At 43.9% G+C, this 143667-nt stretch overlaps 2 long non-coding RNA genes across 4 annotated transcripts; one reads left to right on the forward strand and one right to left on the reverse strand.

Annotated features, from left to right (window-relative positions):
• Positions 1-64164: 64164 nt before the first annotated feature.
• Positions 64165-121319, reverse strand: LOC105479392 (uncharacterized). Of its 3 annotated transcripts, none has more exons than XR_011626071.1 (6): positions 121142-121319; positions 108675-108834; positions 108079-108270; positions 100202-101765; positions 93851-93930; positions 64165-64483 (listed from the first exon to the last, which is right to left on the reverse strand). It is a non-coding gene; the product is annotated as an uncharacterized lncRNA (long non-coding RNA). The 3 variants fall into 3 exon arrangements; XR_011626072.1 differs by lacking the exon at positions 64165-64483 and adding an exon at positions 92470-93646; XR_985867.3 differs by lacking the exon at positions 93851-93930.
• An 11717-nt stretch (positions 121320-133036) lies between these two features.
• LOC105479393 (uncharacterized) lies at positions 133037-134584 on the forward strand. The gene is made up of 3 exons (XR_985869.2): positions 133037-133489; positions 134161-134289; positions 134421-134584. It is a non-coding gene; the product is annotated as an uncharacterized lncRNA (long non-coding RNA).
• Positions 134585-143667: the final 9083 nt, after the last annotated feature.

Here is a 143667-nt window from a genome sequence, read left to right on the forward strand (position 1 = left end):
GTAGGGCACCTTCCCTGAGAACACAGGTTTTCCCTTCCTTTGGAGGATTTTCTGTGACAGTTTTGCTGACCCGCACTCCCAGCAAACAGGCTCCTGGGCCGGCTCTAGCCCAGGCAGACAGGTCCTAAGACCCCATTGGCGGCGCACGGGGGTCCCACTAGTCCAGGAGAGCTGAGAATCCCGCTACAGCGTCCCCTTTTAGGGCTCTCCACAACACCCAAGCCGAATAGGTCAAAATCCTTTAAGCGTTTTGGCCCTTACTTCTCTTACTGAGGTGGCACTGATGTTATTTAAGAAGCTCCAAAGGCCGTGCTGCTGCGCTGTGACCACGCATGGCAGGGATCACGTTTTCCTGCGGACGGTGGATCCTGGGTCGCGGCGCGCGCTCTCCGCAGCCTCCCAGCGCGGCCACTAGATGGCGCTGTTGCACTTTCCTATCGGCTTCGCGTGGCGCGCCGGCGCCTGTCTCCTGGCTTCCCAGGGTCCCACCCGAGTCCCCGAAGTGTAATAACGACGTGCCACTGTGAGCTGAGGCCGGCCTCACTAAGATGTCCAGGAAATGATATGCAACCAGGAGGCTTGGCCTAGAGGGAACGCTGACTGTGGGATTGTCGCTGGAGAGCCTTTAGGACTTTACAGGTCTCCCTCTCCACGCCCCGCATGCTGCCCCCACCCAAGACCAAGCCCCTTGGGGTGGCAGAGTTCCCGTCACGGACCCTAATATCAAGGCCCTCCCTTGCCGAGCGCTCATAAAAGTGGCGACAGGCGATTTTCTTCTCACGGGAAGTCTCTAATCTGATTGCATCCCGCATTCTTTTGTGTTTGAGCATCAATTCAGCCATGACAGGGAGGAAAAGGAAAAACGCCACAGATTGGCAAGGGGCCCGCAGAAGGCCCCGAGAGAGAAGGAGCGATCTGCTGGGCTTGAGGACTGCAGGGCTGGGCACGCGATTGAGTGGTCCGTGGGCGCTGTGGGAGCAGACGAGGGACGGCAGGGTCGGGCCAGGACTGAGGAGACACTCGCTGCAGGGAGCTGCGGGGACACACGCAGCAACCTTGGCCTTTCCAGCAGCAGTTTCCTTGGAGGATGAGGCCGTAATGGTGATAGTAATAAACACAGGGCAGCATTGAGAACGAACGCACTGAACTCTCATTGCACCTCTACGAGGGAGGGACTGTGGCGTCCCAGTACACAGGTGGGGAAGTGGAGGCACAGGGAGGCGGAGGCAGGATTCCAAACCAGGCCTTTGATTCCAGGCCTCGTTGCCTCCAAGCCAGAGGCCCTCAGGTCTGCAGTAGAGGTCCTAGGAGCTGTGGTGTCCCGACTGAGGGGTCTGCCCCAGCCTGGGGCCTTCTTGGGGTGTGTCTCTCCTCATTGGCTCCAGGGGCAAGGAGGGGACCCAGGGTTCGCGACAGTTCCACCCGAGGCCCCACCTCCTCCCTCAGCGCAGCTTTGCAGACAATGGGGACTCCCAAAGGACAGAGCTTTGAATCCACCTGGAAGGTTTAAGAGAAAGTGCGCAGTCGCCTATGCCCTACCCCTGAGACTGCTGACAGGCATCGCTGAGGGCTGCAGCTTTGGAATCAGGCATCTTCTGAGGAAAAGAAAGGCACCACAGCCACAGCACAGAAGACTAGGTGAGGGCAGTGGGAAACCTCTGGACCAGGAGAAGCGGCCAGCCAGAGCCGACCTGTCCATAGGGACCAGATGGAGAGAGGGAGGTGGATGAACATGAAATACAAGTGCAGGAAATTGCTGTGTAGACAGCACCCCTGGAGCTGAGTGAGGCTCCCGGCAGGGTCTCCTCTCAGTGACTGGCACTCCACTCACCTAATTGCTCAATCCGGGATGCCTGGGAGCTGCCCTCGCCCCTTTCTTGCTAGGTGTTTTCAGGCAAATGCTTCAACGAGCCCCTCAAGACCACCCCTCAAATGCCCCGCTCCTCAAGCCTCCCTCAGCTTTTGCTTTAGTGTTCCAGAAACACTAATTCAGGTTTCTGGTTTTACTTTCTCATAGGACCCTGTGTTAGGGTGTTCGTGTATTGTTATAAAGAAATACCTGCAGCTGGATAATTTACAAGCAACATAAGTTTAATTGGCTCACAGTTCTGTAGGCGGTAGCGCATGGTACCAGCGCCTGCCTCTGGCGGGGGCTTCAGGAAGCTTCCAATCATGGCGGAAGGCAGGGGGTGGGGTGGGAAGTCAGCATCACATGCAAAGAGCAGGAGCAAGAGAGAGGGGGAGTGCCACACCCTGTTAAATAACCAGGTCTCAAAGACTCACCCACTGTAGTGGGGACAGCACCAAGCAAGCCATTCCCAAGGGATCCGCCCCCATGGCCCAAACACCCCCCACAGGCCCCACCTGCGACATTGGGGTTTACACTTAAACATGAGATTTGGAGAGACAAGCAGCTAAATTATATCAGCCTCCCCCAATTTACTGTCTTAGATTTTTTTTTTTTTAATTTAAGAGATGGGGTCTCACTCTGCTGCCCACGCTGGAGTACAGTGGTGCAATCAAAGTCCGCTGTGACCTTGAATTCCTGGGCTCAAGCGAGCCTCCTGCCTCAGTCTCTCTAGTAGCTGAGACCGCACATGGGTAACACCACATTCAGCTAATTAATTACTTTTTTTTTTTTTTTTAAAGAGATGGGATATCACCATGTTGCTAAGGCCAGTGTTTTAGATTTTTTTTGAACTTCTCCCTTATAGCTTTTAACAGTTTGCTATGACCCATCTACTGGTGTGATTTTTGGCCCGTCTCTCTGCTTCCCCCTCCTCCTCCCCGTTCCCCTCCTCCTCTTCCCCATTCTCCTCCCCTCTCCTCCTCATCCTCTTTCCTTTCCTCCTCCTCCTCCTCCTCCTCCTTCAGGCTGTAAGCCTCCTGAGACTGTCAGTTTTGCTCCCCACTGTGATAGGGCCTGGGGCAGCCCCTGGAATCCAGTGGGACTTGAGAAAATTGGCATCAGCCTTCTCCTGGGCCCCAAGCTCGTCCCCACCCCTGCTGGTCACACTTTGCTGTCAGCTTATCCTCTAGTGGTGGAACATTCTCTCCCTCTGCCTGCAGTTACTCAAAGATAAGATTTACAAGCAGACTACTTGACCGGGCACAGTGGCTTATGGATGTAATCCCAACACTTGGGAGGCTGAGGTGGGCAGATCGCTTGAGGCCAGGTGTTCGAGACCAGCCTGGGCACCATGCAGAAACCCAGTCTCTACTAAAAATACAAAAATTAGGTGAGTGTTGTGGCACACACCTGTAGTTCCAGCTACTCGGGGGGCTGAGGCAGGAGAATCACTTGCACCCAGGAGGCGGAGGTTGCAGTGAGGCGAGATCCGAGATCACACCACTGCACTCCAGCCTGGGTGACAGAGTGAGACTGTCTCAAAAAAAAAAAAAAAAAAAAAAAAAAAAGTGCAGAGCCTTTTTTTTGGAATTAATTTTAAATTGACAAGAGATGCAAAAATGTAGATAGTACAAGGCACTCCTGTGTACTTTTTATTTCAACTCGCTTGTGGGTCATTTTTTTTTCTGAGCCATTGGAGGGTGAATTTTATGGAACATGGCCCTTTGCGCTTCAGCACTCCAGTGGGTATTTCCTAACAATGGAGATAACCTCTTATGTCATCACAGTGCAGTCACTGACACCAATTTGCATTGATGCAATACTTTCATCTTATCTGCTGTCTGTATTCTAATTTTGCCTCTTGGTTTAATAATGACCTTTATAGCATCCCCCCTCCTCCATAGTACAGGATCCGGTTTAGGGGCAGATACTACATTTAGCTGTCATGTCTCTTTAGATACCTTGATCTGGACCATTTCCACAGAATTTCTTTTGTCTTTTATGAGATTGGCATTTTCGAAGCATATAGTACTTCTGCCTTTAAAAAAAGAACCTTCTTTATTTTGTGTGTGTCCGATGAGTCTCTGTAATTATGCAGGAACAAGAACAGACGATTTTATTTCTTCTCAAGGTATCCCATGTGAAAGCAGATTTAAAATCAGAACCTTCTTCAAGTGCCTTCTCATAGCACAAGCTATTAATATTTTCATTTCTCTTTGCTACCATGGGATCTGTGCAAATGCTGGAACGTCAGGAGATGGCTCTCTTTCAATGTGGGCTCTGAAAAAAACTCATTTATTCTCAGCTGTGGTTGAAAGACCTTAATAAGCCTCCTGGCTTCGAGCAGGAAGGCCGGCTTTAGGCATGAGTGATGCTGGCAGTTCCCACGCTTCCCAAATGCCATTTTCCCTGTCGGTACTGCCCGAGCGGTGCTATAAAGTCGTCCCCACAGAGCAGCTGTGGCTGGGAACAATCGACCTTTTACCTCCGTGGTGGTTTCACTGCATCGTTTTCGAAAACACTCCAGTGTGCCGTACCACAGCGGGGATGCCGGGGAAACAGTTGGCACGCTCCCTTGCCCTCTGGGCCACCTCTCTGCACTTGGAGTGCTGCTAAAATGCTGATGTCCCAAGAAGAGGGGACACCAGAAGCTATTACTGGCCATTGGCTACTGAAGATGACCTAATAACTGGGTGTCCCTGGGGAGGATGGTGGAGAACTGGACCACAGGGGTGCATGGTCCCTGGGACTGATAGCAGCAGTGACACCCTCATAGACATCCTTTTCTACATGACTCTCACTGGTTCCAGAAAAGAAAAAAGGCATATCCTTGTTGATGCTTTAAAGTCTCCATTGAGAGAGCAGCCAGAGGAGGTGGAAAGAGAACCACTGTTCACTGTTCAAGTCTTGGGTTCAAATCTTGACTCTGCCTCTGATGAACGAGGGGTTTTAACTGCTTCTGTGCCTCTTCGGTGTTCACAGTTTGTGGTGACGATAGAGGGGGTGATATAGGGAACGGGCATCGGGTCTGCTTAGAGTCAGAGCTTCCACAGTGCAGTGCGCTGCCTCCTCCTGCCTCCTGACTGCCTCTGTGCTCCCCCAGCATTGAGATGGGGAGGCTGTGTCACCATGCCCCAGGCCACGTGGACACAAGTATCTGTGTGTTCTAGATTTGTTTTGATGACGTATGCTAAGAAGCTCAGATATGGGAATAATTGTCACCAAGAAACACCTTATCCTAATTACAGTTTCCTGCAAACAGGAGGCACGTTCACAAGAGGAAGCGCCGGGTTGGTCAGGGTGATTGGGTTGGGGAACATGGGTCAGAGGCCTTTATTGTGCTTTCCCTGGGGTGGAGCAGAGAGGCAGGGCAAGTAGTCTCAGGACTGGTGAATTTGAAGAATTTCCAGGTTCTGGGGCATCCAGGCTGTCCCTAGTTGTCTGGCACCTGGGCCTGGGGTGATTAGGGTGGATGAATGGTGGCCCAGGAGGGTGGGAACCCAATAAAGAAGGATGCTGGAGGGAGTTGTGAGATCGAGATATGTTTGTTTGCATTTGAAAAGCATACCTGGGGATAGGGGGCAATTTGTTGGCTGTCTTAGAGATTAGCTATCCCTGGAGGGGCAGTCCCTTGAGGGTCAGCAAAGCCACAAATGTGATAGCATCAGCATACAGAAATAAAAGGAATGAGGAGACATGGTTGATATGGGTACTTCCATCTCCTGCAAGGAGTACGCTCTGACTTTGGACAGCCCCCCAGGAGGCTGCTCCCTGGGTCTCTAAGGCTGTGGCTTTGTGTATGGTCTTCTAGAATGCATGCTTCACTGACACAAATATAAACTTCCTGGGTGAGCACAGAATGGCTGGATTCTTCATTCAAATGGGGATGCTTCCAGCATTCCATGAAGCTTGGCAGGCAGAGCAGTGCCTGCAGAGGCCTTGTCAAAAGCCTCTCTTCAATCTGTTTCTTGCTCAACAGGTCAGCCAGGGCAGTCACCAGGAGATGCCTGCCTGGGGTGGGTTGGGGAGGCCCAAGAAGAGGACTGATCCCTTTGGGAAGAGGGTGGTGAACTGGCTTTGCATGACAGCTTGTCTCAGTGGAGTTTACCTTCTCTCCGATGGCAAGTCCGAAGGGGAAGGAAAACATCGTACAGACCACTCTGGAATGTAAGGGCTCTGAGCTCACCAGGTTTTGTTTGCAACTGAGAATGAGGCCATCTCAGGTGACCAGCTCCAGCAGGGAACAGTAGAGTCAAGTGGCCCTGCACATTACTTCCTGTGTGTGTGTTTGTGTGTGTGCACTTGTGTAGGCTACGGGGCGGTCAAAACTGTTGTGAGCTCCAAGGGTGATGGTGAAGGTCAGTGTTGTGCAAGGCCACTCATGGGCCACAGTGGGTACACACTTGGGGTGGAGAAGGGAGGAAGACCACCTTTTTTGTGGCTCTCTGAAACTGAAGAGTTGAGGGCTACTGATGAGGATTGATGTTGTCTGAGTTCTGCGAGGAGCATCTGACTTGATATCAACAACTGGACTTGAACTGGAAAAATCTGGAAGGTTGGTGAAACACTTTGACAGAGAGACTACAGCGCATTGGTCAAGCCAAAATTACAGTGCCCCTTCATGCAGCCTTTTGTTTTTCCTTTTTTTTTTTTTTGAAATGGAGTCTCGCTCTGTCACCCAGGCTGGAGTGCAGGGGCACGATCTCTGCTCACTACAAGCTCCGCCTCCCGGGTTCACGTCATTCTCTTGCCTCAGCCTCCCGAGTAGCTGGGACTACAGGCGCCCGCCACCACGCCTGGCTACATTTTTGCATTTAATAGGTGCATTTTCACCGTGTTAGCCAAGATGGTCTCGATCTCTTGACCTTGTGATCCGCCTGCCTCGCCCTCCCAAAGTGCGGGGATTACAGGCATGAGCCACCGTGCCCGGCCCATCCAGGCTTTAAGTTTCTCTGAGAATGTGCTATGTGACTTCCTCCCTCCTCCTCTTGGTTCCTTCTTTCCCTTTTCCCTTCTATTTCATGCATACTGTGAATCAGTCACTGTGTCTTAGGCACTGGGGACAAAAGCCCCAATGCTGGCCTGCGTGGAGTTTATAATCTAGACCAAGGTTCTTCAGCCTCAGCATTATTTAGTGCTCTGGGCTGGGGAATTCCGCTGCCAGTGGCTGTCCTGGGCATTATGTGGTGTGCAGTTGCATCTCTGGATGCTACCTAGTGGATGCCAAAAGCTCCTCCCTCTGCTCCAGTATTTGGCAATGAACAAATGTCTCCAGGCATTCCCCAGTATCCCACGGGGTGTCACAGTCTCCCTGGCTGAGAACCACAGGTCCAGGGGGGAAAACAGCTAACCCATCAGCCTGGTCAACACAGCTTGCATAGCATGGCCAGAGTGCCCAGATGGGGCTACTCAGGAGTCTTCTCCTGATCAGAGTCTGGGGCAGTGGAATTTGCAGTAGGTGGTTAGTACTTACCTGTTGAGAAGGTAATTAACCACAGGTCCCCAAATAAAACCCCAGCCAGAAGAAGAACTTTTTTTTTTTTTTTTTTTTTAAGACGGAGTCTCACTCTGTCATCCAGGCTGGAGTACCAGTGGTACAATCATAGCTCAGTGCAACCTCCAACTCTTGGGCTCAAGTGATCTTCCTGCTTCAGCCTCTGAGTAGCTGGGACTACAGTCACGTTCTACTGCACTTGGCTAATTTTTTAGTTAATAGTTGTTGTAGAGACAGGTTCTTGCTGTGTTGCTCAGGCTGGTCTCAGGCTGTTGGCCTAAAGGTGTCCTTCTACCTTGGCCTCCCAAAGTGCTAGGATTACCGATGTGAGCCACCACACCCAACTCTCTTAGTATCATGGGGCGCTTGTCCTGGATTCTCTGCATTGGTTCCATCAATCAGGTATCTGTAAATAAGATAAAGAATAAAATGACTTCCCTTGCTAATCTCTTTCTGCTTTTCCTTTACCTTTACATAAATGCATTGTAGGAGAATGAGTTCATTTGGTGGCAGGCCTGCAACCAGAGGTTTTCTACTTTGGAGTAAACTTCGAATTCCCTTAATGTTTCTGTGGCCTTTTAAAGAGGAGGCAAAGAAGAGGGTCCTAATGGTTTTCTTTGTGTCTGATCCAGGGGAGCCAGCTTCAGCTTTTGCCAAGTGTTTGGTTGCATCTGACACTTGGAGAAGGCACATGCATCTGCTGCCCTGACATCCAGCAGAAGGAACCATCTGGCTCAAGAATCCATTACAGAAGAGGCCATCAGCACCCGCCACTTGTGTCTTCCCATGTCCAGCTGAGTTTCCTTCTCTCTGCTCAACTCTGAAGTGTTGATGGGTCAATCGATGCGGCCCTTGCCGTTGCATCTCACTGGGAATTCCGATGAGGCGGCTGTCTGCCTGCGTGCATGCCAGCTAGCTCCTTGGTCAACACACAGTTATTTAAAGTGCTACAAGATACTGCTGGAAAGGATTTTCTCTGGCTCATTTGACTGTTGAAAAAGGCCACGCCTGCTTCAAGTTCCTCAAATACTCAGGGGGTAATTACAAGCATTTTTAGAAAACAAAACAGCCAAATGGAAAATTTTTGTTACAAAACATGCTTTGGCCACTTCAATAGTTGAAATGACAAGAGATTGGAAACCCCCTTAAGTGAGATCATGCTATTTTTGAGAACATATTCTTTAAGAGGAAAACTGTTCTAAATACTAACAATGGTGACAGTGATGCTGTATATGATAACAATGACAGATCCACATAATTTCCATTCCCGAAGGTCCCTTTTGGTCACTCAGGCTCCCAACCTTGGAATAATCTTTCTTTCCTGCATATCATCTCATGGTCAACTAGTTGCCAAGATCCCTAGAGTTTCCATCTTTCATCCCACATTGCTGTTTTTCTCCTTTCCATCCCCATCACTTTTGTTCGGTTCCTCATGTGTCTTTCCTAAACTTTGGCAAGGGCTGCTTAACCTGTATCCTTCCTCCCTTCTATTTTATCATTCACCTTTCAACCATTTCCCAGGAATTCCATTGTATTAGTTACTTATTGCCGAGTAAAAACTAGCCCAACATGTGTTGGCTAAAAACAACAAATATTTACTACGTCACATAGTTGCTGAGGGTCAGAAATTTGGAAACATCTTAGCCAGATGGTTCTGGTTCATGGTGTCTCATGAGGTTTTAGCCAAGATGTCAGCTCGGGCTGCAGTCATCGAAGGCTTGACTGGGACTTAAGGATTCACTACCAAGATGGCGTACTCATATGGCTATTGGTAAGAGGCCTCAGGTCCTCCCTAGTTTTTGATAGGAGGTGTCAGTCTTTCATCACATGAGTTTCTCCACAGTGCTGCTTCAGTGTCCTTATGACATGGCAGCTGGCTTCCCCCAGAGCAGGTGATCCATGAGAGGAAGCGAGGAGGACAATGCCATGCCTTTTAAAATCTAGTCTTGGATGCCAGACACCATGTCTCCCTCATATTCTGTTGGAAGCTGGCCCACATTTTAGTTTAGAGGAGGGGAATTAGGTTCCACCTTTAGAACGGAGTGGTGTTGAAGAATTTGTGGACATACTTTAAAATGATCTCATCCCTTATGAAAACACTGCTGTCTGTATTTTCAGGGAATTTAGTCCACAAGCTCTTCCATGGTTGGTTTACCCGGTCTAGACAGACAGGCTGCCGGAAAAGTAACCCAGTCCTGCTGTATCTTTCCTTAAAAACCCTCACAGACTGTCCCATGTTTAAAGAACTTAGCACAAAGTGCTCCTCCCACCCTCTGCGACCCTTAACTTTCCCTCCCTCCCTCCCTTCTTTCCTTTCCCTCCCTCCCTCCCTCCTTTCCTTTCCCTCCCTCCCTCCCTCCTTTCCCTTCCCTCCCTCCCTCCCTCCCTCCCTCCCTCCCTTCCTTCCTTCCTTCCTTCCTTCCTTCCTTCCTTCCTTCCTTCCTTCCTTCCTTCCTTCCTTCCTTCCTCTCTTTCTCCCCCCCCCCTCTCTTTCTCTCTCTCTCTTCTCTCTTTCTTTCTTTTGATGGAATTTCACTCTGCCTCCCAGGCTGGAATGCACTGGCATGATCTCAGCTCGTGGCATCTTCCACCTCCCGGGGTCAAGCGATTCTCCTGCCTGTCTCCTGAGTAGGTGGGAATACAGGCGCCCACCACCACGCCTGGCTAGTGTTTTTTTTTTGTTTTGTTTTGTTTTGTTTGAGACAGAGTCTCACTCTGTTGCCTAGGCTGGAGTGCAGTGGTGCAATCTCGGCTCACTGCAATCTCTGCCTTCTGGGTTCAAGCGATTTGCCTGCCTCAACCTCCTGAGCAGCTGGGACTACAGGTGCATGCCACCATGCCTGGCTAATTTTTTTGTATTTTTAGTAGAGACGGGGTTTCACTATGTTAGCCAGGTTGGTCCTGATCTCCTGACCTTGTGATCCGCCTGCCTCAGCTTCCCAAAGTGCTGGGATCACAGGCATGAGCCACCGTGCCTGGGCAATTTTTTGTGTTTTTAATAGAGAAGGGGTTTCACCATGTTAACTAGGCTCATCTCCAACTCCTGAGCTCAGGTGACCCACCCTTCTCGGCCTCCCAAAGTGCTGGAATTACAGGCTTGTAGCCACTACTCTCCACTGCCACCCCTAACTTTTAATGTGATTGACATTTCTGGTCATATCTTCTCCTACTCCCCAAAGGGCAGCCTACCTTCTAGTTTACCTGGAAGCTCACTGTCTTCTGAACACATCCTGTGCTCCACATCCTGTGGCTCCATCAATTCCCACTGCCCTCTGAACTCCTGCCTCTCCCTTACACTCATTTTTAATCACCAAGCCCTGCTGGCTTTACTTTCTTAATTAGTTCACAAATAATTCCCCACCTCTCTCTCTGTCTTTCCAACTCAGGGTCAGACCCTTGGCTTCTCACCAGGAGTCCTGCAAAAGTTTCCCCTCTGGGTTCTCTCTCCACCTTTGCCTGCTTCCTCACCAATTTCTGGAGTTGCCCTGTGACCCATCTAAAGTGTGAATCTGACCACATTCACTCTTTGCTTAAAATCCTTTCCTGGCCTTGCACCAATGACTGGATAAAGTCCAGCTTCCTCCTGTGGAACCCAAGACCCTCTGACAGGTGCCCCAGCTGACAGTCCTCTCAAGACTCCCACATCTTGTTCTTGCAGCACTGCACCCCAGGCTGTTACAGACACACCGGGTGGTGTCCACTTTTTCCCTTTGCTCATTTCCCTTTGGCAGGTGAGATGAAGAGCCAGTGGGAAAGAAAGCTGCACAAGAGGAGCCCACATGAATGTAAGCCTCAAGAGCCTGAAGACATCTAGGGGAGCACTCAGCCTTCCACCTGGCGAAGAATGGGGCTCCTCAGTTAATTCTACATAGGCCTCAGAGGACGGGGTACATATGGATTCTGCAACCAAGGTGCTACTTAAACTCCCTAATGATCTTGACCTGGAAAATGAGGCTCTTTGCCGAGTCCCCTATAAGCCTGTCAGAGCTGCTACTAATAACTCACCGCATATCTGGCAGAGTAATATGCCCAGAGGAATTTCTGCTTTTCTGTGCATTTTTAAACTCACTTCCAAATTAGGGAAAGAAGCACTTCCTCACTTCTGTGCAAGAATCCACATTTCTGAATGGTTCCACCCTGTTCTTGCCTAACACAGGCAGTATTGTGATACGATGTGGATGCCCAGTTAATATGAATACAGTTGACTTTTAAAGAGATCAGTAAGGGAATTCTGAGAGCTCCCTCACACTTTGCTAAATGAGAAACAAAGCTGTCTTCTGCAATGACCTTCCCCTTCTACTCAGAGCTGTTGCGTCTTGGGAAGGGTTTGATTCCTTTGCCTGGGAGTCATTCTTGTGGGCATCACTGTCCAGCGCTGGCATGAATGGAGCTTACTGGATGTTTCCTTTTCTTGTGGTGTGTGGTGCCCTTTAGTGTTATTTGCGAAATATTTTCCTTTGTTCCCACTCTGGCCACATGCTGGGGTTGCCCATCCTGGTCCTGTCTTGATTGGATGGTGTCAGTTGATTAGCTCACACCAATGATTGTGCATAGATCATGTCATCCAGAGACTGGACATTTAATTGTAATTATGAGACCCTCCAGATCTCTGTTTCCTCCTGGCACTGCTGATCAGCACCATTTGAGATGGTAAATGTTCAGTAAGCCTGGATCTCTGAGCAGAGTCCCCTTGCTGACCTGTATCATGATTTTTAGCCCACTGAGATTTTGGAGTTGTTTGTTACTGCAGCACAGCCTATCCTGACTGATCTATAGCATTTGGCATTTTTGGCAACTTAATATTTACCATAACTTGGCTTGCACAAAGGCAGTGTGCCTTTGTTGCTTTGTCAATTCACAATTCTTGAGGAAATTTTCACTAATGACCCATTAGAATTTATTATTCTTTTCAAGGTTGGGAAGAGGATGTTGTGGACTAATATCTTTGGCAACTCAACCTAGTGCCAAGTGGTCTAATATCTGAGAATGACCTTGGCATACTTTGTGAGGTTAACCCTTCCTGGCTTAAAAACAGATGCCCCAGCTTTGGCCAGGCCACTCCATGGTTAATATTGATAATAACAATTGATGGGGTGCCGACTATGTGCCAGTCACTGAGTATCTCTAATTATTGCTGTAACTCTAAGCGAGGCTGTATCTTATTCCCATGTCTCAGATGATAACACTGAGGGACAAACAGGGAAAATCTATTTAAATAGATTGCCTAACCTCTCTTCGGTAGTGGAGCCCGGATTTGGTCCTAACTCTGGATGTAAAAGTCTATGTTCTTTTTTATTGCACTTAGCCAACTCTCCTTTGTAAATTTCTAGGAGAGGGATGAAAGGTGCCTCTGTCCTTAGGGATGTTATAGATGTTATCCTTGACGGTATTATCCCATTGATATTCTGTGTTTGGTTGGATGCCACATTTTTATTCATTCATTCATAAATTCATTCATGCATTCATCCACACACTAATTCATGCATTCACTCTTTCATAAATTCATTCACTCATTTGCTCATTCATTAACTCATTCATGCATTCATTAGGCTTTGATGAGAGTCTATCAGGTGCTGGGTTTTGTTTGGGATTAGGATTTAGACAAGGACTGGTTAGGATTTCTGTCTTCAACCTCAGTGGACTCACAGCCTTGCAACAATAGCTCTGTGTGTGCGCGAGTGTGTGTACGTATGTATATATATGTACACTATACATATGTGTACACCCAGAACTGTTCCTCCAGGGCTGTAAGTACATACATGTATTCACATATACATACATATATATACACATACATATACATATGTGTACACACACACACAATGTTATAGATATGTCCAGGGAAGTATGAGCCCACTGAGGAGGTGGTTTCTGGTCTAGATAGGATATAAAGCTGTGTCAGGGCTGGCTTCCTGAAGGAGATGATAGTTTTAGAGTTTTTTGTCTTCTATTTTTCTTTGAGAGTTTTTCACGCTCCCCCTGACCCTCATTCCACTAAATTCACAGCCTGAGGGTCAATGTCATTATCCCCAGCCATGATCCTTCTGTTTATGAGGGTCACAGTGTCCATGGCTTCTATCTTCCACCCTCTTCCCCTTCCTCTTCTCCTGCCCCCACTGTGGTGTCATTACTTCCCACATCTAGAAGGTTAATGGCCCCTTCCAAGGAATGGTGATATGGAATCCTAGCTCTTTGGGGGCATATATAGATTTTTTTCCCTCAAAGTTTGGCCTGTCACTTGCTCTTAATGGCTTGAAGTTGGTTGCAGAACTATCCGGCAGGAACAAATGAAAAGAACCCTCTGATTATGTGCTCCTAAGATGGCTGGGGTAATTTGAGCAGAAACGACTTTGCAGCTCTGGGGAAAAAAAATGTAATTCTCGTGTATGAAAAGCGTGAACCAGAGTTGCCATGTTCACTTCTTGTTTTTAAAGCCCCCACAGGCCAAGTCACATATCTGGGTCAGAGGGTCTATTGATTACCTGTCAGGCCTTGAGGTGTGAGTGATCAATAATACTAACCTACAGGAAAGGTGGCCTTGAATGCAGAAATCCCATCGTGTTGACCATCCGTTTTTTTCTGGTCTGTAAGTGCTTTGCAGAGAAGAAAAACTGTCAAACCTAGGGCCACAAATGACCCGAATCCTAAAACTGTTCCTACAAACCAAGGCTTTGGAAATGCCCCGTTCCAAAGGAAGCAGAGGCAGGTTGTTGGCGCTGTCTCTCAGCGTTTGGACAGTGGGGCAGACGGGGAGGCAGGGAAGTGAGGAGGCAATGGCATTGAGCAGGAGAATTCTTGAGGAATAGAGACAGAGGTCTCTCGCACCACAACCTTGACCTTTCATTAATGTTTAATCAGGTGCTTGGAGCAAAGCACTTTCAAAAAATCCTGAAAATCCATATGACTAATGAATCATTTTGTGATGGGAAGGCTGGCTTTGCCTGGATCTGCTTGTGAAGCTCTAGATGAACCCCTTTCTTTCTGCGGGGGGATCCCCTGCTCAAGGCATGCACCAGTTTTTTTTGTTTTGTTTTGTTTTTTTGAGACTGAGTCTCACTCTGTCACCCAGGTTGGAGTGCAATGGCACCATCTTGGCTCACTGCAACCTCCTGAGTTCAAGCAATTATCCTGCCTCAGCCTCCCGAGTAGTTGGGATTACAGGTGCCCACCACCACGCCCAGCTAATTTTTGTATTTTTGGTAGAGACAGGGTTTCACCATGTTGGTCAAGCTGGTCTTGAACTCCTGACCTCAGGTGATCCACCCGCCTTGGCCTCCCAAAGTGCTGGGATTACAGGCGTGAGCCACCGTGCCCAGTCCATGTGCCAGCTTGTTATTGTGTGTCTGCCAAGGGGGCCGAGTCTGAGGCCTGTGTTGATGAGTCCATGTCATATGAAATGCTGTGGCTCTTGCAGCTACCTACCCAGTAACCAGTTTCCCTTCCTTCTTTCTAAGGGACTCAGATTTTGTTAATTCCCCTGCTCCTCCCTGGTACAGCCATGGGAAGCAGGAAGTGTGGTCGACCCCAGGTGACAGCTGAGTCGAGGGGTGAACACTGGACCTTCCTTGGCCCGATCAGAAAAGTGCTGGAGGCCACTCAGGTGGGAGGGGTTCTCACTCCTGCAGGATATGAGTGGTCTACTTTCCAGCCCACCTGGATGACACAGTCCACCTGCTTGATGGAAGGCTGCTGATGGAGCCATTGGTGGATCTCCAGGGGACCAGGGTGAAGATGACGTTAAGACCACGGAGGGCAGAGTATAATCCCTGAAGGCTCTGTTGAGTTAGTAGATCTACATCCTACCTGGGTGTCCTGTTTATAACAGGAAATAATCAACGTCCATATTTTAAAACAAGTCTGAATCGAGGTCGTCTGTTGCTTGTAGTTGAAAACATCCCAACTAGGCAGTGGTGGATACCATGGGCATAAGCTGCCATCCTGAAGTGTGGCCAGGCCGAGCTGGTGGACATTATAAAATCCACAAGTTGGGCCATCGGGTGTGGGAAGGGAGTCAGAATCACAGAATGTCTGAAAAGAAACGGCTTGTGTTGCCCACAGTAAAGCCAGTAGGGTTCATCACATATTTTGCTGGGGGTTCTTGGTGGGCAGTGTTTGGTAGGGAAAGAGTGTGGATGTTGGATGCCATAAACCTGGGTGGGCAGACTGGTAGATAGTCAAAATTGATCGACAATAACGGTTCCACTTGGGTGACATGCTTTAATGATTTGTCATGAACACACAACTGATGGATGTTACTCTCAATGGTGCTTTAAAATGGTTTCTTCTGTAGAAGCCAGCAAAATGTAGATGGTGAGAGAGCAACCTCTGGCACCTTCAGGTGTCTGGAATAGCTCCACACCTGGAAGCACAGGGCAGGAGAAAATGCACCTGGGGTAGGAGGAGAAGGAAGGAGTGACCCAGTTGTGCCTCTTCACCCACCTCAAAGTCATCAGTCAAAACCTTAGACTTCCAGCCCCAGGTCCACCAAAAGTAAAATCTCTTGGGATAGGGCGAGTGTTCTCAGTAATTTTTTTTAAAGCTAAAGTCTTTGGGCTCCTGCATGGAGGACTCAGCAGTAGTGGGAGCAGCAGGAAGATGACAGGATTCTGTCCATGTAATCCAGTTAGGGAGTAACTGTATGGGAGCGCACGTGTAGGTGTGTGTACGTGCACATACTTGCGTGCATGTTTGTGTGTGCACGCATGTGTGCAGTGTTCTTGTGTGCATGCGTGCTGTACGTGTGAGTGCGCATGTGTCTGGTGACTGGAGACAAGAAGGGCTGAAGGGGAAACAACAGAAGCCTGGAGATTTGGAGAAGCAACAAGGGCATCCCCATCTGCTCAGAAATGAAGAGCACAGGTGGCTGGGAGTGTTGGGGGTGGGAGAAAGCAGTAGAAGGTCCCCTTGTAGGGAAGGGGCCTCATAACCCCACACACAGCTTCCGGGACTCCTAGCAATTCCCCTTGCAGGAGAGAGATTATCTGCCTCCCTCTATGGATGAAGACATGGAAGGCAGGACTTTAGTGAGCAAGTCCCTCAGCTCACGAGTGAGACTCAGGAGGGGAGGGGAGAGTCTGGCAGGGGAGATGGTGTTTCTCACTGGCCTGTCTCTGAATGAGCTGTTGCTGCTTCCCGGGCCACTCCCTCCTCTGTGCCTACCTCAATTTCCCTGTCTTTCGAGACTCCAGGCGGTGGCTACCTTATCAATCTTCCTGCCCCTCCCCAAGGCCCAGGTTGGAGCCCCTCTCTGTGCTCATGAGGACTGGGGGCTTCCCCTACCCTTGCCCATGTCTTTGTATTGCTATCTCAACTTTAATGCTGGGCTTTTCTGGAGATGTTGGGATCCTTGAGGACAGAGCTGTGTCTTACCCACTGTTTTGCTGGGTCCCTTACTAAACAGGTACTTAGTGCTGGGGGTGGGTGGGCAACAGATACCCCTCGGCCTCAACGTTGTAGGTGTGGGCTCTTGGGAACTGTGTAGTATTTTTTTGTGTGTGAGTGTGAATGTGTATGTGTGTATATATATATGAGAGAGTAAGAGAGATAGCCTGCATCATTCTGTACCACGTTCTACATATGTGTAGTCACAGTACCATTTACAGCACCTAGAATGTGGCTCTAGCATGTCGCAGTTTTCATCAGACTTGCGGGTGCCTAGGAAAAGAAGGAGAAAAGTTAGTGAGCAGCAGCAACAGCAGCCTGGGGCAGGGGAGGAGGTGCCTGGCCAGAAGCCCGAGAGGCACCAGTAGCCGATGGTGAACTGACCTTGTACAGGATAAGCTGTCCCGGTAAAGCCTGAGTCAAGGGCTCAGTCTCCATTCAGGACAAACTTCTTTAGGGTGAGGAAGGGGCTCAGACAGGCTGGCCTTGGGATCTGCAGCCTCACCTTTCTTGTTCCAGAAACAGGGATTCTATTCAGGGTGGCTGGCCTTGAGGGGGTGTCCAGGAGCTCTGGGAACAGTGCAACTCTGACGTACACAATGCCTTTTTTTTAGCCCAAGGTTATGTGTGGTAAACTATGTATAACATACAATCTACCATCTTACCATTTTAAGTGTACAGTTCAGGATATTAAGTGCATTCACATGGTTGAGCAGCCACCACCAGCACCATCCATCTCCAGAACTCTTATTGCTTTGCAAAACTGAAACTGAAAACTGAGAACATGTGGGGTTTGGTTTTCTGTTCCTGTGTTAGTTTGCTGAGAATGATGGCTTTCAGCTTCATCCATGTCCCTGCAGAGGATACGATTTCATTCTTTTTTATGGCTGCATAGTATAATCTCCTTTATTTTTAAGGCTGAATAATAATCCCCTTGTATGTATGTATGATCCATCCAGTCATCCGTCGACAGGCATTTGGGTTGCATGATGCATCTTTAGTATTTCCATCATCAAATAATTAAATAAGAAGTTGGAGTCTACACATAGCATTTTTCTATACCATTGTCTCATTGATTAATTTCCCTGGAATTATATTCGTGTGGTTACCTTGATCCTTCTGTGGGAAAGGGCTTGGGAGGCAAAGAAAAGTATGAGTGTGTCTCTGATGTAACCCTTAGACTTCCCTGAGGTGGACAGTGGGTGGACATCTTAGGTTAATAGTGTCGCAGGTGTCTGTGCAGTGATGGGGTGTTTCTGCCGGAACCTACCCAGGTTCCCCATCTTGCCTTTTTTATCTGCCCTGGCCAGCGTGGGATGGTGCACTGCTGCTGAGGCTGGAGTTGGATGGCCTGGAACTGAGTGTGTGGCCTCAGGCAGGTGACTTTGCTTCTGTGAGCCTCTCTTTATTTGTGGTCCCCAAAGGTGGCTGTGGGAAAGAAATGGGAGAGCACAGTGTCTGAACAATAGGCCTTTTGTGATAAATGGTAGTTTTCTTCCTACTGCTCTCCCACTTTGTGATTATTAATTTAAGAGAAAAGATTACCTGATTTTTGGGGAACCACACACATGGTGATCACCCTGGTCAGTCTGGCTCCCCCCATCCCCGGACAGTTGGGATCTTTCTGAGAAGTCCATCTTACAACGCGTTTGTAGGACCTCCCGTAAGTGATTCCCAATTCCATTATTCAGGGATGCAATGAGGCCCCAAGGGCTAAATGTTGTGGCATTGGAAGCAAAACCTACAGCCCAGAGTTTGCTTGGGTGAGAGGCTCATGGGGCCCTCATGGCACCAACCTCAAAGACCTACAGGGATTGAAGGCTGGCAAACAGAAATCCTTCATCATTGCCCAGAAGTTCAAAGCTACTGGTCCATTAGGTCAACAGCCCTGCAGATCTCATGGCTGGATCCAAAGCAGCGTTCGTAGAGTTCACAATGAGCCTGGTCACCTTGGACATTTTATTGTGCCACCTCCTTGCAACGAGCCTCCATCTCAACACAGATGAGACATACCCCCAAGTAAGGAATTCGAAAAAGCAGGAAGCACCAGCAGATGGAGTGCGAGCCCGGGATCCCAGCTCACGCTGGTGCAGTTTGGGACCCAGCACACTTGTGCATTTCTGTGTGTTCATCCACACAGCACATCCTCCACTGTGGCCCTACCTGCTTCCCACCACTGCTGCCTGGGCCCTTCCCTGCTCGATTCAGCCCTTTTCTTTAGAGCTCAGGTCCACCCTTGTAGAAACAATAACACTATGACTAATTATAAAATCATTATATGATTAAACTCAATTAACTTCAAATAACCCTTGAAATTTGCTTAATGTCGGCCTTTGGCCCTGCTTGAACTGCTAAATATTGCTCTCCTTTGAAACTCCAGTGAGACCAGCTGATTACAGTGTGCTACCTGGTGTGATACCTGGGCTCTGTGGGGCCATGTGTCTTGGAGTGCAGGGCAGGAAATGATGGCCCATTGTTGAGGGTCTGGAGCACAGGTTAGGGAAGAGGTTGGGGGAGGTAGTGGTGATGGAATTTGGGAACCTTTGGCTTTGCTGGCTATTAGTTGATGAATGGCTGGGAGGAGCTCTGAGGTGGCCTTTCACTTGGGCTCTGACAAGTTTGTTCAAGTCTCTGAGTTTGAACTTGGTGCCTTTTTTGGGCTGAATGGTGTGCTCCTAAAACTCGTATGTTGAAATGCTAATCTCCAGTATCTCAGAATGTGACTGTATTTGGAGACATGACCCTTAAAAATGTGATTAGGGTTAAATGAAGTCATGTGATGTGTCTGGTATGCTAATAAGAAGAGGAAATTTGGACACACACACATGTGCAGAGGGAGATCATATGGAGACATGGGGAGATGGTGGCCATCTGCAAGACAAAGAGAGGGGTCTCTGGGAGAACCAACCCTGCTGATGCCTTGGTTTTGGACTTCCACCCTCCAAAAGTATGAGGAAATAAACTTCTGTCGTTTAAGCCACCCAGTCTATGGTACTTTGTTGAGGCTGCCTGTGATGGTTAATATTGGGTGTCAACCTGATCGGATTGAAAGATGCAAGGTGTTGTTCCTGGGTGTGCCTGTGAGAGTGTTGCCCAAGGAGGTTAACATTTGAGTCAGTGGACTGAGAGAGGCAGACCCACCCTCAATCTGGGTGGGACTATCTAATCAGCTGCCAGCGCAGCTAGGATAAAGCAGGCAGAAGGAAGTTGAATGAGAGTGGACTTGTTGAGTCTTCTGGCCTTCATCTTTCTCTAGCGCTGGATGCTTCATGCCTTTGAACATTGGACTCCAAGTTCTTCACCTTTTGGACTCTTGGACTTACACCAGTGGTTTGCCAGGGACTCTCAGGCCTTTGGCCACAGACTGAAGGCTGAACTGTCAATCCTCCTTAATAAACTCCCTCTCATATATGCATCTATCCTATTAGTTCTGTGCCTCTAGAGAACCCTGACTAATATACTGCCCTAGCAAACTAATACAGCACCCTTCATTCCCTGCCTCTCCAATAGCCTAGAAGGTCAGCCTGTAGTCCTGATAGCAGGGTTGGGATGCGGGCACCCCTCAGACTAGTTACAGATACAAAGATGAAGGTTGGGAAAGCAAACCAGTGCCCTGTGGGGAGGCCGGCAGACTCCCAGAATTTCAGGTTAGAAAAAGTATTAATATATAAGAACTGGCTTAGTCTCTGGTGCCCTGTATTCCTCATTGGTAAAATTGGGATGATAAGTGTGTGCACCTCATAGTGTTGTGAGGATTAACTGAATTAACTAAACTTATAGCTGCCTGGCAAAGAGGGAGCACTGAGTAAGTATGTGCAACTGTGCTCATTTTCTATTGCTGTGTGAGAAATGACCACGTACTTAGGTGCTTCGGGCGACCCACTTACTAGCTCATGGTTCTGTAAGTCAGAAGTCTGGATACAACATGACTGAATTCTGTGCTTGGGGAAGTGGCCAGGCCACTGCACCTGGGAAAAAATCCACCTCCATGCTCAGTCTCTGTGTACTTTGCTGGTTTTCAGCTAGGGGTGCTCTCAGCTCCTAGAGGTCACCCACATTCCTTGACCTGTGATGATGGTCCCTCCATCATCAAAGCCAGTCACTGAGAAACTCCCTTGCATGGAACCCTTCTCATGCTTTGAGTCTCTTTTGCTAGGAAGAGCCCTGTCCCTTCTAAGGATTCAGCTGATTAGGTCAGACTCACTCAGGATAACCACCTGTTCTTAAGATCAACTGATTTGGGACCTTCATTACATCTGTAGAAATCCCTTTATGGCAGCATCTGGATTAGTGCTGGATTGAATACCTGGGGGAAAGTGTGTGTATACCAGGGAGAGGGAAGCTTGGGGGTCTTCTCAGCATTCTGTTTATCACGGCAAGTCTTATTAGTACATGTGTATCCTCCCAGCTCTATCTGGGGAGCTCACCTTGGTCAAAACACTCTGGTCTGCTTCCTCTAGACATTTCTCCTGCAAAGCAGGGCTGCAGTGACATGAGGAATGAGGCATTTGCTTTAGTCATTTTGTGTGCTTTCTGCTGACCTGCTGGGAAGAGGTTCAGAATGTCCTTCACTTCAAAATCCCAGCCCCTTTTCCCTTGATTGATTGCATCACCCCTTTCTGGTTGATTTCTCTCTTGGGGGTTGCTGTACGGTGATGAGCAGCAGTCCTTACTGTGGTGGCCTTGGGCATCTCATAGTTCGAGCACTCAGCAGCTTCAGGAGAGGTTCTGCTGTCTGGAAAGGATGCCAGACCTGGAGCCAGAGGCTGCAGGCTAAAGTCCTCGCTCACTCTTATTGATTAACCATCTAATCTCATTTTCTAATTTCTAAATTAGGACTTTGAGAAAGGGTTTTAAGGATTTCATAAGAGGAGGCACGTGAACACATTTTGCCCCTTGTAAAACATCAAGCAGACATAAGACAGGTGTTATCGTCCACTTAGATCACCCAATGAGTGAACTTGGCAGACTGGCTGGAGGAATTCAGATAACTGAGAGTCCTGAAATAAATTTCATATTTGCTAGTTAAGTCATTGTTCCTTCCTCAGGAAGGGCCCTATCATCTGCACGTCTCAGCGATCTTCCACATTCTCCCTCCTGAGCCATGTTGACTGTGTGAGTGAGTGCCAGAATCTTCCCTCTTAAGCTGATAATGAAGCCCATGGTTGGCTCCTGGATGCGGCCGGAAAGTTTCTGAAGTCTCCACCTAAAGGATGTGATTTTGTGCTACAGGTTGGCCCTCAGAGGTTCTAGATGCTGCTTCTGGTGGGATCTGCACAAGTTCCTCACATGGTTCTTCCAGGAAATGTGTGCCCAGTCGTGGGTGGCTGAGACCTTTGATGCTTCTGCACTGAGGGAAGCTGTCCACTCTCACTGTGCCCATGGGCAGCGGAGCCAGATGGGTGTTGTGATGATCTTTGTGGTGGTGAATTTTATCTGTCAACTGGATGGTGTTTTTGGGTAGATGAACATTTAGATTGGTGAGCTCTGGGTAAAACAGATGGTCCACCACAATGTGGGTGGGCCTCATCCAATCAGTTGAAGGCCTGACTAGACCAAAACCACCAGCCTCCCTGAGCAAGAGGGAATTCCTCAGCAGGCTGCACCACTGGCTGCTGGGCCTCTGTCTGCCAGCCCACAGCTCACTCTGCAGTTGTGGACCGGCCAGCCTCCAGAGTCAGGAGAGCCAGTTCCTCATGAGAAATCTCTTTCCACACACACGCATCCAGTTGGTTCTGTTTCTCTGGAGAACCCTGACTGTCAACTCTTTCCCCCACATCTTCCCACTCTCCAGCTCAATAGGGTCTCAGTCTCTGTATCTTGAAGTTTGGAAAGCTCGTGGCTGATCCTCTGTCACCTGCTGCAGGTAGGCGACCCATCACCGGGTGAGGCTGAGTCCATCTTTGCATGCTTCAGCTGCGGCCACTCCCTTCCTTTGTATTTCTGTTCCTTGGGCCTTAATCATTTCTTTGCTAAAGAATTTGTAAAGCTGCTTACTTCCAATTTGACCCTGTCATTCTTTTCAGAGAGATCCTTGAACATGGCTCACTTTGTGCCATTTCCCTGCTTAAACCATTTCCCATTTGGTCACAAATTACTATGCTAGTTCCCTTCTCTGGCTCCCTCCCTTCCGCTACCCTGGCTCTGTTCACCTCCAGGACCTCCATCAAGGGCCACCTCCCATGGCGACTTTCCCAGTTTCTTCACATTGGTTTTGTGCACAAGCATGACTTGGGAATGTGATCAAAATGCGACTTGATTTTCTCCTCACTGTTCCTTATGAGTGTGGACTTTCCCATGGTGGCTGGGCTCCATGACCTGAAGGTCCTTCTGAGGTTATAGGAGGTCCTACAGCTTCTGCAGCAAACACAGTCTTCAGCAGGCACGGAGATGCCCGCTCCAGTGTAGTACTGAGCACTCCGACTCTGATGAAAGTCAGAGCATCTCTCCTCCCCAACTAGAGCCAGCCATGTGGCCCAGGCGAGGGCATGGGCTCAGCTTATTTGCTTGCTTCTCTTCCCACAGGTTTCAAGTTCTGGCTTCTGCCTCCCTCAAGGTTAGAGCTTGGGGGAGAGAAACAGGGAAAGTAGGTAAGAATAGCTTCACTTAATGTCTTAGGTGGCTCAGGTTGCCTTAAAGAACACCACAGCCTGGGTGGCTAAAATCACAGACATTGATTTCTTGCAGCTCTGGAGGCTGGGCAGTCCCAGATGGAGCTGCCAGGATGGCTAGGTTCTGGCTCGTGGGGAGGGCTCTCTCTCTGGGTTACAGATGGCCACCTTCTCACTGTGTGCTCACATGGAGGAATGAGACAGAGCCAGCTCCCTAGTGTTTCTTCTTATAGGGGCATTAGCCCTATCATAAGGGCTCCACCCTGAGGATGTCTTCTAAACCTAATTATCTACCAAAGGCCATCTCCAAATACCATTACATTGGGGGTTAAGGTCTCAACATATGAATTCTGGAGGGCACAGTGCAGTCCCCAGCCTTGACTCACACTACCATGAGGTACTGTTAGCTCCCTGCATCTGGCCAATCTCCAGAGCTGCCTCTTCATCACACGAATGTGCCTGTGGGTCCTTCAGAGGCAAAGGCCCTCAGGAAGAGGGTGATACTCACTTCACACAGACCTCTTTTAAAATATCCGCAAGACAAACTGTAGCCTGTGGATTCCTCTCTGGGTCCCTGACCTTCTGCCTCAGCTCCAGGAGATTCTTTCTTTAGATCCTCAGGCATGGGCCAGACACAGCCCACTGCACCCCAACTCAAGGGCCCTTGCTGGCTCCTCTAAGTGTCCCTTCAGAGCCCCACTCTGAGGGAGAACTGTGCAAACTGAAACCTCGAGGGAAGGACCCAAGGTCCTCCCTATTTCTCAGGAGCCCTGAGGTCATCAGTAGCCCTGTCCACACACAGGGCTTAGGACCTTACTCATCTCTGCTTGCATCTCCTCCTGTTGTCTGGCCTCTTTTGCAAGCTGAGTCCACATGGTGTTAGAGCTGCTGTGTTGACCACATCTACCTGCTCTGTGTCTTGTGGCCCAGCTTTTCAAGAGAGACCACCACTAGTTTCTGCCAGACCTTAGAACGGTTAATGGGATACCTAGGATGTATGTTTTGCTCTATTGAGTTCAGCTGTGGCCACAGCTGTGGCCAGGGCCACAAGACCACCCAGACCAAACAGCCACCAAAGCCACAGGCTGGATGGGAGTGGGACAGGCACTCTAGAACATGCCTCCTGTAGCCTAGGGCGAGACTTTATTTTTCCTTATGGCCTCTGGTGTCCAGCTCATTACTTTGCATAAAACAGATACTGGGCTCACCAGTGACAAGAATACAGATCATTTTTAGGAAAGGCATTGTGTTTGCCTTTTTCTCTATATGCCGGCAGCACCATGCAGCATGCTTTATATGACAGAGGTGCTTAATAAATATTGTTGACTGATTCACTGGGAAAAAGTTGTTCTAGACATGCCTTCTGGAAACGTCCAGTAAGCCCCATTATTCCTTTTTGCAGTCAATTGTTGTGGAATGGGCCTTTTGGCATTAATCCCGAAAGGGCAGTAAACAAAGATGGCTGTATAATTTTATTGTCTCTGATCTTCCATCAAAGCCAGCTTCCTCGCCTCCACCCTCATCTCTGCCTCATTGCTTCTGGGTTCACCCCCAGTACAGCTGTTGGATCACGCTAATAGCCCTTGGATCTTCATTGTGAACAATAATGTTTGTTTCCAGAATAATTGAATCCAGCAGGGGAAACAAAGGGTATAGAACACTTTATAACACTTACTGTGAAAAAGGGAAAATGAAGAATTTCCTTGATGGCATTTAGTTCAGGGAACACAATTCATCGGAGTTGTCTTTATCTACTTATGTTTTAGTGATTAAATGCTGGGAGAAAATAGCCTCAGACATAAAATACGAAGAGCACTTCTGGCAAAGCCTGTCGGTTTAATTCAGATGTTAAATATTTTCAGCAGGGTCAAGTGCTGAAGGCCTGTATGCTTTGTCCTTCGAGTGAAGTGAGCTCAAATAAAAAGGAGATAATCAGTAGCCCCAACCTGGGATATGCGGCAACGGGGAAGGGGTTAGAGGTCCCCATTTTACAGGAAACGAATGTTCCAGCTCTGGGGCTCTGAGAAAAGAATTTGAAATGTGGGTAATTTCATTATGTAAAAGGCAGCTTAGAAAAATCCTTGTTCCAGGAAAATAGATGGCTTATTTAAGGTTGATTAAATTGGAACTCTCTCACAACACTTTTGTCTGCCTGCCATTTCCCCAGCTTGGACAAGGGGACATTCCAGTGGAGGAAGTCCTGCCCTGTTTCCATGTGTCCTGAGCTAATCACCAGGAGTGGGTGGGCATCGGTTGGCTTCCTCTTCTCAGGAAGCAAACCCATACGTCCCTGGGGAGAATTCTAGTCTTTGGGGCCTCCAGCTGTTTGCATTATGAGGTTCACACCCAAAAGGTTCTTTATTGTCTCCTGGGTACCTCAAAGCAAGAGATGGGCACTGTGACCCATTGGCCAGCGGTCCCATAGGGGTGGTCCTGCAGGAGCTAACCAGCAGGGCTTCCCACAAAAGTATACTCTTAAACATGGAGAGAAATCTTCATCACACTGATAAGTCAATATGGCTTAATTATTACTAATCCAAATACCACATTTAAATAGGTAAGATTTAGGGAATTACTATTATGGTCACTTTTATGTTCAACTTTCCTTATCAACTAGCTATAGTATACAGAGGTAACTGGAAATAACTCTATAAAATGGAATTTTTTATTAAGTCAATTAAATATACACATGAATCGATTTTAGTGTCAACATAGTTAAAATGAACTATGCAATTAGGATAAGATTTAAATAATTGTCTCCTTTATTTAGTAGCTGTACTCATGGACTGAATTAGAAAGAAATAGGTAAACTGAAGTCAGAACATAACTTAAAAATGAAACAAAACAGAATGATACACACAAACTCTTACTTTAAAATAGGAAGTGACAAGGATTTAGAATAGAATTTTGGAATGATTCTCCTCTTCCCAGGACCCCTGGATTTGTAGGAGTGGTTTTGAATACTATATGCTGGATATTTGAACTAATAGAGAAATGCCCCAATTTATAATTCAGGGGAGGCTTAAGGACTTGGCACCCAGGAATATTAAAGCATGAGATAAAATCTGCCAAGAGTTTTTTTGCAGAGAAACAGCAGTCAATTTCCACAAGGGTTGTTTCTGGGAATTCCTTTTCAAAAACTCAGCTTAATGTCTATATATTCTTGCAAAAGTTTTAAGCCTGGGATGACCATGTAGTTTATGGTCCCAGCCTGCCTGCATCTGAGAGTAAAAGGCAAAGCTATAATGTTAATAATTAACTTGGGACAACAGGATCAACTGGGAATCAGGAGAGTGGTCTTCCTGGAAATGAGATACCAACATAATCATAGCCTTTTCTTTCTTTGGTTCTACCTTCATTGTCCTGTTGATGGCTTCAAGTGCTCTGTGAATTATTTCAATGGGTTTAAAATATGTACAGTTGCAGTATCTGGTAGGGATTGTTCCAGAGAAGCCCTTGAAAGGCAGGAGAGCTCAGTCGCTCCGGCATGTGAAGTGAGGCAACACAGTGCTTGATTGGAATCTTAGCATTGCCCCTTATTATAATAGTTTTGCATCCTACAGCAAGTTATTTCACCTCATATACCATGATTTTTCTCATCTACAAAACAGGGATTGTTATGAGGATTAAAGAACATAAAGCATTCAGTGCTTTGCAGCATTACAGTGAGCACTCCATAACTGTAGCTATTATTATTACTGTATATTTTAAAATGATGAATTTGATCAGGCTTAGGAACAACAAAATGGAGTCTGACTTCTTCAAAGACTGAGCTTCGCAGGAGCCCGGTTGGGTTGGAAGGTGGTACTGAAGCTGAAAATGTCTTGTCACATTTTATTAAAGGTGAAACCACTTTTCCTTCAGAAGAAGCACTTAGAAGCGGGAGTCTAAGAAATATACAGAGAAGCATTTGCCTTCCCGTGTGTCTCAGTCCATTTTCTATCACTTATAATAGAATCCCTGAACTGGGTGATTTATAACGAGAAGGAATTGATTTTTTACATCTGTGGAGGCTGAGAAGTCCAAGGTGGAGGGACCTCATGGTGAAAACCTTCTCGCTGGTGGGGACCCTCTGCAGAGTCCTGAGGTGGCACAGGGCGTCACGTGGTGAGGAGGTTGGTGTGCTAGTTCAGGTTTCTCTTCCTTTCCTTATGATAGCTCCCACTCCCATGATAATTCATCAATCTATTACTTTACTGACCCATTAATGGATTAATTCATTCAATAGGGCAGAGCTCTCATGACCCAATCGCTGCTTAAAGGCCCCACCGCTCAATCCTGCCACATTGGGGATTACATTTCAACACGACTTTTGGAGGGGACAAACATTCAAACCATTCCTCCAAGCTTTCTGAAGTCCGGCCAGGCCCGGGTCTGCCCTATTCTTGGTGATAGCCATATACTCTGTAACAGCCGCTATAAGGATGGATACCTTGGTTTGCATGCCTCTGCTTGGTTGATGAAGCTCTCTCACCTACACTCCTTAAATCTCTAATTGAGCCACTCAAGGAGATGGGGATAGAGGAGATAGAAAGAAACTATTTAGGTAGATAGTGAGGCTGAAAGAGTCATCAGCATCCCTTTTAACAAAAAGCAGACTCCAAAGCATTTCTTTTCTAACAAAGAGCAGCCTAAAAATTGGAGCTGCCAACATAGACCAGAAAAGCTGGAAGCTTGCGTGGGTGAATGCGGGCAGCTGTGCCAATAGAAAAGGGCTCCCTGGGGTCCAGGTATGTTCAACATTGGAGACTCTTATCTTTCCTTTTCCTTGTCACCACGTGTACAGTAAAGAAGCAGGCAACAAGATGCCAGCTAGGTAGAGAAACCACCTGCATAATAAAATATTAGGGTGGGGCGACCAGCTTTATCATGCAGTGTGCAAATGGCACACCTAGTCCTAACCAGTTTTTCACACCTTATGCAAATGACATACCTGGTCCAACCAATCTTTCGTGCCCTATGTAAATCAGACACCGCCTCCTCAAGCTCATCTATAAAACTCGTCGCATTTCACCTTGGAACCGGCAGCCCGCTTCTCCGGGCCTTCTTCAGTCTCTTTCTTTTACCTATGAAACTTCCGCTCTTAACCTCACTCTGGTGTGTCCGCGTCCTAGTTTTCCATGACCATGAGACAATGAATCTCGGCTATTTACCCCAGACAACGACTCTGCTTCAGTGGCATGGACCCATTTTCCAGATGAAGATGTTGAGGCTCACTCAGGACACAGGGAGGCAGGGACAGAGCTAGCTAGAACTGGTGTCCGATTTTAAAACAGGAAACCGGCTTTCTTTCTGCTGCATTGCCCACCTGCCTTCTTTGAGGTTTAGCATGCGGCAAAATCAGAACAGCCACAAGGACAGGAATCATCACAAAGGCTAAACTTGGAAAGGTGGAGTGAGTATGGGGGCAGGGACACACGTATCCCCACCAATGCTGCTCCAGGCAGCCAACAAGGCACAGGTCTTGCAGAAGGTCAGCTAATACTTTTGATTGAAACCATTCTTGGTTGTTTAAATGTAACAGATTAAAATGTTACAAAATCGTAGTGATTTGGAAAGTGTACTGGGCTATTTCTTTTTAAAGGAGGAAGAAGAGCAGCTTTGTTTCACAGGGTGTTCCCACAGCATTCTTTGCTTGATGCAGATGTCTAAAACACGTGGATGGAACCACGCCTGAACGCAAAAGACACACCGTGCTTCAGTTGGTGTTTCTAGTAACTGATGTAATGTGTGTGAATGTATGTGTGCGTGTGTGTGTGTGTGCATGTGTGCACGTATGTGTGTGTGTGTGCTTCTGTGCGTTCACACTTACTAGGGGGTAGGGGCTCAGAATCACCGAAGGCTGTCCAGCTGCTTATTTGGATGTGAATAGTTGCACTTGCCCACACGTATGTCAATTTCACAACATGATGCTGTGCACACGTGCATTTTCCCACCCAACATCTTTATTTCTCAGCCACTTGGTTTCAAACTTGGAAAAGCTGCATCTGATGTTGAAAGCTAAGTTCACACCAGGCAGGGTATTTTAAAACCGAGCATCTGATGCCTGAAGTGTGAGAAAAACATCTTTCTTATCCTTTTTGTGGGTATCGAATGCCGGCAAAGTTTTTCTTAACTAACGTAGGAACATACGGCATGCCGGTGTCTCTCAGTCATTGCAGGAAGCACTTTGAAATGATCCTGGATATTTCAGCCGAAAGACAGCTTCATTAAAATGTTGGTTTGGTAGAAAAGTTGTCTAAGTGTTCAATGACAAGGTTGATCTTCTGAGAAAGAATTATTCAAATTCAATTAATAAAAATGGGTTTATATGAATTAAAAAAACAAGTATTTATACAAATAAGTTTTGAGGCTTATAAAGCAAAAGAATAGAAGGGACAGTTGATGGAATCACGACTAAAGGAAGAAAGGGCCGCACAGTGGTGAAGATGGGCAGGTCCCCTCACTGAAATGATTCCAGCATACTCAAATTTGTTTGAACCTTTGCTGGGTCGATGGTGACTTTCTTAGAGCTGTACCCCAATGCGAGGTTCTTCCTTTCCAATTATCCTTCCTTCCCCTCTCTTTCCTGCATCTCAGATCTGCATCCTGAGCTGAAGGCTCCCTTCCTGCTCCTGTTCCCTCTCCCCTTTACAAACCTCCTGCACTTCTGGCTCCAGCTGTCCACCTGCTCCCAGAGGAAGCACCTGATATACCTGCTCATCGGTCTCCTGGGCTTCTTGTTAAAATGAAGATTCTCATTTAGCAGGTCTGTGTGAGCCTGTGATCCTCCACTTCTAGCCAGCCCCCAGGTCCCCTTGATGCTGCTGGTCCCTGGACCCCACATTGAGTAGTGAGACTCATTTGATGCCCGTGTGGTATTTTGTCCCGCAAGTTTATTTTATGTGTGTATTTCCAACTAGAGTGTAGGCATGAAGGAGAAAAGGGCTCATGTCTGGTTCATGTTTGTTGCCCCCTAAGTGTCCTAATAGCACAGCACCTTTCCCTTTGTGCTAAAAGGTAGCAGTTTATATAGAGGGGAGTTGGAGAAAGGCCCCCGGCCTCAACATATCTTATAGAAAATACATTCTGTACTTGCAGAAGTCAAATCTAGTCCCACAATGGGCTTCCACTCGGAAGATAATTTTTAGGAGTTAGGATAGCTCAGAAAATAAATGATTGAAACAAAGAATTGTATATACTCGTGTCCCCAGATGAGTGGGAGGCATTATCCACAGTATCAGTTGAAGCCCTGTTTTGAGGCTGAGGTACAGCAGAGATGGCAGAGACTCACAGGCATCCTCCTTAGTCCTCAAATCTTCTAGGACTCAACCACCACCAAAGCTAGACCACAGGAGTAAAGAAGGAGTACCATGGTACCAAGACCCATGGCTTCCCTATTTCCCTTCCTTCCTGTAGAACAGAAGTTGGCAAATTTTACCTATATAGGGCCAAGTTTTACATTTTTGAGGGCCATTATGTCTCTGTCACAACTTCTCAAATTTGCCCTTGTAGTCTGAGAGCAGCTGGAGACAATAAATGAATGATCATGGCTGTGTTCCAATAAAACTTTGTTTAAAAAACTAGGCAGTGGGCTCATTTGGCCTGAGGGTCGTTATTTGCTGGCTGCTGCTTTAGAGCAGGGTGTGACAATAGGAGAGGCAAACAGGGAACAGGTTCCTGAAAATCTCTTCTGAGAAGAGCTCTTTTCTGCTGATCTCTTATTTAACACTCAATGGAGGGAGGTGACCTTGCCCCATTTGGCAGATGAGAGCACTGAGACTCCATGTATCAGCCAAGTTGCCCACATTAGTACAGCTGACAAGAGATGCAGGTGGGTTTGAATCCAGATCTACTGAGTCAGAATCCCATGTCCTTTCTATACTTTCATTTCCTTGCTCTTGCCTTGGAGTATAGGCTACTAAGGCTACTAGCTCACAACACCCGCTGTGCCAAGGTAGGGCAACTCCACCCAGCTCTCTTGGAATTGTAACCTATCCTATACTAACATCACAGGAAACTGTCTCTTACCCAAGTCTTCTGCTAATGAATAGGCAAAGTATAAAGGACAATGTGTTACTTTGAAACATGGAGACACTGGGCTGGATTTCCTACAATAGCCCTTTGTGCACAAGGCAGTGAAACACCAATAGAAAAAAAAAATAACCTTATCACAAATTAAAAGAACAATCTTTAGAAAATAGCTGAAATGTAAGGTTAATTGGAGCCAGAAATGTCAAATTAATGCAGCAATGCACCGGGGAGCCTGCCCTGGCCTTTGTGCACAGAATCAGAGCGCACGATGGAGGGAAGCAGGGAACGGTATAATAGGATTTTAGGGAATCCCCTGTCATATTAAACAGGCTGTGCAATTAATTTCTTGCTGCAATGTTATTTTCATTGGCCTATATTTTCTTTGACCTCTCACATTTTTAAAGCTACCAATGCAGGGCAAGTGGGACTTAGGACTGAAACAAAAAAGCCCCACAATACTGTTTTGACTTAAAATCAGTAGAAATAGGATAAAACTTCAGTGGGGTGGGTGAGTAGTTGGAGCACCCTTGGGGTGAGTTGGGGTTCACAGGTCATCCAGTGGGAAGAGGTTGACCTGGGAACCTTATCTCAATCCCTTTCAGAACCCCCACCCTACCCCTGCAGGTCCGATCTGGCAAGGAAGTCTCGGGATACCCAGGAAGAGGGCAGTGGCCTTTATAGCCAAGGTCTTTCATTCACTGAGTAGAAAACACCAGACAACCACCTTTTAAAAGCATCACCTTATTTAATCTTCATAAAAGCCCTAGGAGGTATGTTCTATAATTATTTCCATTTTCAGAGGGGGAAGTGGAGGCACAGAATGGTTAAGTGCCTGGTTGAAGCCACACAGGTAGTAAACATTCCAGGTTGGGATTTGAACCCAGGTCTTCCTGATTCCAGGGGCTGTGTGTTTAACCACATGCCCTACTTTCTCCTCTTCATTACGGCACCAAAGTTCACCAGAAGAGCCTGCAGGCCATATGATCACAATAGAATTATCTCTTATTTTTAGTTGTGGTAAAATAACACAAAATTTACTATTTCAATCATTTGTAAATATACAGTTCAGTGGCATTAAGTATATTCACATTGTTGTGCAACCATCACCAACAACAGCTATCTCCCACATCTTTTAATCTTGCAAAATTGAAACTCTATATCCATTAAGAACTCCTCATTTTCTACCCCGTCAGCCCCTGGCAACTACCATTCTACTTTCTCTTTCTATGAATGTAACTACTCAAGGTACCTCCATGTTATAGCAGCTGTTCGAATTTCCTTCCTTTTTAAGGATTAATATTTCACTGTATGCACACACCACATTTTGCTTATCCATTCATCTGCCAATGGACATTTGGTTTGCTTTTGCCTTTGTCTATTGTGAATAATGCTGCTATGAGCCACAATCAATTTTAAAACTTGGTATTGGGGTGTGACTATCAAGAGTTGCATTAGGGAATTCCTGTGTAGTAATGGAATGTTTTGTGTCCTAATGGTGGTGGTGGTCATAGGAATTTATTCATGGAGTCAAATTGCTTAGACATGCACACACACATACACACACATGCAAACACAAACACTGAAAGTGTGTAAAAACTGGTGAAAATGGAATAAGGTCTATCATCTAATTATTAGTATTGTACCAAAGTCAGTTCCCTGGTTTTGATATTGTGCTACTTTTCTAGATGAGACCACTGTTAAGAATCGTTCTGTTCTATAGGTGAGTGCACAGACTCAGTATTTTTGTAATTTTCCGTGAGTACATAATTATTTCACAATAAAAAGTTAAAGAGAAGTTGCACACATTAAAGAGAAATTGCATACATTAAAGAGAAGTTAGTAATCGGTTTGCTGCATCAGCTCAGCTACCGAAAGTGTTGTCATATTCTGAGGTACCAGGTGAGGATATCACCAGAAGGTCTTTCATGGTTTCCTGAATTATCAAGGACCACTCATTACTACATTAGGAGAAAATTCCAAAGAAAATTTTTGTTCACCAGAAAAACGATCCAAAGTCTGTAATGGCAGCAAGGGAGGAGGCTGGAATGTTGTGTTTGGCATTTTATTTGTTCAGAGGGAAGGGCTTAGCGCTTTGTTCTTGTGAGTCACTGGACATCTGGGGAACCCAGCACACAATGGGGAGCGATGATCCTGAGTCATAGGAATTATCCGCCCACCTTGGCCTCCCAGAGTGCTGGGATTACAGGCGTGAGCCACCACACCCTGCCCAGCATTTAAATAAAAGACAAAATGCAGAAGTTTGCTATGTTGGGCTTCGTGAGAAAGAATATATATATATGGAAATTCTTTGGATGGACTTGGCATAGGGAATTTGGGGGGATGGATGTATTTAAAAGCAAGAAGTATAAAATCCGGGTATCATTGCTAAAATATGCTCTACCTTTCTTGAAAAATGTTGGTTCCTGGAATTTCTGGAATGCCTGCAATTTAACACTACAGTAGTTCATGTTACTGTGTCCAGTCTGCCTGTATATCATGTGGGGTCAAAGCATTCATCCATTGTCAGTCTAATTTGGAATAAAACGTTATATTAATTCAGAAATGTCTCAGGAGACATGAATGACTTTTAAAGACCACTCCAACAGTGTGCCCTAGGAAAATAGGAGAAAGCTCCCTGCACTGTAAACAAAGCCTCTCAGCAAACCAGAAGGCTTGCCAAGGGCAGATTGGAGAGCTGGCTTTCTCTCTTTTACAAACAAAGAAAGTGGGCATTTGGCTCTTCTACTTCAATTCTCACTACAACCTTGTAAGGCAGATATTGTTTTCTCTACTTTGCCACTGAGGAAACTGAAGCTCAGGGGAGTTAACTTGTTGAGGGTGACAAACTAGTAACAAAATAGGCTTGATCCTACTTTTGGATTCCAAGTCCAGCTCTAACCCCTGTATGCTATGATGAATTTCCTGTCATTTGATTCTTCCAGACAAATGACAAAGTCAAAGATGAGAAAATTCTGGCTTCTTTACAGATTTCCATAGATATATTTTCAGTGTATGCATCTACATGTATGTGTGTATTTATGCATACATTAGCACTTACCACTTAGCATATACGATGAAACTTGATCTTTGATGTGATAATTTTTTAAAAAAAGTTCATGTCTTATATGAAATGTGCAATTGTTAAAAATCCACCCAAACTGAAAAATGAGTTTGAGTGTGTTTAGCCAACTTATCAATTCATGATCTCTTAGGAGACATCAAATGTGATATATAGATAAGTGCATACAGCTGGCGTATTTCCAGTATTTCAGGCTCCATTGAGAATTTAGAATTCACAATTATCTTTCATCCCTTCTTGCCCTCCCCCTAAAATTTCCCCAATTGTTTGTATTTCCAAAATGCTGAAAGGTGGGGAGGATTTATTCGTAATATGGGCAAATCCTTAATTGGCTCTGCCAACCAGGTGGCTAGTAGATGAACCTCTGTATTTCAGTGGTATAGGCATTAACTTATAATTAAATATTTGCACGTGTATCTAATTGTCTATGCAAAATTGTTCCTGCCAAATAGAAATCTGGTTGAGCCTTCAAAATAACTTGGCATCCAACATGCATTAATATTTTAAACCATCGCTAACACTTGGTGCAGTGGATCCAATTTTACTAATGTGTTTTTTTAAAACACCTCCCACTGCAGTGTGTAATTTTTGAATATTTGTGGCATGCTTAGAATGCTACTGTAAGGTTCCAAGAAACAAGAATTCTGATGATGTACTCACAGTGCTCAGATAATCAGTAGAAAAATCCCCAAATCGGGTTTCATCAACGAGTTTGTTTTCTTTTCCCAAATGATGTCAAACAAAACTGTTTTGGTAAGTATAGCTCCTGAGTTAACTTTGTGTTACTGCCCAAGTGTGGAGGGAGTTGACCACTTAGCACAACATGGGATGGATGAAGGCACAGCGATAATGCTTCAGGTTTTGACCCATGAATTAAGTCCTTCTTAAACACCCATGGAGTGCCTGTTGGGTTCCTGGCTCAGTGTTGGGGCAGAGCAATGTCCTCCCTCCTGGCATTTGCAGGGATGGGGCAGATGGGGTTTGAGGGAGAGAATTATTCATTCTGCTTGAGGAGGATGGTGAATTCGGAGCCCAGAGTGGAACCCTCAGATAATGTCCTGCAGGGAGGCAAGGAAGGGGCCAAGGCTGTCCAGGCAGAAGGAGCAGCCATGAGCCAGAAGAGGAGAGGGCAGAAGAGAAAGGATACAGCATGCCTGGGGCATGCTGTGACCTTGGAGTTGAGATCATGAAAAAACTTGGAAGTTGAGCTAGGCACTGTAGACTGACCTGAGGGATTTCCAGCAGGGTTGTGAGGCACTTTGATGACTACTGAACCCGTCTGTGATAAGCAGCTCATAGCCAGTCATAGCATTGACACTGGGGAAATTTCACTAACTTTGCCCAAGAGCTTGTTTAATACACTGCGATCCTGCCCAGAAGAGGTAGATCACCCTCCCCATCATTGTACCCCTCAACCCTGAGGTCTCACTTCTATAAAGATTGTGAGGTTAAACAGGTCTGAGAAAGAATACTGGAAGGTAGAATTCAAAAGCAACATCAGTGCAGCTAAATGCTTGGACAGGGCAATGGCCATCTGTGTATTTCATTTAGCAAACATTTATTTTGTTCGGTGGCTTTCCAACCAGACAAAATGTCGGGAGATAGCTTTGGTTGTCACGACGAGATTGGAGGTGCTACTGGCATCTGTTGGGTTGAGGCCAGCGATGCTACTGAACGTACTACAGTGACCCAGACAGCCCCTATGGGACAGAATTATCTGGCCCCAGATGTCAACAGTGTGAGGTTTAGAAACCCTGATTCAGTACCTATTAGCTTCTGGTAGTCACTACGACTATCGAGGTCATGAGACCTGATTCATGCCCTTGAGAAGCTTGTGATCTACAGCAAGGAACGGGGTGGAGACGTATAGGTAGGGGTCACTGAAGGTCTCAGAGCTGTTGGTTTCTAGAAGCAGGAGCGCCCCACCACCAAGTCTGTGCATAGACTGATTGGGCACAGGGTTGCCCCACCCGGGACTAGGATGTTTGCTTTGCCTTTTCTTATGTGAGAAACAAGCCATGTCCTTCCTTCATTGCTGGGGCTGGCTCTTCTTTTAGCCTACATAAAAAAGTGAGACTGGCAAGGGGAAGTTGAAATGAGAAAAAAAGATGAGGGGCAAAGGGCCAAGTAAAGAGAGGCTGAGTTTAGAATGTTATAGCTGTACTTTTAATTTCTAGATCATATTTTATTTGCAGAGACATTTCACAGGGATTGAGAAAGGCAAAGGACCTTGGCTTAGTTTTTTTATTTTTATTTTTATTTCTATTTTGAGACAGAGTCTCATTCTGTTGCCCAGGCTGGAGTGCGGTGGCCTGATCTCGGCTCACTGCAACCTCTGCTTCCTGGGTTCAAGCGATTCTCCTGCCTCAGCCTCCCAAGTAGCTGGTATTACAGGTGCTCACCACCATGCCTGGCTAATTTTTGTATTTTCAGTAGAGAGGGGATTTTGCCGTGTTGGCCACACTGGTCTTGAACTCCTGACCTCAGGTGATCTGCCTGGCTCAGCCTCCCAAAGTGCTGGGGTTACAGGCATGAGCCACCATGCCTGGCCCTTGGCTTAGATTTTTGCAGCCCATGAGTTCTGGGTCAGAGTTGACACATAAGAGGTCGTTTCTTTTTCTTTTTCTCTCTCTTTCTTTTTCTCTCCTCCCTCCCTCCCTCCCTCCCTCCCTTCTTTCCTTCCTTCCTTCCGTCCTTTCCTTCCTTCCTTCTTTCCTTCCTTCCTTCTCTCTTCCTTCCCTCCCCCACTTCTTCCCTTCCTTCCTTCCTTCTTTCCTTCTTTCTCTTTCTTCCCTCCCTCCCTCCCATCCTTCCTTCTTTCCTTCCTTCCTTCCTCCCTTCCATCTTTCTCTCTTTCCCTTCTTTCTTTATTATTTTAAAAAATGAATTGTATTGCATAATTAAATGTTTACAACATGATGTCTTTATATATATAAATGATTAAACACATTAACATATTCACCATCTCACATGACAGGTGCCTAATAAACATTTGTCGAGTTGCTTCGGCCTTTGACCTTGCGTGAAGTCTCTTACACTCTGGTGCCCTTTCAGGAGGAATGTTTTTATGGTGTCAAGGTTTCCAAATGATGGTGTAGCTTGTCCTGGAGGGAGTAGCCCCATCAAGAAGCATCCTCTGCCTCTCAGCAGGCTCATTATCTAAGACGGCCACAATTCCTCTGCCTGCTTTTGCAATCAGGCTAGTTACCAAAGTCCCTCCTTCCTGCTGACCTTCTCGCCCTGTGGAGGGCAAGCTGCAGCTGTACTACCCGCCAAGACACTCACAGCCTCCCAGATGTTTGTCTCTACTTGGCCCGAATGCCCCATTGCAAGGCTTCTGCAAACCTGAGCCAGCAGTAACCCTTTATGAGACCATGTTGATTTCACAAAGTCATTCACTGGAACCCTGGGTCACAAGAGTCACTAGAGTCTTAGTGGCAAGAAATTGACAGGATAGGGGCTGCAGATGGACCCCACGCCCACACTGAAGCAGAAGAGTGACATGAATGGAGAAGAAAACATAAAAATTCCTGTGTGCTGGAGAAAAATTATGCTGGCTTACCCACTGGGCTCCCGCTGAGCCCAGTTGTAATTGGAATGTACTCTTTGCAAAGTTTATTGGGTCCTGGAGCGACTTGTTACTGAACTGGTCAATTAATCTATTATTATTATTTTTTAATGAGTTAGGGGATTTCCTTTAGCAGAATATCACCAGGAAGCATGACCAAATGCCCAGAGCTCAGGGAGAGACTGGCCTTTCCTTCTAGAAAAACCTATTCAACAATTAAAGGAGGAAATGGACGCCTCCTGCTACAGGTGGCAAATTGGGCTGATCTGGGAAGCGAAGAGGAAGGATTTATTCTGCTTGGAGGTGAGCACGGGGAGATCACCATGAAACCCGATTACTCAAGTGCAGCAGTTTGAATGTTCGGAAATAAAGCCGTTGAGTCTCCCTGCTGAGAGACAAATGATTTCTATTTAAAAACCTGCTTGTTCTGTGCAGTAACTCCCAATGTAGGAATAATTAATGATATCAGAAGGTTAAGAAAGACCTTCTGCTGGAATCCCTCTGCTCCAGGCATGAAATTGGATTAAAGTGAAGATAAACTTAGACATTGAATCTGTTGAGGAAATCAGTAATTATGTGGAAATGCACACATTTTGAGTTATTTGAGTGATTCAAGTTGATGCTCTGTCTCTGGTCTTGTTCCAGGCATTTGGGTGCATGGTGGAAATGAACTGTCAAAAGGGGTCACTTAAACAGTGCATTGTAGCCACTTTAGTCCCAACTCTAGGTTTAAATTTTTTCTCCCAAGTGAAGCTTTGTTGGCTTTTTGGGCAATACTGCTGACTGACTACCTAATGGCTATTCCTCACTTTTCTTTATTGACAAATACTTTTTTCAGCGGGACAACATAGAGATAAAAAAATGTTATTTCCCATGCTATCTGGCTGGTGACCATGGTGCGTGACATGGTTTCAGCCAAAGACATTTAAGTGAAAGTCTGCTGGGTGAGTCTTCATGGAAAGTTGTTGATTTTTTCTGACGAAAATGGACAGGGTCAGCCAGCACGTGGTTTTTTCCATTTTCCTTTTGCCCTCCTCTCTCCTTCTTTTCTCTGCCTGGAACAGCAATGCAGAGCCTGGGGTTGGGCTGCCATTTTGTGACCATGGGGATAAAGTTTCTGTCCTAAGGATGGTGCAGTCAGCAACTGGAGGGAACCTGGCTCTTTCATGATTTCCTTGGGCAGATGCGAAGGAGAAGGGTTGGCTGTCAAGTATCTTAACTGATCAAGCTTCAAACTATAAAGTTTAGATTTAGAATCAAATCCTTTCTCTGATTTCAGGCAGCAAACCAAAAGAAGTGGGATGCCTCATGGGCGGGCTTCATGTGAGGCTTCCCTGGTCTCCCAGGAGGAAGAAGCCATTTGTTTTTCTCCTGGCCCCTGAGAGAATGGGCTGGGCCATCTGTGGCACATGCCCTGGCGTGGGAAGGATGGAGGGGTTGACCCCTTCCATGATGTGTGGCTGAGGGAGGTGGATTTTGGTCCCCTCTGGGACTCCTCAGTCACTCTCAGCTTATCACATGTCTGCCTCCAGCGCCCCAGTCCATTCTGTGTGCTCCGGATTGATTCTGAGTTGAACACGCGGTGTCCTGGTATCAATGCCTTTAAGATTAATAGAAAAAAAAAATATGTGCAGTCCCTCTTCCTGCAAATATCCAAATGTCTAGACAGCGAGGACTGGAGTTCCACCTCATTAGGTATCCTTGTCCTTAGGATGTCACCATTTGGATCCAGGCAAAACTGGATCAGAGGCTATTTTCCTCCTTTGTGGTGTGCTTGCTCTGCTCAGCACTCTAGGCTACGGAGCTGGGGCAGGAGGACAGTGTGTTGAGCAGGCCCTTCTGGATTTGAGCAGGGAATAGACTTGAGGCTGGGTACCTCTTGAAAACACCTCCCCTACCAGCAGAGGTCCTCGGCTCCCTCACACTTGCTGGGTCATATCGCCAAAGTCCCTCCTTGGAGGAAGGGTCCAGCATCCCGTCTGGTCTTGAATCTTTTAAAGCCCACACCTCCATGCATTGCTTCCATCAGTCCTAATAACAACCCTGGACTAGTTATTTTTAACTTCATGTCACATATAAGAAACTGAGTCTTTAAGACTCATATCTAGGCCATGAGATATGACTCATATCTAGGCCAAGACTCATATCTAGGCCAAGACCACAAAATCATTCCATGTCAGAGCTGGGCTGAATTTAGTGGAGTCTTTTTCCTCTTTCCTTACTACTTCCACACTGGCTCCTCCTCCTTTCCAAGCTTTCCTTCCTTTGGTGGAGCCCCAGGAATCACAGAGACTGTTCATCGAATTGCTTGCATGCATATATCTGGGGTTCCACTCCTTCCTGGGTACACAGCTAAACTACTTTTCCCAAGGCCTCACTTGAATTGGTTGGTACAATGAGTCTGAACCAATGATGTGGGAAGAAGTGATTTTTGCTACTTTCCATCCTGGCCCCTAAAATGTCTTGTGTGATGCAGACTCTTCGAATGTGAAGGATCCAGGAGACATTAAGAGGACTCAGTGGCTGAGCCACAAGATACAAGGGGTCTAACACATGCTTGGAAGAGAGCTGCCCAGCTTCCGTTGGTCTATTATGCCAGTGAGAAATGTGGTTTTTTCTTTCTTTTTTTTGATACAGCAGCTAGTGCGAGTAATCCTAACAAACACAGGCTTCTTGGGTTGCTGACACACAAATGTTTGTCTTGGATCTCGTAAAGGTTATACTGCTTAGTGGGGAGAAACCATGTTCTGGATATTCTGAGATCGGTGTAAGGTTTTGGTAAAGATGATCTGTTCCAACTTGAAATTTCTATAATGATATCTCTTTGAAGATTGTTGACATGGTTATGCTTTTCAGGATACAGTCACAAAGGCATGCAAATAGCTACTGCCCCCCAGTTGTTGGTGCTCTCTGTCTTTAGTCTCTTAGAGTTTTTCCCCAGTGGTGTCTAAATTCCTCCATGGGGTTTTCTCTGAACACAAAACTGAATCTCTTGCAGCCACTTCCTAAATCTAACTTGTAAGGAATTATTCTCATGTTATCGAGACAGCTCTAGACACTCATCACCTTCTATCTTACTTCCCAACACACACACACACAAACACACACACACACACACTCAGAGGTTAGTTTCATATTGTTTTGTTTTGATCTCCAATGGTAGTGAGTTTAAGACTGTATGTATTGGAGAGCAAGTTACTTCATTTCTGAAATTCAGTTTCTTCATGTTCCATGTGGAGGTAAAAATACTTCTCTCTCTCTCTGGGTTGTAGTGGGAACATATGTCATAACCTGTGTAAAAGTGCTGAGTTCTGTGCTGGGACCTCAGTGAGCTCTCTCAACAGGGGATATGATATTTATTAACTGAACAGACTTGTGTTCACAATTTCAGCAGAGGGTGGGGCAAGTCCAGAGTCTATGTTGCATGATAGTGGTTTGATAAGTATGTGTGCTCTGAGAAAACACATAATCTGAAAGGAAATGTAGCCAATGATTTGCAAGAAAATCTACCTTTTAAATAAATTAATTTGATTCATTTTTAGAGAAGTTTTAGATTAAAAGCAACATTAGGTGGAAGGTACAGAGACTTCCCACATAACCCCTACTTCACCCTCCCCAACCACTCCCACTACTAACATCTCACACCAGAGTGGTACATTACGACTGATTGCAACTGATGAAGCTACATTGACACATCATTACCCCCGAACGTTCATGATGTACATTAGGGTTCTATCTTGATGTTGTACAATCTATGCTTCTGGACAAATGTACTATGATGTGCATCCACCATTATAGTACCTTACAGAATAGTCTCAGTGCCTACAATTGTCTGCATTCTGCCTATTTATCCATTCCTCCCTACTGCCCAAACCGTATTTTCTCCTATGTTATCTTCTAGGAGTTTTATAGTTTTGAATTTGAGTTAATTTTTGTGAAGGGTGGAAAGTCTGTGTAAATTTTTTGTGTGTGTGCCTATGGGAGTCTAGTTGTTCCAGTACCATTTGTTGAAAACACAATCTTTGCTCCATGTAATTGCTTTTGCTCAATTTTCAAGCAAACATGAGTTGGCTATTTTATGTGATCTATTTCTGGGCTTTATATTCTATTCCACTGGTGTATTTTTTCAACAGTAGCACATGGTCTTAATTATTGTTGCTTTGTATTAAGTCTTGAAGTCATGTAGTAACAGTCCTCTGACTTTGTTTTTCTTCAGTGTTGAGTTGGCTGTTCTGTTGCCTCTACAAAGAGACTTTAAAATCGGTTTGTCAATATGCACAAAATAAATTTCTGGGACTATTATTGGGTTTGTATTAAGTTTATAAAGCTGGGAAAAACTGATGTATTGACAATATCAGATCTTCCTATCCATGAATATGGAATATCTCTCTGTTTGTTTACTTCTTTGATGACTTTCGTCAGAGATTTGTAAGTTTTGTAATTTTCCTCATGTAGATCTTGTACATATTATGCCATGTTTATACTTAAGTATTTCATTTTTGTATGCTAATGTAAATGGTAATGTGTTTTTAATTTCACATTCCACTTGGTCATTGTTGGTATGTAGCAAAGCAATTGATTTTATGCATTAGCCTTGTATCCTGCAACCTTGCTAAAATTGCTTACTAGTTGCAAAGGATTTTTTTGTCAGTTCTTTCAGATTTCCTACATAGATGATCATGTCATCTGCAAATAAAGACAGCTTTAAGTTTTATTTATTTCTTCCCAATCTGTATAGCTTTCCCCCAGCCCGTTTTCTTGTCTTATTGTATTGTCTAAGACTTCCAGTATTTTTTTTTTTTTTTTTTTGAGACTGAGTCTGGCTCTGTCGCCCAGGCTGGAGTGCAGTGGCCGGATCTCAGCTCACTGCCAGCTCCGCCTCCCAGGTTTACGCCATTCTCCTGCCTCAGCCTCCGGAGTAGCTGGGACCACAGGCGCCCGCCACCTCGCCCGGCTAGTTTTTTGTATTTTTTAGTAGAGACGGGGTTTCACCGTGTTAGCCAGGATGGTCTCGATCTCCTGACCTTGTGATCCGCCCGTCTCAGCCTCCCAAAGTGCTGGGATTACAGGCTTGAGCCACTGTGCCCGGCTGACTTCCAGTATATTGTTAAAAAGCAGTGGTGAAGGAGCACATCATACCTCATTCATAACCTCTGGGAAAACTTCAAGTTTCTCACCTTAAGAATTACGTTAGCTGTAGTTTGTTTCTTCTTTTTTTTGGTAGAAGTTGTTCATCAAGTTGAAGAAGCTCCCCTTTATTTCTAGTTTGCTGAGAGATTTTTTAAAAATCATAGGTGGATGTTGGATTTTGTCAAATGCTTTTTTTTGCATCTGTTTACACAATTATTTGATTTTCCTTCTTTATTCTGTTGATGTAATTGTATTACATTAATTGATTTTTGAATGGTAACCTACCCTTGCATACTTGGGATAAATCCCACTTGGTTGTGGTACATAGTTCTCTATATACTTTGTTGGATTTGATTTGAAAATATTTTGTTGAGAATTCTTGCATGTTTTCTTGTAATGTCTTTGTCTTGTTGGTATTGGGGTAATGGCAGCCTCATAATGATTTAGAAAGTATTCCCTCTCTTGTTATCTTCTAGAAGAGATTATTGAGAATTGGTGTAATTTCTTCCCTAAATGTTTGGTAGAATTCACCAGTGAACCCATCTGGACCTGGTGCTTTCTATTTTGGAAGGTTATTAATTACTGATTCAGTGATAGTAATAGATATAGGCCTATCCAGATTGTTTCTTCTTGTTTGAGTTTTGGCAGATTGTGTTTTCTGCTTTGTGTGGTTTAATTGAGCATTTTATATGATTTTCTCCTTTCTTAGATATCAGTTATACTTTCTTCGCCTCTTTTAGTGGTTTCCATAGAATTTTCAATATATTTTACAACTAATTCAAGTCCACTTTCAAACAACACTGTACTACTTCATAGGTAATGCAAGTGCCCTGTAACCTTGTAATAACAAAATAGTTTGAATTCCTCTCTTCCATCCCTTGTATCATTACTATCACTTATTTGAATTATACATAAGCATATATACATATATATACACGCATAATTGAATACATGATTGTTATTATTATTTTAAACAAAGTGTTATCTGTTTGATCAATTAAGGATAAGAGAAACAAAACATTTTAATTTTACTTTCACTTATTTATTCTCCGATGTGCTTCCTTTCTTTATGTAGATCTGGGTTTCTGATCTCTATTAATTTTCCTTCTCTCTGAAGAACTTCTTTTAATATTTCTTGCAAGGTAGGTCTACTGGTAACAAGTTCCCTTAATTTTTGTTTGTCTGAGAAAATCTTTATTTCTCTTTCACTTTTGAAGGATAACTTTGCAGGTTACAGAATTTTAGGTTGGTGGTTTTTTTTTTTTTAATCTCTCAACACTAAATATTACACTCCACTCTCTTTGTGCTTGCATGGTTTCTGAAGAGAAGTCAGATATAATTCTTATCTTTGCTTTGCTTTTTCTTTAAGGTTTTTTCTTCTTCTCTGGATTCTTTCAACATTTTTTCTTTATCTTTGATTTCCTGCAATTTGACTATAATATACATATGTGTAGTTTTTTTCTTTTTTTGCATTTATTCAACTTAGTATTCTCTGAGGTTCTTGGATCTGTGGTTCAGTGTCTCACTTTAATTTGGGAAATATCAGTTATCATTACTTCAAATATTATTTCTATTCCTTTCTCTTTCTTCTCCTCGTGATATTCCCATGTATGTTATACCTTTCATAGCTGTCCCACAGCTCTTGATTACTTTGCTCTGATTTTTTTCCAGTATATGTTTTCTCTTTGCTTTTCCGTTGTGGAAGTTTCTATCATTATATACTTATGCTCAGATACTCTTTTTTCAGCTGTATAAAGTATGGCATTGAGTCTGTCAAAAGCATTTGTTATTCATGCTAAAGTGATCTCTAGCATTTCTTTTTGATTCTCCCTTAGAAGAATCTCAACTTCTTTTCTTACATTATCCATCTGTTCTTGCATGTTGTATACTTTTTCCATTAAGGCCCCTAACATATTAAGTTTTAAGAAAGTTCCTGGTCTGATAATTCCAACATCCCTGCCATAGCTGAGTCTACTTTTGGTGCTTGTTCGTGTGTTGTTTGCCTCTTAGTATATCTTGTAAATTTTTTGTTGAAATCTGGAAGTGATGTACTGGTAGAAAGGAACTCTGGTAAATAGACCTTTAGCTGTGTGTGGTAAGGTGTGGGGTGGGAGAAGCATTCCATTGTCCTGTGATTAGGTCTCAGTCTTTCAGTGAGCCTGTGCCCTGGACTGTGAACTTCACCAGTGCATCTCAGTTTTTTTTTTTTTTTTTTTTTTGTGGAACAGGTTGGGTAGAGGAATCTGGGGTTGGGTAACTTCCTTCCTCCAGGTAAATTAGGTTGATAATATGCCAGCAGGTTATAGGCTCTGGTAAAAGTGTTTCTCTTCAGAGCAGGCCTTGTTAAAAAGACCAGAATTCTCTGGCATATTTCAGAATGGTTTTTCTCTTCCTTCCTCTTTTAGAAACACAAGGGGATTTTCTCTGATATTTACCATAAGGACCTAGTGGAGCTCTTGGAGGTAAAACTCACGAAAGCATGGGGATTCCCCTATGACTGGGTCCCCTCTGGAGTTTTTGACTCTCAAACTTGTCCATGCTGAGCCCCCATCATTTATAGTTCAAGTTTCCTACCTCAACACTGGTCTTCATGGAATTTCCTGCTCGTCGGTTTCACTTTCAGAAAGTTGTGATTTTCTGCCTCTGCCTGTTTATCTCTGATTTTTGGTGCATCGGTTTGCCCTGTCACCGCAGTTCTCCGACAGATCTAGCAAGAACTGTTGATTTCCCAGTTTGTTCGGCTTTTCACTTGTTGTTAACTCCTTACATGCCAGGCCCAAAACTAGAAGCCAATCAGTTTATTTTTAAAAAGAGTCTTCTTACGTTTATTAAAAAATTAACATTTTATGAGGATTCCAGGATTCTCCTTCCATTTTACTTTACCGTCTATTCTCTGTTTCAGTTAAAATTTACTTTCTAATATCTCTCCCAAGAAAAGTTAGTATACACTACCCGGATCATTTAAATTGAACAGTCCCATACAATTGAATGCTTATTTATTAACTATGGTAGTAGAAGGCTTCCCTTCTCCTGCTCTCGGTGGTAGCTTGCTGACACTTGAGATCGGAATATGAATTTAGAATAAGTGTTCCTCTCGGTGAATGCAGCAAATTAACGGAATGTTCCTTTTGGAATGGCTTCTATTTGGAGTGTACTTTACGGTACCTTGGCTCTTCTGTTTCATTACATTTTAACTTTGCTTTTTCTAACATCATTGGAAGCGGCCAGAGTTGGCAGCTCTTGCATCATGTATCCAAGGAAATATTTTGGGGGCCTATTAATTCTCAACAACTTCAGCTGGCAAATGGAAAGTCTGGAAACAAATGAGTTTGGCGGACAGCCCAGGCTGTCAAACCAGGCTCCTGTTCATTAGTGAGGACCCACCTTTTGTGCTCTGATGCAGTTCTACTTTGCAGATGGTTTCTTTATCTGAGTTAGTGGACGGCTTTGGGAGCTGGAGGATTATTACTCTACTCACTCAAGCAGGAACATGGAGGCACAGAGGACAGCATAAAGGAGAGGCACAACTGCGGTCTCAGTGGAAGGGTCTTGAGGTGTTCTACCTGCATGGTTGTTTTTCTCTCCTGGACTCTTGAGGTTTGCATTTCAGTCCCATGGATGAAGAAATATGAACTCAGAAAAATACCTTTCTCTTCCTTTTGGAACAGAAGTCACATTCTGACACGTGTCATATGTGTGTCTTGCCCATGAGCAGAGCTCTGGGTGTCTTGGCTGCTCCATCATTCTTTCCTCATCCAGCTCTTCCCTCCCCACTCACCATCTTGGTCTCTGGGGTTCCCCTTGTCAAGTCAGACAAGTGGGAAAAGCTCCTGGATGTTCTACCTCTCCTCTTCCTCCATTTACTTCTTCTCTAGAAAAGAACTTTTATTTTCTTATTACAAAGGTATTGGTGATTCCTGTAGCAATTGTGCAAAATGCACTCGGTTGAGTTTAAACTGGGATCCACTGGTCAACGGGGTTGGGGGGATGGTGTACCTTATTCCCACCCCCCCGACAAACTGATTTGTATGAGTTTACTATTAGTTTTCTTTTTGCAGGGGATAAGGTAAGAGGCTTGCAAAGGGAGAAGAGACACATTAATCACAGCATTTTAAATACAAGAACTGTAGAAACCCACTTGGCTTTCCTCCATGGAACCTTGTTTAGGAATTGCATTTGATTTTCTAGACCTTCATCTAAATCAGCAGTTCATAAAGGATGGCCCAAGGACCCCCAAGGATCCCAAAATTTCTTTAAGAAGGTCTGCAAGGTCCTCCCATTTCCAATGACATATCTGTGTGAAGCTGGATTTTCTTTGCCTAATTCAACCCAACAACATATTGCGACAGATTGGATGCAGAAGCAGACCCAATAGTATAGCTGTCTGCTATGATGCCAGATGTTAAAAGAGATTTGAAAAATGTAAAATAATGCCTCTCTTCTCATTAAGATTTTCTCTTTTGGAGAAATATAGCTGTTTTAATAAAATATTTGTATAACATGTAATGGGTTTTTATTGTTATTTTAAAAGGCTCTATGAAGTATTTTAAAATTTCTCAGTTTTCACTTCTAATAAAGTAAATGTTGATAGATAAAACCAGCAATTGCTTTGGGATCCTCAATAAACTTTAAATATGTAAAAGGACCCTGAAAACAGAAAGTTTAAGAATAACTATCTGGGTTATCTCTTCCAATGCTAATGGGTATTTTTGTGCCTTAAAAGCAACAGTTGTTTGGAAGATGTCCTTCAACTACGATGGATAATAAATGATGATATACTCATACATGGAATACTATAAAGCAGTGAAAATAGATAAGCTACAGCTACACAATATTATATGTTGAATAAAAGAACCCAGGCACAAAAGAATACATGTAGTAGAGTTTTTAAATTTGTTTTGTTTTTTGAGATGGAGTCTCACTCTATCAGCCATGCTGGAGTGCAGTGGCATGACCTCAGCTCACTGCAACCTCTGCCTCTCAGGTTCAAGTGATTCTCCTGCCTCAGCCTCCCGAGTAGCTGGGACCACAGGCATGCACCACCATGCTCAGCTAATTTTTTTTTTGTATTTTTAGTAGAGACAGGTTTTGCCATGTTGGCCAGGCCACTCTCAAACTCCTCACCTCAGGTGATCCACCTGCCTCGGCCTCCCAAAGTGCTGGGATTACAGGCGTGAACCACCGTGCCCAGCCCCTTTTTAATTTTTTAATTTTTATTTTGTAGAGATGGGTCTCACTATGCTGCCCAGGCTGGTCTCTCCTGGCTTCAAGAGATCTTCCCACCTTGGTCTTCCAAAGCACTGGAATTGACGGCATGAGCCACTGCATCTGGGCCACATTGTAGGTTTAAAAACTAGTAAAAAATAAACGATAGTGCTTAGGGATGCATACCTAGGTGGTGAAAGTATAAAGAAAGGCACAGAGGTGGTATCTTGAAAGTTAGGATCGTGATTGCCTTCATGGAGTTGGGTGAGGGCTGTACATGGGAAGAGTGTGTAGGAGCTTCCTGGAGCTGGCAGTACCTAACTTGTATACATTGAGACTTGGTGCCTTTCTCTCTGTGTGGGTCTGCTGGTTATTAACCTCTTGACTTTGAGCTTTAAACTCACATTTTTATGTGACTTTCTTGATGCTGGGGCTGGGACTCTGGAAAACACATTCTCCTTTGCCACATGGCTCTGTAATGCACTGACAGTGCGGGCCTCTGGAGAGAGGCTGGCAGGCTAGAGGAGGGAGAAGGGATTCGTTATTTCCCTTGTCTTTCTGCTCTTGTCAATGTCTCTGCAGCCACGCTCCTTCACCCTGGCAGGTCCAGTCAATTCCAGTAGTAGCTGGTGAGTCCAATTTGTAGCTTTTTATTTTTATTTTTTGAGGTGGAGTTTCACTCTTGTCACCCAGGCTGGAGTGCAACGGCACGATCTCAGCTCACTGTGACCTCCACGTCCCGGGTTCATGCAATTCTCCTGCCTCAGCCTCCTGAGTAGCTGGGATTACAGGCGCCTGCCACCGTGCCCAGCTATTTTTGTATTTTTAGTGGAGATGGAGTTTCACCATGTTGGCCAGACTGGTCTCGAACTCCTGAGCTCAGGTGATCCACCCGCCTTGGCCTCCCAAAGTGCTGGGATTACAGGCATGAGCCACCACACCTGGTCCAGCTTCTTATGCTACTTGAGACAGCCTTGATTTATCTTCTCAGAGGGCTCAGCACCAGCCAGCAAGGCACCCAGTCCCAGTGGAGCCTTTTCTCAAAGGTCTCAGTTCCATCTCTGCAGGATCCTTTCTTCAAGCTTCTAAACTTTAATATTCCCACCCTCCTTCGTTTATCCCTGCAGCTCTGGGGGTAGTAGCTGCTTCCTTCAGGTAGCCACTTTCTATAGAAAACACTTACTACTTATTATTACCTAAGGTTATAAATGGCACTGGGCCCTTTTACTGTTGTTGTTGTCATTTTCATTTTATTACCAAGCATTGGAGGAACTGCTGAGGAATCTCCTTTGGGAGATGCTCTAGGTATTACCTCTGTGGGAAATCCATGTCTACCATGATCTATTTCATTCTCGATAATTTAGTTAACACTTCTTCATTTACATTTTTTTATTAAAATAATTGGTCTCTTGAGTGAACGCTTATAGTACAGAAAATGGTTCCGGGAGTGACCCCAGGTCCTCAAAGACGGGATTTGGGGCAAGATTCAATCTTTGGGTTTGAATACGGAGCTGAGTTCCTTGTCATAGCAGGCAGTGGCATCATGAGTAATTAGTGTGTCACCTGCAGTGGCGTGTGAACAAATGCTTCCTCAAGCAAACGCCTGAGGAGCAGGTGGCTGCCGTGCTTGACTGTGAAAGGATCATGATGACCACCAGGACTGTAGGGTGGGTGGCTCTTCCTCAGTGCACTGGAGCACATAGAGAAAGGAAAAGGACACACTCAGGCCATTAAACTCTCTGTTCAAGTCTCTACCAAAGAACCAGAGAGAACCCTCTAAATCTTTCTTTTTTCTTTATAGCTCCAGGGCCGACCTTGCTGAAAACTAGACAAAATACTTAATTGTGCAGGATGAAGAATTGCAACCTAAGTGAATTCAAAGCTATGGCAAGCCTCTACATGAAATTTAGAGGGTTCTTTGGGAAGGAATGGGACCCTGAGAACTGATATGGAGATATTTGGATGCATTCAGATGAAGCTGATAATGTTAGAGGCCTGAGTCCCTTTAATCCTCCTTCCTTACCGGTGGAAACAGCTTGCCATTGGTGTCTGAGGAGACCAGACTTTTATTGCTGGAAGAAATTGTAATAATGTCATGGAGGGAAGTTGCCTTGAAAGGTGGGCTGATCCTTTTCAAGACTGAACCAGCTACCTTTCGTTGCTCAACAAGGTCTAAAGAACAAGTACAAAGCAGGACACCAGAGGAAATGGCTTATGTTTCAAAAGAATTGTGAGATCTGACCAATTTATGTTACAAGAAACTTTAGGGATAAGAGTAGTAATGTGTTATAAGGGTGTTAGACAAAGAAGACGGGATATTACACTGGGTAGGACCAAATCCCTGTATGTGGTTGCACTTACCAGAGACCGTGGATTTAATGTGTGGCTGGAATTAGGTTTAATGGTTTATTTGGTTTGGATGACCGAAGCTTGGACTCAGTGGGGATCCACCCTTAACAAGGATGAGATGCCGGAACTTCCTTGCCATAATGTAGGGGAAGGGATCCAAAGGTTTAGGGAGACAGGAATGTTGAAATTTTTTTTTTTTTTTAAGACAGAGTTTCACTGTTGTTTTCCAATGATGCGATCTTGGCTCACCGCAACCTCTGCCTTTCGGGTTCAAGCGATTCTCCTGCCTTAGCCTCCTGAGCAGCTGGGATTACAGGCATGCACCATCACGCCCGGCTAATTTTGTGTTTTTAGTAGAGACGGGGTTTCTCCATGCTGATGTCAGGCTGGTTTTGAACTCCCAACTTCAGGTGATCTGCCCGCCTCGGCCTCCCAAAATGTTGGGATTACAGGCGTGAGCCACTGCGCCCAGCATGAAATGGATTTTTTTTTTGAGACAGAGTCTCGCTGTCTCCCAGGCTGCAGTGTAGTGGTATGATCTCGGCTCACTGCAAGATCTGCTTCCCGGGTTCACACCCTTCTCCTGTCTCAGCCTCCCAAGTAGCTGGGACTACAGGTGCCTGCCACCACGCCAGGTTTTTTGTATTTTTAGTAGAGATGGGGTTTCACCGTGATAGCCAGGATTGTTTCGATCTCCTGACCTCGTGATCCTCCTGCCTCGGCCTCCCAAAGTGCTGGGATTACAGGCATGAGCCACTGCGCCCAGCCTGAAATGGATTTTTTACATTAAACCTTTACCTCCCAACCCCGCTACCTCCCAATTACATCCCTCAAGAGGACCCAGAGTGTCTTCCCTTTGTTAAGAATCTGAGAAGCACAGTGGTGAGGGGGCCATTGTACCATCATGGACGATGCTGCTACTCATTTGGATTCTGACTGCAGCAGGGATGATGGGATCCCCAGGTAGCAGAGATTGAGTGGCAGCACTTAACCCTCAAGATAGGTGGGCCATGCAGAATGCTCAGTGGGAATGAGGGGCCAGCAGACTGCTGCCGGCCACAGGGATCTTTGGCAGTGGATGATTGGCTATGATGGTGTCCTTAAGAATGGAGTAGATAGGCAGCCTGATAAGTGTTGCTTTATCTATTTGGTGGCAGAAACCTCACCAGGTCTGGGTGGCCAGAGGTGCCACAGGGAATAGTCAAGCCTCTCGCCCCAATCCCAGGCATAACCAGTTCTCAGATTGGAAACCCCTTGATTGAATCCCCTTGAGGGCGGCTGCACTGTCACAAGTACAGATCGTGAATCTTCTTCCAAGCCGAACCCAAATGAACACAGAGTCACTTACAAGAGTGATGTTACACAGAGGAAAAGGAAATATTGAGTCCCTTCAGGATTTTCTGACTCTGAATTGATGTTAATTTCTGGGGATCCAAAATCAAAGTGAGGGCTTAGAGTGCTTAGGTAATAAATGGAGAATTAAGCCAAGCTCAAATCATAGTGGTCCCTGTAGGTCTGTGGACTCATGCTGTGGTTATCTCTCCATTTCCAGAATACAAAATTTATGGTGTACATACTTGGCAATGGGCAGAATTCTTTAGTTGTTTCTGATAGGAAGTCCCTGGAACATCCTTCCCTATCAGGATAGTAAATCAAAAGCTTAACCACAATCCTGACTCTGAATGGATGTAAGTTCCACCATCGAATAAGGATAGATGTGGTTGATACTCACCACATACTTTGATCCCATTAACTCACCTGTTGGGGCTGTGCTGATGGTGGATGGATCCTGGGGAATGAAGGTGGGCCCTTTACTGCTTAATCAAGTGGTGACTTTGATTGCTGCTGCTATTCCTGATGTGGAATTTTATTTTGGAGCAAATCAACATGACCCTTAATAGTGGAATGCAGCTCTCTACCAGATAAATACCTTTTCACTAGACGCATTTGCAAGCACAATCAGAAGATGTTTGCTTTTACCTGACAAAGCCAAATGACACCTGCCTGATATGGTATGTTATAGTTCACATTTAAGGTTTTTTAAAAATAAAGAAAAATCATAATGTCTCTTATATAAATACAATTAAATTTCTATCTTAGTGTTGTTACAGTATCAAGACAAAAGAGACTGAAGAGATTTTTATTTGAATTAAAGGGTGTATTTGAAGGGGTTTAACAAAAAGTCAGGTGTCATAGAATGCACATTTACTTTAGGGGCCAGGGGACATGTTGCTGAGAAAGGCAGTCACCAATCAGGATACACTGAGAGGCATGCTAACTACTGACCAGGACACACAGCTGAGTTCACGGGATGTAGGTGATGAAAAACCCAGTGCTTCAGCACAGAAATCTTCATGCATAGCCTCCAAACTCCAGTCTCTGGTTCAAGGTCAAACTGCTCTCCCAAGGACATCCCAGTGCTGTGTGCCCTGGAGCCAGGCACACTGGGGCTGCATTTCATGCTGCACATGGACCTGGAGCAGCACCAGAGAAGGCTCAACTTGCTAGTCAGTTGGTCAAAGCTTTTGTGAATTAGCCGGGGGATAGTCGCACATCAAGTTAGTTACACACCATCTGGATTACCCAGAACCAACACACATGACAGTGAGGATGTGTTGGAGACTGCCCTGTGTGAGAAATGCTTTATGAGCAAGAAGAAAGATTATCTCTCTGGTCTAGTTTTTTGATGAAGCCTGTGGAAAAATTAAAGCTTCGAAATGACTTCTCAAGTAATTAGACTGACCTCATACCCAAAGCAGGAATAAGCTTGCCAAATACAAAACTATGAGCTCCACCACCGCTGAGAAAAGATAGGAAGCAGCTTTCTATCTCCATTCTTGGATGTAAGTGTGGTTCCTTTGGCTTTCAACAGGCCCAAGGGCTTCCCTGGGTCTTCGTATGTGCCACACTATTTGTCTTTATAAACTTTCTGGTCCACTTCTGTGGCCAGACTGTGAGTCGGCAGAGACATACACCAGTGTTTACTATTCCCCATCCTTGGCTATAAGTATGTGTCCAATAAACATTTCCCCAGTGGAGAAGTTTAATTTCTTTTTTGTCTTTTTATCTCTCTGCACTGACAACGTCCTGTTCTATAGGCTGACAAATGCACCCACATACACACACTCTCTTGAGAAAGATGAGATAGAGGAGAACAGTTGAGAATTACGTGTTTTTTGTTTTTCTAGCTTTACACTACGGGGCATCTCTAAGGAGCTGCAAATAATTTCTCCTAATAGTTAAAATGAGATTCTAACTCATTTGAATTTTAAAATATATGCCAATGGGATTTTAATTTTGTTTCACAGGGAAGATACTAGACAGGATGCCAATACAAAGCTAGGTTCAGAAAGCTCTAAAAAAGTCTTTCAGTTGACATCTTTGAATTTGGCAACTGACTAAATAGGACGGACGGTTGTTTCCACTGATGATGCTACTCATAGGCGGGGTTTCAGTGCATACCTGGAGGAACTGAAATTTTGGAACTGAAAACGAGCACAGAGAATTTTGCAAACCTCCTCTTTCTGGGAGAGGTCCTACCTCTGTGTAGGACCTGTGGAACTGAAGATCTTTTACTTGGGTGAAGATCCCCACCAAATAAATAAAAATCATGCAAGGTTGTTATCATCTTTGCTGATGTTCACAAGCCTCCATTTTTTGTGCCCTTAGTTTGCTAACCCATTGCATGCACATAACACACCAAAAGGTGAGCAATATTTACCCCCACCCTGCATTGGAGGAGAGCGAGTCTTGGAAGGGGTGAGAACAATTCCCCAGCGTCTCCCAGGAAGGAAGTGACTGAGTGGGTTCCTTCAGGTCCTCATGCCACGTGGCTTCTCAACCATCTCTAGAGAGGAGAGTGGGCACCTGGAGGACAGCAACTCTAGGTCTGAGAAAGGATCCAAGGCATGGACTTGAGGAATATAAAGACTACTGGGAAGGTGTCCTGCTTCCTATGGGAAAGGTGAGAACAACTTCTCCTATGTTGACAACCCAAGGTTCTAGAAACTGGAGAGTCCTTCTGGTCATGCAACGTGGGAAATTTGCTAAACCATATGGGCTTTAGTTTCCTTCCTGATCATAAATGAGGATAAATAGTGCTTCTGCTGTGGGATTAAATGAAACAATGAATGCAAAGAGTGCAACACAGAGACTTGGAGATAGGGCAGCAATTGTGCTTTCTATTCGCTCCCTTGGTGACTCTTTCTGTCTGAGCCAAGGATGCGTGGCACCCAAGGCTCCATTTCATAATTTCATAGGAGAAACTTTCTCTCTCTCTCTCTCTTCTTTTCATAGAGACAGAGTCTTGCTCTATTGGCCAGACTCACTCTGTTGTTTAATGCAGTGGCACGATTCTAGCTCACCGCAATCTCAAACTCCTGGCTTAGTCCATCCTCCTGCCTCAGCCTCCCGATTAGCTAGAACTACAGGTGTGTGCAACCCTGTCAATTAAAAAGGTTTTTTTTGTAGCAACGGGGGTCTTGGTATGTTGCCCAAGCTGGTCCTGAACTCCTGGCCTCAAGCAATCCTCTCATCTCAGCCTCCCAAAGTGCTGGGATGATAGGCATGAGCCACCGTGCCTGGCCAGGAGAACCTACTGACCTCTTCCAGAAAGGGTATGTGGCAACAATGACAGCATGTCTGTGATGGTGTCCAATGGCTCAAATTTAGTGTCACTGTGTATGCCTTGGACTCTAACTTTGAGGTATCATCATTGGAAACAGTCTCTTTCTTGCAGTCTCTCATCGCATTTTAAAGTCAGCAACTTTTCTCCCCCATTACGATTTTATGTCCTGTCTTGGTACGATCTAAGTGTAAATACAGAAATATTTATCTGAATGTATATCCATATGGATAGAACATGAATAAAATAGATGGCCGAATGGGATTTTTTCCACTTCTGTCCCACCCTCAACCCTTCTTGTTTCTTTTCTCTGTCTTGCATCTTCTAAGTTTTTTTTTGTGTGTGTGTAAGCGTGAAAAAGAAGCTGCTGATGCTGGTCTGTCTAAGTTGTACTATAAGAGGCAGCCCAGGTTGATAGGAGAACTGATTGCTGGTCTGTCTTGTGTTTCATTTGGAAGAATCTAGACTCTGCAGTTAAAGGAGCCCTCAGGAGTCCTCCAATCTGGTGGACTGGGAGCGGGGAGTTCTTCCAGGAGGAGTAGGGATGGGGTGAGAGCAGCACAAGGGGCCTTATAGACACTTCTCTGGGTGACAATGGGACAAGCAAAGGACTGACTTTTGTGTGTTTCTGCTGTTGTCTAATGGTAAGATTTCTTTCTGGCAATGGATTGTACCTTCAAGCACTTTTATTTTTGAGATGGAGTCTCACTCTGTCTCCCAGGCTGGAGTGCAGTGGCATCATCTCAGCTCACTGCAACTTCTGTCTCCCTGGTTCAAGGGATTCTCCTGCCTTAGCCTCCCAAGTAGTTGGGATTACAGGCATGCACTACCACTCAGCTAATTTTTGTATTTTTAGTGGAGACGGGATTTTGCCATGTTGGCTAGGCTGCTCTTGAGGTCTTGACTTCTGGGTGACAATGGGACAAGCAAAGGACTGACTTTTGTGTGTTTCTGCTGTTGTCTAATGGGTAGATTTCTTTCTGGCAAATGATTGTGCCTTCAAGCACTTTTATTTTTTGAGATTTAGTGTCACTCTGTCTCCCAGGCTGGAGTGCAGTGGCACAATCTCAGCTCACAGCAACCTCCTTCTCCCAGGTTCAAGCGATTCTCCTGCCTCAGCCTCCCAAGTAGTTGGGATTACAGGCATGCACTAGCACACTCAGTTAATTTTTGTATTTTTAGTAGAGACGGGGTTTTGCCATTTTGGCTAGGCTGGTCTCAAACTCTTGACTTCAGGTGATCCGCCCATCTTGGCCTCCCAAAGTGCTGGGATTACATTTGTGAGCTACTGCACCTGGCTGATGTTCAAGCACTTTTAGACATGGCTCACATAGCTATGAAGTTACAAATGTAATCTTAATATCCCTCTCCATGTGTCTCTCTGTCATCTATCTATTTTTAAAACAGACCCAAAGAGGTAGGTTTTTTTTTTAAAAAATCAGGATTAGGGCATCACACATTCAGTCAATAAAATTCTACCATTAAGAGTGTAGCAGTTAAACCATATGCAATTTAGTAATTTTTATTTATTTTAATTTAATTAATTTATTTTTATTTTATTTTATTTTATTTATTTATTTAATTTATTTTTATTTATTTATTTTTGAGATGAAGTCTCACTCTGTCCCCCAGGCTGGACTGCAGTCCTGCAATCTCTGCTCACCGCAACCTCTGCCTTCTGGGTTCAAGAGATTCTCCTACCTCAGTCTCCTGAGTAGCTGGGATTACAGGAACCCACCACCATGCCCAACTAATTTTGTATTTTTAGTAGAGACGGGGTTTTGTCAGTCTGTTGGCCAGGCTGGCCTCAAACTCCTGACGTCAGGTGATCCACCCGCCTCAGCCTCCCAAAGTGTTGGGATTATAGACGTAAGTCACCGCGCCCAGCCAATTTAGTAATTTTTAAAGGCATGGAATACATGCACACACTTCGCCTTCAAATGTCACATGCAGGAATGTCTTCTTGATGAGCGCTCAGAAGTTTTAGGGCCCCAGGGTCCTGTAAGAACACCAGCTCTCATGGACTAGAAGAGGCAGTGGGGCTCTTGGCCATCATTTAATTCAGGGGGCTTTGGGTTGTGCTCTGTGGGACTCTACAGACAGTGGAGGATTTTAACTGGGCATTCAGGCTTTCTAGGACTTCTATAACAAAGTGCTACAAACTGGGTAGCTGAGGACCACAGAAATTTATTATCTCACAATTCTGGATGCCAGAAGTTTGAAATCAAGGTGTTGGCAGGGCTATACTTCCTCTGAAGGCACTGGGGGACCAGGGTGTGTGTGTGTGTGTGTGTGTGTGTGTGTATGGGTGTGGGTAGGATTAAGATCTGTTCCAGACCTTCTTCTGGGCTTCTGGTAGCCTCAGGCTTGTAGTTGGCCATCTTCTCTCTGTGTCTCTTCACATTGTCTTCCCTCACTGCACGTCTCTGTGTCCAGATTTCCCCCTTTTAAAAGGATACTGGTCGTATTGGATTAGAGCCCACCCTAATGACCTCATTTTACTTGATTACTCTTGTAAAGACTTGGTTTCCAAATAAGTCTTTACAAGTATTTGAGATACTGGGAGTTAGCATGCCAACATGCCTTTCTTGGAGAGGATGTAATTCAGCCCACAACAGGTGCTCAGGTGCTTTTACGAGGTAGGAACTCTATCCTCTTTTTTCGTTGTTTTTTTTTTTTTTTTTTTTTTTTTTGAGACAGAGTCTCACTCTGTCACCTGGGCTGGAGTGCAGTGGCGTGATCTCGACTCACTGCAACCTCTGCCTCCCGGGTTCAAGCGATTCTCTTGCCTCAGCCTCCTGAGTAGTTGGGACTATGGGCATGCGCCATCACGCCAGGCTAATTTTCATATTTTTAGTAGAGAGAGGGTTTTACCATGGTGGCCAGGCTGGTCTCAAACTCCTGACCTCAAGTGATTCTCCTGCCTCAGCCACCCAAAGTGCTAGGATTACAGGTGTGAGCCACTGCACCTGGCCTCTACCTTCTTTTAATAGGGCAAGATTTGTTGGAAAAGAAGTTCACTGCTAAACGTTTTGAAAACCCATCATCTGAAACATGAGGAAACTGAGGCCCAGTGGGGTAGACGATTTGCCCAGGTAGTATGACTTATGGGGCAAATTTGGGACTTGAACCCATGCCTCCAGACTTTGTGTGTTTTTTTACTATACAGCAGTAGCTGTTATGCTAGCCCCTAGGAAGTTCTGATTGCCGGCATGGTTGTTAAACCAACTTTATTCTTTTAAGTTTCATCAGTCTTTTTCAAAAATGTCCCTTTTAATTGGAGAATTTGACATTGACATTCTGTTGGCTGGAAAGAGCCTAAGGCAACATAAAGTAATTGTCTTTCATTAGAAGAGTTCAGAAGTACATTTGATGATCTTGGTCACCTGCTGAAAAATATTCATTTCTTCCTGGAATAATTTTGAAGTGAAAAGGTGGAAAACAATCCAACAGTTAATGACATATGATCGATACTGAGTAGGAAGAACATAATGCTTTTGTTGGGCTACTGCTTCTTTGATTTTTTAAATTCCTTGTCACTTTTTTTCTCCTACATTATCTGAAAAGACTTAGTGACAGAAACTGACTTGAAGGATTCAGAACTTCTGGGAGAGTGGATCCCAGTCTGAAAATCCTGTGTAGTTTTGATTTTCCTGTGACAGTTTGGTAGTGTGTGTACACCCACAAAATGAAAGTAATTAGTCAGTGAGATTAATCTCATTAGGCCAAAATCTATGCTGTACTGTTTAGATGAATTCAGGGCAACCAGAGATCTGTCCAGGAGGCAATGCTGAGATGAGAGTGGGTCATATCTGTGCTGGGTGACCCCTACCATTCTCCCTCCTCATTGCCCTGTACCTGGACACCCCTCCATCCCTTGCTTTCTTCCTGTATCACTACTAGGGAATTCTGGGAATATGGCAGCTTGCATGCACATCTCCAAGACCCCTTCCTCTTTGGAGTAATTCAACAACCAAGGCCAGTGAGGCAGCAAGTTCCCCCAAGCTCTCAAAGGAAGAGGTGGAGGCTAGCATTTTCCAGGACACAGGGTGAACACGAGGGACTCATGCACAGAAGCCCTGCCTCTCCTAGCAGCCCAGAGCTTCCTCTAATTGTACCCCTTGAGAACTTCCAGGCCTCTGCACTGTCTGCTCCAAGGGAGGCTGCCCATATTGCTGACCCCAGAGAGCTGGAGGGTCCCCACGAGGAGGCACAGGAATATTTGTGTACTGCATGGTTAGGAGCTGACTTACTGGTTGAGTGGAATAAACCTAAGAGCAGTGAGGCTCCTTTGGCATTCCTCGGCTGAGAAATGAGTCAATTTAGGTCCTTTGGGAAGCAGCTGGTGAGACACAGAAGCGCAGACTATTCTGGAGGTAAATGCATGTGAAAGATAAAAAGGAGAAGGAACAAGACTAGGCAGAGAAAGTTGTAGACCATGAGGTGGGTCTGCTGTCTGTGCAAGAAAAGGCATAAAGAAGGCTTGCTGTGCAGCTCTGGGAACTTAGCCTTCCCCAGTGGAGCTTCAGGACAAAGGCTGCCCACAGTGTCCCTAAGGGACAAAAGTGGCCAGGCCTAGTACTGCAGTGGGCTCCATCACTGTCTGGCAGCTGCTGAGGAGACTATGGCCTTGGCTCAAACACTCCAGCAAGTCCTAAAGGTGCTGCAGCCAAAGAATGTCAGCCGATTGCACTCCTCACCCAAGATTGTCTCAGGAAGGGAACTCTGAGCAGGGCACCCCATGGCTGCTACAGGGGTAAGGCCCAATCGCATCACTGGCCTCAGCAAATGCTGGAAGGACCCCAACAACCCGACCTGTACACACTCTACACACAACCAGTAAGAGGCCAGAACACTATGACTACGGAGGGGACTTGGTAACTTGAGAGAGGACAGCCAGGTTAATGAACTCTCTCTCTCCCTTTCTCCCTTTGCTTTCTTCCTCCCTTCCCTCCCTCCTTCTCTCTCTCTCTTTCTTCCTCTCCCTTCCTTCCTCCCTCTCTCCCTCCCTGCCTCCCTCCCTCCCTCTCTCTTTCTCTTTCTCTCTCTCTCTTTCTCTCTTTCTTTCTTGTCTCGTTTTGTTGCCCGAGTTGGCCTCGGGGCTCAAGTGATCCTCCCGCCTCACCTTCCCTAGTATCTGGGATTACAGGTGTGTGAGGCTTCTCTGGGCCACTCTCTATGGGATATCCCTGCTCTGCCTGTGCAGCAGCCAAAAAAACCAAGAAACAAAAAACAAAAAAATCCCCACAATACACATATATGTATATATTATATATAAGATACTTATATGCTTATATATACTTATATATTTGTATTGTATATACACACATATGTACACAGATAGATACAGCTATGTGACACATAATGACTCGTGTTCACATATGCATTTATATTTGTATAGACATAGAGAAATGCGTGCAAAAGTGTTGGGATGACAATGTGGTTATCCTAGGGGTGAGAACAAATGGAAGGCTTGTGTGCATGTCAATTAGTAATAGTTTCCTTTACAATTTTACAGTTTTGTGCACTTTCTATAACCAATTATCTGTGCACTGCAATGTTATCAAAGTAAAACTTGCACGTTTTAAAAATCTGAGTGTATAAAAAAGATTTGTAATGAAAACGGAGGCTCAGCCCCCAAATCCACCACTGGCTTGGCCATCATCCCACAGGCAATCACTTTTTAAATATTTCAGTTATCTTTTTTTCCCACACTTCTAAACAATATGTTCACACTGCACTTTCCTGATTTTTCTATTTTGGACATTGCCCAGGTCTTCCTGGGGTAACAGGGGAGCATTTATTTCCTTGGCACTGCCTCACCTGACCCTCCCCTCCCTTGTCTCCCCCATAAGATGACACTGTCTTACAATTGTTAGTTAAATCAATAAAAAAGCATTCATATCATTACGACTCTAGGAACATGGTTTCCTGGACAGTCATATATTTTGCTATGATTGCTTTTCTTTTGTAACATAGGTAATTTTGTGCATTTCCACTGAAAAATAAGTTTTTCTACCATCGTTCTCTCCCAGCAGGCAGATTCCTCCACAGAGAAACCCACATTTCTTATGTATCCTTCTAGAGAAATTTTATGCACATGCAAGCACATATGTATATATTTTCCTTTTCCCCTTGAAATAGCATACGATACACATTATCCATTCTTTGTTTTTTCTTAAAAACAATATATGGTAGATAGTATTCTACATCAACACATATAAGCATGCCTTATTCTTTATAATGGCTGTATAGTATTCTATTGCATAAATGGACGAAAATTTATTTAACTACTGGTCTATTGATGGAAATTCAGGTTATTATCAGGTCTGGAATGCATACTATATACACATATCATTTCATATGTGTGTTTGTGGTCTATTTAAAAGAAAATTTCCTGTATGTGGAATTTCTGGGTCAGACAATACAAGTATTTTACATTTGAATGATATTGTGAAGTTGTTCTTCAAAGGGAGTATACCAGTTCACATTTTCATCAATGTAATTTGTTTCTCAAGTGTTTTGCAAGCATGAAATGATTTCTTGTTTGGTAAGTGACTTGACTTACTCTTTGCCAATCCGATAAAAATAGTACAGTGAGATGTGACTATAGTTTTATTTTGTAGTTCTTTTACTATGAATGAGTTTTAGTATTTTTTTGTATATTTAAGAGTCAATATAACTCCTTTTATGTGAACTATTTATTAGTCATGTTTTGCCAATTTTTCTATGAATTGTACATTCTATTTATTGTAGAAACTATGTATGAGGGAAATTGGCTTTTTGTTGGAATATGACTTGCAGATTATTTTATTCAGTTTGGGGTTTATCTTTTAACTTTGTTTATAGTGTTTCTTTCATGTAGACATTTTCATTTTTTTATCTAATCAAATTTTGCAGTTGTAAATGAGATGACATCAGATAAATTCGAATGGAGGAACATTTGACAAAATAACTTGTCAATACTTTCAAAAGTGCCAACCAAGGTCATGAAAGATTGAGGAATTGTTACAGATACAGGAGCTGCAGGAGAAATAACTAAATGCAACATGGTTTCCTGGATAGGATCCTGGAACTGAAAAAAGGACACTGGCAGAAAAGTTGGTGAAATTTGAATAAGGTCTTTAGTATTATGCCAGCACAAATTTCCTGGTTCTGATAATTGTAGTATGATTATGTAAGATGTCAGCATTAATGGAAGCTGAGGAGAGGGGTGAGGGCATGTAAAAACTCTCTGTTCTTGTTTTGTACTTTTTCTGTAAGCCTAAAATTAGTTAGTTTTTTTTTTTTTAATAGTTTAAAAATGTTGCAATTTGGGCAGAGGCTTCCAATTATCTACCCAATATTTATTTTACTCTCTTTCCTTATTAAGAACCCTGGTTAATGTTCTAGCTTCTTTGCAGATTAAGGCTGATGGATGAGAAGAAAGGGGAATTTACCAAATGGGCCTTCTGTGAAAGCTCGTTTTGCTTTTCTGTTTCCAGTTGTCTGGGAAGCAGAAAAGGTGACAGGGTGACTGGAGCTCCAGCAGCCATCCTTAGTTTGTGAATTAAGTATCAGAATAATTTCAGAGACCTTACATTTGACACCTCTGATATCATGAACCATCTGCAGCAATGGCCTATCATGTTGTTATGAAGTCTCTATATACCTAGAATGCAATTTCTAACTGAGATAGCAGTGTGGCTCCTGGCCTGCCTCACTTCAAGAACTTAAAAAAAGACAAGTCTCCATGTTTCTTCTGGCATAATTTTGGTTTCGTTTTTATATTAAAAATTTTTCATCTATTTGGAATTAATTTCATTTGTTCTAAGGATTGAGATAGAGACCTAACAATTTTTTCTCTAAATACCTACTCAGTTGCCAACACCACTGATTTACTGAATTTCCCCTAGTGACATTTGATGCTATTTTAATAGTATTTTAGATTTTAATAGCAATTTTGGTTTATGTCTGTGCTTTCTATCTTGTTGCTCTGATCTAATTATTCAGGTGCCATTACCACAATATTTTCACTTTAGTTTTATTAAATACTTTAATGTCTAGTAGGACAAATGTCTCCTCAACTTTTTGTTTCAAAATTTTTTCTGCCTTTCTGCACATTTCCATATGAACTTTAGAATCAGATTGTGTTCTATATTTTTAATTGATGTTTCACTGAGACCACATTGAGTTTATGTATTAATGTAGAAAAAAATGACACCCTTTAAATATTGAGTCTTTCTGGCTGGGCGTGGTGACTCATGCCTGTAATCCCAACACTTTAGGAGGCTGAGGCAGGAGGATCACAAGGTCAGGAGATTGAGACCAGCCCGGACAATATGGTGAAACCCCGTCTTTACTGAAAATACAAAAATTAGCCAAGCGTGGTGGCGCATGCCTGTAGTCCCAGCGACTTGGGAGGCTGAGGCAGAAAAATCGCTTGAATCCAGGAGGTGGAGGTTGCAGTGAGCCAAGATCACACCACTGCACTCCAGCCTGGGTGACAGAGTGAGAATCTGTCTCAAAAAAAAAATACTGAGTCTTCCTATCTCAACAAAATGGAGTATGCCTTTTAATTTATTCAAGTATGTCCTTCGGTAGCATTGTAAGGTTTTATTTAGGTGAATCTTACACATTTCTTAATATTTTTATTCTCATATATTCAATCGTCTCTGGTATTTTCTTCCATTGTATTTCCTAACTTGTGTATAATCTAATAATCTTGTAAATTGATTTTGTAATCATACAACTTAATTTTTATATTGTTTATAATAATGTTTTAGTTGATTTTTTTCTAATTTCTTCAGATATGAAATAATATTGCCTGATTATAATGATACTTTTACTCTCTTCTTTATCATTTATGTACTTTAATTTCTTCCTTACATCTAATTGCATCAGATAGTTAAATTGTAGTGGAGAGGAAGTCAAAGCTCTGATATTGGAACAAGTGGGTGATTTGATATCTAAATTGGGTGATTTGAGAAAAATTTAATGAATGGGCTGTTTCCAAAGCGAGCAAGGTGTGGGGAGACATCGTGGTGCAGGACTCTGTGTAGCGACCGCGGGAAACCCTTACTTCCTCTAAGCCTGATGGGTACAGGGAAGGAGAAGCTTTGGAGCTTGGAGCCAGAGAGAGCTGTGTGAAGGGGGCCGTCAGACAGGAGCAATGGTTTTTAGTTGAGGATCACAGTCAACCTGCAATGACAGTGAGAAAACAGGAAAATGATACTTAGTCCCACTCTCTCCCTCCCTCTGATCCGCCAGTACTCTCCATTGGTTGAACCCCATGAGCAGTCTGACATAAAGTATCCTGTCGATGACATAGGTGAACTTGCTTCTTGGGCAAGAGCAGACGGAGAAGTAAACAGTGGACTGAGAGACACAAAGGGGGAGATGACCAGCACAGGGAACATCCTTGTCTTATTCCTGACACTAGTAGGAAAGCCTCTAGCATTTACCATGAGGCATATATGTTTGTATGTGTGTGCATGTATATATCTAGATAGCTACATAGATGTGTCTATCTACCTGTGTATCTGTTGACCCTTGACCAACATGCACTTGAATAGCATGGGCCAGTTATATTTTTCAATAAAGTTGAAAAATATTTCATGGGTGGACATTTTTCAATAAAAGTTACACTAAGTATGCTTGTCTCTCCTACCTCCCCTTCCAACTGTTCCATCTCTTCTGCCTCTGCCATCCCTGAGACAGCAAGATCAAGTTATCCTCTTCCTCCTTCTCCTCAGCCTACTCAACTTGAAGATGGTGAGGATAAAGGCCTTTACGATGATCGTCTTCCACTTAATAGTACATAAATACAATTTCTTATGATTTTCTTAATAACATTTTCTTTTCTCTGGCTTACTTTATTGCAAGAATACAGTATATAATGCATATTGTTACCAGCGGCAAATTCATATGGGTTGGCAGCAAACTCAATCCTTGCCTCCTCAGAGGAAATAAATTAGCCAAGAGGCAGAAGTAGGTTTAAGGCAGGGGGAGAGACTGAGGCAAGTTTTAGAGCAAGAGTGAGAGTTTATTGAAAAGTTTTAGAGCCGGAGCAAAAGAAAGCAAAGTACACTTGGAAGGGGCCAAGCAGGAAACTTGAGCTATCCAAGTGACCCGTTCAGCCCTTGACCTGGGATTTTATACATTGGCATGGTTCTGGGGTTTTATTTTCTCCTCCTTTAATCCTTCCTTTGGGGAGGGCTGTTGGTCAGCTGCCACATGCGCAGTGTTGGTCAGCACTCGGGAGAGTGACCGCATCCATAATACATTTACTAAGCTTGTGCTCATGTTCTCTGGGAGTGATTTTCCTTTGTGGGTCAAATGCCTCTAAAGGAAGCTCTTACATCTGCCATTTTGCTTCTTCCTGTGCATGCTTGAGCCTGCTCACCCAACTCCTGAGATCTTATCAGGAGGCTATGGATCAGCAGCTTTGGGTGTTTTCTATCTATTGGGAGACTGCCTTCCTCTACATTTTCAGAAAGGCAGTTTTACAACTGCCAAACCGTCATCTGATGGTCACCTGACATTCCTGGGGGAGCCCTTTTTTGCTCTTCTCATGTCTGCCTAACTACCTACTCTAACAATATAACATAGAAAACATATGTTAATCAACTGTTTGTATTATTTATTTATGTATTTAGAGACAGAGTCTCACTCTGTTGTCCAGGCTGGAGTACAGTGGCCTGATCTCGGCTCACTGCAACCTCCACCTCCCTAGTTCAAGCGATTCTTGTGCTTCAGCCGCACAAGTAGCTGGGATTACAGGGTTGTGCCACCACGCTTGGCTAATTTTTTGTATTTTTGGTAGAGATGGGGATTTCACTATGTTGACCAGGCTAGTCTAGAACTCCTGGCCTCAAGTGATCTGCCCGCCTCGGCCTCCCAAACTGCTGGGACCCGGCATGAATCACCACGCCTGCCCTGTTTATATTATTTATAAGGCTTCCAGTCAACAGTAGGCTATTAGTAGTTAAATTATCAGGGAGTCAAAAGTTATGTGTGGATTTTCGACTACATGGAGGGTTTGTGTCCTTAATCTCTATGTTGTTTGAGAGTAAACTGCATACCTTTGTGTGTGTTAGTCCATTTGTACTGTGATAACAAAATACTTTACACTGGGTAATTTATAAACAAGATAAATTTATTGCTCACAGTATTGGAGGTTGGGAAGTCCAAGATCAAGGCACCAACAGATTTGATGTCTGGGAAGAGCTTTGTAGATGTTGGCTTGTTGCTGTGTCCTCACATGACAGAAGAAGCAAGGGAATTTGCTGAAGCCTCTTTTTTATAAGAGAATTAATCCCATTCATGAGAGTGGGACCCTCATGACTTAATCACTTCCCAAGGGCCTCACCTCTGAAAATTATCACTTAGGGTATTAGGTTCCAACATGTGACTTTTTGGGGTGACACCAACATTCAGCCCACAGCAACATGAGGTCACATTTAAGAAGAAACCAATTTTTTTAATTAAAAAATTCTAAAATTGATGTTGAATATTATATCAAAATATTTGCAGCATTTAAGGAGATGATCATGATTTTTATAAATACAGTAATAATAGATATTTTAATGCATATTAAATTATTATGTTACCTTTGCAGTACTGATATGAAAACTTAGTCGTATTATATTTTTTTATATGATGCTGGATTCTACTTGCTCATATTTACTTAGAAGTTTTGTATTTTCTTAAACTGTTGTTTGAATTTACCTGGGAAACTGGTTGTGTGTATATGTGTATGTCGCTCTCTTTTTTTTTTTGAGATGGAGTCTTGATCTTGTCTCCCAGGCTGGAGTGCAATGGTGTGATCTCAGCACACTGCAACCTCTGCCTCCTGGGTTCAAGAGATTCTCCTGCCTCAGCCTCCCGAATAGCTGGGATTACAGGTGCCTGCCACCATGCCCAGCTAATTTTTGTGTTTTTAGTAGAAACAGGGTTTCACCATGTTGACCAGGCTGGTCTCGAACTCCTGACCTCAGGTGATCCGCCTGCCTCGGCCTCCCAAAGTGCTGGGATTACAGGCATAAGCCACTGCGCCCTGTCGTGTATGTCTCTTTTTGACAATTTTACCCATGTTTTAAATAGCAATTTGTCTTATTAGATTTTTTCCTTTGATGTTAATGAGTTTATGTAACATGTTTTCCTAGAAAATAATTTATTTTATCCAAATTACAAACTTATCTACCTACTGTTGACCAAACTTGTCTCGTGATTCTTTAAATTTCCTCTGTGTCTGTCATTTTCCCATTCAAATTTTTTTTGTCCGTACATGTACTTTTTCTTCTTTTCTTGGCTAGCGAGCTATAATTTTTAAAAACCACTTTTTTTCTAAAAAACAGCTCTCAGGTTTATTTTTAACACTTTCTGTTTCCTAAATCATTTATTTGTGTTCTTAATTTTAATTCATTCCTGTGATTTAGTTATTTTTATTTTTTCTTTCTAGCTTTTTGAGTTAAATTCTTAAACCATTACTTTCAATCTTTGTTATTTATTCATATTAGCATTAAAGGCTATGATTTTTCTGATGGTACTGCTTTAGCTGTAGCTCAGGGGTTCTGTAATGTAGTTGTATTATTATTTTTTCAGTTTCAGTTTAAATGTTTTCCTCCTTTGACTCAAGAGTTATTGAATAGAAGGTGCTCTATTTTTCAGATGAGCTATCAAGTCTTTAAAAGAGTTTCATACAGCGTTTTTGTTTTTTTTTTTGGAGATGGAGTCTTGCTCTGTCGCCCAGGGTGGAGTTCAGTGACGTGATCTTGGCTCACTGCGACCTCTGCCTCCTAGTTCAAGCAATTTTCCTGCCTCAGCCTCCTGAGTAGCTGGGACTACAGGTACACACCACCATGCCCCACTAATTTTTTGTATTTTAGTAGAGACGGGGTTGGCTGGTCTTGAACTCTATAGCTCAGGCAATCCGCCCACCTCGGCCTCCCAAAGTGCTAGGATTACAGGCATGAGCCACCATGCCTGGCTATTTATTTATTTATTTATCTATTTATTTTAACAGACTCTTTTAGAGCAGTTTTAGGGTCACAGTAAATTTGAGCAGAAGGTACAGAGATTTGCCATATGCTCCCATCTCCACTCATGCACAGCCTCCTTCATTATCAACATCTCCCACCAGGGCGACCCCTTTGTTACAGTTACTGAACCTACCCTGACACATCATTGTCACTCTAGAGTCTGTCGTTTACATTAAGGTTCATTTTATGGGTTTGAACAAATGTATACTGGATACTATTGAAGTATTACATAGTATTGTTTCATGGTCCTCTAACATCCTCTGTACCTTGTCTATTCATCCCTTCCAGCAACTAATCCCTGGCACCAACTGTCTTTTTACTGTTTTCATAGTTTTGCCTTTTCCAGAATGGTCCTATAGTTGAAATTATACCTTATGTAGCCTTTTCATGTTGGCTTCTTTCACTTAGCAATATGCATTTAAGTTGCCTTTATGTCTTTCAATGACTTGATAGCTTGTTTCTTTTAAGAACTGAATAACATATCATTGTCTGAATGTACCAGTTTATCCATACATCTAGTGAAGGACCTCATGGTTGCTTCCAAGTTTTGGCAATTATTAATAATGTTGCTATAAACATTTGTGTGCAGGTTTTTGTGTGGACATAAATTTTCAATTATTTTGGGTAAATGCCAAGGAGAGCTATTGCTGGTAAAAGTCTGTTTAATTTTTTTTTTTTTTTGAGACATTGTCTCGCTCTGTCGCACAGGCCAGAGTGCAGCCGCGCGATCTCGGCTCACTGCAAGCTCTGCCTCTCGGGTTCACGCCATTCTCCTGCCTCAGCCTCCCAAGTAGCTGGGACTACAGGCGCCCGCCATCACGACCGGCTAATTTTTTGTATTTTTAGTAGAGACAGGGTTTCACCGTGTTAGCCAGGATGGTCTCCATCTCCTGACCTTGTGATCCGCCCACCTTGGCTTCCCAAAGTGCTGGGATTACAGGTGTGAGCCACCGCGCCTGGCCTCCAGTCTGTTTAATTTTTAAGAAACTGCCAAACTCTTTTCCAAAGTAGCTGTACCATTTTGCATGCCCACCAGCAATGAATGATGATCGTTTCTGTTGCTCCATATCCTCACCAGCATTTGGTGTTATGAGTGTTTTGGATTTTGGCCTTTCTGATAGGTGCGTAGTAGTATCTCATTGTTTTAATTTGCAATTTCTTAATGACACAAGATGTTGAGAATTGTTCCCTATGCTTATTTGCCATCTCTCTGTCTTATTTGGTGAAGTGCCTGTTTAAATCTTTTGCCTATTTTAAAATTGAGTTGCTAGTTTTCTTATCGTTGAGTTTTAAGAGTTTAAAAAATATATTTTGGGTAACAGTTTTTATAAGATATGCCCTTTGCAAATATTGTCTCCCAGTCTTGGGAGGCTTGTCTTTTTATTTTCTTGACAGTGCCTTTTACAGAGTGAAAGTTTTTAATTTGAATTAAGTCCAGCTTATCAATTATTTCTTTCATGGATAGTGTCTTTGATGTTGTGTCTAAAAAGTCATAATTATACCCAAGGTCATCTAGAATTTCTCCTATGTTTTCTTCCTGCTTTTTTTTTTTTACTCAAATAATTTACTATCTCTTCTTATTTTTTTCTAAATATTCCATTAAATGACTTATGCTATAGAGTTCTCATTTTTTTCCATGGACCCCCCCCATTCCAGAGTTATCACTCTTCCTGTTTTAACATGAATGGTTGTTCTCTAATGCTGTTCTCTACTCAAATTCCTCCCTCCCTTCCTCTCTCCATCCCTTCCTCCGTCTCTCCCCCCTCCCTCCCTTTCTTTCTCCCTTCTGTTCGCAAACCAGGCATTATTATGGGTGTGATATAGCAGTAAACAAAGCAAAAATCCCTGCCTTCATGGTTTTCACATTCCAGAGGTTGGTGCTATAAAATAAACTAACTGAATAAATAGTAACATATCAATTGGTGATGAGAGCTAAGGAGAAAAATAGGGTAAAGATGATAAGGAGTGATGGAAGTAGAGAAGGGGTCACTGTTTTGTAGGATGATCAGTGGAGTCCTCCTTGATAAAGTGCATTGGAACAGAGATTAAAGGCAGTGAAGAAAACAATCACAGGGATATCTGGGGAAAAAGGCTTCTAGGCAGAATGAACTGAGGAAAATATTTTTAGTTTAGAATTTTACACCTAGTCAAGCTACCACTGAAATATAAGGATAAAATAAAGACCTTCTGTGCAAGGACATAGAGTATTCAAGTACAATGACTGTTTCTTAGGAAATTACCATAAGGTGTGGTCCAGCAAAATTGAAGAGTGCAAAAGCATTAAAGTAGGGATGCATTTGGAAGGTTCAAATAGAAAAGGAGGCAGCATGGCTGGAGCTGAGCGAGTGCAAGAGAGAGCAGTAGGAGATGAGTCAGAGGTGCAAGGAGGTCATGCATGCAGGACATTGTAGACCACTGGAGGGATGTTGGTCTGCACTCTTTGTGAGATGAGGCAGGAAAGGAGGGTTTTGAGGAAAGGACATATATTTTCAAAGGATCTTTCTGGCTTTTCTGTGGAGAACAGATACAGGCGGAAGCCGGGGGACTAGGTCTTTTGTGTTAGATTTTGTTTTCTGCATCATATCTACCTCATTTTTTGATTTACTCTTCAATTCTGCCAGGCATGTCTTTAACAGTATCCTAAGAAAGAATGCTTTGAAAGTAAATTCTCTATGTCTCTGTATGCCTAAAAAGGTCTTCATTCTCTCCTTACATGTGAAGAATATTCCAACTGGGTATGCACTTCTAACTTGAAAATTACTTTCCTTCAGAATTTTGTAAACCCTATGGTCTTCTAAGACCTTGTACCGAGAAACTTGATGTATTTCTGATTTCTGATCTATTGCTTTTGACTATTCTTTTTATCTCTGGAAGCTTTTAGGATATTCTCTTCAGTTTTCAAGTTCTATAATTTCATGATGATGTAGTATATAGGTGGGCACATGTGTCTTCCCATCTTAGTAGGCACTTTTTGGAGAGCCATATTTTTCAGTTGTAAGGAAATTTTCTTGTATTGTTTTTAAAATTTCCTCTTCTTAATTCTCTGTTCTATTTGTTGGATTTTGGACTCTATAGAATGAACTTTGATATTTTTTATTCTTTTTGTTACACGTTTCAACTGTATGTCATTTTGTCCTATTTATTTCTTGGGACATTTTCTCAATACTCTACAAATTATCTACCAGTTTTTTTCTTTTATCTTTGCAATTAGATAATTAGATTTTTAAATTTCTGTGAGCACTCTGCTATAAAACAGCATTGTGTGTTTGTTTTGCGAAACAAAGCACGTGTAGAGGAATAGTAAAAGTAGAGTTTTTTTATTTGTTCCCTGTTCACTGTGTGATCTCTTTCTTCTGGGTTCATTTCCATTCTCATTTGTTTATTTTCTTTCTATTTTCATATTGGATGACTTGCTCCCATGTCTGATGGTACTTCCTTAATGTTGGGTGATTTCATGGGGGGCCTGACCTTTATTTGGGTGGTTTCCAAATGCCAGACTATAGTGGTCCCCTTCCCTTCCCTTCCCTTCCCTTCCCTTCCCTTCCCTTCCCTTCCCTTCCCTTCCCTTCCCTTCCCTTCCCTTCCCTTCCCTTCCCCTTCCCCTCCCCCTCCCCCTTCCCCTTCCCCTTCCCCTCCCCCTCCCCCTTCCCCTTCGCCTTCGCCTTCGCCTTCCCCTTCCCTTTCGCCTTCCCCTTCCCTTCCCCTTCCCCTTCCCCTTTCCCTCCCCTTTTTTGAGACGGAGTCTTGCTCTGTCACCAGGCTGAAGTACAGTGGTGCGATCTCGGCTCACCACAACCTCTGTGTCCCGGGTTCAAGTGATTCTCCTGTCTCAGCCTCCTGAGTAGCTGGGATTACAGGCGCACGCCACCACGCCTGGTGAATTTTTATATTTTTAGTAGAGATGGGGTTTCACCATGTTGACCAGGATGGTCTCGATCTCTTGATCTCGTGATCTGCCTTCCTTGGCCTCCCAAAGTGCTGGCATGAGTGTGAGCCACTGCGCTTGGCCATATGGTGGTCTTTTCTTTGGTTTGTTCCACTTCTCCAGGTGAATGCTCTAATCTCTCTCCTGGAGGAATAGATTCTTGGCTGCTGGCATTTGGTATCTAGGGTGTGAGACTGGAGGTAAGAGTCAAGATCACTCCATATTTGGTCCTTCAATTACATGTCCCCATCTTGAGTTCAGGTGTTGGATGTCTCTGACTGCTGCACCATTCTTTTTCAGTTTCTCCAGGATGAGGCCTTCCATTTTCCTGCATAGGGGTGTACACCCGCTGCTGGCCTTCTGTGTGGGATTGGAGCTGGGAGAGGGTGGCAGTAGGCATTTCTGTGTGTTACTTTTAACTGCTATCTTCCACTGCATTCCTCTGACTCCAGCTTGCTGGATATTTTGAGGGGGGAGGTGCAATTGGACTCTCTTTCTGTCCAGATGCCTCTTTGCAGACTCATTGGGCTATTGCTTCCTCCAGTTTGCCAAATTAGTTACCACTGCTACATCTGCCTTCTGTTTCCTAAAATACGTCAAATTCTCCTGCCCACTGATAGACGTCTTTGCTACCATTCTCTCACCTTGTGGACTGCACAGTTCTTTCCTTTGCTATAATACAAGTGGGGCATAGGAAGAAGGGAGACAAACACTTACTTCATCTACCATCTTTTGATAATTAAAAACTCAAATAGGGTAAATTTAAAAAGAAGAAAAGTAATTCTACCGGCAGAAGATCATTTTGCAGTGGAGTTGAATTAAATTCACTCTGTCACCTCCCTTATGTACCCCTCCCTGTGAAAAGTCCCTGTCATCCTCAAGAACTTTCAGGCACAGAGAACTAGAGGGAGGTTCTGTGAGAGAGCAGGAATGAGGTCCTGAAAAAGCTTATATAAGTGGCTGGCTCCAAGGGAGAGTGAAGTCATACTAGACTCCCGTGTATATCTTGGGACAAATTGTCCTGCTGCCCAGCCTCTAGCTCTTCAACATGCTGGAAAATTGGGAAGGTGGAACATGGGAGCTGAGGGCCGAGGCAGGACAGGGCCTAAGTGGCTTCTGCTGCATCTGAACTTGGTGAATCTGAGCTCCCAGAGGGCCCTCTGATTTACAGGCTGGGACCCTTGGGGTAGGCAGCATTTACATGAAGACACCTGTGCTATAATATTTCTTCAGTTTTAATCATGTGCCTCTGCTTCAGAGCCCTGGTCCCTTCAAGAGGAGCTGAGCGATAACTTTTGTGAGTTAATATTCCTATGTCAAGCACCATGCTAGACACACAACAGGCATCATCTCATTCAATTTTTAAAGCAAACATGAAAGATAAAGCTCACTATTCCCACTTCACAGAATGGGAAGTAGAAGCTAAAGAAATCAAGAAATTCAGAGCTGGAACCTGAATCCAGGATGCTTTGGCCTCTGCAATGAACAAAACGTGAGGTAGATTTAGGTCTGTGGTCTCATCAACAACTCCTGGACCACACTTCTGTGCAGATATGTTTTGCTTGGCCCATAAACTAGAGGCTTACACAATGTTCTAAAGTTATTTAGAATTAGTTGGCAATGTTGGGGGATCAGGAGAGTTTACATAATCACCTGGAATTTCAGCTTTTCTTGAAGAGTCAGCAGACCTCACAGCACTGGGTCTGATATGGTTTGGCAGTGTCCCCACTCAAATCTCATCTTGAATTGTAGCTCCCATAATACCCATGTGTTGTGGGAGGGACCCGGTGGGAGATAATTGAATCATGGGAGTGGGTTTTCCCATGCTGTTCTCATGATAGTGAATAAGCCTCACGAGATCTAATGGTTTTATAAAGGTCAGTTCACCTGCACATGCCCTCTACCCAGCTGCCACGTAAGACGTGCCTTTGTTCTTCCTTTGCCTTCTGCCATAAATGTGAGACCTCCCCAGCCATGTGGAACTGTGAGTCCATTAAACTCTTTTTCTTTATAAATTACCCAGTCTTGGGTTTTTTCTTCATAGCGGTATGAAAATGGACTAATACAGGATCCATAAAGCCTGTGTGGTAACAATACCTTGGAGCTAGGTGAAAGTTACATCCTTTAGAAGGGTAGGAATGTGTTCTGTGGCCTTCCATGTAGTCCCAAAATAATCCACGTAAGCATCTGGCCCCCAGACAGCATGACGTTATTCTGTGTAGATGCAGCCAAACTCCACAGATAACACAGATATCTGGTTGCCATTTTGTCACTGTCCCCACCACTCCCTATGACTCTCCATCATAGGCCCTGATGTTGGCGCTTGTTACTAAGCTTCTGCTGTGCTTTTTTTTTTTTTTTTCAAATAACATTATCTATTGAACTGAATGAGCAATATTAAGTATCTAAATTATTGAATGAGCTGGATTTAGAAGAGGGAACTTATAGAGCAGCTTTATGAATTATAAGTATTTCCAGTTCAACTCCCTTTCTGGGTTCATTTTGTCATTTTTTTGTTCCTGGATGAATCTTGAGCTGGTGCATCTTAGATAGTGAGCAGTTTACTCAGTCTAATAATAATGTCACTTCAACCTTCTTCCTCTCCCATCTTCCTTCATATCTGCCACCAGCCTGCAGCTGGGTGATGTGGCTGGTTGATTGGCTTATCTTACCTCTCCTTGCTGCATCTGCTTCTAGTGCTTGGCTGCTGCCTTCAATACCACCATGTCAAGAGTGTGACAAGGCAGTTTAATGAGACTAGAAAGGTTGAAACTGGCTCAGGTTGGTGTCCTCTGGATTGAGCTAACCCTTTTTAGTTCCTATCTGGGATCTCTCCCTGCAATCCAGCTGCTTTTGACTCCCTTCAGTCTCTGGGCTTCCCTGGAGCCTCAGGACCCTCCAAATGGTACTGTTGGGCAGTATTCATTTTTGGATGACTCTAGACAACCTTGCATTTGTGGGTTCCTCATCTGGGCTTCTGAGAAACCCGCATGTTTATTCTGCATACTTTCTGTTTAACTAATTCCCTATATCAAATTCTCTCTGTTAGATATAACTGGTGTGGTTTCTGTTTCCTTGGCTGGACCTCAGACAGGCAGCTCTGGCATCTAACCATTTTCTCAGTGCTCCAAATGAGATGCTAATTGCCTTCAAGAGGCATCAGTTAACTTCTAACTGCGCTTCAAAAATTAATTTTTCACTTGAATTCTCTCTCTCACCCCATGTCCATCTCTTCCCATCTCTTGTTTTCTCCCCGCTTTATTATGCTGAGAATGTGGTACATTTGCCACTGGTTAGCTCACAGTACCTATAGCAATGACTTTTTTAGTCAAAGTTGTTGGTGGGAAGAGGGAAAGAGTTATATATATATATATGAATTCGGAATCATGGTTCACTTATAAATATTATTTCTACTTAGCAATGTTTGTTATTCAAGCAAAATAACCAAAGGAGGAATGATTCATTTGGAAACCTGATTTATAGTAGACACAGGGCAGGTTAAATAATTTAACAGTTTTTTGACTTTGGATCTCTTCACTTACAGAGTCTATTCTGTGAATATTTATTCTACTGACATTTGGTGTAGGTCTAGCATTATCGTCCTTATGAGATATGCTGAAAAAATGTGTGAGTGATTGAGAAAATGGTTTTATAATTCAAAGGGCTAGAATTCTGAGGCTGACAAGACTTTGAAGGGTTTGGTTTATCTCCTTGCCTTCAGGCAAGTAAACTCCAAAATCAATTTAGATGAAAAAATATTCAGAGAATTTCCCCTATTGCTTTTATTAGTTTAATTTGTATGTTAAAAAGAATTTCATCCAGAAAACCTTCCTTTGATCTTATTCTGAATTGATTTAGTGCTTTCTTCCCTCACTCATTAATTCAACACCTTCTTTTTGAGTCTTTACTACGTGCCAGAGACTGTTTGCAAAGGAGACACAGTCTTGACGTAGCCCCAAATGTTTGCACCAGGACAGATGAGTGGAATGGATGTTACAGGAAGACAGAGCTCAGCTCAATTAAGAAAGAGCTTTCCAAGAGTGAAACATGTCCAAGTTGGATTGGGCTCAAACACAGCCTTAGGTCACTTTGCCAGAAGTAGAAAAGATGGGAGCAGCTGCTGGAGGGATAGAATAGATGACCTTAAAGAGCCACTTCAACTTTAGGATCCTGTCTCTCATCTGAGTTCTTCATTACAATGCTGGCTCTTTCTTCCCTTTGGCTTTTCAGGGAATTCGTTCTTCTATTTTCTTGGGCTGATAGGAAGCCTGATCACGTGGCAATTGACTAGTAGTTAACTGGCAATTGCCTAGTAATTAATACCAGAGAAATGACTCATCCTCCTGATTTCATTTAGAAGGATGCTCCCTGATTCCCCTCTCTCCTCCCTATTCCACCCCTGAGGTGGTGCCCCTGGTTGCATTCTCTATCACATCAAACCCTTCCTTCATTGCACTTGTTGCAAATGCAACTTTACTTTTATTTGTGTGATCTTTATATAATATGCATCTATTTTATCACTGTATTCCACCTTCTAGCTCCTAACACACTGCCTGGCACATAGTATATGCTTAATGTTACAAGTTTATATGTATATAATGTGCATATATCATATATGTAATTTATATGATATATACATAGGTGTCTCATATATAATGTGTACATACTTAATACACATATCTATTCTGAAATGACTGAATATCTTCAGTCATTGACTGGATTTGTATAAAGCAATAACAGCAGTGACAAGAAAACAATGACATTTTATTTTTTTAAGGAATTGACTCATTATTTTGGGGTCTGACAAGTGCAAAATCTGTAGCATGCTATAAATTCAGGTAAATACTGATCTTACAACAGTCTTGAGTCTGAATTCTGCAGGGCAGCAGGTTGGAAACTCAGGCATGCTTTCCATGTCGCGGTCTTGAGAATTTGTTCTTCCTCTGGAAACCTGTCTTTACTCTTGAGGCCTTCAGTTGATCTGGGGAGACCAAGCTGCACCATGGATGGCATTCTGCTTTATCCAAAATTTACTGATTGTAGATACTAATCACATCTGAAAAGTACCTTCACAGCAACTAGTGTTTAACCAAGTGACTGGGCACCAGAGCCTGGCCAAGTTGACACATGAAGTTAACCATCACATATATAGCAATAAAACTTACTCTTGGCTACACAGTAGGTTCCAGGTGCCATGTTGGGCACTGGGCAGAAAGGCACTAAGATGGCCCCAATAATTCTTTCCTCCTGGTATCTGTACCTTTGTGTAATCCCCTCCCCTTGAGCGTGGGCAGGACCTGAGATTTGCTTCTAACCAATTGATATGGTTTGGCTGTGTCCCCACCCAAATCTCATCTTGAATTGTAGATCCCATAATTCCCATGTGGTGTGGGAGGGACCTGATGGGAGGTAATTGAATCACAGGGGCGGGTCTTTCCTGTGCTCTTCTCGTGATAGTGAATACGTCTCAAGAGATCTGCACATGCTCTCTCTTGTCTGCCACCATGTAAGACAGGGCTTTGCTCCTCATTTGCCTTCCACCATGATTGTGAGGCCTCCCCGGACATATGGAAGTATGAGTCAATGAAACCTCTTTCCTTTATGAATTACCCAGTCTCGGGTATGTCTTTATTAGCAGCATGAGAACAGGCTAGTACACCAGCAGACTGCAGCAAAGGTGATGGGATGCATGACTGTAGGTCCTGCGTATGTAAGAGCGTGTTATACAGTCTGGAGTGAGGGCCTCTCTTCATGCCCTGGAAAAAATAAGCTGCTGTGATGTGAACTGCCTATGGAGAGGGCCATTTGGCAAGGAGAGAGGGCCTCAGTACTACACCTGCAATGAACTGACTTCTGCGAGCAGCCATGTGCACTTAGAAGCGGTCCTTGAGCTTCAGATCAGACCGCAGCCCCACCTACCACCTCAGTTGCAGCTTTGAGAGACCCAGTGCAGAGGACCAACAAGGCGGTGCCCAGACTCCTGACACAGGGAAGCTATGAGATAATAAGAGTGCACTGTTTTAACCTCCTATGTTTGTGGTACTTGGTTATTTAGCAAGAAAAACCTGATTCTTACACCATTGCCTAAGGTGGGTGTCATTTCTCCATTTCCTAGATGAGGTGCTGGGGCTCAGAGATGTCAGCTATCTTGCCCACATCAGAGCTACTTCAGAGCAGAGCTGGGACTCCAAGTCCCAGTGTGTCTGAGCCCGTGCCCATGGTTTCCCTGCAGTGAAGTGTGGGAGAACAGACCAGAGAATGGACTCTGTGAAATGGTGAGGATGGAAAGAAGAAACCAATCTGCTGTGCACCCGTATGTAGAGAATCCAGCAGGTGAGATTTAAATTTCCTTTCTCACCTAAGAAAGACTCCAGGAAGCTGGATCCCTCTTTTTCAGTGCCAAGAGATTCTCCAGGCCTCCCTCTGAGGATAACCTTAAAATATCCAGGGGATTTTTAATTAGCAACAAAGAGCTTTAAACATTGAACTAATCTTCCTTTGAAGGACTTTGATGCAGACCCAGTAGGTTAAGAAGGGAGCACAATGCCATGGGGTGGGGGTGGAGGAGGAGTGTGGGAATCACGACTGCTCCTGTCAGGGGCTAAGCTGAGCCAGCCTGAAGGTGCACAAAGCCTGCTTGACAACTGTCCTCCACTCTCATCACCGTAAATTAGCTCCCTGTGGATAATGCTGCTTCCTATTATCTACAGATGCCAGGACGTTTTATTATTCCTACCTTCTGGGTCTTTCTGTCTGTCTTCCCTAAGTGCAAGAGACAGGCATAGTATGGCCTTTGGAAGCCCTGACTCTATTTTTGTACACTAACCTGCATTGTGAGATGCACACATTAAATTTGTTCACAAGATGAAGAGAACCAGGGCCAGAGTGACAGGGCATGGTTAGGTCCTTGCCCCACTTTCTGTAGTGGGCTCTCAAGAGATGAGAAGGGCCTTCCCTGGGTCTTGTGTGGTCCCATGGGTGGTAAACTGATTCCTTCTGGAAAGAGATCCTTGGTGATGTTTTTCCCTTTTCGATAAAATGGGTAGTTGATTGTTCTTTCTGAGTCTCATTGTACCTTCTAAGAACCTTCTCCAGGTTAATCCTGTGGGAAGCTACGTCTTTCTCCCTCAACTTCAGAGCTCAGGTTACTGTTCCTTCTCAGTCTGTGCCTTAGATTTGCTTTCTCTGTTCCATGATATATGACGTGTTCCATGAGATGGCCATGCCTATAGCTAGCTGACGTTTCCTGCTCCCCCTGCCCCCAATCTACCTGAAGCTCCAGCTCTTAGGAGTCGCCTGCATTGCTGGAACATTGCCTGACCTCTCATTCTTACTTCCATCCTTAGCAGAGGCTGTTCCCTCCACGTGGAGTCCCCCGCCTGCCTCCTGAACACACCTGTCTCCAAAGCACATCATCAGTGTTGCTTTCCCTGCAAAGTACTGCCAGTCCCCAGTATTATCTCACAATGTATTCCAGCTCTTGATTACCAGCTGTGAAGCTCTAGGCAAGTGATTTGCTGCTCCATAGCTCGGTTTTGTAGGGTACAAAATATGTCTGATAATAATGCCTACTTCATGTGGTTGTTGTGAGTTGTAAGTAAGAAAATACATGAAAAGGGCTTAGCACGATGTCTGATGCATACAAAGTGCTCAAAAAATAGTTAGACATTATCTCATGCTGGCTATATCAGTTTAGCTATCTTTCTCCTCTCCAAATCCATGAGCACTGTGAGGACATGCTGGTTATTATTGCTGAGTAACAAACTACCCCCACATTTAGTAGCTTAAAACCACAATAATTATTAATTTTGCTCACAAACCTGCAATTTTGGAAAATTCAGCTGGTTTGGGAAGAATTCATTCTGGTTGCTCCATGAAGCAATAGCTGAGTCTATTGCTTGGGTGTCCTTGTTGATCACTGGGCCTAACTGTGGCTGGTTGTGTTCTCCAAAAATGGCTGTACCTGCTCTTCTTGCAATGTAACTTTGACACTCTTCCCAATACGAGATGGGGTCTATATTCCTTCCCCTTGCATGTAGGTGGGCTCGTGACGATAGTGGGAGAGATGCTGTGTGACCTCTGAGGCTGGGACATAAATGGTGACACAGCTTACAAACTCGTCCTTTTGAAGGGCTTGCTCTTGGAATCCAGTCAGCATGCCATGCCGTGAGGAAGCCCAAGTAGTCCATGGATAGGCTCATGTGTGGAGGAAATAAGGCCCCTGGCCAGCATCCCTGGCTGAGCTCCCAGCTGGTATGCAGCACTACCACAACGCCTATGTGAGTGAGCTGTCCTGAAAGTGCATCCTTTCCAAAGCTGCCTCAGCTCTTGCTTCACGGAGCAGAGAAGAGACAACCCAGCTAAATCCATCCCAAATTGCAGATTTGTGAGCAGAATAAATAATTATCATGGTTTTAAGTTACTAAATTTTGGGGGTAGTTTGTTACTCAGCAATAATAAAAAGTGTGTCCTCTTTAGACCCTGAATTGGAGGATTTCCAGTGTCTATGGTCTGTATGTTTCTGTACCATTGCCCCCCTGCCCCATTTCAGATGTTAAAATAATCACCCCCAAGTGATGATATTTGGAGTTGGGGCATTTAGGAGGCAGTTAGGTCACGAGGGTGGAACCTTCATGATGGGATTAGTGTTGTTATAAAGAGAGACACCAGAGATCTCCCTCTCTCTCCTTCCACCATGTGAACACAGTGAGAAGGCAGCTGTCTGCAACCCAAGGAGAGAGACTTCACCAAAACCCAGCCTTAATGATGTCTTGATCTCGGACTTTCCAGCCTCCAGAACTGTGAGAAACAGATGTCTGTAGTTCATAAGCCATTCAGTCTACGGTGTTTTGTTACAGCAGCCCGGATGGACTAAAATACCAGCCATAGTGTATTAAGTGAACGTACCAAGGAATTCAAATGCCAAAGTCAGTGTCAGGAGAGGTCAGAAAGGGGCACATCACCAAGAAGGAAGTTGGGGTAGAGGTGAGCTGGAAGGGCTGGAAGGAGTGTCTAATGGCCTCGGGGGAGAGAGGACGGCATTCTGGTAGGGAAGAATGAGTCTGGGGGCAGCAGGGGTGGCAGAGGCAGATGAGGCTGGGTGTCTTGGAGGAAGCTGAGCATGCAGGAGGCATCCTTCAGCATCAGGATAAAGACTGAATTAGATTCATTTTAGATCCCATGATCCATTGTAGATTCCAGAACAAGAGAGTGACTTGGTATGCAGGTATTCTGGAATGATTTGTGGGGGCACAGTTTCCAGGGTAGATTGGGTTGGGCAAGAGGCCGGGGAGGGTGAAGGGGAGTTTCAGCAGGATCCATGAAGCAGGATTGTTGTTGGTCAGGAGACCTCTCCCCTGTGAGGTCTCTCTCATCAGTGCTCCACGGGCACTGCCCAGGACCCCCTGATGTCCCTTGTTCTACCCGCTAGGTTGCCTACATAGCTTCTAGTGGCACTGCCTCTTTGTTAGTGAGGTGATGTGTAGACCCTGATGACAGCTTAGGTTTGAATCCTGGCTCCAGCTCTTATTTGTCTGTGTATTCTTGGGGAAGTTAACTAATCTCTTTACCTCAGTTTCCTCATTTGTGAAATGAGAATAATAATGATACAGGACTTTGTGAGATAATTAGTTCACTACACAAAGAGGAAATAAACAGTGATGTTCACATTATTATTAGAGATGGAATTTCACTTTGTCACCAGGCTGGAGTGCAGTGGCATCATCTCAGCTCACTGCAACCTCTGCCTCCTGGGTTCAAGCGATTGTCCTGCCTCAGCCTCCTTAGTAGCTGGGACTACAGGCATGTGCCACCATGCCCAGCTAAGTTTTGTATTTTTAGTAGAGATGAGGTTTCACCACATTGGCCAGGATGGTCTTTATCTCTTGACCTCGTGATCTGCCTGCCTTGGCCTCCCAAAATGCTGGAATTACAGGTGTGAGCCACCATGCCCAGCCATGTTCACATTATTTTATGGCATGTCTTCTACATGTTTCCATAGCAGGACTTTGGCATTAGGTATGTACTCATCTTTTGTTTAGTACTCTGGGGCTTCTCAAATACCCATCCATCACCAGCTTACAGTATATCCTTTAGATGGGTTGCTTGAAGAGATGTCTGAGCTCATCCAGTATACACGCATTTAATCAAATTTTTTGTTATCTCACTATTTCCACATTATGTTGTTCTTCACTTCCAGATGGTTGGTAAAATTCATGCACTCTACATTTACGAAACTGAACAAAATCATTTTCCTTTAAGAGAGTTCAAGCCAAGTAGATAATCACAAAACATCCTAAGTGGCTTTTGACCGTGGGGAGAAGTAAGGCCAGAAAGATGACATTCCCCAGAATTGGAGCTGACATGAGTCCTACTGAAGATAGCTAAAACCTGGAGCCTATAGTTAGGAAGGGATTTGAAACATATCATATCAATAAGAATTCCTCTCTCACCTTCTCTGTTGTTCTCAATTCCTATATCCATCCACCCACCTCCCACCCATCCACCCATCCACCCATTCACCATCCATCAGTCCGTCCATCCATCCATCCATCCATCCATCCATCCATCCATCCATCCTCCATCCATCCACTATCCACCAAACCATCCATCCATCCATCCACCCAGCCACCATCCATCCATCCATCCATCCATCCATTCATCCACCATCCACCATCCACCATCCATCCATCTTTCTTGCATACTGCCAGATCTTTTTTATCTAAAAAGCAAGCTAGAATTGATATATTTGTTAACTTGATTGGTTACTCAGTTGAATTGACCAAACTGATTACCTGTTTTAGTGGTATAGACCCAGTTCAAATATTAACACATTGTTCTGGGAGTCTTTATTTGTATTATTATTATTATTATTATTATTATTATTATTATTATTATTTTTTGAGACGGAGTCTCGCTCTGTCACCCAGGCTGGAGTGCAGTGGCGTGATCTCGGCTCACTGCAGGCTCCACTTCCCAGGTTCATGCCATTCTCCTGCCTCAGCTTCCCAAGTAGCTGGGACTACAGGCGCCTGCCACTACGCCCAGCTAATTTTTTGTATTTTTAGTAGAGACGGGTTTCACCGTGGTCTCGATCTCCTGACCTCATGATCAGCCCGTCTCGGCCTCCCAAAGTGCTGGGATTACAGGCGTGAGCCACCGCACCTGGCTATTATTATTATTTTTTGAGACAGGATCTCACTGTGTCGCCTAGGCTGGAGTGCAGTGGCATGATCTCGGCTCACTGCAACCTCCGCCTCCCAAGTTCACTCCTGCCTCAGCCTCCCGAGTAGCTGGGATTACAGGTACCTGCTACCATGCCCAGTTAATTTTTTGTATTTTTTAAGTAGACACGGAGTTTCATCATGTTGGCCAGGCTGATCTCGAACTCCTGACCTCAAGTGATCCGCCTGCCTTGGCCTCCCAAAGTGTGGATTATAGGTGTGAGCCACCACGCCCAGCCAGTATTGAGCTGTGTTTTTGATATGTGATTCATTCTTAATATTTATCATTGTGAATAGGTGCTTGCTATAAATGAAGGTGGAGCTTATACATATATTCAAAGCTCCAGTGGGTTGATGATAACTCCCTTATAGTCTTGTGTTCCTATAGGCATTCATGATGGATGCTTTTTCTTAAGGCCAGAAGGACAAAGAGCTTCCATGGTGTTGATTGGAGCCATAAAATGAAACACATGGGAAAAGCACATTGCTTCCATTACAAATCTTTCCTATATTGGATATAGAATCCTCTTATTTCGTAAGGCCTTCAAGCACTGACTTTTTTTAAAAAAAACTTTTCTCTTTCATTTATGGATGGTGCCTCAGGCATCCACTATATGATGGGTTCTTAATAAATAATAATAACAGTTATTATTATGGAGCAGAAATTTGCTGATCCTTTCACATGAATGGAACCTTGAGACCCCTTTTCTATTATGTAGGAGGGTGTATTTGTTTTAACACTACATTATTGTAGCTTTTTATTTCAATGCATCAGCATTCCATTTATCCACATGCTTTGGAATTTATGGTTATTACTGTGTCTGTTTTTCTGTCTCCTTTATATGGAAAAGCTTCAAGTTCTTTTCTTTCTAAATTTCAAGAGTTAAGACAACAGCATAAAATGCATAATATATTTATGCCTCAGTAAATAATGTAGGAAGTGAATGAACCTCTGCATGTGATTAGACTCATTTTGTCTGTATTTTTCACATATGAAGAATTTCTGATCAGTTTCTTCCTTATCACTTTGGGAAATAGTAGAAAATGTGATTAAAGGCGTACATACTCTGAGCTGTGTTCCCAGAACTGTTTTTATTTAGTATTGCTGTATTTAGGTGATGAGGTGGACTTTTCAAGTCACCCTATATTCAGTAAATATATTGCATTTAAACCTCTTACAGATCTCCACTTGGGGATGATTGAGGACAGAGTTTTTTTTGTTGTTTGTTTTTGCTTTAAATATTTTACAAAGTGCTTTGGATGAAAAGATTTCAATAAGGGTGATACATTTTCCACCACTTCATGAAATGAACATGACATCATGTTTTCTTTTTTTTTTTCTTTTTTTTTTTTTGAGACGGAGTCTCGCTCTGTCGCCCAGGCTGGAGTGCAGTGGCGCTATCTCGGCTCACTGCAAGCTCTGCCTCCCGGGTTTACGCCATTCTCCTGCCTCAGCCTCCCGAGTAGCTGGGACTACAGGCGCCCGCCACCTCGCCCGGCTAATTTTTTTGTATTTTTAGTAGAGACGGGGTTTCATTGTGTTAGCCAGGATGGTCTCGATCTCCTGACCTCGTGATCCGCCCGTCTCGGCCTCCCAAAGTGCTGGGATTACAGGCTTGAGCCACCGCTCCCGGCCAACATCATGTTTTCTTCATGACTCAAAGTTGTTGTGAACCTTAGTTGTAGGGCATTGCAATTTCTTCGGGCGTTATCCAGATGTTCTCACACGAAACATCTCCAGGCTGCTTTCCTGAACATCTTTGTCAGTTCTGTCAGCCCCTGCATTATCACTTTTTTTTCTGTCTGCTGCCGTTTGTGCCTCCAGTGTTCCCTTCCTTCTTACCCATTTTTTTTTTTCTTTTTTAAGGTGGAGTCTCGCTGTGTCACCCAGGCTGGAGTGCAGTGGCGTGATCTTGGCTCACTGCAACCTCTGCCTCCCGGGTTCAAGTGATTCTCCTGCCTCAGCCTCCCAAGTAGCTGGAATTACAGGTGTGCATCACCACGCCCAGCTGTTTTTTGTATTTTTAGTAGAGGCAGGGTTTCATCATGTTGGCTGGGCTGGTCTCGAACTCCTGACCTCAAATGATCCACCCATCTCGGCCTCCAAGGGTCCTGGGATTACAGGCATGAGCCACCATGCCCAGCCCCTCTTACCCTATACTTACAATATGAACTTTGAGATGGAGAAATACATAATCGACACTGTTGTTATTGTATGTTAAATGAGAATCTGTAAGCTAGGAGAAAGGTATGTTGTATTGTGTGACTCCTCTGGGCACCCAAATGGGATTTATAAGATTGTTTCAGTGGGAAGAATGTATTTTCATGGCAAGAAAACTTTTGAATAATTTATTTGGAATAAACTTTTCAACAAAACCATTGCAAGGAGTGGAGAATGGCTTTTGCACTGTATTTTCATCTCTTGGAGTCCAGGGACCACTTGCTTTTCTTAGGACCTTGTGTTGTGCACCTGGCACCTAACTTCTGTTAGGAAAAGTGGCACAGGAAAATAGCTAATGATAAAAACTTGTGACTTATGTGGCACTTTATCATTTGTAAGCCCTTTAATAAACAATATTTCATTTAATCTTCACAAAAATCTTGTGAAGGGGCTTTTCCTATTCCAATTTTACAGAAGAGTAAACTTAGGTCACATCCACGCCTCTTGTGAAGAGACGAGTGTTATCAGTTGCAGGCCCAGTTCTCAGCCATCCTGTTGTCTACAGAGAGCAAAGAGGTCCCCCCAGGCCCCTCCTGATTTGTTAACACAGGTCTCATTGTGTGAATCAGTTCAATCCAAGCATGTTTATTAAGGGTGCTTTGAACAAAAGTCCAGCCCTTTGCCCTTGCCTGGGATTTTCCTGAGCCTTCAATAGAAATCTCTGAAGAGGAGAGTGTCTGAGACCTCTAGTGCTGAATACATGCTCTATTCAGAGAATATTTAGGGTAGACCATCCCATCTTCCCAGCTGTCCCAATCAACCAAAAAAATTTGTATAAGCCTATAAACTGCAGCTAAACTCACATCTATTGTGGTTATATATGTGGACTGATGGTGGCTTTTTCCCTCTACATTAATCAGTTATGTTTTTTTCTAAGTTGCCTTTCTATCTAGTCAGAATCTACTTAAAATAAAAGTGTGTAGGACTTTGAATTGGAAAACAGGTTGGCTGTATCCAGTAAAGCTAATCACATGCTTACCCTATAATGCAACAATTCCCATTCCTACGTCTACACCCAAAAGAAATGACTGACAGACAGGTACAAGAATGTTTAGAGCTGCTTTTCTTTTTTCTTTTTTTTTTTTTTTTTTTGAGACGGAGTCTTGCTGTGTCACCCAGGCTGGAGTGCAATGGCCAGATCTCGGCTCACTGCAAGCTCCGCCTCCCGGGTTCACGCCATTCTCCTGCCTCAGCCTCCCGAGTAGCTGGGACTACAGGCACCCGCCACCTCGCCCGGCTAGTTTTTTTTTTTTTTGTATTTTTTATTAGAGACGGGGTTTCACCGTGTTAGCCAGGATGGTCTCGATCTCCTGACCTCGTGATCCGCCCGTCTCGGCCTCCCAAAGTGCTGGGATTACAGGCTTGAGCCACCGCGCCCGGCCTAGAGCTGCTTTTCTGATATTCATCCACGATTGCAGATATTCCAAAGGTCTATCCTCAGGAGAATGGACAAATATAATATTACAGAACAAAACAATAAGAAGTACTGATGTACACCAGAGCATGGATGAATGAATAAAACAAGCAAGATCCAAAAGAATCCATTGATGTGAGGTTCAAGAACTGCATAGCTGATGTATGATGATAGCAACTGTATCAGTATTTATCTCTGTGAGGACAGTTGTGGACCAGGATGGAGCACAAGGAGCCTGTTGGATGCTGAAAGTATTCTTTTTTTTTTTGAGATAGCATCTTGCTCTGTCACCCAGGCTGGAGTGTAGTGGCGCGATCTTAGCTCACTGCAACCTTCGTCTGCCGGGTTCAAGTGATTCTCCTGCCTCAGTCTCCTGAGTAGCTGGGACTACAGGTGCGTGCCACCACACCCAGCTAATTTTTGTATTTTTAGTAGAGACGGGGTCTCACCATGTTGGTCAGGCTGGTCTGGAACTCCTGATCTCATGATCTGCCCACCTCGGCCTCCCAAAGTGCTGGGATTACAGGCGTGAGCCACCGCACCCAGCCAAAAGTATTCTATTTGTGGACTCAGTAGTGATTACATAGATGGAGATGTGAGTTAGTATTCATTGAGCTCCTACTGGATGCTGTGCATGCTACTCAATCTACCCCTGCAGGACCCAGGCACTCATGCCTCCACCGCTGGGAATGTTAACATCACAGGGCTCTCGACTAAGTCCACCTCTAGAAATTGCCCTTGGTTATGTTCCTCCCAGAGAATAGCCAGCATGCAGAGACTGGTCTTTGGAGGCAAAGACCTGAGCCCGTGCCAATTAAGGCACCTCTTCAGGTCCATGCCAGTTCTGGAGCTCTTATAGGATCAGTCAAACCTTTCTCATGACTGCATTGCAGCCCAGCTCTTCTCTCTGTCGTGTGCTGCTGCTTTATTGCCTAATAGGTAAGGTTGGCTACCTGCTTTGTAGAGCTCAATGCAAAATAAAAATAAAAATGTGGGCCTCCATTCATACATTATGAAGAATTCCAAAATGTTGACAACAGAGCTCTAGATGAAGTGAAGGCCCTTCTATGTGCACAACCTGGTACTGTGGCATGGGTTGTACTCTTGTGAAGTCAGCCGGGTGCTAAACTGGGAGCATGCCCCTGTCAACCACCAGAATGCAAATCTCTGTCTCAGAGGCTCCTCCCCACAGGGAAACCTGGACAGTGATGGAGCTTCACAGTGAAGATTTAGGCACTTGACTGTACCTGCTGTACTGAAGAAAAAATTAACAAAATAGTAGAAAAGAAATTGTAAGAGCATCTGGTAGGATGAATAATGCCTCCCAAGGATGTCCACATCCTAATTCCCAGAACCTGTGAATATAATTACCTTACATGGTAAAAGGAACCTTGCAGATTGAAGAAAAATTAACAAAATAATAGAAAAGAAATTGTAAGAGCATCTAGTAGGATGAATAACACCTCCCAAAGATGTCCACATCTTAATTTCCAGAACCTGTGAATATAATTACCTTACATGGCAAAAGGTACCTTGCAGATGTGATTAAGTTAAGAATCTTGAGATGGGGAGATTATCTTGGATTATATGGTGGGTCCAATGTAATCACAAAGGTCTTTATAAACGGGAGTCAGGAAGCTGACTTTGAAGAGGGTGGAAGGGGCCACAAGCCAAGGGAGCCAGAAGGCCCCTGGACACTGGAAAGGTCAATGACACAGATTCTCCCCTAGAACCTCCAAATAGGAACATGACCCTGCTTGTATGCTGATTTTAGCCCCACAAGACTCCTTCTGGACAACTGACTTCCAGAACTGGAAGAGAATAAATGTGTTGTTTTAAGCCACCCAGCTTGGGGTACTTTGTTATAGCAGTCACAAGAAGCAAAAACAGAGCTGCTGCTATTCTTCACTTATGTGGGGACTGGTCCTCTGTAAAAGCAAGCTGGCTAAAGGGATCTAGGAATGACATGGGGAGCATTTTCCCAGACTTGTGACCCAAAGCTGTCCTGGAAGGATGCGGGGCCCGGTTCTCTGGCTTCTTTGTCCTGGATGTGGGAAGTGTAGACTCCCTCTGCAGGCCCTGGATCCTGGGACAGGGATAGAGATCCTGGCCACGGGGCAGGGGGAGCGGGCATGGAGAGCTTCTCTTCCTCTGTGGCTGACTGGGAGAGACAATGTTTCCATCCCCATCTCCAGTGCATTTGCTTTTGCCTAAGCTTCCAGGTCACAGGCCATCCTAGGGTGGTTTTCCGAAGCCCACCTCCTGCTGCCCCTGCCTGTATTCTTCCCAGCTCCTCTGCCCAGTCTGGATCCATCTTGGCTGCTGCAGATATTTTGGCCCTTGCTGCCCCGAGTCCCGCATCGTGCCTGGTATCCTGGGCAGTCATTTCTGCAACCAGGCCTCTGACGGCACCTGCTCCAACCTGAGGGTTTCCCTGGCCTGGGGCCAATCAGAACTCTCCAGCCCCATTTCAGATCACTGAAAATGCCAATTCATTTTCCTCTTCCTTATGGTGAGCCTTCCAGTGTCCCCTGGATTAACTTGATGTGTTATGGGAGCTCCATGTTCTCAGGGTGTAGAATTTGTTCTTTCAGAATGAATGTGTTCATTACAGGCCTCTGTAAATTGTGCTTCTGTGCACTGCACGGTGAGGAAAGCATAACAAAAAAATAACTCCACGAGTTCTTCTCCTTCCAGCTCAGTCCTGCGGGGTGCCCCCAGTCCATTGGCACAGCAGTAGAGACAGATGTGCAGGGCATAGGCAGTGACTGCCTGGGCCGATCTGAAGCATTTGCCCAGGGCATGTTGTATTTAAATTGGTTCTCTGCCAGATTGGCTGGAAAACAGTCAGAAGTTCAAATGAAGTCGGCCTTGATTCGTTTATTAGTTGTTTGGTTATTGGGAACCCCAAGGAAAGAGGGAATGATCCCATGAAAAGTATCTTCACGTGGTGGCAAGAGCACATGGGTCAGACACAGACAGACCCGGGCTCACAAAGCACTACCATTTTCTAAAAGGTAAGATTTTGGGTGAGCTCCCGGTCACCTCATTCATACAATGGGTAATAATAATATCTACCTTTTAGAGTTGTTGATGAGTTAAATGAAATGATACAAATAACCTCATTTAGTACCTGGCATATGGCAAGGGCTCCAAACCACCCCCCCCGCAATAGTCTCACCTTGCATTATAGTCTAATTATGCTAGACTTCTAAAGATCCAGGCTGCAGGCACTACCAAACATGAATATGGAACAGTTTTCTTATTCTGTATTTTGTAATTTCTTGTTCTGTAATACTGTTCTTCCTACATGCTGAGCAATGGCTCTCAGTTGTGCAGGGGAAGTGTGGGTCCCTATTAGAATAAGTCACTGCTCAGCCTTGCCCTTCAAATTAGATTTGGATTTGCTGCCCTTGGCATTGTTGGAGGAAAAAGGCTTTTTCAAATTCTTAAGTGGAATTAGCACCAAGTTTGGAGGCCTCAGGTCGCATAGTTTTTCTATACTGCGAGGAAGGCCCTCCTTCAATTATGAAGGCTGGGGCATGAATTTCACTGCCCTAGAGGTGGGAAAGCCCAAGCCTGGCTCTTCTAGCTTAGTGAAGCATGTGTGTAGAGGACTACGTGCTCGCAAACGAGGCGTTCCCGATAAGTCCTGCTCTTGCAAATGAAGCAGGGCGTTGGGGGCTTGTTTATGTGTAAACATCTTGAAAATCCAGAAAGTCAGGGAAAGGTCAGAAAAACAACAATGTGTCTTGTGACTTGGCAACATTCCACAAACGACTGTATAAAATAAAGCAGAGCGCGCCATTTGAGGCAGCCGCCATGTTTGTCTTGTCTTGTGTTGTCTTGTGTGTTCATTCCTTTGTTTAGGAAACACGCGGACCCCAACACATGTGGTAAAGAAGGGATAGAGTCAGAGAACGACCCCTGGGGAGTGGCAGCAGTGCTTTAGAAACATCGGATAGGTACAGGAGAGGTCTCCTGAAAGATGGGACCACTTGAATACTTGCCTGCCTTGTCTTCTAAGAAGATGCCTGTCCTCTGTCCCTTCCAACATGATGCATATTGATAGTACAGCAGTGTTGAAAGGAGGGGGCTAGATCAGTGAGGTTGGCTTGAACATGGTGGAGTGTGGGATGCAAAGATCCCTGTCCCCCAGTGATGGAAGGTGTAGGCCTGTGGCTGGGCCTTTGAGCCTGGTGGTAATTGGCCCTAACCATGGACTCTTGAGGGGAGGTTTCTCATGTTGAGGACAAAAAGCCACACTCTGGAGACCACGATATGATGGTGATAAGCTGTCCAGCCACTCAGTAGCAGAGACCAAGGAAGATCCAGAGGACACCATAGATCCAAGGACCTTCTCTCCTCCTTCTATTCCCATGCCTGGGAAGACACAGTGAGCTCCCCTCACACCTTCTGGCACCATCTTAGGGAAGAGGATGAGCATTTGCCTAGGGAGACAACAAAAAAGGCTCCTTTCCTGAGGGCTGAACTTTGCATAGACTGGCTATTTAAACCAAGAGGAGATTATTCAAACCGAAGAGACAGAAGAATGCTTCATTGGCACATGTATGTTTTTCTGCTACCCAGGAAGAAAGTATGTTAAGCACATTTTATCTGCACATCTGAGTGTAGTGTAAGTATATTCGCAACCCCAGTAGGTATTAAAGCTTTGTATGCAAGTTATTTCCATTCTGGTGATGGATGGGGATGATATATACAGCAGGGAGGAAATCGATTCTCAGGGTGGTCAGGCTGTGGACTGGGAGGCAGGAGTTTAAGGTGATATTCTTTGGTAAAGTACTTTCCATGATGGAGAAAAGTCCCTCAAGCACTTCATCAGTGCTGCAGTCTTCAGAGCTAGTACATGTCATGGTTCTGATTTAATGTTCTTCAAGCCCCTTTCTGATTGTAATTTGATTTATTATTCTCTCCTAAGTGGAGGGAATCTGCTGGCTATGACCAAGAAATAGTCCAGTCAAACCAAGGCCATTAATTCATAGGCATTGGCTTATATGTTAGTCTCTATTAATTTAATTATGGTGAGTTGGCCTTTGGCAGACAAAGTATGGGGACCAACAACATCAGGACTGTGTGCCTTTAAGGCCAAAGGGTATGGTACTGCTGTGTGGTGAATATGTTAGAGGCGATGCCACCCCATTCTATCCCAGAAATGTTCCAGAATCACAGCATATCTTCCCCATTGACCAACAAGCCTTTTTGTAGAATTAATTATTTAAGTCTATGATGGAAGAAGTTCTTTTTCTTTTTTTTTTGAGATAGAGTCTCACTCTGTCGCCCAGGCTGGAATGCAGTGGTGCAATCTCAGCTCACTGCAACCTCTGCCTCCTGGGTTCAAGTGATTCTCCTGTCTCAGGCTCCCGAGTAGCTGGGATTACAGGTGAGTGCCACCACACTTGGCTAATTTTTGTATTTTTAGTAGAGATGAGTTTTCACCATGTTGGCTAGGCTGGTTTCGAACTCCGGACCTCAGATGATCTGCCTACGTTGGCCTCCCAAAGTGCTGGGATTACAGGTGTGAGCCACTGTGCCCAGCCAGAAGAAGTTCTTAAATGTATCTTTGGTTGCTCTTGGCAGGCATAAATATTTTATGTCTCTGATCCCAGGTTTAGGTTTTACTCATGCACTGTCTCAGTTTGAAAAAGGATGTAGCTCTTGCCAGGCAGTCTCCACTTCTATTATTCCCAGCTGAATAAAATCACATCACACATAGTGGAATCACATTGGATGAACACCTAACTTACTCAAGTTCAACGGTATGAGCTCCCTATGTTACTGAAACACTAAGGGTTTGGTCTAGGTCCCGTTGCTTGCTACACAGAAAGGCAATGACTGAAACAATGAGTATTGCCAAGGAAGAAGGCTTTGACTGGGTGCCCCAGCCGAGAAGTCTCAAATCAATCTCCCAGGCTGACTAAAGTTAGGGATTTACATAGCAGGGAAGCAATGTAACCATGTGTGGGAAAACAGGAATTAGGGAGGGGTAAGGAAGAGAAGTTGGTCAACAGGAAGCAGGCGGGCAGTTAGGCAGTCATGATGGGTGAGTGGTCTGACAGTGATCTGGTGAATTTCAGCTCCTTGATACTATCTGGGAGCCCTGATGGTTGGTTTCCTGAAAAAGGAACTCAGATAAGACAAATGTAACTTTCTCAAGTTTCAAGACTGGAAGCATCAATTTCTATGTTTATTCAAAGAAACCTTAAACATCAGCTCTATGGGACAATTGGATCAGTTTCAACTACAAGAGGAAAATGACAATTTCAGTGGTATCATTGGGAAGAGAAAGATGCATCACTGGAAGGCATACAGGATTAGTCTTCACTCTTCATAGTTCATCAGACATTCAATTTTTATGCAAGCACAGTAACATACTGGGTACTGTATACCAAGCCACATGTACTAACAAGCAAGGGCTGCGAAGCCAGACTTCCAGTGTTCAAATCCTGGCTCCACCACTGAGTGGCTCTGTGACCTTGGGTGAGTGTCACTGACTCATTCTGTGCCTCAGTTTCCCACATCTATAAAATGGAAGTAGTCATCATACCTGTATCTTAACACTAGAATAGTGTGGGTCATAGTAAGCTCTTACTAAGTGCTAGGTGTTATCATGATTATTGTTGCTTGGCTCAACAAGCTACCTAAGGGATTTTCAAGGGCAACTTTCACTCCATATGACTATTCCCTTTCTTGCTGATGTGATAAATTTCATGGGGCTTACTTACAGAAAGCAGGACCTGTAGGACTGGGAACATCTCCAAAGTTCAGTCTTCTCAGGGGTCCCAAGAATTATGATCTTCCAGCTCTGTGGGAAGGAGGGTCACATTCCTGCTCAGGCTCCCTGACCTCCTCATGGCTAAGCTAACCTTGATGGAAACTTCCAACAAAGCATTTCTGCAGAGTGATCCATAAAGCATGACCTAGAGCTATATTAAACCTACAAAAATCAGCCTCCAACAGTGAGAAACAGTTTTATATGATAAAGTAGTGATTACATTTTCTAATGATTGCTCAAAGTATTCTGTAATCTACAGGGAATATATTTCATAGCTCCTGGGAGCCCTCCCAGCTCCCCTATCTGTCATTCTAAGTTTAAGTAGAGCACAGAATATGAGGAGAACAATCTTGGCATACATTATCCTCTTGGGAACTCAATATATGCCATATCCATGTAATTAACCCAGGTTTAGCCAGCCTACTCATGATGCTGCAACTTGTCCTCAGCAACAAGGATTAAACATTGTACGAATTACCTATTGGGACTCCCACCCTCACCCCATTTCTTTTTTAAAAAATAGGATCATATTTTTCAGACTTGTAGTAAGCATTTTCCATTTCTCAGCAAGAAATTTTTTTTCTGTTAAAATGTTTAGCGCTGTGGATGATTGTGAAGTCTTCAGAGGGGCTTATGGTGACATGTAGTGGGCCCCTGTCTAACATTTCATCAAAGGAGCTTTCCCATCAGAGAGCATAGAGCTGTTTTTCCAGCTTATCCGTCAAACTGGCTTCCAAGGCAAGCATTCCTGGCTTGAAGTTTGAATCCCAAGAGCAAGACTTAACAGTTTTCCTGCAGAAAGAGCAGTGTCCCTTCCTTTAACTTGCAATTGCTAATCATGAAGAACATGCTCTGTGTTCAGATTCTAATAAGCTGTAGAAAAGATAGGAGGACAGTAGAAAACAGAAAAGCAGGATTTATTGGGTCTATTTCAGGCTGGGTCAGTGTTGGAGGGGCAAGTAGCTTTGTTAATTGATTTCAAAGAGGGAGTCATTGTCTGCTGTTGAGAATGAGGCTGTAAAGGTTATTTTCTCACTCAATAATATGCACTGGGTCCCAAAGACTTCTATTTAAAATATAAAGCTATAATGATATCATATTCTATTATAGAACATGAAACATTAAGTTGAAAGGGACTTACAGATAAATAAAAGCATATACACTTAGTACATATATATATATGTGTGTGTGTCTGTATGCACACACAAGTACATGAGCACATGTCTGCCCCAGTGTCAAGCTCGATGCTGTGCATGTGTGTTTCATCAAAGAAGCACAGATTTGGAATGGGGGCTATTATTTCCAGTGACTTGCTGCCTCGGGGGCAGCAAATGGAAAAGAGCAGGGCAGCCTGCTCTCCCAGCGATGTTCACTGCATCTGAAAGGTCATGTCATGTTTCCCGGCAATTGACTCAATGGGTTTGGATTCCGCAACATAAGGTCGGGCCATTTCCACTTTGCTTGTGTTTCCTGGGGAACGTGCCTTCCAGTTGTTTTCACATTGACCTCATTACCCAGTCCTGGTGATGAGCCTGGCATGGACATGTTGTGGCTGCGGCCGGCTCGGGGCTGCCCTGCCCTTGCAGACCCCATGCCTCTGCCTTGATCAGTGTGGCTGGGGATGCCTATGCCTTGGCTCAGAAAGGTCTGATCCCTCCCCTCCCCCTGCAAAGGCCCCCTGCATACAACTGAACAAAGATTACAGGAGGACCCGGATGTGATGGAGGGGCTGGGGACCCTTCCTCCCATTTATGCAAGGGCAGGCAATGAAGAGGAGAGTCAGGAGACACCCAGGCCCCTAGTCTCAGATCTTCAATGCATGAGCAGAGGGACCTGATCAACACCAATATAACATTTCCCAAAATCCCCAGCTCCTTTTCAGAGTGAATGTTTTCTAATCCGTTCTGGAAGCTCATTTTGAGCAATGGGAAAGTGATTTTCTCAAATCCACTGTCTCTGTATACTTCCTGTCTACAACCATTTCTGCTGGGTCTCTTTCAAGGGAATTAGAATACTTTCTAAAAAATAATTGTTTTGGCTCTGGGAAGTGCACTACACCAAAGTAAAAATACTCAGCGAACTCAAGGTTTTATTTCCCCAAATGACTGAGGAACTTGAGCGTGAATCAGGGATGAAATGCTTCTATTAGCTGAGTCCTAGACAGTCAATTAGAGGGGACTGGGCTGGGCTGGGCTGGGCTGTAAGCCCATGAGGATCTAGGCCTGCCATGGTTCCATCCTTTGTGTTGTGATAATGGGTGGGTTATTTAAAATCTCAGGGCCTGTCAAATGGAGGATTAGTATGAGGATTGAAGGAGATCACACCTAGGGAGTACTTAATAAAGGCTAATTTTAGTCATTTACCTCTGTGTTTCCGGTTTTCACTATGGAGTGATTTTATTCACCTGGGTCTGGCCAATTACTTGGTGAAGCCAGAAGAGAGAAAACCAAAGTCTGATGTGGGGGAAAAAAATTCAGGAAGCCGTCATGACTCTAGAACTAGAGATATTCAAGGAAAAATTGGATGTCATACTTAGGGAAATAATATTGGAAGACTTTGTGCCCTTGTGTATGAGTCTGAAGGAGATGACCCAGCAGCTGATCTATAAATAAAATGCTTTTTTTGTTGTCTAAGATGTGGGCACTGTGGGAATGGCAGGATGTGTCGGGCACTTTGAAAAGTGATAATACAAAAGCGCTGCAGTACAGTGAAAGCCTGATGTTTCTCTTCATCACAAAAACTATATTTGAAATGTGAAGCCCATTCTAAAATGCAAATACGACCAGGCTGCTTCCTGTCTTACAGTAGACTAGCCTACTCTGTATAAATGTGTACAATGAATTTTTCAACAGAAGAGAAGTTTATTTTTGTGCTCCACGGTCTGAGGCAGTTGTTGTTGGTTGGTGGGAAGCTTTCTTCCATATGATAACTCAGGAATCCAAGCTCCTTTTGACTTACGGTTCTACTGTCTCCTACCCCCTTGTCATCCTCTACATGAACTGGTGAAAGGTGAAAAGATTTGTAGGAGGGGCAGTCACCTATTAAAAGCCTTGGCCAGAACAGGCACCATCTTCCTTTTCATATGCCTTTGGTTAGGACTCAACCACATGGCCACACCTACCAGCAGAAGCTGCTGGAAATTAGGGTCAGCTGGACATCCAGGAGGAAGAAGAGGAGATGGCTCCAGCTGGGCAGCCTGGGGTTTTGGCACATTCCGTTTCCTAAAGTCCTTCAACTGATCCCACACTGCTCTGAGATTGCAGCATTGACATCAGGCAGTCACCATCTGTTATCTTTGAGAAACAGATAAAAGCTATGGATTCCTCTCCATGCTTATACCCATTGCCAATTCTGCTTGCAGGTTTACAGAGGGTTCCCAGATGCCATCAGTGGAATTCCTAACCTACAGGGACAGAGAAATTGCTCTCGAAGTAATGTTTTCACGATGGACTAGTGCACCTTCAGAAGACCTGCAGTGGATACGGAGCACGTAAGGGGCAATTTCGATGCCAGCATCCCTAGGATTGGTTGCTGGGGAAATGCATAGAGGTAAGCTGCTAGCCTGAGCTGAACTGTTTCCTCCACAGTGCTGCTAACAAGGCTCTGCTTGATCTCAGTCCTCTGCTGTGTGGCTCCCCACCATGAAGGCGAGTCTGACTTGTATACACAAGGTTGAGAATCCCCAGGCTCCAATTGTATAGAAACGTGTGCAGGTGTCATAATTAGCCATTTCCTGCCAAAACCCCACAAATAAGCTACAATCCTCGAGACAACCCTCTGGAACCTTTTACAGAATTGTTTGCAGACCAAATAATATTCATCTGTAACCTGCTTAATTACCCAAGCCATATATTTAACTGCCCCAGACTTGCTGGTACAAATTTTACAGAGAATCGGATGTAAGGGGAGTTAATGGCAGGAGGGCCTTTAGCCACCATGTGGACCTCAACAAAGCAGAAACCAAGGCTGGTCTGCCCACAGACCAGTCAGATGGGTGCAAGGTTGCAGTTTCCTGTTCTATTCCTTGCCTGTCAAGACCAATAAACATGTCATGAAGTGACCAGAAACATGTGGATTTGGAAAGGCAAACATTGACATTGAGCACACTGTTTCAATGGTCTGAGCTGCTTCTCCTGTCTCTCTTGAGGGGAAGTTAAGGCACTAGATTGTATAAAATGTGCAAAACCCCCTTAAATACCTGGTTTTCCACCTCCTGACATTTCCCGCATATTTCAGGAAATACATGAACTAAACGAATATTTTCCCCTCTAAATTAAGAAAATCAAATTTCATGTTAAAAAGTCTAAATGATATTTAGACTAATGAAGGCAAGGACTTGAATTACGCTTGCTAAGGACCTAGATGAAGTCTTCCCTCCCCCTCCTCCTGCAGCTATTAGGGAGACGTTGAGGGAGCCACTGTGCATTTTACACTACAACAGAGATGCCTGCTGGGGATGGCGTCCTGTGATCTGCCAAAATGTTTAGAGTCGGCACTGTTGGATAAACAATTGTTCAGGTTATCTGGAGATTCATGCAAATGTATTTTCATCACAAAATTTATTTGTAAGTGCATAGACACAGCCACAGCCTCTCCATTCAGAGAGTCACAGTTCCCATCTGGTTTTGCAGTTTTGAAAATCATGTTATACCTGCTAGCCTTTTCCTCACCACAAAGGCTGTTCCTGGGCCAATGCAAACTTAACTGTATGGTTAAATAAGAAAAATCAGATGAGAAAGTATTGTGTGAAATACAATATTGAGAATACTGGGAATGAACAAGATGTAACAGGAATACAGAAACAGTAATATTCTCTCCCATATTTGCAAAGTATAGTATGTGTGAGTGTGTATGAAAGAGAGAGAGATTGGATGGCATTCCTTTGAACAAAGCTTTATTTAAAATATTGAAATAAACTTACATTGTTTGCTTTTCTTATTATTGTAAATAAGGCTTCAATGAACATCTCCCTGCAAATGACGTATTTTCTTCTAAATAATTTCCTCCAGAATAAATTATATGCAGGGGAATATTTGGCGAATGGGTATGGATTGGTTTTTGGTTTTTAAAATAAACATATTGCCAACTTACTTTTCCAGAAGAATTATACAAATTTATGGTGTTACCAGCAAATAATGAATTTAACAATTTCTCTGCAATTTTATCACTGTTGGATTCTGCCTCATTCATTAACTAAGTCTAAAATTGTCCTCATTATTGTTTGAATTTGCTTTTCTTTTATTTATCACAATAATATTTTGCTGTGTGCTAGCTTACTTTTTGTATTTTTTGGGGAATATTCAAATATCATGACTTTTGATTTTGCTAGATAGTGTTCTTTTCCATTTGAAGGAGCCTTTTATAAAACATCAGCATTATCCCTTCAAACATGTTGAAATCCATCGGTGATAATTATATTCATATGTATAAAATGTGCATAACAATTCATTCCCTGGGCTATTGCACTGAATTATTGTGATAATGCATTTGAAAGTGCTTTGAAAAATCCCTAGCATTATGTACACGGAGGTATATGATGATCTTAATATGGAATTTATACTTAGTTAAAAGTATAAGTATAAATAGAAATATACTCTGGCAATAAATAGTTCTGTAGGAACTCATGAGCAAAAAATCTGGGTATTTTAGCTAATCATAGGTTCAATAAGAGAAAATATTGGAACCCAAGTGATAAGAGGTTAATATGAGACACAATTTATGCCTGAATATGTGATGAGCTTTTCCTCCAAAAATTATGCATTGGAAAAAAAGCCACCTTATATTTAAGGTCTAATAAGTCTCTCATATTACAGGAAACAAGAATATATTGTATTATGAAGACATATTACCTCCATCAATGCCAGTATTGAGGCTTACAGAGGCCCCTTGACAGAATTAGTTAAAAAAAAAAGGAGGCAAAGAAATTTCCCATCAATTTAGTGATTATTCCTGGGTGTATGACCTCACAGTTTTAAATGCAAAATGTTGATTTAAACAAGTTTTTTATTGATTTTTAGAGATCACTTGACAAAGCCAACAAATAGGGGGTTATATTGTGGAAATCACACATCTATAAACCTATGAGATGAATTTCAAAAGCCCAGCTGCCTAATATTATGCAAATAGACACTTGTGGCTTGGGGGAACAACATAGTAAATGCACCACACACAGATGTAAACTTAAACCTTGAACTACAAGTGTAACTACAATATAAAATAGTATGGATGACTCTCATGAGCATAATATTGACTAAAAGAAACTAGACACAAATAACTCTTACATAAAGTCAAAAGCAGGTACCTTTAAACTGCTGTGGTAGGAGTCAGGATAACGGCTTCCCTCTGAAGAGGAAAAGGGCGGGGCTTCTGGGGCACTGGTTTGTAATGAGGGCCAGAGTCGTTCTGTTGGCTCACTTTGAGCAAAATCAGTGAGCCAAACACGAATGATTTGTGCCTTTTTCTGTATATGCATGTTTTACTTAAATGAAATTTTTTTTTGTTTTTTTGAGACGGAGTCTCGCTGTGTCGCCCAGGCTGGAGTGCAGTGGCGCTATCTCCGCTCACTGCAAGCTCCGCCTCCCAGGTTCACGCCCTTCTCCTGACTCAGCCTTCCGAGTAGCTGGGACTACAGTCGCCCACCACCACGCCCAGCTAAGTTTTTTGTATTTTTAGTAGAGTCGGGGTTTCACCGTGTTAGCCAGAAAGGTCACGATCTCCTGACCTCGTGATCCGCCCACCTCAGCCTCCCGAAGTGCTAGGATTACAGGCGTGAGCCACCGCGCCTGGCTGAAACTTTTCAAAAATACTACACTTTGAGCAATTTAGAGCTAAAAATATATTCTGGAAATCTGTTTTATTTATGTGACTCTGAAGGTGGCTCCAGTGATGGCAGGGATGATTTAATGATGCAAATGAAGAGTGAATAATTTTTTTTGATGACTTGTGTAGAAAAGAAAAGCCACGTTTTTATTTTGTGGTTGTTGTTGAGATGGGGTCCCACTATGGTGCCCAGGCTGGTCTTGAACTCCTGATCTCAGGTGATCCTCCTGCCTTCACCTCCCAAAGTGCTGGGATTAACAGGCATGAGCCACCACATCCAGCCAGAAAAGCTATGCTTCTAAATTGATCTATTCTATTAGAATGTGTGATTCAGAATAAATATGTAATTTAATTCCTAAATTACCAAATTCAAATTTTAAAGTAGACTTTTCACTATTTCATTCTAATTCTTCAAATTTATATCTAAGTTGGTCAAACAGTGTGTTGTGGATTCTCCCATTGGCAAACTGTAGCATGGCCTTGTTTGGTGGGATTTTTTTTTTTTTTTTTTTTTTTTTTTTTTGAGAAGCAGTTTGAGCTCATCTTCTGCATGTTTAGTTCTAGGTGCAATGTTTTAAAGGGAAGACTTATATTATGAAGCTAGGTCAGAAGAGGGTAACTAGATACTGAGGAGCTCCTACTTGGAAGGGCTGTAAGGTAAGATCAATCTTGGTGTAGAGGGTGTTTATGAATATGGGAAAGGCTGTCAGGTGCAAAGAGGCTGGTACAGTCAGCTGGATCCAGGGAAGAGAACTAGGATGCCTGAGTGCAGGGCACACTTCAAGCCAGTATTAGGAAGAACTTCATAATGACTGGAGCTCATTAGAAGGGAGATGAGATATCTTCAGATTAATTCCCATAGATTCAAGAATCCCTTAGATTAATCCCCTAGAAGATTCTGGGATAATCTGGATAATTATTTGCTAGAGATGTGGGTGGAAGGGATTTCTTCAATGGATCCGGTCTTTTTATGATTTCTCCCAACCTCAAGAGCTCATGACGTCATGGTTCCTTTCTTAGCTGTCTCCAGTTGGTCAGCTCTGTGTCTGCAAAGTTTAGAAGGTGAAGAGCTTATTTGTGAAGTGGTCCACACCATAGAGTCAAGCCATTTTGGCCCCAACCAGGAGCCAGGATAATCTGGTTTGATTCTTGACAGGGATCAAATGAGCCAAAATAACATTTGTTCTCTTAGTTATTTTTTCTAGGTCAACTTCTGAACCACTGGTGTGTTTTGTTTAGCTTAGAAATTAAAACAAGATCTTGTTGCCAACATTTAGAAATAAGGAATTTTTTTTTTTTAAACTTCAGATTCCTGGGTTTTTCTTGAAAAGCCTGTGGTTAGGCAATGCTGGACCCTATTCCCACAGGCAGCGATGGGGTCCCTGTGTTTCTTGCATTCTGTAGAGGGGCTGGCATTCCTGGGCTCACTGGGACCCCCCCCCAACTGCTTCCCTTATTCACTCACATTATCTGCCTGGCCCCAGAAGCTGTTGAGCTTGCAATCCCTTTTCTAAGAAATATTAATAGTTTTCCTTTCTTTTGCACATAATTTCAGTTGCCTTTAAAATCAATTAAATTTACAGTGATTAGTCCATGGTAATGAAAAAACAGAGTCTAGTGCCTGTCAATTTTATATTCCAAGTAAAAGTGACCCTAAGAAGAACTGGTAGATATCTGCTCACTTGCTTTTCAATGTGAATTTAGAATTTTATTTTTCTTGTGGCCTTAATCTCTTTGCTCCTCACTTTCTTCATCTGTAAAATAAGGTTACTGCAGTAACAGACAACTACCTCAGGAATAATTTTTGTGGATTAAATAAGGTCATACTGGGAAGCACTTACGTCAGTGCCTGGCAGATAGAATGCTCTCAGTAAACATTTATTAAAAAGAGGGAGTATAATGAAGGAATGATCTAAAATTCATATTGTCTAAAATATGCTCAGTAGAATACATTGAGCTAGAAATCTCAAAATATTTGCTGTGGCAATAAATTGACAAACATTTCAATAATTTAGCTGCTATTGTGTTTGGTGGGATTCATAAAGGGCACGCCATTGTCATGTTCACTTTCCAGCTCTCCTGCACCAACCCAGTGGTTACCATAGCCCTAGAAGGAGCTCTGTTAGCCTGGGGATGATCACTTGATGAGGCTGGTGTCCTCTAAAAAGTGGTAATAGTTTCCCCACTTGCTTATCTAGGATATCTCTTGAGGAAATTGTCTTCAAAAAGAGAAGCAAGACTAAAACCTAAACAAATGAACAAACCAAATAGTTAATTCCTTTTGGAATAAATGGAACAGCAAAAGTCTTTCAGGTATTAACTTGGTGTCAGCCAAACTCAAGGTTAAGGGCACAGTCTTCCAAGACTGTCAAGTCTCCCCAAGACTTCTGACACCACTTACAAGTTTGGGAGTCCCCAGGGCCATCCTCACATGAGAAAAGGTAACAACAAATTTAGGGGTTCCCATGGACTCCCTCAGGTTTGATAAATTGCCAGAATGACTCACCAAATGCAGGAAAGCACCATACTTAAAATTACAGTTTTATTATAGCAAAAGGACACAAATTAGAGCCAGCCAAAGGAAGAGACACATGGGACAGGATTTGAGACTCAGAGGGTCACAAATGTAAAGCTTCAGTGTCCTCAGGGATGTGTTACCCTCCTGTTGTTGAAGTGGAAAATGTGCAGCATTGTCAGCCTATGAAGGTCACTGTCTTAGTCACTTTGTGCTGCTCCAATAAAATATCATAGACTATGTACTATACATAAAGAACACATATTTATTTTTCACAGTTCTGGAGGCTGGGAAGTCCAAGCTCAAGGTGCCAGTGTCTGGTGAGGGCCCTCTCCTCATAGGTGACACTGTCTCAGTGACCTTAGAAGGCAGAAGACCAGAAGAGAGCAAACTCAGTCCTTCAAGCCCTTTTATAGGGATCCTAATTCCATCCATGAGGGCTCTGCCCTTATGCCTGAATCTACTCCAAAAGGCCCCACCTCTTAATACTATCACATTGGTGATTACATTTCAACACATAAATTTTGGGGGGACATTCAGATCATAGCAGTCACCAAATATCAGTGTCCAGAGTTTTTATTGGGGTTTCATTATGTAGGCATGATTGATGGAATCCTTGACCAGCTGATTACCTGACTGAATGTCCCAACCCTCTAATCTCACTGGGCTTTCAAGGTGGCCAGCTTTCACCTTAGTCATCTATGAGCACAAACTCTCCAGGGGCCCACAATGAGTCACCTCATCAGCATAAGAGGAGTCCACCATGAATAACAAAGGCACTGCTATCACTCAGGAAATTCCAAGGATTTAGAGATTCAAAGGCTAGACTGCTGCTCTTTGGGTAGAGTTAATTCTTTACTACACAGGCACCTACCTGGGGCAGGCAGCCTCTGTCTGAGATGGTCCCCACTGACCTCCAAGTGACTGAACCAAGTGACTCATTTCTGGCAAATAGAATACTAAAAATGTGATGGATATCATTCTGGGATTAGGGTACAGAAAGGCTCTGACTTCCTTCCCCATTATTCACCATCTTCTTCTTTTGCTTCTTGCATTGAGGAAGGCAACTGCTATGTTGTGAGCTGCTCTATGGAGAGGCCCATGTGGAAGGAAGTGAGGGAGGCCTCTGGCCAACAGTCCAGGAGGAACTGAAGCCCTCAGTCCAACAGCCTGTGTGGAACTGAATCCTGCAAACAACTCTGTGTGTAAGCTTGGAGGTGGATCCATACTCAGTCAAACCTTGAGATGGGACCCCATGCCCTGCTGACACTTGATTGTGGTCCCAGCTAGGCCACTGCTGAAGTCTTGACTCAGAGAAACTATGATATAGTAAATGTTGTTTCAAGTTGGTAAGTTTTGGGATAACTTTTATATAGTGATAATTTTTATATACTTTAAAATAACACATTGCCCTATCCTTTGCTTACACTTTTCTCTTAGAACTCTGCTTGCCCATATATTACAAATATCTTTCAGATCATGGGCTGAAAGGTGGATTATGGATGCAGTGTTTAAATTTAGCAATGTCATTTATGACTGTTCATATGACCTTTGCTGCATAAAATGTTGATATTAATTTGTTTCCCTTTAAGACATTCTTAATAATTATCTCTCAGTATTTTCTTTGTAGTCAATTAATATAAGATGAATGTAGTTTGTAGGTTTAGCCTTTCTTAATTCGTATACAAAACACACAATGTCTAACCATTGCTATTTAAAGATTAACTAGGAGGAGGTGGTGGAAACTGTTTAGGGTCACCTTCTTTACACATTAGGTCTATTTCCCCTAACTTGAGTATATATTAAACTAGTGGGAGATTGAGCTACAAAAATACTACTTGGTGAGAATTTTTTTTAATACAAATACTCAACTCTGAAGTTATGTTTTTTGTGGAAAGCTATCACTTTGGAATTTGAATTTTCTTGGAGCTAAGTCACTGGTAGTTGTAAAAGCTACACCTGTAAATTTGCTCCCTAGAAGATACTTTCGTTTAGTGACCACTTGTTTCTCTGTGGATAAATTCAATTATAAATTACAATCGAATTGACTTTTTCATAGCATCCTTCACTCTCCAAGTATCTCAAGTCCTCTGTGAATTATAAAGTAATTACAGTGCTCAAAGGACAGTTTCATAATTGTCTCCATGAGTACAGACTTTCTCTATGTTTGAGAAGGGCTCATTCCCAGCCGGGAACATTAAGTTGGATTTTATTGAGACTGGGGACTGCTGGTCCAGACAGCTGGGTGATCCCCTGTGCTATTTTGAAAAGTATCCTGGGATCTTTAATTTCCACCTGGATGGTCAGGGAGGTGAGAGAATGGCCCTCACTGGGTGTTACCTTGTATCCCACTTGGGGTCTTGAACCAGGGGACCCCCAACCCCAGAGGTGAGATGTGCAATATGGTCAATTATACAACCTCTTAATTATTTTTGCTGAATCTCAAGTGTATTCTCATGGCCTGTACTCCCCCAGGTGGGTTCAGATGGTGACCAAGAAGAAATGTTAGAAAATTCCCAGAGAGCCATTTCATGAGAATGTTTTCATTGTGCCTGTTACTGTTTTGTTTTTGTTGCTGCTTTTTAATAACATTTTTTTCTTTCTGTGGGGTCATTTGTGTAATACACAGGTGACGAACACTCAAGGTTATTTGGTCACATGCCACAGCTTTCCTTTAGCACATCTGCAATGAAGGAGTCTTTCTCCTTTTGTTCCTTATCATCTGTTAGCTTGGCACAGCTGACTGAGCTGTTAAATGATTACTGCATATTTTGCACCTCACCTTGAGAGGCTTTGGTATAAAAAGGTGGTAATTAAGCTGAAGCTCCTGGCCCTCTTGCCTATGTGGGCCCCAGGAAGCAAAGCAAAAAACCTTAGGGAGCTGGAGCTTGTGTGTGTGTGTGTGTGTGTGTGTGTGTGTGTGTGTGTGTGTGTGTGTTTGGTTTTCAGCATTTTGAGGAATTGTTACTGGAGCTTATAAAATAATTGTTTTAGACCTATAAACACAGCAAATTCTTCAAACTATGTATGAGGTTGACTCAAAAAGCCACGTAAAGGTAGCTTGGCAAATCAACTAACTGTTGATCAGTTTGTGGCGATCGTAAGTCTATATATACTGGATTTGAATATTTTCTGTATTTAAAGAAAAATAAGTACATTCTAAGAATAGTTGCCATCTCCCTCTCTAGACTTGCCTTGTAGATATTTGAAATGGGGATTAACATATTTAAGAGAGGCAGGAAGTGCTATTTCATCAGTGTCTGGAATGGGAGGTGAATTCACGTCCCTGCCTGGACTTGTTGACTAGCTTGCTGGGTTGTGAGAACCACGGCATTCTCCTGGGAATTGGTTCCAGGGCGCTGACTGCATTTCTTCTGAAGCTAAAGCACTTAACTTTGCTTCCATGCCTTTTAATATAATTTGTAGGCTTCAGCAGATTTCTAAAGTACACCACTTGATATCTTTCACAGCTCAAGGTAAATTCTGCAGCATGAACTTATAGAAGTTTTTTTCTTTTACCTGGGGTGAGAACGTACTTTTTCTAGTGCTATTTTTTTTTTTTTTCTGGGATACCTTTCATCTGTTTACATGAATTACACTTTTTCTTGCTGTATTAAAAAAATCACCTAAGCTGTCTACATAGGTGTGAAACTTTTGGTTGTGATTTCCTTGAAGTTAGTTGGAACTGGAACATTTTTTTTCTGTATCCTGAATGGCTCACACATTCCCTAACACGGAATGGGTACTCAGTGAACAGTTGTTGAATCAGTGAACAGTAATGGATCAGTTCTGTCAGACAATGGATTGAATTATTTTTACACACTTAGTTCACTCATGGACTGAATTAACCTACTCATGGGCTGTTTGGGGCATCAAGCGATATTTATACATTTCTGGAGAATGTGGAATCGCCTGGGTTAACGGTGTTTGCAGGTGACATTCAATTGCAGGGGCCCAAGGAACTATGGTTGAATTCTGCTTGGGCATAGGCCATTTTCCACCAGCAAAGTTATGAGAACTTTTTTTTTTTTGATAACTGATATGAAATTTTCAGTTCTGAATGACATCCAGAAACTCGCCTTCTGCAGCAAATGAATAAAATGTTTTGAGGAAATTTGAGAGGAGGGTTGGTCTTTTATCTCTCACCTCTAGCAGGAGGACGCTTGCAGTCTCTTAAGAGATGTTCTCTTTATGAAGTGGTGGAAGGACAGAAGCATCAGCCAGCCCATTCATGCTTGGGGACAGAGAGGGAGCTCAGAGCCTAGGGGAGCACAGGTCACTCTAATGAATGACAGCTGTAATAATAAAGACATGCCATCCATGCTACTTTTTGCGGAAACCAGAAACATCCTTGTGAAAGTTAAAGGGAAAAGAAAAATGTGTACTTTGAGGGGGGTGTTAACAGGGGACAGGAGGTGGTGACATAAAGACTGGTTTAATGTGTCTCGTTGTAGCCCCTAAGGCTTTACCTGACCCCATCACTGTCACAACACCTTCTCCGGGACTGACAGTCTTGGTAATTGATGGGTTGGTGGGGGCTGTTTTCTGCAAACACATTAAGGCAGGAGGGAATACTCTGGCCCCCACCTCCCCACGCCTGGCACGGGGGACCTGGAGGCGAGCAGACACAAGGCCCGGCGGTGTTGAGGGGAGAAGGAATCAATTTTGTCAACCAGACTGCCCAGCTACTGTCAGGCGCTAGGACCTTTCACCCGCTCCTTGGAGTCATTAGAACTCCCAAATCTCGTTGCAGGCCTTTTCTATCAGACACATACTCCCATGTTTTGATTTTTTGCTCCCAAAGTCATTTTTTTAAATAATTACCTGCATCGAACCACACTTACCATCTGTGGGCTGAGAGCGGGCAAATGATTTATTAGTCTTGGTTTCTAACGGTGCTGAGCAGCATGGGATTGATCTTGCTGGTGACACACTCGGTGGATGCACCGATGGGTGGGAGGGTCAATGTCAGGATGAAGCTTCTTGTGGAGCTGACATGCATGTGGGGACCCGGGGTTTGGTGTTTAGTCGGCAGACTGTGACATTGCAAAAGTGGAGTCTCAAATCAGGGTGGGTAACAGGAGGCAGAAAAAGCAGTGAGGGAGCTTCTTGGGATGTTTTACTTTAAGCAGAAAGTAAAACTGCATGAAAAGAGGAGACAGAGTATGCAACTCAAATCATTGCCAAGAAGGCTCTGGGTTTCTTTTGTGCACACTGCCTGCCTTGTATTCAAGGGTTTGACTGTGCAGAGGCCAGTCATGTTGGGGGACCCTGAGCACTACACTTGGCATTTGGGTGTATCCTGATGTACATCCAAATCAAGATATCCATCAATATAGCCGTTTCCACTGCTTGACATTATGTTTTGGGGGCTAGTTTTTTAAAGATCAATGATTGAATTGTAGCTCGGCTGATTGGATATGTCTTTTTGGAGACTCACCTGTCCTCCCCGATGAGATGCTGACCACACAACAGCAGTCACTGTGCTGGGCACATGGGCAGTGTTCAGGAGACGTGGCTTCCTTCCTCCTTCTTTCATTTCTTCCTGCCCAGAACAGCAAGGCTGAGACTGATAATAAAATTCCTGGAACATGGAGAAACTAACGTGGGGAGAAAAACAGAAATATATTGTGACTTCCATGGGCTTTGGGCACTTTTGGACCTCCCCCCTCTCTTTTCCATAAAAAATGCATTTTAAGACATATTGGCATAAAGATGGAATTATTCATAGTACATATTAAAATTTTTCCACTACCTAAAAGTTTGTGATTTTATTGTCTTCTTGTTTTTAAAATAAATTAAAATATTTTCAAAGGCCCTTAGAAGAACTGTGGGCCCTGAGCTCGGTGCCTGCTGTGCCTGATAAATCAGGCCTGGAGGAGGGACATCAGTGACATTTTAGTGTCAGGTAGAAAATGTAAAATATCATGATTGTTTTCCAATGATATACTAAGTAAGACACATAAGATGTGTTTTAATTTTTTTTCTTGATGTATGCTGTGGTCTTTTAGTTATAAATGCTGAATATTGTTAAAACATAAACTGAGGCACCATAAAAATTTAGAGTTTATTTGAGTAAACAATGATTTGTTACAGAAACACCAGGGGTTCATCGAGGTCCTGCTGCTCACTGCACAGAAAGCCAATCACCGAGACAATGAATATTGCCAAGGAAGAAGGCTTTAATCAGGTGCTGCTGTCCAGGAGATAGGAGATCAGTCTCAAGTCCACTTCCCTGACTGATTAAAACTAGGGGTTAGCAGGGAAGAAATGTAACAATATGTAAGAAAACAGGAACTAGGGAGGGGCAAGGAAGAAATCATGAAGAATGAGGGGCCTGACATCTCATTGCATGTGATGATCTGGTGAGTTTCAGTTCTTTGATACTCTCTGAGAGGTCTGGGTTTCCTTTCCTGTGGAAGGAACTCAGATAAAACAAATGTAAGTTTGAAGCTGTAAGATCAGAAGGATCAAATTCTATGTTGATCTGAAAACTGCATGGGACTACTGGGTCAGTTTCAGATTCATGAATCAGGCAGCTCCAAACTAAAAGTGGTTCAGTGCCTATGGTGAAGAAAGGAAGAGACAGGCTTTTGTAGAGTGAACGAGGAAACAACAGAAATGAAATATTTGATTGGTTACAATTAAAACTTGCCTCATTTGGTCTATCCTGCTGAGAAGTCCTCAGTTATATAATTATAAATTTGTTGGCGGCTTCTGATTGTTAGAGCTTCAGTTCTGGTTTTCTAATATGGGCATTTACAGAAATAGCTCATGTTAAGTTTTGTTTCTGTTTGCAAATCAAGCAAGATCAAGGTCATTAATGAAGCCTAACTGGCTTTGCCTGCTCAGGGCATCTTCAAGCCTGGTTTTCATTTTAATTTACTGTAACAGTACTTTAGATTTGTAAGGTAAAGTTAGAATCCATCTTTGTTGACTCCAAAACATACTCTGAAGTTTGAACTTTTTAATAACTCCCTGATATGTATTAACTTTTTTTGTAGGTATGACTGTCATCTAAATTTCCAAGTTCTTTTTTTTGAGACAGAGTCTCACTGTGTTACCCAGGCTGGAGTGCAGTGATGCGATCTCAGCTCACTGTAACCTCCACCTTCTACGTTCAAGAGATTCTTGTACCTCAGCCTCCTGAGTAGCTGGGATTACAGGCGTGTGCTGCTATGGCCAGCTAATTTTTGTATTTTTAGTAAAGATGGGTTTTCACTGTGCTGGCCAGGCTGGTCTTGAATTCCTGACCTCATATGATCTGCCTGCCTTAGCCTCCCAAAGTGCCGGGATTATAGGCATGAGCCATGCCTGGTCTCCAAATTCTTTGTAGTAAGTACTTAGTATTTTAGACTTCTTAAGCTTTTTCCTCCTACTTAGCTGAAATTTTGTATCCTTTAAGTACTTACTACAGAGAACTTGGAAATTTAGATGACAGTCATACCTACAAATAAAGTTATTATGGATAAGTTATAGCGTTATTTAACTTATTATGGGTAAGTTATAGTGTTATTTAACAATCAGTATGCTACTTAGGAAAAAACTTCCTGAGCTCTCTGCAAAAAAGCCTGCTGTAAAGCAAATAATGCCATCTAATGTATTTGCTTGTCACTTGGGTTGTTTTTCCAATTATTGAAACGTTTAAACTGAATGCATCTCTATTCTTCCTAGCCTGGTGAGTACTGAAGGGTTGGGCTATATCTCTGACTTTTTTCCACCCTGACAAGTGTTTCCTAAGAGCAAGTGTGGTGCACAGGTAATAGCCTAGGCTATAGAGGTCACTGACTGTAGTTCAATTCCTCGCCTTTCCATTTGCTCTAGGGCAAGTTACTGAAATGCTCTGTGCTTCCGTTTCCTCAACTATAAAAAGAGGAAAAAAGATGCAAGTATCCTTCATAATCCAAAGCAAATTTGTTCCGTATACCAGGTAAGACGGTGAATATCCACAGAGCAGAAGCCCATGTCCCTTTATTTAATTTAATGTATGTATTATTAATTTTTCTATTATTTATTTTTAAAACTGATATAGAATTGTACATATTATTAATGGTGTACAACCTGGTGTTTTGAACTACATATACATTGTGAAATGGTTAAATCAAGCTAATTAACATATGCATTACCTCACATACTTATCATTTATTTTCGATGAGGACACTTAAATCACCTTTCTTGGTAATTTTTTTTTTTTTTTTGAGACAGAGTCTCGCTCTATCACCCAGGCTGGAGTGCAGTGGCACGCTCTTGGCTCACTGCAAGCTCCGCCTCCTGGGTTCACGCCATTCTCCTGCCTCAGCCTCCCGAGTAGCTGGGACTACAGGCGCCCGCCAGCATGCCCGGCTAATTTTTTCGTATTTCTAGTAGAGATGGGGTTTCACTGTGTTAGCCAGGATGGTCCCAATCTCCTGACCTCGTGATCAGCCCGCCTCGGCCTCCCAAAGTGCTGGGATTATAGGTGTGAGCCACCGTGCCTGGCACTTTCTTAGTAATTTTCAAGAAAGTAAAATATTATTACTAACTCTAGTCCCTATGTTGTACAATAGATTTCCTGAACTTATTCCTCATATCTAGCTGAAATTTTGTATCCTTTGACCAACATCACTCCAATCACTCCGACCCCGCAGCCCCTGGTAACTTCTATTCTACTCTACACTTCTGTGAGTTTGACCTCTTTAGATTGCACTTATAAGTGAGTGAGATCATACAGTATTTCTCTTTCTGTGCCTGACTTAATCTCACTTGTGGAAAAATAATAAACAGGTTTCTAACTCATCCTAAAGTCCCAAATGAAGTCCCCCCAAATCCCTAAAACTCAAACAGGTTGGTTCATGACAAACCACTAAAGATGTGTGCATGACACAAAGTGTTTAAAATGTTACCTCATTTTAAAATAATTAACTCATTGATGGGTATGCTTGTGTGTACAGTAACTCTAGAAATGATTTTCTACAATTCATGAAACATATACTCTAATGTAGATGAGCAATGAAGTAATACATTAAAAACAGGCAGGGCATGGTGGCTCACGCCTAGAATCCCAGCACTTTCGGAGGCCAAGGTGGATGGATTGCTTGAGCCCAAGAGTTTGAAACCAGCCTGGGCAACATGATGAAACCTCATCTCTACAAAAAATACAAAAATTAGCTGGGCATAGTGGCATGTATCTGTTATCCCAGCCACTCGAGGGGCTGAGGCGGGAGGATCGCTTGAGCCCAGGAGGTTGAGGTTACTGTGAGTTATGATAGCACCACTGCACTCCAGCCTGGGTGACAGAGTGAGACCCTGCCTCAAAAAACCAAACCAAACAAAACAAAAGACAAAAATACAAAAAAAAAAAAAAAAAAAAAAAAAGAAACCCATTGTGAAGTAAAATAAGCAAGCAATGCAAATTTAAAAAATGATTCCTTACAAATTGGAGACCTACAGATTGAAGGTGATTGAGATTTGGAGGTGAGAGAAGGGATATGGAACTGTTGTCACTGTTGTTGCCTGTGCTAAACCTCTAAGGTACAACGACTTCTTGGTCCATTGGTGGTAAAAGCAACTTGAACTTTATCTTCATAATCAACAGCACTAGAAAGAGTGTGCTCTGTCAACAAAAGAGTGTTGATTGCAAAATTTTCATTCATCGTATCTTTAATGGATGGTGACAGAAAGCTGCTGGTTTGTACAGGCTTATGATAATGGTTCGTACAGGCTTATGATTCAAATATCAGGTGACAGACAATGCCTTCTCTTCTACTTGGCTCTAAAGGGCACTGAAGTTGTTGGAGTAGTATATCAGTGAGAGTTTTAGCCTAACACCTTCTTCATAAATGCCTCCAAAAGTAGCATTAGCCTTTGTTTAGGTTTCTATCTAGGCATATATTCTTGTCTTCTGAAATGGACATATAAGTTGCCTTTTTTTCTTTCTTTCTTTCTTTTTGTTTTTGAGACAGAGTCTCTCTCTGTTGCCCAGGCTGGAGTGCAATGGCATGATCTCGACTCACTGCAACCTCCGCCTCCTGGGTTCAAGCGATTCTCCTGACTCAGCCTCCCAAGTTTTAATGTGTAGAGAGGCAGCACCTGAAAGGTCTCTGTGGCTTCTAATAGTCCAGGGAGACAAGAAGTCAAAGAGGTCCCTGTGTGGACACTAGGAGAGGGGACAGGGAACCTCCTGGGAAGCAAGTCACTCACATGTCCAGGGTCAGAAAGCCCTCAGAGAGAGCAGAGAGTCACGAGGGTCTGTGGTTGGTGTCTGGGTTGCTATAACACTGTTTTTTTTTTTTTTTTTTGCAGTTAGTTTGCTAACGTCAATTCCGAGTTAGAGACACAAGACGTGTGGGCTAAGAGATGTCTCCATGTTCAACACACACTAGACAAACTTAATTATTTATAAGAGTCTCTATTGGAGCACTTCAGGCTGTGCAGAGGCAGCTTTTAGATGGTGAAGGCAGAGCTAGTTTTTTTTCAAAGGGCGCTGGAAAGATAGGGCTAGTTTTTGGATTTTGTTTCACATTTTGTTTTTCCAACAAGCTGGTAAATATTGAATTAAAGCATTATTTTGGGCCAGGTTTACATAGAGTGGCAATGAAACATTTCACTGGATAAAGGAATAGGGGGAAAATAGCCCCAGGGTTTCTTGCCTCTGGATTTGTAGCTTTCTTGCATCACTAGGGGATCGTTTCTGCAAATGGAGTGGGAAAAGCCAAAGCTTTGGAATAGATTCTAAGTGAATGGGGAGAAACAAACGTAGGGTGAACACACACACAAGCCAGACAGAACCTTGGTACAAAAATCAGATGCGCCATAAAGACTGTTTCACTTTAGGAATGATGTCTAGATTTGAAATGCTTGGTTTAAAACGACTATTACGTCACCGCCACCTGCTGGCCAGAAACGGTATTAGCTTAAAGCTCCATTAGAGTAAAGGGTCTTCTTGGGGTGGGGTAACTGATTGGGATTCTCATGGTTATTTTTATGTGGAAAGAGTCTTTCTCCGAGAAAATCTGCTTTTGTTTTTTCTTCTTTTGTCTAGAAAATGTTCTGTTATTTTTAAATGAACATTTTTAAAATTTATAAAAACATAGTGATAGGAAATTTTAAAAATACAGAAAAATATAAGGACTATCTATATTTACACATTTTCCTAGCATGGAAATATTTGAAAAAACTCCAACAAAATTGGAATTTATTATACATATGAATTTGTTTCATTTAGTTACTGAATTAGTTTTTTGTCATGAAATATTTTAAACATACAGCAAAATACAAAACATAACAGATGCCCAACTGGATTTAATTCATTTTTAAAATTTTGCTACATGTTTTCTCTAAAATTTTCTTTTGGAAAATACTACTTTACAGGTACAAATAAAATTCACATCTGTCCCCACCCTCATCATCAACTTCCCCTCATTATTCCCCAGATAGTACCACTATCTTAAAAATAATATGCAACTCTTTTTGTTTTTATGAGTTTTGCTTTATATGTTTTAAATTGTATACAATTGAGTGATACTCTATTCTTTATTCAATTTGTTTTTTTTCACTGAAAGTTATGTTTATGAACTTTATTTACATTTACATAGGTAGACCTAGTAGATTCATTTTTACAAATAGCTGAATTAAAAAAAATCTTATCTGGAAGTATTGATCTTTAACTGGAGAGTTTACTCCATTTACATTTTTTGTGAATATGTTTAGCTATATTTCTACTATATTCTTTTTGTTATCTGTTTATTGTGCTTTGTTTTAAACATTTTTGTTTTCTATCACAGGCTGTTTATTTAAAATTTTTTTCCTCATCTACTTGTTTTGAAGTTACGTTTCCTATTTCTTTTCTACCCTTCAATTTATACTATGTCTACTTAACAAGTCTAAACATAACAATTATTGCTTCTGTCTCCAGAAGAGTACAAAGACCTTGGAATGTTTTAAATTACTTTTACATTTCTTCCATCTTCTATCTTATGCTCTTTAGGATTTTAAATTCTTTTTGTTTTAAATCACTATATTAGCGGTGACATCATCATCACCACCACTACCACCACCACCACCACCATCATAATCATTACCAGTCAGTACTTAGCATTGAGAAAACGGCCAAGCAAATATGAAGCAAAGAAAGCCAGAATAGCAATCTTACTCCTTTTTGTTCTTTCATTTTTGCCTTGAATTAAGTCTTATCTATCATCTATCTATCTATCTATCTATCTATCTATCTATCTATCTATCTATCTATCTATCTTTCTATCTACCTATCTACCTACCTATATATCTAAAGGAACAATTTAGTCTCAAGCATATAAAGTCACAATGTGGCAGAAGTACAAGGAAAATAAATGAACCAATAATTTTAACATTCTTTTTGGAAACTAATAGATTTAGGAGACAAATAAGTACAAAGATATAGAAAATTGAATAACACAACCAATATTAGGCATCACATTTTATTAAATTTTCATCAGTCTGATAGTTGCTAAATTCTAACTTGTTTTAATTTGGATTTAAAATTATTATTGAGATTAGGTATTTTTTCATACATTTATTGGAAGTTTGTAGTCATTTTTGTGTATAATTAACTCCATGTTTATTGGAGATGTTTGTTTTTACTGAGTTGTAAGAACTGTTTGTATACAAAAATCATTAAATGTTTATTTGTTATATATGTTAAAATATTTTCAGATTTATCATTTGTCTTTTAATTTTGCCTATTCTTTTTCAGGGCTTATTTTACATTTTAATGTTTGTATACTGTATTCTAGATATCTTCTTTGGGAAAAGATTAGTTTTTTGGAAAGGATGAAAGAATGAAAAGATTAAAGAATGAAAAGGATAGGGTAATGAAGGGATCAAATGAGAATGCAGTAAAAACTAGAAAGAAAAAGAAACAAGAACCTAAAGAATAAGAAGAGGAGGCAGGTCGGGCGCGCCTGTAATCCTAGCACTTTGGGAGGCCAAGATGGTCACCAGGTCAGGAGATCAAGACCGTCCTGGCTAACACAGTGAAACCCCATCTCTACTAAAAAAAAAATACACAAAAAATTAGCTGGGTGTGGTCACGGACGCCTGTAGTCCCAGCTACTCGGGAGGCTGAGGCAGGAGAGTGGCGTGAACCCGGGAGGTGGAGCTTGCAGTGAGCCGAGATTGCGCCACTGCACTCCACCCAGGGGGACAGAGCACGACTCCATCTCAAAAAAAGAAAAAAAAAAAGAAGAAGAAGAAGAGGAGGAGGCCTGGTGCAGTGGCTCACACCTGTGATCCCAGCACTTTGGGAGGCCAAAGCGGGAGGATGACTTGAGGTCAGGAGTTCGAGACCAGCCTGGCCAACATGGCGAAACCCCATCTCTACTAAAAATACAAAAATTAGTTGGGGCTGGTGGTGCTCACCTGTAATCTCAGCTACTTGGGAGGCTGAGCAAGCAAATCGCTTGAACCCGGAGGTTGGAGGTTGCAGTGAGCCGAGATTGCTCCACTGCACTCCAGGCCTGGGTGACAGAACAAGATTCCATCAAAAAAAAAAAAAAAAAAAAAAGAAAAGAAAAAAGAAAAAGGGAGAATAAAAAGACATAAAGGTCTGGGACCTGCAAATAATTTACCTAAAATGATGAATGGAGTTCAAATATGAAGTGACATTTTTGGAAAGCAAATTATAAACTTGTGAGTAAGATACATTAAAAAACAAACAAAAATACCCCTTGCTGCCTAGTCTTGGAATTGGAAAATAGAATTGGACAAAATATCAGAGATCTCCTCTTAAACTTGGATTATACACACATTCCTTTTCCTTGACTATCTGATCTGATGGAGCAGGATGCTAGGTCAAATTTACTCCTTTTGGGAAACCAATATATGAGGAGACAAAGTCAAAGTTTTATATGGTATTTAGAGAAGTCCTTTATTTTTTATTTCATTTATTTTTTATAGTCTCATTTTGGAGTGGACAGCTACTGGGATGAATTGAAGAATTCTGAGGAGAATGTTTTAGACTCATCAGCAACTTCTTGGTTGTTCCTGATAGAGGACTGTCGTTTGACACACTCACAGTAGACACATTAAGATCATAGAATTACAGTAGGATAGCCTGGAAAGCTCTTTAGAAATGGAATCATCCGACCTTCCCAGATGAGGAAATGGGGATTTGGAGTGGTTCATGGTTTGTAACCCAGTACTCCCCAGCTTGTCCTTCAGAACATGGCCAATTTGGAGTTCTGGGTTAATAAAAGTGCTTTTGTGAACTCAAGGACAACCCACACATATCCCTAATAAATGAAGGCATCTCTCATCAGAATCATAGGCACACCTTGAGATCTGGGGAGAGCACTGAGCTGGGAGTTGGGGGATTGGTGTTCTAGTTCCCCATGACCACCCCCAGCTGAGTGACCAGGAGACTCATCTGCCACAGGAGGCAGTGGAGAGTAGACCCCTGTTCTCTCCCCCTCTAACATCACCCATGTCTCAGCTCCTGCCTGGGGTGACAGGTACAGTTTCCAGTGCACGGTCTAAGGCCTCAGGACTTTATCCAGGGGTCTTTGCTACAGACTGGTTTGTTCTGTAGAGCAGAGATTGGATATACAAATGAACAATTGATGGTTCATTTATAAAAACAAAACACTGACCCACAACCTGTAGCCACCTGCCCAGGAAACCAATCCCTTATCTACAATAACCAGTCTGGGAAGCCAGCCTGCTGTAAGCCAGGTTTATGGGAAGTCAGATTGCCATCTCTAGTAACAATCCAGGAAGTCAAACAATAGCTTCCATAGCAATCAGCCCCAAATGGCCAAGACTTGATTAATAACTGATAGCCTCTCTAATTTTTGTCCCTACTTCCAACTTAGTACCAATTAGACAGAGCCCACCATGCACCCCTAAACAATCCCATGGGATGCCCTGTTCCCGACACCAGCAGCCTCCAATCAGGGCACATCTAAAGCCTTTCCCCTACATTTTATCCCAACAATAAAGCTCTCCCACTCCTCTGCCTGCCTTTAGGTCACTGCCATGTGCAAGTGACAATGGCTGACTCCCTTGTTGAAGCAAGCTCTGAATAAATAGCCTTTGCTGTTCTCATTTGGTTGGTCTTTGCCTCTTTCCGCCCAGCAGTAATGCAGGGATGAGACTAGAATGCTGGGCTTCGTCCACCCCAACCTTCCTCTTGGCCCTTGAGGGTTCCAGTAAGGAGATCAGAAGCCAGAGACATGTGGGCGCACAAAGACCCCTCCCTCCCACACCAAGACCCACCCATTCCCAGCCTTCAAATCTTGTTTTGTGTGGTCTCCCCGGTGACTAACCTCAATGTTATTGACAATGACTGAAAAAAGACAGTATTCATGGAATAGAAAATCTATGTAACTTCAGCTTGGGTCTTGCTGCTGGCAGTGTACTTAGATGTACGTTTTCAGTTAGTTTTGTCACCTATGAGCTAGAAAATTGCAGCATTGGGTTAGGTCATTGGAGTTGGGTCAAGATTCTGTTTGAGAGCAATTGAGTATGAAATCTGTTCCAATTTGCTCAGACCCAGGTAATTTTTTTTTCAACTTGCTTTTGCTGATAATAAGTAATTTAATATTTGACAGCAGGGGAATGTGAAAATGTAAAAAAAGATGTATTAAAAAAATTAGACTGGGCACAGTGGCTCATGCCTGTAATCCCACCAATTTGGGAGGCTGAGGCTGGTGGATTGCTTGAACCTAGGAGTTTGAGACTAGTCTGGACAACATAGAGAGACCCTGTCTCTACAAAAAATAAACACAAAGCATCCTGGTGTCATGGCATGCACCTGTAGTCCCAGTACTCAGGAAGCTGAGGTGGGAGGATTGCTTGAGCTCAGGAGATTGAGGCTGCAGTGAGGCAAGATCGTGCCATTGCACTCCAGCCTGGGTAACAGAGCAGGACCCTGTCCTGAGAAAACCAAAACCAAAACCAAAACCGAAACCAAAACCAAAAAAACCTGTTTATTTACACAATGGTCATTGAACTCCTCCTGCCTGCTAGGCTCATGACTTACTATCAAATTAGATTTTCATCATGTCTATGAAAGCACAAGTTTATGCAGATGCAATTGGGTCATTTTTATCATTTTCTTTTCACATATTCTTTTATGTAGTTAAAAATTGATTGAGTGACAGAGTGTTGGATGAGAAAAATGCCTGGAGTGTTGGTTTTTTTGTTCTAGGTTTTTTATGTGTGTGTGTGAGTTTGACCACCTGCATCTTCATTTTCAGGGATGTTTATTATAAAAGTACAGTTCACCGGGCCTCGCTTAGATCCACGGAATTGGAATTCTGGGGATGGAATCTGCATTTTCTTTTTCAGGCTCCTCATGTGAGTTCATGAACTCAGTCTATGGGTTTTATACCACATGGCTTCTGTGTTATTGGATGGAGAGGGATTCTATTATGGATGAAAAAAACTCAGAAAAGGAGGTTAAGTGGTCCGCTAAAGGTCACAGAATCAGTTAATAGGTGGTTGTAACACACAAAACCCAAGGAGTAGAATGATAAAGCGATTTGGATCTGTAAGTCTCTCTGAGGCTTTGGGTCAAGTGCCTAGTATTTGCAACTCATAAAATAAATCACTTAATAAAACAAGATACTGTTCTCAGTCAAAAGCTTATTGAATGGGGTGGAAAACCTGGTGCTATTTCTGGAGCTTTGGTTTATCTGGGTGTGGCTCTTGGGCAGTGAGGTGCTAGGGTCTTAGAAACCTGGGCTCCAACACGGACCCTCACTCAGGCGGGCTTTCTTAACTGAATGAAGGAACCAGGACCTCTGGTTGTCCTGTTCGTAAAGCAGTCAGAATAATGCCTCTCCCTTTCCAAAGAGAGTCAAGGCAGTTACAGCATCTTTGAGCAGAGTTTTCAACAACATCAGTTCCCCCTGTGGTCTGGGGGATTCTGTGGAGGTTTAAGCCATAGCAACCCCCTCCCCGTTTTGGGGAAGTAACTGAATCAGGAAGACTGTTTTAATCAGAATGATGCCCCCTCTTCCTTCCTCTTCTGTTTATGGTATTTGACTTTAATTAATTAATTTGTGACCGGGTTTCTCTCTGTTGCCCAGGTTGGAGAGCAGTGGTTCACTGCAATCTCCACCTCCCAGGCTCAAGCCATCCTCCCACCTCAGCCTCCCAAGTAGCTGGGACTACAGGTGCACACGAGCACGCCTGGCTAATTTTTGAATCTTTTGTAGAGAAGGAGTTTCACCATGTTGCCCAGGCTGGTCTCCAACTCCTGACCTCAAGCAATCCTCCTGCCTCAGCCTCCCAAAGTGCTGGGATTACAGGCATGAACCACCGCACTGTGCCAACTTTATTTTATTTTATTGCAATCACTTTTCAGGGCCAATGACCTTCTCTGGGAGAGTGGGGAGAGAGCTGAAAGGAAACACTTTGGGTGGGCTGCCTGCCGAGTTGAGGTGTTGTTCCCTTTCCAAAGCAGCCAGCAGTTGCTGCCATGTCACTGCACCCTGTAAGAGTGGCCCCTGGCAGTTCAGAGTCTGAGTCCCAGGCTGGACTGGTCCCTGACCCTACACTTCCCACGCTGCCATTCCAATGAACACAGTATCAATGGCCAAATCCAAGCCTTTCCACAAACAGAAAATAGGTAAGATGAACACTGCATTTATGTAGAACCTGCACTTTATTTAACAAGAATTGTTTTTGTAAACTGTAGTATATCCAGAGAGACAAACTTCTTGGGTCCTTCTTGCCTGTTTCATGTACTCTGGGTTAGAAAGCCACGTCTGCCCAAATGAGGCAGGTCTGTCTCCCCATCTGCAATGCTCCAGTGCATTTGGTGCTCACCTACCACAGATCACATGTGCTATACAACTGAGTCCTAATGAAGGCTTCTTGCTCCCCGATTACTGCTGACAGCCCCTTCAAAGAAGCAGGGTTTGTGCTGGTCCCTGTCTTTCCCCTTACCCTGGTTCTGCAGATTCTTTTCCACCGTTTTCATGCTGTTCTGGCTGAAGCAGGCTCTCATGGGCCGGGCTGTTTCTTTTTAAGTCTGTGACTGAACTTGCTCAAAGTTCCACATCTGAAGTCTTTTTTGTGGGGTGGACTAGGAGGCATTACTTCCTTCCAAAGTACTCTGAGAAACGCTAGCCACTAATTACTTATTAATAACCTGCCCAGTGCTGCAGCTCTGTGCTCTGACCCATGCCGACTGCTCGGTCAGCATTTTGGCCCCTGGAATTCTCGACTGCGCTGTGGTGAAGAGAGGCTAAACACAAAGCAAGACAAATAGAACAAGCCAAAGTTTCTTTACTCATTCAAGCACAGCTGAAAATTTAGAAAACACAAATGAGCTGAAAGGAGAGAGGATCGCGCTGCAGAAATAGAAACATCAACATTTTGGTCCACATCACAGGAGACCCTGAGGAACCTGCCGTCTGCTTTTTCCACATAACATGGCTTCTTGAGCATATTTTCAGGCCATTCTCTTATTTTTAAAACACATTAGTATCCCATTGTATAGACATTCTGTATATATCTGAGGGCTGTTGGACAGCACAGTTTGTTTCTGAATGTTTGGTATTATAAACAATAGTAGGGTGAACACCCTGTGGCTGTCTGCTTGCAGCAGGAGGGCTGTTTTCAATGTCTCTGTGGTTGGATTACATCTGAGCTGAAAACAGATTTCCCCTCTAGGCAGCAGCAACCTAGTGGGGATGTCATGATGTTCTCAGGTCACCAGGAAGCATCTTCCTGGCTGCCTCAGCCCAAAGGTGACCTGCTTAACCCTTTGAGCTCACCTTCAAGGACTGCACTTTCTCATTCTCACAGTGATTCCTGGCCACACATCAGAGGAGGTAGGAAGGGCAAGCATTACTGTTAATTTTTAGGAGGAGGGAGCAGACACACACTAACTAAGGTGTACTTGATGGTGTCCATCTGATGTGGTGTGGCTGTGTCCCCACCCAAATCTCATCTTGAATTGTAGCTCCCATAATTTCCACATGTTGTGAGAGGAACCTGGTGGGATGTAATTGAATCATGGGGGCAGTTTCTCCCGCATGTTCTTGTGGTAGTAATTCTCGTGAGATCTGATGATTCTATAAGGGATCTTCCCTTTCACTTGGCTCTCATTCTGCCTTGTCTGCTGCCATGTAGGACGTGCCTTTTGCCTTCCACCATGATTGTGAGGCCCCCTCAGCTGTGTGGAACTGTGAGTCCATTAAACCTCTTTTTCTTCGTAAATTACCCAATCTTGAGTATGTCTTTATCAGCAGCATGAAAATGGACTAATACGCCATCCATGCACAGGTGAAACTTGTCTTATAACTTGTCTGCTTCTTCTTCTAACTGGATCCCCTTTCTCACCTGTGACCCGAGTTCAAGCCTGTCGCTGCCATAAGGTCCTGTTGCCATCCCTCACCTGGGAGTGATAAGGGAGGTCATTCATTATGTCACATCTGTCAACTTTTTTTGGCTCTGTGAGCTCCTCAACCACTCAGTGCCACAGGCATTGATGACTCCAGTAGAAGCTAAGTGACTGCCAATCTTTCAAATGAATTTTGGGATAGAACAATCACTAGTAGTCTTGCAGGTGACGAGTCTGTAATGGCTTCTTTTGGGTTTCCTAGGTGAAAAGTAGGCTTTTGGAAGACTTCTCTGTACACTTGGATGCCACTTTTTCTTCTTTACTTCATTGTAAATGTTTCTACCCCTTTCCAAAATCAAATTTGCCATCTACACCCTGGCATGGGGAGGCCATGTCAGCATGGGGCACAGGTCCTCACATGGCATTGGCAGACAGACACTTGGCCCTGCAGTTTGGCTTTTATTTGTTTGTTTGTTTGTTTATTTATTTATTTTTTTGAGATGGAGTCTCGCTCTGTCGCCAGGCTGGAGTGCAGTGGCGTGATCTCAGCTCACTGCAACCTCTGCCTCCCGGTTCAGGTGACTCTCCTGCCTCAGCCTCCCGAGTAGCTGGGACTACAGGCGCCTGCCACCATGCCCAGCTATTTTTTTTTTTTTGTATTTTTAGTAGAGATGGGGTTTCACCATGTTTGTCAGGCTGGTTTCGAACTCCTGACCTCATGATCTGCCTGCCTTGGCCTCCCAAAGTGCTGGGATTACAGGCGTGAGTTACTGACCCCCCAGCCAAGTTTGGGTTTTAAAATCGCTAAGTTAGTGGTACAATTCTGTGCAGGAAACGATCTCACTGGTGGTTTGGCTCCAAGCTGTCGAATTACCAGAGCGCTTGGCTGGTTACTTTGGGGTCTGTAAGGAGAGAGGGTCCCTGTGGTCGTTCCAGTCCACGTGTAGAGCTCGCCTGTGTTCTGTGTTTATCACCCACGTATTAAGTTTGTGTGTTACCAAGATGACCTCCTCAACAATAAAAAAAAATGAAGCATTTCAAAACTTTTAATGCCTTTCAATCTAGCAATTCAATTTCTAGGGATCTATTATTTAGAAATTAATCACAAACCACTAAATAAGTATATTCAAGGGTGCGCATGGTAGTGTTATAATACTGTTTTGGAGAGGGAGAGGAAGAAAATCAACAGGAGACAACTGACAGGACATCTAAAGGGGATTGGTTAAGAAAATCACGGGAAGCCAGAGCTGTCATTAATAACAATGCAGGAAAGGTAACTTGGGTACTTGAGGGAAATATTCAGAGTCTAACTGTGAGGGGAAAATGCATGGGACAAAACAAGTATAATTTGGTATATTTCTGCTATATGTGTAGAATGAATGAACACATGCCAATATGTGGGTATTAGTTGGAGCTGGCTGGAGGCGTATTTCTTCTCTCTCTCTCTCTCTTTTTTATTTTTTTTGAGACGGAGTCCCACTCTGTCTCCCAGGCTGGAATGTAGTGGCGTGATCTCTGCTCACTGCAAGCTCCACCTCCCGGGTTCACGCCATTCTCCTGCCTCAGCCTCCTGAGTAGCTGGGACTACAGGCGCCTGCCACCACACCCAGCTAATTTTTTGTATTTTTAGTAGAGATGGGGTTTCAACGTGTTAGCCAGGATGGTCTTGATCTCCTGACCTCGTGATCCGCACGCCTCAGCCTCCCAAAGTGCTGGGATTACAGGCGTGAGCCACCGTGTCTGGCCGTATTTCTTCTCTTTTATGAGTTTTTCCTCCTCTGGCCCCTTTTCTCTTCCTCCTGCCTCTTTTCTCCTCCTTCTCCTTCTCCTTTGTCGTCTTCTTCTTCTTCTTCTTCTTCTTCTTCTTCTTCTTCTTCTTCTTCTTCTTCTTCTTTTTTTTTTTCTGATGGGGTCTCGCTTTGTCACCCAGACTGGAGTGCAGTGGCATGATCTCAGCTCACTGAAACCTGCGCCTCCCAGGTTCATGCGATTCTCCAGCTTCAGCCTCCCCAGTAGTTGGGACTACAGGCATGTGCCGCCATGCCCAGCTAATTTTTGTATTTTTAGTAGCGATGGGGTTTCACCGTGTTGGCCGGGCTGGTCTTGAACTCCTGACCGCAGGCGATCCACCCGCCTTGGCCTCCCAAAGTGCTGGGATTACAGGCGTGAGCCACCGCACCCAGCCCTCCTTTTTCTTCTTTGTCTTCATCTTCATCTTCTTTGGCAGGTTTTCAGCTGTTGTGATTAGCAAGACCCAGTGGCAGTGCCTTAACCAGCATTTTAAACTCACAGGATAGAGAGGTGTTGCTTCCCATTTTCCTAACATAAAACAAATAACTAGTTGAGGTTCCCTAATTTGGTAGCATTTTAAACTTTTATAGTGCACACATCTTTGTTACTTCGTGTTGTCTACACAGTTTCAGTCTTTGAGAACTGGGGAGATAAAATGACTTATTAAAGTTGAAGGGGACCCTATTCCCTGAGCTCATAGCTTGGGCATATGGTTGCTGGGTCTTAGAGCACTGGAATATAGGTGGAATATAGGTTAAAATTCTTAAAATCAGAACTTTCTGGAAAACCAGTGTGGTTACCACCCATCTGTGGGCCCGCATTTCTCTCCAGCCATCCAGGGAAGAGGATGCTGGAAGCTTGTCCTGACCCCACCTCCTGCTGGATGGGAAAGTGTGCCTGAAAAATCTTACTCCCCATCGTGGGAATGTTTTGAAGTGAGGAGGTTCCACGGCAGAGACAGCTGGGAGAAACTGGTTATGAACAGAAGGCTCCTCCTGAAATCCTTTCCACAAAGCACACATGAGTGCGTGCATGTGCACACACACACACAGACGCACAGACAGAGACAGCTGGGTGTATGTGTGTGAGTCTGAGTCTGAGTTAGATGCAACGGCATCTGCAGCCTAGATGGAAGGTCTGCCCCAGGAAGGAGGGAGGTCAACAGCCCTCAGGTGGGAATCACCTGAAGCTGTGAAACAGAGAACAGACTTCTGGGGAGAAGCAGGAGAATTCCCTGAAAAAATGTATAAATAAACTGCACCTTCCTTATTTTTTTTTGGAAGAACCAGAGTTGTTGGCTGGAAGCAGGGAAAAACATCGTTCTGGAGACATTTAAAAAGTTTTCTATGGGGTAGACTCTACTGAGAGAGGTGAGAGAGTGCGCCTTGGGAAGGGACAGCGGAGCGGGGCGCGGGGAGGTGAGCAGGCTTCTTGGACCGCTGGATCCTCCAGGACACTCCTCCCTGTGCAGAGTGGCCCGGAGTAATGTGGCTGCAAGGGAATCCATCAGGGAGGGCGGGACTGTGCAGAGATTCCGGGTACTAGGGAAGGGCCATCAGCAAAGGGGTGGGGACCAGGGAATAAGCAGGACTCAGGGCCCCCTTGGAGCCAGCAAAGTGAAAGTAGAGGAAGGAGAGGGATCTGGACAAGGGGACAGGATCTCATACCCACCAGAGCCTTGTGACTTCAGAACTAGAGGGCTCCTTGGTGGGAGCAAGGCCATCAGGACTGTATCCAGTGTATGGAAATAGGACACCTTGCAAGTGAAAATGAGCAGGGCCTGGTCCAAGTGGAGAAGAGAAGCTGGGGGTGTTGGAGCCTCAGCACTCTCTGGCCTTTTCTTTCTCCTTCCCTCCCAAGCTCCTCAGTGACCCCAGAGGCATCCAGTGTTTTTGTGCTCTTTGTCCTTTCCCTTCAACTGGAATCCACTGTGATGCCATTCAGACCATAGGGTGACTCTACTCCCTGTGGTAGACCACAGTGTTCTCTCTGGGATTTAGTGACGACTGTGGGATGGGGTGGAGGTGGGTGCAGGGGTTGGGGGTGCTCTGAAGGCTTGCCAGCAGACAGGGGGCACCTGAGTGAGGGACAGGGGGATTCAGGCTGGGGCGATAAATGCTGTCCTGGAGAGGTACCCAGCCGGGGTGGCAGATGTGAACATCCACAGGAGCTGCCCACAGATTCGGTGGGCACAGGAGGAGAAGGGAAGCCAAATGGGCACACCCTGTCTGAGGGACGTGCCTCCCCACAGCTCTGGCTGGAGCCCTGTGGGTGGGAATCTAGGCTGCTGTTACCAGAGGGGCTGATTTTCCAGGAGATTCTGCAGAATGTCGTGTTTGTGCAAAACCTTTCACTTACAAAATGCCGTTGATTAATTTAAAAACAAAACAACACTGTCTCAGCCCAACATAGCGCATTCTTTGCGCCATGGGCTTATGACTCCTGCTGCAGTAGCAAACCTGATGGCGCTAGGTCCAGACTGGCATGTCGTGAGGCATGTTGTCCCTTCTAACTTACGACAGAGCCCCTAACTAGGTTGGAAGCCAGTGTAGCCACGTGGGTGTAGCAAAATAGATGGAATGCAGGGTCTCAGTTAATCTGCATGCCTTCCTTTTGGGATAGAGCAGTCCTATTTTGTAATTGAGAAAAAAGGGGAGCTCAGAGAGTACATAGTTGTCAGGGAGTAGCAGGTTTTACTCCAGCTCTTTCTGATTTGCAAGACCGATTTCTCGTTACGTATAGCTTTTGTATAACAGAGAATGGCTCAGATAGAGTGAATGTTACTGTACTAGGGTTCTCCAGGAAACACCAATAGAATCTATCTGTATCTATACCTATAGATATAGAAATGTAGGAAGATATTTACTATGAGGGATTGACTGATTACATGATTATGGAGGCTGGAGAGTCCCACGGTCTGCTGTCTGTAAGCTGGAGGCCCAGGAAAGCTGGTGGTGTGGTTCCAGTCCAAACTCAGACGCCTGAGAACTAGGGGACCAATGGGGTAAGCCCGAGTCCAAGTCTGAAAGTCTGAGAGCCAATGTCCAAAGTCATGAAAAGATGGAAGGTCTGGCTCAAGGAGAGAGAGGAAATTTGCCTTTTCTCTGCCTTTTTCTTCTGTTTGAGTCCTCAAAGGACTGGATGATGGCTTTCCACCCTGGGGAAGGTGATCGTCTTTACTCAGTCTACTGATTCAAATGCCAGTCTCTTCCAGAAACACCCACACAGGCACACTCTGAAATAAGGTTTTATTGACTATCTGGGCATCTCTTAGCCCAGTCAAGTTGACACATAAAATTAACCATCAAGGCTACCATATCCACTGCTAATAGGAATATGGTGAAGCAAATTCTCCAGAAGGAAAGGCTGCCATCCCTAGGGCCAAACTCTTGCCTTTTCCGTTCTAGTTGGGAACGTTCTGACAGACCAAGACAGTATCAGGGGCTAGGATGGAGAGTTATAAGATGGCATGGACAGTAATGTGCCATGTGCATTTCATTAATTCACTCATTCATTCAACACACTCCTAATGAGGACCTGCTCAGTGCTGGACTCTCTGTTCTAGGCACTTGGGATCCAGGAGTGAACTTAGTAGACAAATGGCTCTGCCCTTGTGCCTACATTCTAGCTGGAGGAGGCAAACAATACACAATGCATGTAAAAAGCAAATCATTTGGTAGGTTAGGAGGTGACAAGTGTTATTCCAGACATACAAAAAAGGAGGCATATAAGTGTGTGTGTGTGTATGGGGGGGGGCGCGGGTGGGTGAGGGAATTGCAATTGTGATTGGTGTGATGAGGGTGTGTCTCATTGAAAGGGTAGCATTGGAACAAGGCTGTGGCAGGAGCATGCCTCCTGTGAGAAAAGCAAGGAAGCCAGAGCAGCCAAGTGCAGCAAGGGAGCAGTGTTGAGGTCCGAGATTCCAGAGCCTCACTCACCCAGGGCTGGGTGCTGTTTTGCCACTCATTGCCCCATCTCTCCAAGTCTCTGATTCCTCAAGTGTAAATGCAGTGGATTAGATTTCCTCTGCTTCACAGGTGTTGGAGGATCCACTATGAAAAACTTTGAAGGCTGATTTCTATTTTTATGTGTGGGGCTGCCCTAGGAAAAGCAGTCTCAGTCATATTCTTATTCCTCCTAGATAGGATGGCCACCATGAAGCTTCCCCCAGCCTCTCTGTCTGCAGGGATGTCCCACTCTCTGCTTCTACTGCACCCAGGTACTTCAGTTTCCTCTGAAGGGATGGCTGCCAGGAGGCCAGTTTCCCCAGCCCCTGCTGACTTCATGGGCATTTGACCTCTGCAGTCACACAGGGACCCATATGCAGAAGAACCCTGTGCATGGTTGAATGCTCTGCCATTGCCATCTTTAAATACACCATGATTTTATCTTTACACTTGTGATGAAGTCCAATGGGGCAGTACAGCGTGCACCTGAGCAGAGGCGATATGCGTGGTATGTGTGTTTGTTGCCATTCCTTGCCTCATGAGCACAGAATTCTGGTGCTTCCATGATGGTGGGAGTTCAGAAAGACTCGAAGTGAGAACAAGATTACTCAAAGTGCGTACAAGTGCTACAGCTCTGATTAAGTACGGGCCTGATGGGCCATGCTTTCCATTCAAACTAGAACTTGACTCAAAAATGGAAAGAAGGAAATGATGTTCTAAGAGACATCAGTAGCCAAGGAAGCCTATCATATTCTTTCTCATTCCTGTTGTTTCTCTGTGTTAGCCAACCGCTTATGCCAGTAGTTATGACATAGGAGGAAAGGGAACTAGCCTTTCACTTTTCTTTTTTTTTTTTTTCTTTTTGAGAGAGGGTCTTGGTCTGTCACCAAGGCTGGAGTGTGGTGGCACAATCTCGGCTCACTGCAACCTCTGCTTCCTAGGCTCAAGCAATCCTGCCACCTCAGCTTCCCAAGTAGCTGGGACTACAGGTGCGTGTCAGCACACCCAGATAATTTTTTTTTTTGTATTTTTTGTAAAGATGGAATTTCACCATATTGCCCATGCTGGTCTCCAACTCCTGGGCTCAAGTGATCCACCTGCCTTGGCTTCCCAAAGTGCTAGGATTACAGGTGTGAGCCACGGTGCCTGGCTTTCAGTTCTTTCTTAATCCTCAGTAGGTCAAAGGCAGAGGGTGCTGGTAGAATGTATGTGTATCCAGAAATGAAATAAAAACAGCAAAGCTAGTTTTGTGCAGCATTTCCAGTAAGGGATTGGTTGAAAGGGCAATTGTGTCATTGCGTGCCTCTAAATGCAATAATCTGTACTGGTTAAAAAACCCCCCAAATCTATTTATGTATAAGCTACAAAATACGAATTCTATAATTTCTGTGATTCTGCATGTGAGCTAAATGCTTCCATTAGTATTGTAAGATGGCATTGCACAGGAATGGTAAGATTTATGCTATCAATTTATGTTTAATTTTTCCAAATTTAGCACATATGAAATAGCGAATAATAACACTGCAAGTCAATAGAGAGACAGCAGGAGAAAGGAAAAGTCCTTATATTTTAGTAACTTTCCTGGCACCTTCTTTCCTGCTTTTTGGAAAAGGGGCCCAGCATTTTCATTTTGCACTGGTCCGTGTGCATTCTGTAACCGGCTTGGTGCCCAGCAAACACTGTCTCCTGCTCACTCCACTCCAAGTCCCAACTAGGGCCGACAGTGCCAAGAATGAACTGTCACTGTGAACTCGGGCCTGGTCCCAAAGAGTTTCTGCTGTGATTCCCATCACTTTTATTTTCAAGGAATTAAGACAAAAACTTCAGGCTCTGTTTGGGGTCAATGTTGTGCCCATTCTCCTTAAGAGGGAATAATAAGTTATTTAATTGTCTATAGGCCAGACAGCATCATAAGGTACATTCGTTTTTAAAAATAAAATTTCACATAACCCCAATATATAACAAAAAGAGAAAAAAAAAAACCCAACATAGATATTCTCTGAACTGTGTAAACCCTTTGGAAATTTCTATGACAGAAGGTTTAGAACATTCTCTAACGGTGATTTTAATACAACAAAAAGGTCACATCTGTATCTTATTACCTTACGGAGAGCTCCCAGGGACTTTTCCCCAAAGGTGTGTTACAGCCCGCGCTTCCATTATTAAGGATAGATAAAAGATGTTAACTTTGGATGCTATTCTAAAAAACAAAACAAAACAAAACAAAACAAACCCTTCTCTTTTAACACTAGAGGTCACTCTGCAACCGCAAATGCGAAATAAGCACCCTGGGGCTCCAGAAGGTCAGCACAGCTAATCTGTATAAATTGCTGAACCATGAGCCAAATTTGTACCTAATTATGGGTTGCTTTGATGCAGCCCCACTCCTATTAAAAGTTTCTCTCTTTCCTGCAGAATTGTGGATGTTGTGACTTATATGTTTCTACTGAGCCCTAATATTTCTCAGCTAAGCAGGGGCATTGCAGGCACTGTAACCAAGAACACACATCTCCCTACATTCCAGATTTTTGGTGTTCATTATCCAGATGGAAAAGAGCATCTGCTACTTGGGTATCAAATGGTGGTAACTTGGTCTTTATTTCTTTATGAGATTGAGGTAGGGACAGATTTAACACAACCCTGCATGTGGGCGTGCAAAGACCACAGGCACAGCACGTTGCGCAGAAACAATTGACAAATATTTTCAGAGTTTCTTTTTCCTGTTTTTGGAGCTACGTATAAAACTGACTCTGCATCCAATGTAGGGAAATAGGGTTATTTGCATCTATTGGAGATCGGAACTCACAAATGGCTTATCAATCGAAAATTAAAATCCTTGTGCAGCATCCCTAGAAGACTTCAATTTCCTTTGGTTAGCTACCCTTTCGGAGTAATTAACATTATTTCTGATTTGGATTCCTGAGGGTTTGGATATCTGTCTATGCAGTAATTTCATATATAATTGCACGCAAAAATTTGTGATTTATTTCTTTACTGGCTCCTAATCTTTGGTGTTTTTTTCTGTGATGAATGGGAGTTATGAGGGGTCTTCATGGTCTCCTCATTTAGGGAGAGTGGAATTCCTGAGCTGGGCAGGCATAAAAGACCTGAATATCAAACAACGAAAAATAACGGGAATAGTGGAAGCTTGTCACTCTCTGCAATATCTTCCTGAGGCATGGATGGGAATTTTGCGGCAGAGGCAGATGATACACAGGAAATGCAAAGCTCTCTTCTTCGGAGGGCGGGCTCAGCTTGCATGCTAGAAGTGCCTTGACACTGGCAGCCTCAGCTAGGGTGGAGGGCAGTCTCCTTGCCGTTCTGCTTAGCCTCCAGCACTTGCAGCAGATGGAGAGCTGGTGTGGATAGAGTGAAGCTGCTGTGCTGCTCCTGGCTCCAATTCCTCACATGCGGGGGTGGCCACGTTTAGAAAGATTTTAGCCCTAGACCAGCCAGACCCCTCCCTCTCTGGATTACGGCACAATCGCATAATCACCCTGACCTCCTCTGTGTTGGATTTTCTGTTGTATTTTGCTTAGATTTAGAGCGCTCAAGGTGGTTGAAATCATTACTCTCTGTAAGGAGATAACAAAAATACGCTATGGTCACTTATCTTGGCACCTAGCCGGTCCAGCCGTCGATTTCCCATTTCGGTTCACAAGGTGCTGAATGGAGCCGATCAATTTAACAGCACCGATGCGACTCAAATATTCTCATAATCTATATTATCAGTGGGCTTCCTTCCTGATGTCCTCATCTGACCTGGTTACCGTGGCTTCTTGATCGGAGAAATGAAAGCAGGGATTAGAAGGTCTTTATAACGGGAGTATGTGAGCTTTAGCGCGGCCACTCTGCGGGACTGAGGGTTCATCATGCCCACAGCCCTGCTGCTAATGCTTTTAGTAATGTGCATGCTTGGATTTAAATTAGGAGTCCCAATTAGTCTCCTGTTTTCTAGCAGCCTGCAAAAACGCCATTTAGGGAGGAACTGTTTAGAAAGCAGGTTTTTACTTAATAAACAGTGATCAATCGAATTGATTAACCATGAACACATTCCCACAGTCTGTGGGTGGCGCTTGTTGTTGATAATTGTGGTTCATGAGTACAAGACTATTAAGCGGCTGCTCATAGACTATTTCCCAGCTCTGTCACCTAAGAGAACCGGGGGCGCGCTCTGGGGATGCCAGCAACTGTTGACAGCACTTTTTGGGTTGGGGCTATGCCTGAGCCAGCCTCTGCCCCCAGCAGGCCTTTGGAGTATCTCTATCAATTGTGGCCGTTTACTAGACACTGGCAGACATTTCTGTAAACCTCGCATCTGTTTTTTTACTAATTCACGCGGTAATTAGGTGTTCTCACGCTGGCTTTGTGGCTTTACATAAATGGTAAGTGTTTGGAGCTGCCTGTGCATTAGAATTAGTGCTGTGTTCTGTTCAAGGCTTATTACCACCGAGGCTCTCTCTCTGCTCGCCAAAACGGCAGCTAGAAAACTGGGAGGAGAGCTTCCTGGCAGCATTAGCAAACTAGTAGCCCCTGAAGGGCGATGAGAAAGATGTAAGTGAAGGCGGGTTTGGCGGGAGAGTCCCTGGTTGCACTGCGCGGTTGCGGCGCGCGCCTGGAGCTGCGCTTGACGAACGCAGCCCGGGGGCGTAGCGAGCACCGCCGGGCGGGTTGCCCGGGGCTCCAGGCCCAGCTCCCAGCCCAAGGGACGGACTGTTCTTTGTGGGACAGAGGGGAGAAGACGCCTGCCATTTGGAACCCCTGCTGATACTCCAGCTCATTTTGGGCAGGTTTCTGAGCCTCTCTTGGCGTAGTTTACCCAATTACCAAAAGTACAGAATAGCAACGCGATGTGTTCTATTATGTAGGTCAGAACGCCCTTTATGCTCTCGGTGCTGGCCCTGGGTAAATGGGAAGCCGCCAGAGGGCTGGGTGACTTTACAGTTGTCTTGACCAAGGACTCCTCGGGGCCGAATGATCTCTTGCGCCCTCTAGCGGTGTACATACCTACTCTCCGTGGACACCAACCTAGTGGTCCTGGATCTTCACTAAGTCAATGGCCCCGCCCCAACCCTAGAGGTTTTCCTTGCGCTGAGGAAGCCACCCAGGCCTTCGCGTTTTTTACAAGTGCCCCAGGAGATTCTAATGTGCATCCAAGCTGGAGAACTTCTGCTAGAAACCAAGGCAAGACAGAGCCACACGTGATAGGTGGTAATCCATATGTGCTTCAAAATATGTTTATTACTTATGTGTTTATTATTATTTTAAACATAACATTTACTCGTGGGTAGTTTTTTTGTTTGTTTTTTGGTTTTGAGACGGAGTCTCGTTCTGTTGCCTGGGCTGGAGTCCAGTGGCTCAATCTCAGCTCACTGCAACCTCTGCCTCTCAGGTTCAAGCAAATCTCCTGTCTCAGCCTCCCAAATAGCTGGGACTACGGGCGCATGCTGCCATGCCGGGCTAATTTTTGTATTTTTAGTAGAGACAGGATTTCACGATGTTGGTCAGGCTGGTCTCGAACTCCTGACCTCAGGTGATTCACCCACCTCAGCCTCCCAAAGTGCTGGGATTACAGGCGTCAGCCACCCGACCCACAGTTACCTATAGGTAGTACTAATTTGGAAATTTCCAATCCTCTGGGAAGACTCTGCAGCTTGCCTGTGATAACAGTAAAATTCCAAGCCCTTCTCTCTCTTTCCACCTTCTGCTAGAGACTGAAGAAACTAAATGGGTACGTGATTTCTTAGTCTCTCTTAATGCAGGGGCGGCCGTATGACACAATGCTAGTCAATATGATGTAAGTGTAAGGAAAAGTCCACTCTGGGGTGTTTCTGGAAAAGCCTTTTTCATCCTTTCTTTTTTTTTCCTGTTAAAAATAGATGTAGAAGATCACCACCCACTTTTCTCTTCTTGCTTTGGATGTAGATGTGATGCCTGGAACTCATGCAGCTATCTTGCAATGATGAGGATGAGGCTAAGAGAATAGGAGAGAGCCTCGCTCAAACAGGGTAAGCCAACCCCAGAAGCAGCTTGCCTCCAGACTTTTTATTATGAGGGAAAATAAATCCCTAAACGTTTAAGCCACTGGTAGGTTATATGTTACTTGCAGTCAAATAATTCATAACAAATATACTTTCAGATGAAACATCATGATGAAATGCTGCCTAGAAGAAAGATGAAAAGAAAAATAAAACTTTTTGAAGTGCATACAATGGGCCAGGCCTTGGGCTTTCACATGCATTATTTCATGCAGTACCAAAGACATTGGTGTCATGATTACTATTTTCATTTGTTGAGAAAACTGAGGTTGAATAATTTTCCTTTTATCAAACTGACTACCGAGTGTCTGTTTAGTATGAAGGAACAATTATGAAATGCAAGAGTCAAATTTCCAAAGAGTTTGATCTGTCTTCAGAGCCCATGCCTTTTCTTGGAATTTTTTCCTCCTACTGCCTCTTGCTTGCCAAGAAGAGATGCTGCAGTCAAACTTACTGGGGAAGTTGAGGAGGGCAGCCAGGCTGCCTCAGCTGGAAGCAGGGACACAGGGGTGACTGCAGTGCCATCAAGCAGGATATGGCATGTCTAACACTCAGAACCTTGAACTGCCTCCCCATCCCCACAGCACACAGAACAATGTAGTTGGCCCTGGGAGGACTCAGCTAGCCAGGACCTGGAGCCAGCTTCTTACATCAGAGAGGGATGGACAGAGCAGTGCAGCATGGTGGAACCACATGCTGGAGTAGAGAACCTGGGAAGGGAGGGGAGCAAAGCTCCTGGAAACTTCTTGAGGGAATGTTTACTTTGTTTTGTTTTTTGAGACGGAGTTTCACTCTCGCTGCCAGGGCTGGAGTGCAGTGGCGCAATCTTGGCTTGTTGCAACCTCCGCCTCCTAGGTTCAAGAGATTCTCCTGCCTCAGCCTCCCGAGTAGGTGGGATTACAGGTGTCTGCCACCACTCCTGGCTAATTTTTTGTATTTTTAGTAGAGACGGGGTTTTACTATGTTGGCCAGGCTAGTCTCGAACTCCTGACCTCAGGTGATCCAACTGCCTCGGCTTCCCAATGTGCTGGGATTACAGGCATGAGCCATGGCGCCTGACTGGGAATATTGATTTGAATGATAAGAAGACTGAGGCTCGAAATGTGAAGTGACACCTCATCCAGGTCTGCAACAAAGACAGAGAACTGTGTATTTAATGGAGGGGATGGAGACCTGATATCAGAAACCCATTAGAGACTGCACATTTGAATATCTGTATTATGAAAATGCATGTGTTATAAAAGGGTCGATGCTCTTCATAGTTTGTGGGGTCAACCATTCTCCATCAGTCTGTTATGTTCACATAGGATTGTATTAAAGACCCTCCCCCTCCTCCAACCACTGTTATATATGGCCAGGTGGACATGGACCCTGAATGGCTCTAACATAGAAGACTGAGGTGCCCAGACAGGGCCCACATTAGACCTCAGCCCCACAGTTAGCCATCCCTCCAATTGTGTCAACAGGTGTGGCAGCATCCCCTCTCTGAGATAGAGCTGCTGGCTTCTTCTTTAAGCTCCCTGTATCACTGATTCGCACCTTCCCTGACTGGATAGATCATTAAGAGAATTGGTTTACAAGGCTCTTGCTGAGCTGCTGGCTGTGGGAGAGGAAGTAAACAGACGCGCGAGAGAGCTGTAACATATGATGTTATATCCAGTGCTTAATGAGGCCAGTAAAAACAGGAATGCAGGAGCAGCCGCAGATAAATGAACGTGCTTCATGCAGAATCGAGAGTTGACTGTATTTTATTTGATTTAGTTCTAGAAATAGCAGATGTTGTGTCAATTATGGCAAAGTAGTTCTAACTAATCTCTTCATTGAATTCATCTCATTGACCAAAATGGATTAAAAATTATTTTGTTTCCATGATTATAAGTCAATTTTCTATAGAAAATATACAGAAGAATATACTGGAGAATTGAAATGACCTGTAATCCCACCACTAATAATAACTCATAACAATGGATTACGTTTGCAAGTGCTAACTGGTTCCCAGTCACTATCTAGAGCCACTCTTCTGTTAGCATGCTAATTAAACCCTCTAGGAAGTAGAGAGAGCTAGCAGCTGCATGCTCAATATAGGGAAACTGAGGCACTGGGAAGTGGGAAGTTAAATGACTTCTCCAGTGTCAACACATTTGGAGGTGGTGGGGTCAGGGTTCTACCTTAGCAGTTTGGTTCTAAAACCTGCATTTTTTTTTTTTTTTGAGATGGAGTCTTGTTCTGTTGTCCAGGCTAGAATGCAGTGGCATGATCTTGGCTCACTGCAAACTCTACCTCCTGGGGTCAAATGATTCTCATGCCGCAGCCTCCCGAGTAGCTGGGACTACAGTTGCCTGTCACCACACCTGGCAAATTTTTGTATTTTTAGTAGAGACAGGGTTTTACCATGTTGGCCAGGTTGGTCTCAAACTCCTGACCTCAGTTGATCCTCCTGCCTTGGCCTCCCAAAGTGCTAGGATTACAGGTGTGAGCCACCACGCCTAGCCTAAAACCTGCATATTTATCCAGGAAACTCTATTGCCTTTGGTAGAAACCCCTATTAATGTGTTTTCTTTCTCTGAAAATGCATGCAAATATCACGTATTTTTACATGTATACACACAAATTGGAAATCATATTCTATATGCTGGTTTGCAATCTGTTATATAACTTTATATAATGTTATTATAAATAAGTGTTTGATGGCTGCATGGTGTTCTTTCATACAGAGGTACACTGGGATATTTTTAAAATCAATCTCCTAACCTCAGCATTTATGCTGTTTCCACGTGTTGCTGGTTCATTTTATAAATAATGCTGAGATGAAAGCCAGTTTTATGTACATATCTCAGAGTGAATCCCTGAGTGTTTTATCTAAGTAAATTCCCATAAGCAACATTACTGGGCAAAAAATATGGTCAGTTTTAATGACCTAAATACTTATATAGATTCTTACACAGATTTAGTTTGGCAAGGAGCTTTGACCAAGATGATGAAATGAATGGACTGGTTTCAAATTTGTAGTTGTGATTACAGCTCTACCCTGAGTTGTATGACAGAGATACATTTAATGGGCTGGAAAACAAGTGACATGGTGGTGCTAAGGAACCCCAAGAAGCACTGGGGTGGCTTGTCTTCCTTCATTCCCTCATAGTGCCCTGTTAGACACCCTCATTTGTCCGTCTTCCCTGCCGGCCTGTGAGCGGGAGGAGGATCATGCACTGACCACATGTCTACCGAGTGTCTTCCCTGAGCCAGGTTCCGGGAGGAGTGAGGGCCCCTGTGCTCACCTGCATCCCAGAACTAGTGTGGAACCGGCTGCTCTGGAAGCCTTGGCAGGACTGCTGAAGTGAACCTCTCCCTCTGGCCTGCTTTCCTCATACTCAGCCTTTAAAACTCGCTCCAGTTGCCTTCTCCAGGGGTGGAAGTGGACATTATGCCAGGCAAGAGTGACAGTATATTCAAACCTTGGGAACATCTTAAAAGGTAGGTCTTGCATTATTACCCCATTCTACAGATGAGGAAGCTGAGGCACCAATAACTTCGTAACTTGTCCAGGACCACACTTCCAGTAAGTGGCTGACTTAGAATTTGAACCTGCATCTGCTTCACTCCCAAGATCTTAGTTTTTCCACTGAACTTTGAGGCTTTTAGGAGACAGGTTTAGCAATTCAGGCTAGGGTTAGGTGTAGGCTTTGGTACTTTTCCTGATTCCTACTGAGTCTGTGTGGCCCAACATTTAGACAGTAGGAACTGGAGCTTCTGCTTGTACCTCTGGATTCAGGTGATGGACTTGGAGGGCCCCCTGGAAAGGAGGAAACCCTCTGGATGCAGTAACTGCTAGGTTGGGACAAGTGTTTACAATTATTCCCACTGGGCAGCCCTTCACCCTGTTGCATCTGGTGGCAACAATCTCACTTTGCTTCTTTTAATTAAGGAAGAGACTTTTGTTGATATTACTATTTTTAGCAAAATGGCTTCCACTGCATTGTCGGTTATTTGAAATAAGGAATCCAAGGGCTCCCTTGTTTGATCATGTATTAGTCAGTTTTCATGCTGCTGATAAAGACCTACTCAAGACTGGATAATTTGCAAAGAAAAAGAGATTTAATGGACTCACAGTTCCATGTGGCTAGGGAGGCCTCACAATCATGGTGGAAGGCAAAAGCACGTCTTACATGGTAGCAGGCAAGAAAGAATGAGAGCCAAGCAAAAGGGGAAACTCCTCATAGAATCATCAGATCTTGTAAGACCTATTCACTACCATGAGACTAATATGGGAGACACCACCCCCATGATTCAATTATCTCCCACCTGTTCCCTCCCACAATACGTGGAAATTATGGGAACTACAATTCAAGATGAGATTTGGGTGGGGACACAGCCAAACCATATCAGATCATTTGTTCATTTGGCTGCTTTTGAGACCTTTCTACATATCAGGCCTTACTCTGTGCCCTGAGAATCCAGAGGGAGCTCGGAGAGCCTCAAGGGTCTCCCAGTTTAGTGGGGAGACAGACTTGGACATGACTTGCTGGTATGTGAGGCAGAACAGACTGCGGCTCCAGGAGCGAAATGCTTTGGGCAGGACTCAGAGGGAGAGTTGATCTCTGCCAGATGCAGAGTGACTGAGAAAGCTCCTGGGAGAATCTTCTTTGAAAAACAAAAAGTAAGCTAGAAGTCATCAGCAGAAATGTGTTACTATAGATCAAGCTAAAGGAATGACCAAATCAGGCAAAAAAAAAAAAAAAAAAAAAAAAAAAAAAAAAAATTAAAAAAGCAATGAATGGCAAGAAATTTATATCACAACTGAGCAACCTTAAAGTGGGCTCATTTTAGTTTCTTTTTGGCCACAAACTAAAAACAGGGCAGGGAAAGAGGTAAATGGGAAGCAACAACAAAAAGAATTGAGTTTTCTTTCTCTGTGCCAGCAACATTTGCAAAGCTCGACATAATTTGTACCGATATTTTCTTGTGAAGTACATGGGGATAACATTTCTTAAAATAATTATGCTCTTAACAGTCCCGCTCAGACTAGAAGCTGGGAAGCTGTACAGGAATCAGAGAATGAGATTCTGAGCCTCTGAATTCCGATGGTCCCAAAGGACCCATAGGTTACCACTCAGGTCCAGGGGAGCAGTAGCTTTGGCAGAGGCTGGGGGCAGAGGAGAAGAGGTGGGAGGCTGCCGACACGTGGCCCTGTGAGCTTAGCAGTGTTCTTGGAGGCTATGTTTGGTGGGGGGAGGAGTAGAAAGCCCCTGGCAAACACCAGCCTGGATGTCCCTGGACCTGCCACCACTTATGTCTGATATCAGGAGCCTCACAGTCCCAGGACATAACCACAGTGCCTTGGTCTTGCACAGAAAAACAGGAGAAGTTAAATGTTGCAGATGTTTTGTTCTCCTTCTTCTGCCTTCTTTTTTAAATTTTCTTTTCCCTTTTTTTTGAGACGGCGTCTCCCTCTGTCACCCAGGCTGGAGTGCAGTGGCGTGATCTCAGCTCATGGCAAGCTCCGCTTCCCTAGTTCACGCCATTCTCCTGCCTCAGCCTCCTGAGTAGCTGGGACTACAGGTGCCTGCCACCGCGCCCAGCTAATTTTTTGAATTTTTTTTAAGTAGAGACGGAGTTTCACCGTGTTAGCCATGATGGTCTCTATCTCCTGACCTTGTCATCTGCCTGCCTTAGCCTCCCAAAGTGCTGGGCTTACAGACATAAGCCGCCGGACCCAGCCTCTTCTGACTTCTATATTGCAGATTCCTTTTTTTCCATTAGACCGTGTTGTGAAACAGGATTCTACCCTGCAGTTGAGTGGAAGGACATTAAGTGGCAATTGTTCTGAGTGCAATGGCTACTGTTCGCATGGAGCCACACTATTTCATAAGAAAAACACGTAAGAATGCTCTCAGCTTAGAGATGTTAAGGGAGGCCTTTTCCCTGTTGGGATCCTGGACCGAGGAGAGCTGATATGTGGGATTGTCTCCCTTGGAGGGTCCTGCAGCTGTGTACCTGTACAATGGACTCTCTGTGAGAGCTGCTGGGCTCCAGGGCCATTCATGTTCAAATTAAGTATTTACACCGTAAGTTGTAATTGTATTCGTTTCAAAAGGAGATGGTAGAGTCTTTCAAATCAAAAAAGACTTTTTAAAGTGCCAGCCGTTTCATACTACCTGCTCCATGGGATTGGACACAATAACTCAAGCTTCAAAAATTCCATGCCTGTGTTGTATGCTTGAATATTACAGATCTCTGTCTGAAATCACCTCCCTCCTGTGACAACCTTCTCCATCAATGAGAAACCCTGATTATTAAACTTTTAAGGAAAGTTTATGAGACTTTTTGATTATAAGAAATAATGCTCCTTGTAGACATTTTTAATAATAAAGATATAGTACATTTGTTCTATAGCTCAAAAGCAGTCCAACCATTAATTCTGCTTCTTTGAAACAAAACAGGCCAGGCGCGGTGGCTCACGCCTATAACCCCAGCACTTTGGGAGGCCGAGGGGGTGGATCACGAGGTCAGGAGATCGAGACCATCCTGGCTAATATGGTGAAACCCCGTCTCTACTAAAAGTACAAAAAATTAGCCGGGCATGGTGGTGGGTACCTGTACCTCCCAAGTCCCAGCTACTTGGGAGGCTGAGGCAGGAGAATGGCGTGAACCTGGGAGGTGGAGCTTGCAGTGAGCCGAGATCGCACCACTGCACTCCAGCCTGGGCAACAGAGCAAAACTCTGCCTCAAAACAAACAAACAAGCAGAATCAGGCTGCCACTGACAGTTGTGTTAAGAATGCATCCTCTCTTGTCCTGAAGGTCAGCCTCCTGATGGGCATGGACTCTGTTATGTGGGCTTCAATACCATTCAGAACAGGTCCTGCAGGAAAAACCAAGCAATTTTCCTTACTAGGTGACATTCCAGTTATAGAACTCCAGGCCACTGGTTCTCTACTGGGCGCTATTTTGCCTCCAAGGGCAATTGACAATGTCTGGTGACATTTTTGGGATTATCATCACTGGAGAGGGGACTGCTGGTGACTTCTAGTGGGTAGAGGTCAGGGATGCTGCTAAACATCCTACAATCTACAGAACAGCCCCCGACAACAAGGAACGATCAGGCTCAATGTGTCAACAGTGCTGGGGCTGGAAAACCCTGCTCTAGGCATTCTCTCTTTTCAGGAAGAAAAACAAGGACAACATAGGAAGGGAAGCAAAGAGAACTGACTTATACTGATCACCCAGGCTTCTGACTCTGTGTTAGATACTTCATAGATTAGAGCATGTAGTATTCAGTCTTCACAATGAAACTTTGATGTGGGTATTATCATCCCCATTGTACAGATGACAAACTGAGGCTCAGAGAGGTTAAGTGACTTGCCTGAAGTCAACCAGGTAGGACCTTTAAACACACATCTGCCTTGTTTCAAGTCCCACACTCTTTCTACTAGACTTCTTGAGTCCTGCAAGTAATGCGATGTTGATAAGTTCCTCAGGAAGTATATTGGATGAGAAAGAATGTCTTCAGGATGGATGTAATGGATCTTTTGCATTATAACACCTTCTTAATTTGGAATCTGAAAATTCTACCACGCCGAGGTTGAAGTGTCCCTTTGTAGCACTTACAAAGAAGAGATCTGCACTATGTAAACGAAACCATAGGTCAGGCACAGAAAACTCTTTAAGAGGAGTGAGCTTTCTAAGGCAATGATTGTTAGTTTAAGCATTGCAGGATTCCAGACGGTAACCACATCACCACATCACCGTTCCTTATTAATGAGATGTGGAAAGTAATAACGTTCCTAGCACTCTGCATTCAGGAAGAGATAACTTCCTGGTCTTTGTCAGCCATTAACACCTTCCACAAACATTGACAGAGCACTGGCATTGTGGTTGCTGCTATCTCAGGGGACACCAGATGAGACACACTGGCCTGGCAAAAGGTTTACTGTCTATTTAAGGATAGACCTAAAAGGATAAGTTTCCATACCCTGTTTGAAGGGCTACAAGTCAGATGTAGATAAAGGGATAGGAGATTGTAGAGGGGACAGTAAGATTCCTGCTTGAACGGAGAGAGTGTCCCTGGGGAGTAAAGCTTGATCTGGGTTTTGAAGGATGAATAGAAGTCTCTTGAGTGGGCATGGGAAAATAACAGCAGGCCAGACAGAGAAAGCCACAGGGGCAGAGGCCTTGTGACTGAAGAGCATGTAATTTTCAGAGGACAGTGATAGATAAACATGTGAGCCCCTACTGTGTGCTAAGCATTGGAAATAGTGATGAATAATAGAGACAAATAACTAAGATAATATCAGAGCAAAACGAGTGCCATACAGAACAGGACAGGGTCATGTGACAGGAAAGTGAGGATTGGAAGAGGGTGACATTTGAATGAAGACCTAAGTGGCTAGGATGAGCCAGTTCCATGACCTGAGCATTCCAGGCCTAGATGATTCTCCTCTCCCACCCCAGACTGCAGTCCCAGCATTGCAGGCAGTGAAGCCCACCTTCATGGCTGAGGCACCCGGGCCAAGTTACCCAGGGCACAGGAAAGGTTATAGAGAAGGGCTGTGCCTCCTGCTTCTTCATTTTCTGTGCTGGTCATCTGGGGGAACATAGGGTCTCTCCCGGCAGTGAGAAGCCCCTTGACAACTCCCAGGAGTGCTTCCCTGAAGGTGGGAGCCGCTGAGCACCCCCAGACTCAGGCTGCCTCTCTCACTGAGTCAGCTGTATTAGTCCATTTTTTTTTTTAAATTTTTTGCTGCTGATAAAGACATACCAGAGACTGGGTAATTTATAAAGAAAAGGAGGTTTAATGGACTCACAGTTCCATGTGGCTGGGGAGGCCTCACAATCATGGTGGAAGGCAAAAGGCATGTCTTACGTGGCGGCAGACAAGAGAGAGAGTGTGTGCAGGGGAACTCCCCTTTGTAAATCCATCATATCTCATGAGACTTACTCACTATCCCAAGAGCAGCATGGGAAAGACTTGTCCCTGTGATTCAATTACCTCCCACTGGGTCCTTCCCACAAAATGTGGGAGCTACAATTCAAGATGAGATTTGGGTGGAGGCGCAGCCAAACCATATCAGCAACACTCAGAAGATTCCACTAGTGGGGAATGTGATGCATCTCCAGGGTCACAGAAATTGCATCATCATTGAGAACGCACAGACCCATTCTGCACTGGACCAGGTACTCCCTAAAGGGCAAGGCTGGGAGTTTATGGGAAAGGGTCCTAGGCTGAGGAGGGATGGGGGCTCTGTGCCCAGTTGTAGCTCTGTGCAAGACAAATAGTTGGGTTTTGTTGGGAGAAAGGGCCCTCAGGGTCATTACGGCATTGCCTCCAATACCCAGGGTGGCCTTGTCATTG

This window comes from Macaca nemestrina, chromosome 7, assembly GCF_043159975.1.
Source record: "Macaca nemestrina isolate mMacNem1 chromosome 7, mMacNem.hap1, whole genome shotgun sequence".
Classification (NCBI taxonomy): Eukaryota; Metazoa; Chordata; class Mammalia; order Primates; family Cercopithecidae; genus Macaca; species Macaca nemestrina.